Raw genomic sequence first — 121,162 nt, 5'->3', positions numbered from 1 at the left:
TACACAGTGATCATCAGGATGTGTTTAAGCAGTGTGGCTCCAGGTGATGTTTGGTTTTGTTGATTGGTACTGATAGTGCACAATTCCTCTTTGATGTCTTTTTCTTCCTGTCCATGGTCAGAGGAGGGTAAAGTTTTTGTGACATAACAGTGAGATTTTGTATTCATATGATTTTTCTTGGACTGCAGCAGAGGTCTGCATCTCTAGTGTCCACCTCTCATCCCTCCAAACTCTTGTTTGAGTACCTAGGAGGACCCTTTAGATTGTGGCGAGTGTGAAAACCCAAAATACTTTGATGACATCTTGAGTGAAAACCACAGAATTTACAGACCTTGTTTTGCACACCTGGTTAAGAATGAAATGAGGTGTTCGGTGGTTTCCATCCCTCAAAGTAATGCAGACTGGGTTGATTACAGATGCCCGATTGCTCAGTGCTACCAGCCTAGGTAGCACTTTGGTTTAAGAAGTACAGATATCTGTAACTTAGACACTTCTTGCTGATTTGATGCCAAGTGGAGAATTTCAGGAAAAAAATGAGGAAATAATCAGATCAGGCCCTGGCAACTCATGCTGGCAGAGTGCTTGAAACACATCTCCCTGTGCTTTTCCAAGGATACAAATAAGAATTAAATTTACAAGTCTGGGACCAGCCAGCCTTTAATAGGAGAAATCTAGAAATCCTGTTGCATTACTAGTGCATCAATGTCCTACTCTATTAATTTGGATCCTAGGGAATTCATGCTGAGAAACAAATGGGTCCTAGCAGAACAAATAAAGAGAAATAAGCAGTAAACCATAATACCTCCTCACTCAGCTGAATATTTCAGAGAGTCCCCAGAATTATTTTAATAATTTCTCATAGACAGCCCTTGATCTGAGCTATGTCAGCACTTCTGAGACATTCTCTAAGGACTCATAAGAGGTACCTCATCCATGAATCCATGGTTAATAAGGTCTCTATCTTCACAGCACAATGATGGGCTCTTATGAATGTTAGACACAGCATCAAACTTGATGCTTTCATTAGAGGGCAGGAGTAGGCTTGGCTTTTTTTGGGTGTATTTATGCAAGTTTAAATTAAATTCATGGGTTCAGTAAAGAGAGCAAGAAATCTCAAAAACAAGATTCAAAGTGAAAAAAATCCCACACCACCAAAACAAACAAAACAACAGGACAATCACAAAACAGAAAAGAAACCTCACTAGAAACCAGAGAGCAGCAATCATGAATCTGTAGATGCTTTCACAAACCAAACATATTTAGTTTTACTAAAAGGCACCTTCCTGAACTACTGACCAAGGGAATAGAAATCAGTGCATCTCAATGAGATGAAAATGAGATGTTTCTTCTAGCAGACCCCTAGGAGCTGCTTATCTTGCTGGATATCTGTATTCTCAGCTGCCCTAAAAAAACCTGGGACTCTGCATTTAACAATAGCAACCTCATTCCATGGCTCTTCTAGAGCAGAGATACTGTCAAAAGCATTTCTGTGCAAGTCCTGATGTATGTGATGACTGCACTGGGTACAGGGACAACAAAGCTGTTTAAAAGTATAAATTTACTGTCCATTTATTAGCACAATTCCTGCAGGTCCCATGAATTTATTTCATTTTTTTAATGGATATCAGATACAAGAACAAAGCTGTGAGATCAAACACAAATCTGCTTTGCTCAGAGCAAAATTCTGAGTTCATAGTTTATTCCTATGCCTTTTAGAACCATTCCAATTAAAAATGCATCTGATAAATGGAAAAAAAGGGCCTAAATACTCCAGTTTTGGTGGAATATATCAGTTCAGAAGGGACCATTGGATGATGCAGCCTCATTTTTGTTTGTCAGGGGGCTTTCTATTTAATCTAGCTATACTTGGATATGGCCCAGTGGTCCCTTTGGCTGCAGAACACTTGCTTTAACTTAACCATATCTTCCAGAAATATCCTCTAGCTTAATTTGAGGACATGGGTTCAGGCACTAAGCATCCTGCCTACCCACATGCAAAAACAATGTATCCCTGCCAGGTTGATAGGAAGAAAACTCTTCCATAAGTCTGACAGGGCCAGATCCTGATGCAGCCAGCAGGAGGGAAAAAATTTTCTAAACCCATTTGCAAATAATTTTCACTAAACACTTCCGTAAACCTTCTGGGCTCTGTAATTCAACACTGGCTCTGAGCTCCAGCCTTTTATTGGCAGTGTATCTTGGCTTGATCTCATGCCTCCAATGTTAAAAGCCAAGTTTTGAAAATTAAGCTGTTGGGTTGACTATGGGTTAGATACACCCTCGATCCAAGTACAGCAGTTTTTGAATCTCTTTGTACTGATTTACAATGAAATCAGTCTTTCAATCTTTTTTTTTTTTTTTCCCAGTTTTTCCTCTTTTTCTATAAGAATAAATAATAAAATCTGTTCATTTAAACTGCTTTGCTTTCTGTTGAATTCTGGAGTCCTTATGGACATATGTGGCTCTGACTGTTGCAAGACTGGTGTTTCCAGTGCCCCCAGTTCCTCTCTTGTTAAACAGGTATTTGATATGAATAGAGCAAGAGGTGATGGAAACAAATGAGAGTGTGCAATGGAGACACACCTTAGGAATCAAAGATGGAAAGAGTAAAGAGCAAAATATCATCCATATTGCTCCTGATCAGCAGTGAGGAGTCATGACAGCTTTTTACTTAGATCTTGCAGTTTACTTGTCATGGGCAAGAGAACCTGGTGAGATTAACTAATTTAACTTAGTTTTGGATTTAATATGAAGAAATCTTCACACAATTTTGTTTTATCATCTGTGGGCCTCATGTGACACCTCACTCTGGTGTTACCATGTGTTCTGCTGTTGCCATACAACAACAAAACTTTTCGTTTTGTCCTCCTCATGGACAAGAAGTGATCTCTTTGTTCCCAGCTCCCAAGGCTGCTGAGTGTACTGGCAGTATATTGGACTTCCTGTGCCTTGAAAATAAAATACAGAAAGGAGGCAAACGATGAAAGATTTGTCACCTGTGTCATGAGGTAAGGGCACTTTAAATCAAACAGAAGATATATGTATGTATGAAATATGCATATGCATGTCTGGATTTTTCTTTACTGGCTTGTGTTATTTCCTTCATTTTTGCCTGACTAATAATACAATACCGTGTTAGTTTAAAGCTAACTTAGGAAACTATGTAGCATAAGGGACTCATAACTTTGTATTCTTCTGGGAACTTGCCTAGACATTCAAAGTGTTCCCACAATAAGGTGGACTAAGTGTTTGCTGGTGAGACATCATATGGCAGCTTTGAGATGTCTATCACTCATCATACCAGTTTCCCAATTTTTTCCTTACCATTCACTATATCTCTTGGGAAAGTTTACCTTAGAAAACTGTTGTGGGAGTAGAATGAAATGTTTTGGTCTGGTAAATGGAAATGTGAAGTTTTGATCACTTTCCTCACCCTAAATACCACAGAAGCTCAGCACTGCTCTCTTGTCAACCATCCTCATCAACCAGACAGGTGCTGCTCTACTTTTGCACTCATTTAATCCAGGACACGTTTGCATTTCTCATTAATTTGTCAGCTTCCATTTGGGAAGCATTCTTTCACAAATATTTGCAGAGGTTGTGCCTAATAGGATCATTCAGGCGGCTGTTGACCATAGTGTCACAGGGATGGGAATACATCCTTGGAAAAAACCTCATGCACATTTGTGTGTGCACAAACCTTTGCACCCTTCCTCGCACACCCCTTCTTTCCTCTGCTCCTTGGAAACCCTGCACCTTCAGGGGCACACATGGACTCAGGGCATGTGCGGTGCTAGAATGTCACTGAAGCTCAAGTTTAACTTCCTCATATGAATAAAACTAATGGTGCTATTTAAATACAATAAAAACACGCAGAGCTTCACTGCCAAGTTGTGCAAGGTCACATTGCAATGTGTCGGCTGTAAAGATTTCTAAGGAGCCTGTTTTCTTGAGTAATAGCAGTTGGAGAAATGCACTTATCTGAAGAATGAGACTGTTATAGGTTTCTGTAAATCAAACCCTAGCCAAAGAGCAGTTCCTTAATATCCATTTTCCACTTCAACACTTTGACTGTGGCACACACACTGGGCTAAATCCTGCCCAGCTCACATGAGCAGCCCACTCAAATCGATGCTGGCATCACCAGCCCTGTGTAAATGTAGAAGACAGCACGAGTGACTCTGTGCAAGCAGGAATAGAAGGGGTTGCTGCTTTCTGCACATGAATATCTGAAGTGGTGCCAGTCCCAAATTTCTCTTCTAGATGGGCTCAAGCCATACAGGGTTCCAGATAAGCCAAGCTCACAGGAAGTGATGTAAATGTGATGGACTGAAGTACAAAAAAGCAGTGGATCCACAGCTGCCACCTTTTGGGGATCTATCACCCCTCCTGCACTCTCAGGCAGTGCACACCATTCGTGGGTGTCCTTGGGGTTCACAATGGGTGATCACTGAAAACTCTTCAAGGTGCTTTTGAGAGTCTCTACAAGGGAAATGAGGCTCTCATCCAACACTGCTTCTTGCCACAGGTGTGCATGAGACTGGCTCAGCTTCTTCTGCTTGGGGAATATTTGGGCAGGATAGAAAGAGCTGCTTTGGGGTATCTCCTCTTGTGCAGCACTACCACAACCAGTAGGTGCCAGCTGGGAGGAGGTGTTCCAGGGCCCAATGTGGGTCCCCACAGCCAGGGGGTGCCTGGGGAGTGGGAGCTGGCTGGTGGCATCACGCTGCTCCCCAGCTTGGCACCCAGCGCCGCGCCACAGCGTGTGGGGCTGCCTTCTGTGACAGCCCCACCAGCCAAACACACGGGCATCTGTAAAGGGCTTTTTACAGATTCTATTAAATACTATTATTCACAGGAAGCCTTAGAAAAATCTAACACTACATTCACTTCTGAGGTATAATAGATGTAAAGTCTTTTTTTTAAATCATTTTAATGTGATCATTTGTTGGGCCTTAGGGTAAAATTACATTTCACAGCTCCCTTGTTCCCATGCTATGTTAAAAAAGAGATTGATGTCTGAAATTTCAACTGTATTTGTCTTACGAATTTGTCTGACTCCCTGGAGAATAATTGTCTCATATCATTTGAAGGCTGGTAATTCCTTTGGAATGACCTCTGTGTTATAATTACAGCAAGAGTACTAGCATGTAGCTAGGCAAAGTGAAAGTTAATGTTCTTGGTTTCTAGCTTTGTTATTTTTATTAAACTGCTCTCCTTTAAAAGAAATACCTGGAGATATGGACTCTTACTCAAAGGGCTTTTTGCAGATAACACAAAATGTCGTTTTTCCTGTAAAACACTTACATGCATTAACAATTATCTGAAGGTTGCAATGTATTCTTTAAGTCATGTGCATTTCTGGAATATATTAGAGGAATTGGAGACTTCAACATGTCATTTGCCTCAGGATTATTTATTTTATCCGACTTCAAATGTTTTGAAATTTTTTGAATATATATTCAGCCATGGCTCGTCATTTTTCTATCATGATATGGGATTGAACTGAGAATAACCTAAATATACCTTCTCCTTAGGAAAGAAAATCCTGCAGAGCTGGGAAGAAATCTGGAGAAAACTGGTGAGAAGATCAAAAGGTACGGAGAATTAGAGATGCGCTTGCAGAGAAAGAGGATGCAATTCAGCATACAGTTTTGTTCTGTTTGTGTTGGTCTCTGTGGACCATCAGCCTGAGTCTGAGCCATGCCGGAGCTGCGTGAGGGGTGCAGAGGGAAAACCCTCCCTGCAGCCCTGGGGCACTCTCACTGATGTGCAGGCACTGGGACATAGAATTGCTGTTACCATTACAACAATTTACATGCTTGAATCCTGTCTGCCTCAGCAAGGTGATAAATACCTCAAAATATTATACATTTTAGGGCCTATTCTGTTCTTGATTTACAAGGTAAATTGCCTATACTAAGCTTTCTTAATGTTAGTGGGAATTTATTTTATAAGTTTTCAGCACACCCAGAAAGGACATGGGAGTTAATCTGTCGTGATTCTTCTCTCTAGGGGCAGGACCGACCAGCATCTTACTTCCCCCAACCATAGTTCTTAGGCACATTTTTGGGTGATATTTGAAGGTAAAAATGTGGTTTGGTGAGTGGGATGGGGCTGCATGCTTCATTTAAAAAGAAAACATAGACTGTGCTTAATACATTTACTGCATTACAGTTCTAAAATGGGAACATTTATCATTTGTTATACTAATAACTGAGATATTATTGGTATTTTTTTTAGCCTCTGCCCACTGTGAAACTATGATATCTTAGAGTGGATATCCATTATTTATTAGTGAATAGGTTTTCGTACAAGTTATAGCCTTACACCAGCCCAGTTACAACTCTGAAACATTAGAGCAGCCCATCTTCATTATTAAGAGATACATATCTATAACTGTTTAATAATGACTAAAAAAATTGCAACACTCCATCTTTTGTATTCTCTTGAACAATGTCCTTGAACAACATCTTCTTTTGTCCAGTGAGCACAAAACTAAAACTGAGACTTCTGAAATCAGGTGATGAATCTTTAGGGATAGTCCTTGTGATTGTAAGCAACAAGAAGGTTTTGATCCATGTTTCAGCAGCTGAATTAATCTCCATTTTTTCCTTCATATTTTCTGATAATTCTGGGCTATGCCTAGCTTCCAAGCTAGTAACGACAATATATTATTTCATATTTTTTGGCTGATTGAAAACTTACATTTTTTTTTTTTTTAAACTTAGAACAGGAGGGGCTCATGTCATATTCATGTCACAAATGGCGTAGAACACTCATAAATGTATGGGAAGAAAGTCACTAAAAATAAAGCTTCCCAAAGTTCTTTTAGTTAAATGACTGGATATATTTGTAAAGCAGTCTTGCATGGAGGCAGTATGGTGACAGAATTAAAGGCAAATGAGAAACTTTGTTGAAGCTTAATGAGAATTAATGTTTTGGCCATTGAACTTGATGGATATGTTGGAAAAATAGTTAAAGTGCTTGCTGTGTTAATGTCAGCTGACATAACAATTGTTTCCAGAGAACCAGACTTCTGAATCCTCATATAAAGCACTGGGGAACTTGAACAACACAAAAGAATGTAAGGTTTGGAGAGAATGGGGGCAGGGGAAGGAAAGAAAAACATTATATAAGTTTAGCTACTTCCAGCTCATTTTTCCCCACTGAAATAATGAACATAAGGGTGTCTCAGCGGCAGCCCAAGCCAAGTTTAGAGAGAGCTTCAAGGCTGCTATCTTAAGCCTAAGAACAATCCCGTGCACTAACCAGGTTGCACTGAAGAGTCTTTAATTGATGTTTGTAGTCCTGCATTGAAATGAAAACTGGTTTATTGGATGAAAGGTAATAATGACCTTGGGCGAAAAAACGAATCTCTTGACTAGCTGAAAACTGCTCTCCTCACTGAAGCCGGAGGAGCCAAAAGCAGTACTCAGAGCCTGGTGCTGTGTGTGCACAGCAGGGAGGCAGAAAGACAGCCCTGACCTTTTTCCACAGTACAAGCCCACCACTGATCTGCTCAGTGGAGATGGAGGAAGTAAGAATTATCCTCAGTGGCTGCAGCCTTGGACCCGAACACTCCATCGCTCTGAAGTTTTCAGTCTTGATCTGTGTCGTGCTTCAGCACCCAGGCATCAGCCGTGCCCTAGGCATCCCCAAGGACGCCCAGAAATCTCACACCCTTTATAAACTCCTTTCTGCAAAGAAATTTGCATTTTATTTTCTTTTCTTTTCCAAGTGCATCATATAATTCAAGATGCTACAGAACAACTTTATTTGGTCTGGATCAACTGGTGTTTGAGCTGGCAATTGCCCACAAAGGTCCTCTGCCATAGTTATCATGTTGCATACACTCATTAACCTCCCTGTATAAAATAACGAGTAGAATATGTACAATGTAACCAGTTTTTTGTAAGTTCAAAACCCAGAAGAACACACAAATCACCAGAGGAAAAGTTTACAGCACTGGGGTAAATTAGAGGACACATCTATTTCTGTGCCAATACCAAAAAAAATCATTTTCATTATGAAGAAGGATGTCTCCATTCTCACACCACACATGCACAAAATAATATTCTGATGGTTTCCCATGGACTAGAAACTTACCAGTGGAAAATGAGAAAAGATATACTATCTCTACCTTCTCTCTCCCTCACATTTTCTGAAGCCACGTAGAAGCCTCCATGCCATTTGTTCGGAATTGTATATGTATCAGGGCAATGAGGGAATCTAAACAACACATTCTGTGAAAATAGGAGCTTTGTAGCTCTTGCCTCAACTCCAGTGTTCAGTTCTTGTGATGCAGCACAGCTGAGAAAGGGGTTTTGATGGAATGACCCCTGCTTCTCATCCACTGCTTGGGCTGTTATAGTCAAGATTGCTCTTCCAGTGTATTTCAGTGACTGCCAGAGGCAGCTGTGAATCATTGTGAAGTGTAATGTTTTTTGAAAAGTCTGACCCAGTGAGGGCAAGTTCTTCATTACAGATTAAAAGTTCAGGTTTCAAAACTTTCTTTGTCCCCGTACAGGGCAACCCTGGAGGCTGCTACACTCCCAGTGTACATGTTGCTTGCATATAAGGTACTTCCATCAGTTTTGAAGTAGCCAGTTTCATTCTTGAAAATGCTTAAGTAGCCACAGATTGTATTTCACAAGATTACAGCTCTGTTTGTTCCCAACTGCTCATAGTTGCTTTGGTCATGGAGAGTGTTAGCTGTTTCTAGAAAAGCAAGATAACTACCTACTTCTAAAAAAGCAGGTAACTACAGGCCTGTCAGTCTCACTTAAGTTACTGGTAAAATTACAAAAATTATTCTGGTAGATAATGAAAAATACCTGAAAGAGGTGATTGTCCTGCTCTGCTGTGCACTGGTATGGCTTCATGTTCAGTACTGGGGGCAGCTTTGGGTGCCACAACACAAAAAAGACATTGAGGTGTTCGGGAGTGTCCAAAGGAGGGCTGTGAGGATGGTGAAGGGCCTTGGGGGGAAGCCGTGTGAGGAGTGGCTGAGGTCACTTGGTCTGTTCAGCCTGGAGAAGAGGAGACTGAGGGGAGACCTCAGTGCAGTGACAGCTTCCTTGGGAGGGGAGGAGGAGGGGCAGGCACTGATATCTGCTCTGTGGTGACAGTGACAGGACATGAGGGAAGGCTGAAGTTGTGTCAGGAGAGGTTTAGGTTTGATATCAGGAAAGTTCTTCACCCCAAGGGTGGTTGGGCACTGGAACAGGCTCTCCAGGGAAGTGGTCACAACATCTGGACTGACAGAGTTCAAGAAGAATTTGGACAACATTCTTCATCACATGGTGTGATTCTTGGGGTTGTCCTGTGCAGGGCCAGGAGATGAATTTTGATGATCCTTATGGGTCCCTTTCAACTCAGGATATTCTATGATTGTATGATTTTTTAATCCCCATTGCAAACCTCATTTTAGAAGGGTTCACCTGCCTTGGCTCAAATTTTTCACATAGAAAACATGAGAAAAATGGGAGTTTCTTTCCTTGCATGGGAAACAGATTGCTGGCATGCCAAATCCTACAGCAGCCTTGCAGCAATTCCACTTACCAAGAGGAACATCATTTCTGTTTGGCAAAGGACCCACTGAACATCACACTGCCCACATCCTTTCCTATGCTATGTGTTCAGTACAGGTTGAATGAGCAAGACACAGCTGTGCTCACACAACTCCTCTTTCAGAAGGGTGGTGGTAGCTGGGATGTTGTTAGCCTTGGAGGCTGAGTTTCCCAGGCTGCCATCAGAGACTCTCAGAAGGGAAAAGTTTAGGAACCATTTAGAAATTATAGACCAGATCATAGAGCTATCATAAAGCTTTCATCAGTCAATAAAACAGGCTTTCCTTTTCATAAAAAAAAGCTCTCAAACATTTTTGTCTTATAAAAAGAATATTGATGCTGGAACCCTGAAAACTTCATCTGAACTTTTATTTTCTCTGCTCTCCTTTCATTTCCTGTTTTTCTTTTCTTTCTATGTGGTGAGTGCTTTTATGAGACCTTTAATGCTTTTTGATCCACTTATGGGTGAGGTGCCTCAAATAGCACCTCCATGTTGCCTATCTCTGATTTCTACCAGCAGGTCACCAGGCAGCCATAACCTCTTAGAAGCTGTGAGAGGGATGTCATCTTTGGTCCTCTGCATCATCCAATGCTAAGGAAGAACATGAGATTAGGTGGGGAGAAATACGGGAATTCCAACTCCTCCACCACTTTTAAGGCTTCTTGAAACAGCATCATGAGAATGGCGCACGCTGAATGACCTTCTTGCTGTCTGAAAAAAAAACCCCATTCCTTCTGTGAAGTGCTTGTGCCAATACCATCACAAGATACTCCAGCCAATACACAGAGAAGGTGCCATATTTTTCCATTTTGGTTAATTTTCCCTTCACAGGTGGGAAACAGAAGCCAGCTGTCCAGGTGTCACCCCTGGCTGAGCCCCACCTTGTCTCATGCTGCAGCCTTCAGAACTGCTGGTGTTTTCACTGCTGAGGCTGAAGCCCCAGCACTGGCTACAGGGTGCATGCATTGTGACTATCTTCTTGCATGAAGACAGTATTCAGGAAGTATTTAGTTATGTTTCCCAATGTTTGTATGGGGGTTAAGCTAGTTTATTTTTTAAATTTAAATCTTTCTTGTCAGGGGGAAGGCAGTGTTTATGCCTGCTTGTGTTATACCCAGCAGCTGAGTGCCTGCTTTAATTGCTGACAATCAAATATTACTACTGGAAATGATGATAGAAAAGAATTACAGCTATTTTCCCCAAGGTGGTGCTGCATAGGTAAAGCAGAGAGCCTTTCATATGAGTTGATTACTATACTCATTTAGCATTTGTTGACACATGGGTATTTCAGCACAAATCTGACTGTGAGTTTTGACAGCATAAATATTTTGAGTCTATCTGTCATCTATCATGAAGATACCTGAAGAAATCAGAAACACAGGAAAAAAAAAAAACAGAAAAGAGAAAAAATAATCACATAATTTATTCACAGTGAATAATTTGGTTCACTCCATCTCTATCTGTGTAAAGGCAATACTGCACAGCTGTTGACAGCCCTGGGCTGGTGACAGTCAGGAAATCAGTTCTCTGCACCATTGTGCTCTTCCCATGGCTCAAACTTTTACACTTTAATAGTAAGGGATTTTGAATTATTGCTGGACAGTTGATTGAAAGTTGTTGTACCTGTTTTCAAAATGTTGTAAGTAAAAATTGATGTGATTTTGAAAATGGAAAACTATTGTATGAAAGTCTTTAGCATGAAGAGAGCTTCCTGGACTTTGGCCATAAGCTGCATTTGCTCAAGTCAATTTTGCATTAATCAGTGTGCCTTGAAGATTACGTCCTATGTTTTTTATTTAGTGGGTCATATATTTTAAAAAGTGCCTTTAAGTGTTTTGATGAAACACATTAAAAATCCACTGTAATGCCTAGGTGGCTGACAGTGTTAATATATAGCAGGTACCTCCGCCTTTGCAGTTTAAATAATCTGGAGGGGATCCTTCGTTATTTATTTTTAAATTTTATCACCAGAGATCTGTAATATCTGAAAATCAAAATTATGGTACTTGTCTCCAATATTTTCAAAAACACTAATGAATGTTTTCCAGCCACTCAACCACAAAATCAGACTTTTAAAGGAAGTTTTCCAACTAGAAATTTCATAAATGATCTGATGTTATTTTACGCCACCAAGAGAGCATGAAAATTAACCCTGGCTATCTTTGTGCTGCCTATAGAGTTCACAGAAGGAGTAGGGTAACATTTAGTAAAATATTAAAAGTCAGGCCATGGTGCATTCCGCTTTTCTGAATATTCATGGGTCTGATGTTTTTCTATAACCAGTCCAAATATTCTGGTCACAAAATGGACTTTTCCAGACAACCAGATTTCATCTGAATTTCCTAGGTTTTTTTGTCAAGAGATCTGGTTGTCTTGGAGGTCCTACCAGCAGCAGAAGGATCTCATAGTCTCACAGAGGTGAGCAGAGGCTCCTGGGTGCAAAGGAGAGTGAACATGAATAAAGGCTTTAGGGTTCAACCCTGCATTCTAAGCTAAGACAAACGTGTGCAGGCAGAGATGTCCTCTTCAATAGACAAATTACAATCATGAATGACAAAGCAGTGTGCACATGTTGCTTTAGCCAGTTAAAATCTCTTCACACCTCACATTGCACTAGTTGGTGGTGCTTCAACACAACTCTCCTGTGCCCTGGCTGTGGAGGGAAGAGCTCCCTCCCTCCGTGACCAGGAAGAGAGCAAAGGTTCTGCTTCAGACTGCAGGCTGCAGAGGCATGAAGAGACCTCCCAATTCCAGCCTTGGAATCTCTTAGGGGTGTGGCGGAGCTGTGTGAACACGGAAGAGAAGCAAGCATAGCAGCTGTGTTGAGAGAGGTGTACTTCAATCACTCTTTAATAGGAATCCAGACAGTTGTTTTTTTAGGACTTTCTAAAATGACATTTTTGCAGGGAGAAGACCAGCCCAAAACCCTGCAGTAAGAGCTGCCTTGTTCATGTCCTGGAACTGCCTGTCTACTGAGCTGAACTCCTGTGGGGAGGAAGTCATCTCCTGCAATGGGGCCTCCATGGCTGGAAGAAAGGATGGCTGTAGCAATTCACGCATTCTGGAGGCCAGGATGTAGGGACCCAAGCTGTGAATATGAATATTCACAAAAGTTATACACACAGCTAAATGCAAAGGACTGCCTTCAGCTCAGTCTAGGATTTGAGTGCATATTTTGTTTCAATGCTAGTCTATCCAAACTAATTTGTCCATCTCTAGTAATTTTGCCCAGTGGGCCCCATCTCACAGCTTTTAGTCTTTATTCAGGCTATAAGCCCATTGACCTCAGTAAAAACTGTGCCAGGATAAAGATTGAGTGAGGACCGCAGGATTCAGGCTGAATATCTTGAATAGCATTTAGATATGATTTCCTGTATAAATATCTCCAAATTTTTAAAATAAAATCATGGAGAAGTGGGAGGATGATAACTTCAGTGACGTGTTTCAGAAGAATGACTTCTCAAATGTAGACATGAGGCAAAAGATAGGAAAATAACCTTTTGAAAGAAACACAGTCTATGTAACATGCTGGGAGTGGTCAATGGGTAAACAAGTTCTGGCCGTGGTGAAGTTATGTGAATACACAGGAATTATTTAGTACTTTCTTCTGACTAGAAGCAGGACCACACAAATACAGGCCTGTCACAAATATATATGAAGGGAACGATGACTCCAATTCATTACATTTAGTGGGATTCTGTGTGTTTTGCTGGGCTGCTGACCTACTGCAACAGTATTAAAATGCACTGGGGTGCATTTTTTAAATTACAGAGGAAAAATGAGAGGATCTTTTAAAAGGCTTTGCACATACAGCCAAGTCCACATTTGGTGCAGTACTCTGAGGCTGTACTACCAATAAAGCTGAGTAAAGCCCTGGGACTGGAACAGAAGTGCTCACTGACTGCTGTCCTACAGAAGGACATTTAGCAAGTTTTACTAGCTGATCTCTAGCCATATTTGAGTTACTCTAATTTTGCATTATTGCGCAGTTTCACATCCCTTTCTTTGCCCAGCCACTGTTAGAGGATTTCCTGATCCTGGTTGCCATTTGTTAAAAGCTGAGGGAGTCTTCAGTGGTTCACTCAGGATGGGGGAGAAGAAATGATGAGAGGGCTGCAGACAGGGGCTTTGAAGAAATTTAATGTTAAAGCTGGAGATCTAGTAAGCTTGAACTCCTCTATTTTGGCTAGCTCTAAAGTTGAAATTTGTGGAGTTTTCTTGGCCTTCCATCTAGATCTGACCTATCCTCTGAGAGTATGTGGATATTTTTGGCATTTTTGAATATACTGCACAGATCACAGATCAGAAAAATTACAGCTGGCAAAAACCTTTCCTCATTTAGCTTGGCTGCCTGTCTGTGAAGGATTGTTCCCTAGAGTCTGTTTTTGTAGAATTCATAACACAATCTAGAACTAGTGAAAAGGGGAAAGTTTGTCCAGAGAAGCTGGCTATTTAAGAGAAGGGCTTGATTTGGATTTTTATTTTTGGTTGCTGCTGTTTTATTTTGTCTGGATGAAAGACACTAGAATTTACACAGTTGTCCGACAACTCTCTGTATTCCTTGGTGCAGAAGAAGATTTGCATGGTTATTTTTTTTGTGACAACCTGTGCTTCAGACAGATGAAGAATGTGTTAACCACCATCTGAGCTGATGGTGGTTAACACATTCACACCTGGGTGAGAATGAAGGACTACTGTATGACATGTGAATAACGCATCACAATAGAGGCTGTAATTTAGTATTTGCACTGCAGTAGCACTTTCCAGTCCTTCAGAATACAAAATCACACCAGAGCAGTGGCCAAACCAAGATTATAATGATAACATTTTTCACGTCCCATAAAGTGGAAAAAAAAAAAAAAAGAAACAAACAAAAACCACAAACCCACCGAAAACACCAAAAGAACAAAAACACTTTAAAGAGCCTCCAAAACGCCTGCAGATCCTTCTGTCTTGCTTGCTTCTAGGTCACATAGAAATGACTTCCACGGGAGCTCCCACAGTGCCTACCCAGAAAGGGGGGCTGTAGGTGGTTAAAATCCTGTAGGGAGCCTGGCTGCACTGCATTTTTTCTCCCTGATTTTCACACCATGCAAAGTTTGTAGGCTCTGTCTGGATCCTGCCTGGCAAATGGATGGGTCACAAAACTGCTGGTCCAGTTGGGACTGAGAAGGTGATTATCTCATATCCTGACAGAATTGTATTAAACTTCCCTTTTGCAGGGTTAAAACAGAAAAATAACCTCTACTTTTCTCTTGTTTTGAATTGCCAGTCCAAGGTTTAACATAACGTTTTACAAATTGCATGAGTCCCATATTGTAATTCCTTTTTGACAGGTCTGATTCTGCTTCATTAACGGGCTCCTTCTGGCATAACACTTTCACCCATCAAATTTACCTGCTCTTAACTATCTTGAAAGAAACTCCAAACTGTGAGTAGTAGTTAATACTTCTCTCTGTACCACATATGGTATTGCTTAAGGTTATGCATAGGCTCTTAACAGTCATTTTCCTTTCTGCAGTACAAAATGAGACATATTGATTATAATTTGGTTCTAGCCCCTTTTATCTTTTTTTTTTTTTTTCAGACCTTGGAAGAAAAATATTCAAAGAGTACTTTTCTCTATTTTTCTTTGTTTCTGCAACAAACTAATTTCTATGAAAAGTAAACTTCAATGAAAGCGAAAGGATAATTTTCATTGTGATTTTGACAAATGCATGTTTGCCCTTATGAAAATCCTCTAATAATCTCAAAATATTGGATAGAGATCTCACAGTTAGGGCACAGAATATAAATCTAAGCATCCCTCAGAGTTCTGTGACATTAGAACCAATCTAATTTTGCTGTTGAGGTAATCACAGTGACTTTGTGAGCATGTGGATGGCTTTCAATAAGGTGGACTGAAGGCCCTGAATCAGGGAATGTTATTGTCTTATAGACAAATGAGCACAGCAGCAGAACTCTGAGAACATGAAATCTCAGCAAAGTCAGTGGGATTTACCTTGTTCATGAAAGAGGAACTGCAAGGGAATTTGACAGGTGACAGAAGTTCCTTCTGTCCTATGCCCCTTGACAACTGTTTAACTCTAGACATGCTTTTCATTTTTTTCCTGTTTTTTTATTTATTTTTTTTTTACGTTTAGAATACAACAGGTTTAAGGATCTAATTAGCTTCTGTAAGAGATCTGACATCCAAATTATTAAAGAGAAAAGAGTTTATTTCTCAAAGTACTGCGCTTACATTACTTTTGATTTGGAATTTGCTTTTCTTCGTATCCTCTGCTGTTACAGGGAAAGAATCAACAAAGCTTTTCCAATGATAAGACTCAATTTTGCCTGGGAGATGTTTTAACAGTTCCTAGTTTCCATCAGAGGTGTCCCATCTGACTCTGAAATGCAATGGGGTACAGGAACTTTTGGATCCTTTTTCTCTATTTCAACTCCTCAAAACCTCAGAGGTTTTCTGCCTCTGTACACTCCAGCCACATCCTGGATCCAGATCTAAAATGGAGCTAAAACTGTGGCATGTGCATCTCTCTGTGACACAACCTGAAGGACTATTTTAAAGCTTTATTAAGTTAATTAAGCTTTCAACTGGGTTTTAGGATATTTTCTTTTATCATATTAGCTTTTAAACTATTTCCTAGTAGTACACTCTTTCCACCTATGGAAGAGCTTTCTTCCAGCCCACTGCCTACACTTTTCAAAAGTGTTCAAGCTATTTCCTTTTATATTTCTGAATCTGCTTCCCATTTATTTCTTTCTTTCTGAAACAAGCACTTCTTTTGCACCAGATTCACCATCATCCCCTAGCCCTCCTTCCTGGCATGTTTTGTTCTGTGAGGAGGTCCCCAGCTGGGCCTTGGGATTAGGAGGAGAGAGTGACTGACCAGTCTTTCATACTGTGGATAATGTTTGAATGTGCTTTGTGCAGTTCCAGCAGCAAAAGAAAGATAAAAAATCTAGAGAAATGAGAACTATATCTTCTCAATTAATTCCTTTGCTTCTGTCTTCCTCAGTAACCTTATTAGGGAGTGGGGTTATTTGAGAGCAGCTTTCCTGGCAAGGACAAATACTACTGTAGTAATGCAGCTTTATTATTCCTTGGCCTCATGGCTAGTAAATTTGCATTTCTTATACCATCTCTAAAAATTGCCTAAATTGATCACTTCTTTGCTCTAAGAGATATTTGCAAATGATTCTAATGTGATATTTATGGATAACATCTCCTTTATTCTGTTAAGTTTATCTGAAAAAGGAAGATAAGCAGTGAATAAAGTCCAAATGTCTTTTGAGAATAGCCTTATGGAAGGACAAGTAAGATTATCCAATAGAGATTGTATGTGCCTTCCTTTGTGCAGTGAAATTTTGTTTTCTGATCACACTTTCCACGAATAGAAGACATTCAAGCACCACTAGTATTACCCTGCGATTCGTTGTACCCGTGGTACCACAGGATGATGAATTCAGACATATCTGCTGGGAACCAGGCATTATCAAGAGGATTTCACAGAGGAAAACTAATTATTTAAAGGAGCAGCTGAAATGTATTTCTGTTCTGAATGTCCCCTAGAGCCTGGATAGTAGGGACATTCAGCCCATAAATATGGACTAAACTCTATTTTCATAATTGATTTGCAGTACATCTTTAAGTGCTAAGGAGGCCAGGTGGTTCAGCAGTGACTGCAGCTTGATTCCTGTACAATAAAGAATCTGTGCATGCTGCACTCAGGCAAGTTATACCATGGACAGTTGAGGCCGATAGGAATCCATGTAATAATTCTCACTCCATCATTTTCTAACATTAGTGACTTACAGGTCCTGATCTTAGTTCTGAATTTGCCTTCGTTTTCATTGATTTTGTGGTATATCTCATGCCCACTGCAGTAAATTACTGAGATCATAAATGATGACTCATGAAGCTGAGAGTGAAGTCAATGCCATTGGGGTGAACAAAATTAATGGATGCTGGTGGATGATCTTTGTGCTTCCCTGTATCTGTTGTTTGAACCTTTTCATTACACATGGGCCTTAGGAAGCATGGGGATGTGATCACAAAAAATAGCTCCATGGATCAGAGTTTCCTTGTACCTCAGTAAATGAGCAGGGGGCTGAGGAAATAGGGTGCATGAAGGATTTCAGTAATATTTTTAGAGCATCTCTATTTCTTAGGTAGCGGTCTGATCTGATCTAATAGTTCCAGGACTGTGATCTTTGCAGCAGTAGGGCAGCAGAAATTGAGGTAACATTATCTAAGGCAGTTATAAACATTCAGCAGCATAAAGTTGACCTATATTTGGAATATCTTTCCCCTTTTTCAGGGCAGGAAGGAAGAATCATTGCTGTCATATTTATTGACAGTACTGCTGAGGCAAACTTCACTTTGCCCAAAAGCTGGCATTATCTTTCCTTAGGAGGCTAAGTCACTCACAGCAAACAATAGTGGACCCTTTGAGAAATATTTTCCATATTGCTTAATACACATTTTGAGAAAATGCTTCAACAACAGAATCTTTTTTAAGGAGGAAAATATAGTCCATCTGGGGGTAAAGGAGCTTGCATGGACTTAAAATAATAAAGGGCTTTTTGATAGAATTAAACCAGTGTTAGTGGCCATCCAAAAGCTGCCTGTTACCACAGACACCACAGAACCACATCTCTGGTTGTATGATGTGCAGCAATAGAGATTGCATTGTTTGCAGTTCAGTGACTGCAAAGGAGCCATCAGTGTTTGGATGTCTGTGTGCTTCACTGACACAGATACCAGTCAGCATTTGCCACCATGAATGTGACATGAATTTTTCATAATCCTTGTCAGATTAAGAGACCCTGCCAGAAATGATGCCCAGTTGTCTCCTGTCAATGACAATGTCCCTGTTCTAGGGGATAGAACTGGGATTTTAAGCACTACAAGGCCAGTCATAAGGCTCTTACCCAACAGGAGCACCATATGAATGTAGTTCCAAGGACAAAAAAATCTGATGTTAAAGGAACTATTTCTACTAAGCATGAGCAATACCTGGAAGAAGCAGATTGGGAACTGAAATTACACCATTCCTTGTTGCTTTTGGTATTTTGATGTTGCCACCATTGCAGTGGTTAACAGTGGAACAGCACTTGAATGAGAAAGTACTTGGTCACACAGTGATCCCCCTGATCAAATATAATGCCAGTGCAAGTCTTGGGATTTCCAACATTGTAAACCATATAGAGAAGCATTGTTATAGAAAACTTGCCAAATCTAAAAGAACTTTTAAATTCTAAAAAAAAAAAGCCTAAGAAATTTATGACTGTGTTGCTAGATGTGGAGGCCAAGTAAACTCACAATGTTGATCTTAGTTGTGTTTAAATTTCTCCTGCCTTCTGGCACTTTGAGCTGTAGTGGAAAGAAATCATTTACTTCTAGCAGCTTTAAGCATTTGGAAACACAGGACTACCCTGGAAGAGCATTAAAAACATAAATTATGTCATACAAATGGTCCCAGAACTGGTGGTGGGTACCTTTCCTCTCAGACACTGCAGATCTATTGTGACATGTGTGGGCACATTCTAAAAAAGCCCCTGAAAAAAATGTGGTGCCAAGCCCTGGGTTACTGCCTTTTGACATCAGGCTGTACTCATTTAAAACTCCATTGCAAGCAAACAAATAAACACAAACTTGAGCTTCTAACCCTGAAGTTCCTTGCTGAAAATATGATTGTCTTTGTTAGACAATTGATATTTAAAGACATTCTTTGATTATCTGTATATACACATCCTTTTTGAACATGGTTAGGTTTGGGGTGGAATACAGAACGTGGTCTTCCTCTTGGGTTTTTAATTGCTCTGCAAGCTTCACATTCAGGAAAGAATTTATTCAGCTTTCCACCCTATTAAAGATCAGAGGTTACTGAGTGCTCACGGCGCCCTCAGAGTAGGGCAGCTGAGCAGTGAGTGCAATCGCCCTCTCCAAAGCAGGATACGCTGGATGAAATCTCTTGGAGCAGAATAGCAGTCATCCATCTCCTTTGGAAAGGTTTTGGTTAAAAGAAGAGTATTTTTCATTCCTTTATGGTGCATTTAATTTTTAATGCAGGGTAAAGGTTGTCAAAAAGTCCCAAGTGCTACCGTGTGTAAGAAGAGTAAGATGATCTATCATGTGGAAGATTACCTAGACTTATTGCAAGGCAAAATGCAGTTTGTTGAACCCAGGGACAAATTAAACACTAATCTCAAAAGTAAATTTAATGAAAAAATTACCTGTGACATATACATGTTCTGGTTAAAGTTAGTAAAGTTAGACAGTTAGATTGCCTGGTAGACATTTTCTTTCTTGTTTTTACCAGATCTCAACTGTACCACTTTATTCCCTTACCTTTGCATTTTCTTTTCACTTCTGAAAGGTCTGAATCTTTTGAAGAAGAAAGAATTAATAAAGATTAAGGAGAGAGGGAATGAAGGTGAATGCCTGCATGTGTACCTGTACACACACAAGGAAGAGAGTGTGCCACCCATGAGTTACACAGATCAGTAAGACTAGATATGCTACTAGAGACACTTATTAAGAAAAATACGATAGGCAAAAAGAGTATAAAACCATCATGGCTTAAATCTGGCCTAGATCTTCAGTTACTTATGATTATTTTAAGCCATCTCTTAAAATCATTGCAGACCATACTATATTTCCAAATGTGAAAACATTTATTTCCATGCAATCAGGATGTTTTCCTGTTGCTTTTCCCCTGCCCCCTCCTTTCCTTAATTTTTTTTTTATGGTTCCCCCAAAAAACACACAAGATTTTTTATCTTGAAAAGGCATGTTTCTCTTTCCTCATTGCAAATCCTTGGTTTTGTAACAAGACCTAAGCAAAAAAATCTATACAAGAAAAAATGTTCTTTACTCTCTGACCAAAAATTCATGTGATTCCCTCCAGAAAAGATTTACTGTTGAAGTTTTATTTTTTTAAGGTAATGAGATCTAGTGTTTTTCTTTGTTTTAGTACAGAATGATTGCATTCTTCAGTAGCATAGACTATTATTATTAGTTTATTCCATTTCTGATGATCAGTCTGTTAAAATACATTATTATGGTTAGGCAGAATCACAGGTTCCTTTTATTTTATATTGAAGCTGAATAATTTTTTGTGAAAGTTCACTGCATGTGTCCTCTGAACAAGAATATGTTGCCTGCAAAAATAGATCAGTGAGGAAAGAAAAGAGATTCGGCGAGGCTGTGTTTATTGTTCAATAAATCACAGTCACTATAAGTGACCTGCTGACTTCAAGTTCTTTAGGTCAAGGAACCCTTTGCTATTCTGCAACTTCACCTCTTTGCTGAGCCTCTTAATCAAAAGTGTAAAGCCAGAAAGAACATCAAACAATCAAGAGCTGGATGATTGGATTGGTTATTTTAAATGACTACAGCTATGGTTGTGACAGATTTGAGGATAGATTGCATCATCTCAGCCTCACTAAGTAGGTTGAATAGGTTGAGCATTTCGTGAAAAACAGCTCCCCTCCCTCCAAAAAAAATTTACATGAGGCCATCACTCAAGGTACTTTGACAATTAATTTACTGCACATGTAAAAACTGCAAGGATTAAAAAAAAAAATTCAGTAAAATGACACCTCAGCTTTGCTATAGTAGAAATTAAAAATAACTTTGAATGTCTTTACTGTATTAACATGTATTTGCTGTGCTGTTTTATTCAGGCTTATATCCTAATTCAGCCTGGTAATTTGTATTGTTTCCTGCAATTTTACCTGCGCTGGTTATGACACATTCAAATGTGAGAGGGCTACAAACCAAATTAAATTCTTAATTTTCTTAAGAAATTAAGATAGATGCAGATTTGCTTTCTCTTCTACAATTTCTGAAACCTGTGATTTCCATGATGGCAAACATCACAACAGAAAACAAGGTAAAATCAAAACCAACATCTGGATCATTACCATCGGATTGTATTAGATACGGAGCCAATAATATAAAGGAACTTATGCTTCCTTTTACTGGAATGGAGCCAGATCTGGGAATTTTTACATCTGAAGACAATCTAGAAGCATACTAGAAGCATGCTACTCACTGAAATATCCATGGGACAGCCATGGGATTTTGTGGGCAAAGAGCCTCTGTGCTGAGGCTGTTGGCAGAAAGGGAGCTAACCAGCAACCTTATTTAACACAGGAAAATCCTAAACTAGAAAGGTGCCAGCAAACAAAGCAGAGGGAAGAGAAAAGCCATACATGGCTTAAAATTCTTCCATAATCTACAGTATAACACCTATTATGTGTACAATGCATACACTTCATTAGGACTTGGGGTGAATTAAGGCCATATGACCATGCAAGACTGATAGAGAAAAAGTATTTTTGTAGCCGCAGTAAAAAGTAAAACAATGATTTTAAAATCAACAATGTTACTCAAATGCTTGTGTGGAAGAACCAATCATTAAACTCTATGGAGAATCATGCTCCATATGATCATGATCAGTATAAAAATAATGTATAAAATCATGATCAGTATAAAAATGTTCATCATTTTCTGCTTTTGTAATTAAATCTAGACAGGAATCATCTCTTGAAATATTTTTAGATGAAAATGAGCTCTTGAAGAGAGGAATCTTCCACAAATCAGCCCATTTTATAGATATATTTTAAATTATTTTCCTCTAAAACTTAGAGAAGATATTTCTCTCTTCTTTTTTCCTCTTTTTTTTTTCTCTTTTTTTTTCCCCACTTCAAGTAAATCTTGTACTTCTCTAGAGAGCAAATTCTTAGAGGAAATAATGAAAAATCTTTAATTGATAATTGATAATGTGTACACGAAGGAAGATCTTTCTCAAGGAGCTCTTCTATTAACACGGAGCAAAGCAAAAGAAGGAAGATGCCCCAGATCTGCTTACCACCCAAAAAATTTGAGTGCAGATGTCCTCCTATCATTACCTTTTAAATAAAAACAAGCTCAACAAACTGATGTTGATAGTCAGATACTGTGTTCAGTTGTGTCTGCCTATGGTCATGGACATGTATCTTTGTCACATAAACTATTCCAAAAACTGAGATGGGAGTAACATGGTGTTGTTATCATGGACTAATCAGACACTACTGCAGTACTATGGTGCAATTACTATTACAGCAATATCTTATCCCCATTCTTGAGGACTTTATGCATAAGTAGAAGAAATTTGTTTTATATATTTAAAAAAAAAACAAAAGAGAGAAAATTGAGAGAGAACCAAACAAACACAGATATTACAAATATGGTTCAGTGTATGCATTTATTGCACTCTTTCTTTTGCTTGATAGAAAGTATTTGTCTAATGAAATTTTTCATTTACTGCATATATAATTATTTTATGCTTTTATTACTTTTATTACTTTTATTTTATAATTACTTTTATGGGAAATACAGAAAACAATTGTCCTGTTATAAGGCTAAAAAAAAGAAAAAAAGCTAAATAGCTTCCAGAAGAATTATTTGATCTATTTAGAGTGTGCTTTAGGCTAAAATGTTCTTGGCTTCCTAAAAAAAAAAATAAATTCCAGGTTGAAAACTCTGCATGACTATTATAGTTTGAATCATTCTATTGAGGCTAAGATTATTTAAAAAATGTATTTCTGTGACTTGTTGTGCCAATATAAACAAATACAAGTTCCTTCCCTAGTCATTTGCAAACTTATTTGGAGAAACTCTAGAGATGAGAAGAATGATTGAATGCAGTAATGTCAGAGGGGAAAAGAAAAATAGAAGTATAGTAGATGAAAATTATAACAGGCAGGATGGGAAAGGGGAGAAGACTAAAGACTGGAAAAAGTTTAAATCCATGGAGAAGTACTGGTAACATTCATCTGCTGCGGTTGGTGGAGAAGACAGCACTGGGGAGAAAGGTAGTGATACAACTACAGCTATAATGGATGGCCCAGGCTTCACTAATATTCTTTTCCAAGACAGATGGTGTCTCTAAAGCTATCTGTAATAAAAATTGTTAAAAAAAAAAAAAAATTAAGGTTCATTAATGCCTTCTTCCAAGATGAGATACACTGAGTGTGAAGATTTTGATTCCTTTTGTGATAGACTGTATTTTCCCCTTCCCCTCCTATGTCCTTGGACCAGTTCCAACCATATTTGGTCATCTAGGTCTTCTATACCATTACTTTTCTGATGTCCTTAATAACACAACTAAGAAATCACCCGTGGCTACGTTCAGATATCTGTGGTCCTTATTTTACGCCTCCATAAGTGACTCAGATTTAGAGCAAAGAAGCTACCTGTTGTTGTCCTTTGACTAGCTGGTCAAGGATTGTCCTCAGGCTGATGCACTGGCTTGTAGCACGCCTAGTTTTAAGGGACCAAATTATTGTACAATAGTTGCTGTCTATTTTCACCAGACACGTGGGTGTGTTACGCATCCTGCATTATATTGCTTATTCCAGAAGGCTGTCAGATCCCCTGCAACCATGGAACATGAGGTTGGCAAAGCTTGCTCTCAAAATGTTTTGCTGACTGTCTTTTAGCAAGTATGAAAAGAAGTAAGTCTGAGGACAGGGAAATTGACACTCAGTACATGGAGGTCAGAGTGCAGCTTCAACATCTGTATACCATCAGTTCAAGAGTAGTTTGGGTTTGTGGACTTGTTGTAACTGGCAGATGCTTTTTGATGCCAAGGAGGCTACCTAAGCAGTGTGTACGGTGACTTGGATGCTGCTAATGTCCTGTCTACTTGTTTGGGAGCAAGTTTCCACTTTATTTGGAAAAAAAAACCAGCAAAAAACAAACATTAAAACTGATCCTATCTAGATTTCCTGGTCTTTTTCACTTTAATATAGGCTTGATTCTTCCCCAGACCTCAGTGAGCACATTCAGAGACAAATTAAGTAAGCAGCACACTGCTGGTCCTCAGTGCCACTAAGAAAGTTCAGTAAACGAGTTACAAGAAAAATATTAGCAGACCTGAGTCTCACCCGTTCTAAATCATGCACCCAAAGAGTTTCAAGGTGGTGGACCCCAGGACTTTTCCATATCACAGACTGGGCCATCGGCCAAAGGACTCCTCCACCCACCACCCCCTTTAGACATTTGTGTCTCATTAGCTCATGACAGATTACGCAGCTTTGGTGATATAATCTCATATAGCAAGACTCAGTACAGTTCTTGCTGGAAAGAACTTTCCAAGGATGTATAGGAACTTGCCTTGAATGATTGACTATCCCTGCTACTTGCAAATCAGCAGGCAGCCTGCTGGCCGATTTACCTGAGTATTTTCTCAAATATAGTAGTTTTGCTCAATTATTCTACCATGGTGGTTCTTGTGCTTATGTAAAAGGTCATATAACATGAAAGTGACAGAAACGGACATATTTTTTGCATACTCAAGTCATATTTTTTCAAGTGGAACAAGGGGTAGCTTAGTAAACTGATCACTGCTCTTTTTCACACACAATGGCATTGATAAAATGTTGAAAAAGGCACTGAAGGTCCTTTGCAGTGGAGCATGGTTGCTGCTTTTAACTGTGGTTTTAAAATGACTTCTGAAGAATGAGTGCAGAGTCCTTATCAGCTGGAATTTTGAAATTCTGTCTTAGTCCACTAGATGGTGATCCTTTTTATCAGGATTCAGGTAACCAAAAATTACTGGAGCCATCAACCACAAAAAAGCCTGGCACTCGAGTGGGGAGAATAGAAAACTTGGTTATAATATGTCATGATTTACATCATTATCATCATTTTGGAAAGTATTCTGAAATACATTCAAGAAATTGCTTGAACATGACTATGGCATTTCCTCTGCAATGTATCAATAGGAATTGTGAGACCCAGTGACCAAGAAACCTAAACTTGATCTCATTCTCTTCTGACCGCAAGAATTTGCAACTTCCAAGCTGCAAACACTTTTTAGAAGCTTCTAATGACAGCTACAGCAGGGCATGCAGATTATTTGAGGCTACTTTCAATGCACAATCATTCAAGCATATCTGACTTTTCTACAGAACACAGACAAAATTGCATAAGTAATATTAACATAAGACAAAGGCTTAGGGTACAGTAATAGAAATGTTTTATTAATCAAATATATTTACATTTCTTCATATTCTTTTTAAATGTGTGCCTGTTATTTTCATTTAAACACAATGTCATCTTTACATTTGATATCACAAGAATACAGCTACATGCATGACTTAATTGGTCCTTTACAGTAAAAAAGAGGCAATTTTATGAAGTTTAAAAAATGCAAGCAAACCGTTTATCATTCTAATGACAGTGTCATTATTATTTTTATTACAACACAGGACCCCTTCAGCATACTCTACATCTATAGGGTGGATTTATGGGCTTTTTCAGATTGAATTGATGATGTCAAAACTTCCAAAATCAAGGAAGAAAAAAAAAATTCATGCAGTCCCAGAATATCATATTTTCTGGAATCTTATCCACAGAAAGGACTTGCATGGAACAGAATAGCATTCTAATTGTAATTTCTAAAAAAAACAGAGCAACTTAACTACACTTAAAAGCAATGAGGAATTAATTTTGGACATTCACCTATTTATTTGTTTGAAATCACACCATTTTTTCAGCTATAAGACAGCGTCACATAACACAATGGCACCATACAAAAAATAAATATTAATTTAAAGGAGAGATGATGTTACCAAAAGTAAAAGGCATACACATAATTCCTTGTAAGTCTCTATTTTGTGATGTTTTGTAATTATAATATTATTCCAAATTTGGGGTTCTTTCATGGGAAGAAAATCAAATTGTATTTTAAACTATCATCTTTAGGGGCTATATGTAGGTTTATAAAGGACCTAAAAGTCTTTCTGAAAGGTGTAATTCTATGAACATATAAAATTTAATTCCACACTGAAAAAGAATCAGAACTAGGCACAATTTTTAAATATGATTTCCAACATGTTCAGGGTTTGACAAAAGAAAATCCAAAACCAAAAGCTTGTGTTTTTTACCAGACTACAAAACAGAGATGCCAAGTGCTTCAGAAATTCTGAAATGGCAGGCACATAATCACTACATTTAAAGATAATTGTATTACACTTACTGCTTCAGATTACTGTGTGCAAACACATATTGTATGCATAATAGACCTAAATGTACAGTTGTTCTGCTGATACATGTATTAAAACTCACTCAGCCTTTGGGAAGTCCAGACAGGACTTCAATTCTGTTTAGTCCAAACCTAGAATGTATTTTAGTTTGTTCGTGTTGGCTTTACATTTGCCATACAGTAACAAAATGCCAAATGTGGTACTTGAGAAAACACCACTATGAAATCATGGGTTTTCACTGTATTGCTTTTGTGTGCTGCCAAATCTGTTGTGAAAATGCAATGTATAAAATAGCACAATAATTGAAATTGTGTTTAGGCATATGGAACAGCATAGTGATTTACACTAGAGAGAATTATTTGGAAGTAAATAAAATGAGTTCTGCAGACATACTACTCTAGTGCATTTTTAAAAAAAATCCAGTACAGTCTTGAAACAATTGACCTTCACACCCATTCAGCAGAATATTTAGACATGTTAAAATGAAAACATACAAGTAAGCCTACCTGTAGTCAGCAGGGAACTTGCAATATCTGTAAGCACATACTTAGGCGCTATTTGCACTACAGGATTCGAATACAGTGGAGTGCTCTTCACTGCCACGAACCTCATTCCTGACCATGAGAGCACGGTTAGATAATGCAACAGCACAATTTACTGATCTAACATAGCTCACATTTGCTTTTCAGAGCATGACATTTTCCCACTTACTCAATTTATAAATTTTCTGACCTCTTGCTCTTTTTTTTAACTGTTTGCTTGCAGAAATGATCAAAGGATACTGTTCAAAAATGTAACTAAAAGTAGGTGCCCACCAGAATGTTACTTTACATTTAGTCACTTAAACAAGGGAAAATGTGAACTACCAGGCATGAGTGTCTGAAAGATTTAGGATTTTATTTTGGTTTCTTCTGTTTCATTAACCTTGTTAGGAACAAGACAATGTTCAAATAGTCACCTTTAAGTTACAAGTCTTCCTACCCAGCTTCCCATGCTTCTTTGAACCTAAAAACAAACGAACAAACAAACACATTTATATAGTAGCTAAGAGTTTCTCATAGTTTTGAGGATAGAATCAGGCAGGCGACAGAATCGCTCACTCCCCATACCTCTGCACTCAGAAATAGAGCTGAAAACTCATAGGGATGAAGCTTCTTTATGAGATAATCTGGTATTTTCTTGAAGAACGATACAAAAAATCTTTTTTTTCCCCACAATGATTTTTACATTTCTAATGGCCAAACACAAGTACTCCTGAAGTAATTCCCTGCAAAGCTTTGGAAACTCCAGATTCTGTAGTGTAGTTTTTACAATATAATAAATTAACATCATGCAGTATGGATGTCTTTGTTTTTAAACTTCTTTTAAATGCATTTGAATTTTACTGTAAGCTCTTTTTCTGCTTGAGCTCTTTGAAGAATTCATAAATGGTCTGAACCTGGTGTTAAATTTGTAGCTGATTCTGTCTAGCCCTTTACAGAACTGGATACTTTATTCTCTACATATTTAAAATCATCCCCATAAATGTGTTTAAAATATTTAATATAATCAACTGAGCCCTTATGAGCCACTCAGCACTTCAGTTTTGGTGCAAAACTGAATTATTCTGTTTTAATCCCCATATTCTCCACAATTTTATTTTGCAGTTTTACCTTATGATAAAGCATGACCTCAGACTGTTTAAGTTTTGCTTCTTGGTGGTTGTGATCTTGTTTCTTTTGTTTCAATTTATTATCTTTTTTTATTTTTCTAAGTTTTTTTCTGTTTTTTTTCTGTTTTTTTTTTCTTTTTTTAAACATTTTTATCAATCTACAGCTCTAGCATTGAGATAATCAATATTTAAACAAATGTCACTGTTCTCTAAATGTGAAAACATAATTTAATTAGACAAAATTGTGAAATCTGAAATAAATCATGGATAAAAACATGGAAAAAAGCCAATACAGAAATTGTTAAATCAAACCAAGGTAATGACATCTGAGCTTTTTACATTTATGTTGGGAATATTTTGGCTTTCCCTCATTCACTGTACCAGGCAAATTTCCATCAAGTGGATGCTATGAAACCTCCAAGAAATTTACAGAGTATCTGTATTCAGATTTGTCTTTTGTTTTGAAGCTCAGCCCAACTGTATTGTAAGCTTCATCTAACACAGGAGCATTTCTAACTTTATCCAGATAACAGACTAAAAATATCAATGGACTATAGTTTGGATTTCTGATTGATTTTTCTAGAAATCTACATGACATTAAATCAGTTACCCAAACCAAATGTATCTTTTCGGTTTTCTGCTCCTTGTAATATGATTTACACATGGACTGGAATATTTAGTGTTTAAAATACTTTCTACCACCTCTGTCTTTCATAGCTATTAGACTTAATTTGAAAGCTCTATTAGCTTTAATACACTTTTCCTACTCGTTTCTTCATATAATGTATATTTGCAGATATACAACATCCTTTTTTTTTAATTTTATTTTATTTTTTTGGTTTTGTTTTTTTTTTTTTTTTCCCCAGAATATCTATGCCAATGCCAATGCAAACTACTTGCATGAAAAAGTGCACACAGTGTGAGGCATGAGACTATGGAAATGGAATGCCCTTTGGTCTGAGGTGGCAGACACTGACCCAGGTATAGCTCGCCACCACTTTCCATCCCACACAGCAATTTCTATTACAGCCATTTCAAGAGCAGCTTAGCCCAGCCCAGCCAAATGTGCAGACTACATCTGGGTCCTTTGAGTCATGCTACAAAGAAAGGTGCAACAATAAACAAGTCCATGTGCATTCTCAGTCATAACTATGAGCAGAAGAACCCTTGAGATCCCTCACTTTGGCATTAAATAACAATTATAAAGGCTTTTAGAATTAAAGCAATACATGAAGGAACTCGAAATGTTAACAGTCCCAAGTAACTTGTCAATTGAAATAAGACTCATCCCTAGTCATAAATAAATAATCTCTTTCCTGGTCTCACTTCCATGCCAGGATCAATATCTCTTAACATCTTACTTATTTTATTACTGCTTTTGGTTTTCTGGGACTGATTGAAAGTTGCTCAGAGGAAATCTTTGGTTTTGCTTAAGTGTCCGTGACATTTAATCATGACTTTCCTTGCAGTTTAATTCCAACCAGTCAATCAGTTAATCCACTTCAATTGATTCTGTGCTCTCTGTTATTGGCTTGCACTCATTGGGCATCCTCTGGTGTCGACTCAGCTGGGTGGCTTGTGTGAAGCTCCTCTCACACCTCTCGCACCTGGTGAAGGCAAGAGAGAAAATTGAGACCAGGGGGCTGCTCTGGGGGGGGTGATGGGCTTTGTCTCATCCTGCCTAATCAGAACAGACACTCAAAAGTGGCTTCAGATTTTACTGGCTCAAGAGGTTTAATTGGTGGCTACTTCCAAGGCCTTGATGCCTATGATGGGACAAGTCCTGTCTGATTCAGAACAGAGGAATCTGTCAATAGACAGGGGGAAGGTGATTTCTCCAGAGAGGCCTGTCCTGCTGTAGCTCTGATCACTGTCAGTTCGAATAGATAAAGAACAAAAAGAGATTTTTAGGAGTGAGCCATCAAAGAGGCAGCTTGTCTGCAGTTTTCTGCTCTGTATCCCCTAAGAGAAATTGATGACAAATAGAATTTCACCTTCTGCTTTTTTAAAATCCACTATTGCCTATTGGAGGATGAGAAATCACAAAGCAGTAATTGTTCAATCCTAGAACAAAATAAAACTCTTTGTTTATCTGATCTGACCATATAGTGGGATTCATTTTAAAAAGGTGCATAGAGATGGTGGTTATTTCATTATCTGTGATCATCCACACTATTTAAGAAATCTATGAGCAGGAACTCATAACAGCCATCAGTGTTGCTTCACTTTTATATTGTCTCTTTCTACTCTGTCCTCTCTTAGAGAGCCATAATCTGCAAGAAAAATACTATGTGAATGAATGAACAAGCCACTGAATTTTGGAGAGGATAGAATAGGGGCTCATGTTGCCTTGGAATTAATCCCTTATCCCTGCTCTTAAAGGCAAACTAGTGTATTTAATCTCCCAAATCCTGCCTTCTTGATTTGCATCCTGAACACTAGAGAGGGGTGTTGGATGAAACATGGATGGAGCAGATCCTTCTTGTATGGTGCTTCTTCCAAAAGCCATTTTTGCTTTAATGGTACTGTGTGATGTTTTATCTCTAAATAATTTCATGAAAATATCACAGCAAAGAATTCTCCACCTTCAAAGGAGAAGTGAGGAAAACAATGGGATCAGCTAATTAATTTTAATCTTTCACTCTTCACTGATGTGAATGATAGAAAGTGAAATGTGATCTGCTCATAAAAAAAAAAAAAGATATTTACACATATGTATAATTGTGGGTATTCTTCACATTAATGATTTTTAGTGATAAAGTTCTGCTTCAGGACAATTTAACACAGACATTATGGAGTAATTCATCCCGTTACTGTACCAATCTAATATGTCAACACTTTTTAAGTTGTATTTCCTTGATTGTCTTTCATGGAATATTTTTAGCATCCTATGCCACTGTTAAAAACTGCACTGTGATCTTGACAAATGTAAAATGTCAGCTTTAATGTATCAGACCTATCAGCTCAATGAAAATAACTCAGAAGTATTGATTACTTAATGATTTTTGGGGTATTCATTAATGTCTATGTGCAGATCATCCACTCTCCAGAGCTCCTGAAGTGCTGATGACACATTAGTGCACTGCTGATTGTTTATTAGAAAACTGATTACTTACTGGATTAGTGTGTCAAAATATACTACCTTTCATTGCCTGACAAACTTGCAAATTATTGTATTATTTTTATATACATACATATATATCTATCACAGAGGCATTACAATCAATTTTATGGTGAGGGGGTTAACTTAGTCTGTATGAGATATTACTGGCTACTTGAACTTGATAGTTTTGTTATTTTGATGTCTACAAAGACAAGTACTTTGCTTGATGAGTAATAGGAGGCTTGGATCCCTGCCTAACTAAGCTGTAAGTGATACTGTTGCAAGATTACCTATAAAATCAGGTGTGGCAACCCCTGATTTTAAGAGCCTGGCCATGTAAATGAAATTCAGGGTGTCAGAATGCCTAGACACCATTAGTGACTTAGATAAAGGCTACAGAATGACCAAAAGACAGTGTTACCCATTAAAATAATTTGCTGTGGCAGGCCTCCTTACCCTTTCTGGAGCTTGTCTGGGAGGCTAGGATAGGACAGGCAGTCACTCAGCACCTTGCATTGCCAGTGAAAGTGCAGAGCAAGGTTTATCATATTTCTTTAAAATACAACTTCCCATCCTTTATCCACAAGACCCTTCTGTTGTGGAAGTGCTCTACCTTCCCAGCTACAGGCTGATACACTAACATAAAGGCACAGGAAAGAAGGGTGCTAAAGAGAGAAGAGAAAAAGGACAAATCTCTCTATACAAGCATATACCCTTTATGAATAGGAGGGCTGCAGGTGCCAAGCATGGCTGCAGGTCAAACTGCGATGTCTACACTTTCATAGCCTTTGGGCAAAAGTCAGAATAAACCTCTGGCAAGGCACTTGGTTCCTCTGTCTTTCTCTTGTACCTGGATAACCTTCAGATAGTATCCAAGGTGCCTAGGATTTTCTAGGCACCTCCAAATGATGTGGGTGGTGCTTTCAGGACCATAGTTTTGGATATATAAGTACCTGGCTTATGGGCAGAGATCTGTATTAGGCTCCTGATTCCTCTTTTCAATGTGGTCCAGAGAAGTTGTTGCTGGATACAAACTGATAGAAAAGGTGAAGATAATAGTGTCACAGCAGTCAGCATTACTGTCTCACAGTAGGTAGGAATGGGAGGAAGGGCAGGAATATTTTTCTTCTGGATTGTGATGTACTTTTATGCAGCCTGTCCCTCTACTAACCATTCTTTCCCAGCCCATCATAGCAGAAAAACTGCTCCCATAAGTTCTCCATGAGATTGTCCATAAGACTGATGAGCATGTGTGTGTTTTTGTGTGCTTATTCCTGTACCATGACCCATACATGTTTAATGTTGTATTGGAAAGTTGAACACTAGTCAAAATCATCAGAAAGGAAAAAGAGCTCCTATCTTATGTGACCACACACTGAGCAACCATAGTTCTGAGCCCAAGCCTGAATGTTAGACATACCAAATTTTGGCTAAGCCTGCACTGTAGATACTGGAAATAATGACACTTATTAATTTCCACTTAGGGCCGTCTGATGGCATTTGAATGGAATTTAAACAGCCCCAGATGCATATAGGTCCAAAGCAATACCAAAATCCTCAAACAATTAGATACCATCAGTGAAAACTGGGTCCATGTTACCTTCTTTCACAATGTGTACACAGTATACAACCTACACAATGTGTACACTGTAATAGTAAGGAGCAATATACTATAGCATTCAATCTCCAGTTTCCTGGAATGATCTGCTTGGGTGGAGGAGGCAAGCAGAATTGTTCTTAAGTTCAATTGTGGTGCACCAATATTGTTGGGATATGTCTACAGTACTGGGGTTTCTGATTCTGTTTAGATAGCCCTCATTTCTACTGGTCTGTTTGTTTGCCTCACAACGCTTTCAAAACATCAAGAGTGAGGATTATAGAGAGGATTGGTTTAATTTGCACACTTATGTCAACCTCTGTGAAAGGCTTCTGATGGAGAAAATGCTGAGGGTCTACTTTAGAGAAAAAGTATTTTCTCTAAAATCTCTTTCATTTCAAAGTATTAATCTGATATTAGATTAATACTCTCAAACATTTTAAGATTTCATTCAACAAGTACATTTAACACTACATTTTAAACCCCTTTGGAAGGGTATCAAAAATCCAAGAAAAATTATCAACCAAAAATGATCCCTCTTAACTACACTGAGATGTCAGTGCAGGTACAACATACATATTCAGCCTGAAATTAATGCTACCCAGCTTTGCATTTCAGTAGGAAATAATGTAAAAAATGTGAGCTATTGCAGGCTGAAAGAATCTTTGACTCCTAAATATTAGATCTTTGCTTAACCCTGATTCTGCAGGCAACTCCCTGCACAATTTTTTAATTCTGCTGAAATGGAAACAGGGAGGGGGTGAGAAAAAATTAAGAGAATGGAGGTGACAAATAATTTTTCTTTTTCTCCTGCATTTTAATTTACTTAAGAGCTTTGTTCCCAGACTAGCAGCCATAGTGGAGACTTCAGTAAGATAAGAATACACAAAAACTTTACAGTGGTGAGGCTGCCTTGATAGCTTGTGATGACATGAAAAGTCAAATTCAGCTAAAGCTTTGCCTACAGATAACCTCACTTAGCATTGTTATCTTAATGAAAAGCAAATAGAAAAGTCTTCCACCATGCATCCAAAGCTACCTAGGACCTACAAAGAAAATGCCCTCTCACAGAAAAGCTTTCTAACCAATCCCAAACGCCCTCTTACAAAACAATTCATCTGAAATATTTTTTAACATACTGTCACCATATGCTCACCATTTTTAAAACCAACTTCTAGAAATAATATGCATATAAACATACTTAGTGTTTGACATTGCTTATAACATAGCTGCCTCACTGAATTAGAAAACATGAGATTGCATTCACAGCAGAAGCACATTTAAAATTTAACTTAGTATCACCTTCAAAATTATACCTATTATTTTTAAAATAACTTAGGCAGAATTTAAATAAGTTATCTCTATCCATGCATGGCAATTCTTTCTGAATAAAATAAAATACTAGTAAAAATGCTAGTTAAAAGAAATGTGTACTTCACCACAAATACAAACTTCTCTGAGGTACAGAAACACTGTCTCAGTGGGCTCTTCCATCTTGTATTTTTTTCCTTTGTAACTATATACTCAAAATTCCTTATAAAAAAAACATTTTAAACCCAAATTGCATGACCAAGAGATATAAATTTTTTTTTGTTCTATTTATGGTTCTTGCTTAATAGAATTTGTTGAGGGTTTTTTTACAAAATTTCTTAATACCAGATCTTGTGCACCCCTTTTCCAAAGGAGGAACTAAACAGTGATGAGACATCAAGATGAGCTGCAGCTCTCTCTTTTTCCTCCAGCAGAGATAATAGATTGATTTCTGGATAGGTTTTCTGCCCCTCCTCTCTCAAATGCAAGCAGTCCTGCATGAGAGACAAATCTGCCCTTTTGAACAGCTTGCAGGATCAAGGCTTGTGTGCCCTCTTATCTGACTAGCAGGGAATGGAAGATCTGCAGCTCCAGTTTTAGCGCCACGTGAAGTTACTAGTCAGCTTACTGCAAATTCTTCAACAAGCTATCCAGAGAGAAATGGTGGTACTGTTTTTTGTGCTTAAGGAAGACACTAAAGAAATGTCTTGCACAACTGAAATTATGCCATACATCATAAAGAACCAGTACAAAACATAGACTTTTTTTTGTTGTTGTTGCTCTGTCCTGCAACTTACGGAATAGTCAGATATGTCCTGGAATAATACTTAAACACTTCCACATGAGTAGGGCAAAACAAACAAAAAAAACCCCAAACAAACAAATCACAGACCTCTGGTTAATTGTATTAAGCTCTTTCACAAATGAAATTGTGGTTTAATCAAGCCCATTTTGGGAAAGGGTAAAAAAATTAGTAAACCAAAAGGGAAAAATAATGACTCTAAATGGGGCAAAATAGCAGACCTATTGGAAACATGACAAAAACAGGATGTTAAGAAAAAAAATTAAGTGGAGTCAACAAGGTTACACATAAGTAACACCTTAACATTAAACAAAATCTATTTTCCATTTTGACCTGTAAGCCTCTTCCATTAATTACTAAAATCTATTTACACAGCAACTAGATAAAATCAATCTGATTGCTCACACCATTTTTGGCTCACTTTCTGTAGGCTCTGAGCATTCAACAGACTGGCTCAAGAGAAGTCCGTATTCAGATGTTCTGAGTTTCCACGTTTTGCCTCCTACAACACTATCCTAGCCATGATTTCTGATATGCAAGTTCTTCTGTACTGGATATGCAGCATTTTGTTCCTAGCTCTGTCCCCTTGCCCCTGGCAAAAACATGCATGGAGGCCATGCTTCCTTCCAACCTTATATGGAGGCAAAGCATGCTCACCAGTATCTCTGTCGGGCTTGTTATGAGGGGCTCTGACAGGACCCATGGCTGAGCTCTCTAACAATAACCAGATCAAAAGCACAGTTTGGCAAAAGTAGAAAAAAAAAGACAAACAGAGAAAAGTGGACAGAGAACAGACAGTACTCAGAGAACTGGGAGAGACACAAACCTGCTTCTACACTTACTCTCCTTCCTCCCAGGAACATGCAGGAGGCTTCCAAAAGAAGTAGTATCAATACATAAGGTGGAATTGCTCCAGTGACCACACCTCTGAGCCTCTGTCAGTTCAGCCAAGACAAAGACACAAGTATGGGATATATTTCCTCTGCTTTGGAGAACACTTCCTGTTATGTAGGCAGAGTCTTACATGACAGAAGGTAAAATATACCTCGATCAGTGGTACTATGACTGGAAATGAGCACTGCTGGAAGATTTCTGAGGCAGGTATGTGCTTAGATTTAATAACAGTAATTAAAAATTTCAGAAATTAACAAAGTCTGTTTAATATAAAATCATTTTTATTAGGTGACTTTTTTTTTTCTTGTATCTTGGCCAGCTGAACACTATCAATTTATTACTACGATCTTTCAAAACTTATGCCACAAATCAGAGTTACATTTTCTATCCAGTGATTCTGAGACTAAAAGAAGGTGCTTATTTTTCCCCCATACATAACTAGAGCCAAATTAGCTTTTAAGTGAAGCTCCATCTACCTCAGCATATAGATATCAAAGAATCATATTCGTGTTCTTTCAGCACTGCCTGTCTCAGTCTTGATCACATTTTCAGCTGTGGTTCTCCGGCAGCAGCTTGCCACTTAATTAAACAATTAAGGTATCATTAGAGAACAGAAAATTATGCAAGGCTTTCAAGAAACCCCAAATCAAATCTGTATAAATTTTGATTTTAACAGCACCACTATCTATTTTACCTCGTGGTCTGACCTTGGCTTCCAAGGGAACCTCTGCCGAGTGCTGGTGATGCTGGTGAGCAGCAGCAATGCATTTCCCTCTCTAATCTCAGCTGGCAAAAGCTGCTAGCTTCAAGTACTTACTTGAAGGGCTTTTCCCCAGTGTGTGTCCGGATGTGATTGTTGAGTGTGGTGGCCCCCGCAAAGGCGCGCCCGCAGTAGCCACACTTGAAAGGCCTGTCGCTGGAGTGTGTGACGACGTGGTTCCTCAGCTCCGAGGGCTGGGAGAAAGACTGGGAGCAGTGACCGCACTGGTAGGGCCTGCAGTGGGAAGGAGAAACAGCACTCCATCAGCGCTTTCTGCAGGCACGAGCAGCAAACCACACGGAAGGGAGCTCCTCATCTTGCCAGTAATTTTCAAAGAGAACTGTGGGTGAACTTCTCTGGGTCTTTCTGGGGAAACACATACCCAAAACTTCACAGCCTCTCCAACAAACGTGGAATTCTTGGGCAGAAATTAACTGAGAGTCTACAGGGCCCACAAACCATCATTCAGAAAACTAGTGAGCCTGCTCTGCTCATCATATGCCTGCCTTAATTCTCTCGAACTCAACACAGTACTCCTTAGTCAAAAAACCAAAAAATAAAAATACACACACATTGGGGCTGAGGGACTCATAAAATCCTCTGTCTGTTGGTGCCAGCTTCAGTCTTATTTACAAATGTATGTCTGATGGTTGTGTGTATATCCTAGTTGTATTCTGTAGCTATTCACAATTAAACTCCTCATATTGTTTTGGAGGGTTTAGAGATCACCTATTTCAATAAGAGACTTTGAAAAAGTGATTGCAGTATTACAATTATCTTTCCATTTTCTGCTTTCAGTTGAAAATCTTTGCATTTTATTAACATTTTTCTCTCATCTAGATTGAAAATGCCTTTTTGGGGGATCTTGAAAGGAAACCTAGAACTAAGGTTTTCAAAAACACATCTTACTAAAAGGAAACACAACAAGCAAACACACAAAACTGATTGATATGTTACAAATTCAGAATCACAAAAAGCAGACTGCAAACACAGAAAAAAAATAAAAGGATACAAGACAGCAATGTGAGGCTGATATGTCTGCTGAAATTCTAACTAAAATAAAATGCCAAGAAACCATGTCTATATATTTCTCTTTGGAAAAAGTGGTTTAATATCAACATCCTACAGGGGTTTGTTTTCCATTTCATATTTGTTTTAATTTAGCAGCAGAGTCCTAAATGTTTATCAGACTTCTTGCTAAGAAAATTAAGATTTTTTTTTTTTCTGGAGGGATAATAATGATTTTTACCCTACACAACATTTTAACTCTTGGTGTCTGTGTTTCCAGAGCCAATGGCCAACACAACTTAATTGCTCTCTCTTTAATAAATGTATGTGTTTAAATGGCTAGAAACCAAAACTAAAGGGAAAGAGACAATGGTGACCAGGCATGTACAATTCAATTAAGTGCAAAATAAAGTGAACTCTCTCATTTGTCAAGTGAACTGTTTAATTGTGGCTACTTGCATCACTGAACACAAATACTATTATTTTACAGTGCTTCAGAGCACTGAACCCTGATTGTAGAATTTTTTAGCTTGATTAATAGCTCAGTATTCATCAATAACTCAATAGCTTACAATTTTAATTACTTGCATTTGAAAATCTAACTACTCTCCAACAAGTTTGAAAGTAATATATAAAAGCTGTGGAAAGGTAATTTAGATGATGTGGCCCATAAAGATACACATATATACATAAAATAATATTTTAAAAAAACCCCAAAAACCAAACCAACAAACAAACAAACAAAAGAAGAAACAAAATATGCCAGCAAATCGAAGATAGTTTTTATCTGTTTCTCTTACAAGTAGTAACATCCAGTTTTCACCTTTCTTGGAGTCCAAAGTTAATTTGCACAGAAAATATTTATCAAATTTGGTATGAAATTTCAAGAAAGATTTCAAGATTTCAAGAAATCTCAAAACAGAGAGAACTGATGAATGCAGTAAACACTTTTAAGCAAAATAATGCAATAATATATTCCATATCCATGAAACATTGATTTTTTTTTTTAGTAATGAAGGAGACCATTAACGTCTATTAGCCTCTGGTTATCTACTTTTAACAGCAATGACAAAAAATGATACAATGGTACATAAAACCAATTAATCTTTTGTTTTTTGTTAAAGTGATAAATAAATCAATGTAGTTAATTTAATGCATTGAAAATTCAGACTGTATCTTCTCTGTAAACAGTCAAAATTTCAAACCAGATATAAGTGAACATTGTGATGCCAAACAACACAGGTTCTTTGGCTCAAAATAAATGTATTCTTTACAAAATACTCAGAATATATTGCACTGGCTTATGGTCAAGAAAATAAGCCCTGTAAAAGATCACCTATTGTTAGATCACTTTAACTATATTTTTCAGATTCATCCATATATTGGGAGAAAAACTATTAAAGAAGTTACCCTTCTCTTTGTAGAGGATGCATTCACCCAGTTTATAGTCAGTTAATTCTAATTAATACAAAAACATGTAATTTTTTTAAAGTTTAGATAAATTACATATATTAGGCAAAATTAATTTTTAAAGGAGAGCCTAAAAATTCATTCAAATACTGTAACATCTTAAAAATGCTCTAATATGCACAATTGTGAATTTAAGTATGCCAACTTCTGATTACTACTATTTTTTAAAGAGCAAAAAAAATTTTTATATTCAATAAGTAGAAATGTTATCATTCTGTTCTCTGGTAACCACGCTCAGAATTTTTTTTTTTTTTTCTTGGAAGAAAATAAAATCAATATGTTATTTTTCAATAAAAATGAAAGCGGTGCTGAAGGAGCGAGCACGAGCAATGCTCGGTTCAGTGAGTACATTGACATGGGCAGAGCACGCCTGCCTTTGATGTAGCAGTTATGTCTTCTGCCATCACTTTTGTCTGCACTGGGACAAGGAATTAAGGTGGTGACTTCGCTATAACAGAGTTTTGCAGGCAAGTAGGAGCAGCAGCAAAGTGACAGAAATGTTGGTCTTCATAGGTTGTACTTTCAAAAATCCACTGCTGGGCTCCCAGCTCAGAAAAACTAATTTCCTTGGAATAACCAGTACATGTATTGTGCTCTCTTGAGCTTCACAGTATCCATGTGAATCAAAATCTTACCAGACAGTAACTCTGAGTTACAGTTAAGAACAGCCAAGCTGACTACAGCAATGTGCAGATGAGAATGATGTTCCGACAACCATCAAAGGTAGTTCTAATGTTTTTTTATTAAGAATCTAGTTACATGGGACCTTTTAGCTCCACATCCCTCTTTTTGAGCTTAAAAAAGGAAATCTACTCCCTCAGAAAAAAATTTTCCTGTTGGAAAAATCACACTGTTGTTATTAATCCCATGCATCACTGATAAGCTGTCTAGGTTTACTGACATTTAGAATCCATCAGCTTTTTCTAGAGACCTTAAACCTACAGTCTCTGACTATATGATGGCCCACATAGGAACACGGGACATCTAAACTGAAATTCTGAGAGCAGTTCTAATGAAATAGCTTTCAGGTTTTGTGGCAATTTATACTTTGAGCTTTTCCAAATTGTGCAAGACACATTTTTCAAAATGAAAACACTAAGGAATAAATTTTAGTCTCTAAGCTAGACAAGTGTTTTTCTGTCTTAAAATTTTCTTATTTTTGCAGCTGATATTTTTCTGGGTGAAACTTCATCATGTATGGGACCAGTACAAAACTCATGCTTTCCTAAAAGCTCATGCCTTGGGCAGGGCATGTAGAACCCCTAGCATGCACAAAGCATGGTAAGAGAATAGAAAAATCCATATGCTTTCGTCTGAAAGCTACTGAGAGACAGCTGTATAATTAGGTTAATTCTTTCTAGATTTTCATTTAGCAAAACTGACATAGCTTTTATTTGTCTTTTACTATTCCTCTGCTAAAAGAATATATTTTCCAGATTCTGACTCCTAAGTATAAGTATTATAAACTTATTTTCTACATCATAAATTATTAACTTTTTGAATTATTAGAACTTGAAAAATTCAATCATTATTTTCCACTGCATTTTCAATTTATTTCCTTTAGGATGAATAAAGTGTGAATAAAGTGTGGCCTCTTCAGAAGTGAATTTGCTCTTTCCAAGGGGCATATGGAATTGTGCAATCCTTAGAAGAGTGAGTTCTTGAAAACTTGTAACTTTGTCACTGAAACTCTCTCAGTTCAGTGGGACAAAACAGCACAACGCTGTAATTATTTTCTTTCAAAAAGAGCTAGAAAAGCATCAGCTGAAAAGAGAGACTGGCATGTGACTGAAAGTGCTTTTCTTCCTGTTGGCTACTAAAAAGTAAAAAACCAACACGACCATAGTATTATAGAACGGTCTGTTATGAAAGGGGTGTTAAAGACCATCCTGTGTCCTTGCTATGGCTAGGGACACCTTCCACTCAAGGCCCCAGCCTATTTGGCCTTGACCATTCCCAGGACAGGGCATGACAGCAGGCAGCTTCTCTGGGAATATTTAAAGTCTGTCTCATTACCCTTACACTAAAGAATTTCTTTCTTACATCCAATCTAAATTTAGCATCCTTCAATTTAAAGCCATTATCCCTGGTCCTATCACTAAATGTTTTCACAGAAAGCCTCTCCAGCTTTTTTTGCAGGCCTTTATGGGTACTGGGTAGCTCACATAAGGTGTCCCTGAGCCCTTCTCTTCTCTACACTGAACAGCCCAAACTCTCTCAACCTGTCTTCATCCCTCTGATCATCTTTTGGGATTGTTCTCTGGACTCTCTCTAGCAGATCAACATTCTTCTTATGCTGGAATCCTCAGAACTTGATCTAGTGCTCCAGGTGAAGAGTTGAGTAGAGGGGGAGAATCACCTCCTGCCCACCCTTCTGCTTTTGGCATGGCTCAGGACAGGTTTGGCTTTCTGGATTGAGAGTGCACATCTGGCTCATTTCAAAACTCCTCATCCACTAGCATCTCCAAGTCCTTCTCCTCAGAGATGTTATTCATACAGACTGTATTTGTGCTTGGGATTGCCCTGACCCACATTTAAGACCTTTCATTTGCTCTTGTTGGACTTCATAATGTTCACACAGTCCCACCTCTCCAACCTGCCAAGGTCACTCTGGATGGTATCCCTTCCTTCCAGCATGTCACCTGCTGCACACAGCCTGGTGTCATCAGGGAACTTGCTGACGGTGTGCTTGATCCCACTGTCCCTGTCACCAACAAACACTGTTGTGCTAAATAGCATCAGTCCACATAGCAGCCCCTGAGTCTCCACTTGGAGCCTTTTGAGAGCAACTTTCCAGTCAATTCCTTATCCATTGAGAGATCTGACCATCAAATACATCCATGTCTCTTCAATTCAGAGACAAGGCTGTTATATGCAAACACTGCACAGGTCCAGGCAGATGACCTCAGTCTGTATTCACCAACTCTATAAACATTCTTGTAGAAGGCTACCAGATTTGTTAGGCATGATTCACCCTCAGTGAAATCGCGTTCGCTGTCGTCAGTCACCACGTCATTTTCCATGTGCCTTAACCTAGTCACCAGGAGAATCTGCTCCATTGGCTCTTGCCAAGTACCAGAGTGAGACCGACTGCCCTGTAGTTCTCCAGCTCTTCCTTTTTAACAGTGGAGGTATTTTTCCATCAGCAGGAACTTCACCGGACTGCCACAACCTCTCAAATATTACAGATAGTTGCTTAGCCACTTCATCCATTTCTTTCAGGACATGTTTCTCACCAGACCCCATGGGCTTGGGCATCTTCAAGTTCTTTAAATGGTCTTCAATCTGATTTTCTACAGCTGGCAGTTCTTCATTCTCACAGTCCCTTTGCCTTCTGTGACATGGGTGGTGTGACTGGAACATTTGCCAGTGAAGTTATTGACTAGTTCAGCCTTTTCCATGTCCCAGGTCACCAGGCCTCCTGCTTCCTTCTAGAGAGGGCCCACTTTTTCCCTGGTCTTCCTTTTATTACCAGTATAACAACAGAAGCTTTTGTTGTCCTAGATGTCCCTGCCCACATTTAATCCTATCAGGGCTTTAGCTTTGCCAAAGGGATTCCTGACTGCTTAGACAATCTGTCTGTATATTTCCCAGGTTACCTGTATGTTTGAGGTTTGCAACCTCTGGAGGCTTCCTTTTTGTCTTTGAATTCATCCAGGAGTTCCCCATTCATCCATGCATCCTGGTAGTTTTGCCTGACTTCCTCTTTGCTCATGGGGCTTGAAGTGGTGATTATCTCACGGTCTCAAAGAGTGGGACACAGAAACAGGACAGTGTTTCTCATTGTTATAGAGCAGAGGCTGCCATGCCACAGCCTCTGCTAGAAGCCCCTCAAGCAGGGCAGGCTGAAGTGGGACCAGCATCAGCTTTCAGGACCAGGCCTTCATACAATGCACGGCTTTCTTAGCACAGCTGCAGTCAGGAGAGTCAGGAGTTAGGTCACAGTTGTTCCCATAGGAAGATTTTTTCAGGAATGCCTTCCTCTAGCAAGTTGAATTAAGTTGAACAAAGTGACACCTCAGGATACTGCTAACTTGCACAGAGAAACATCAGCAGACCCATGGTGGCTCTGGACTCCACATTCCCTGCTGCCTTGGTGTTCCCCTTAGGCAGCACAACTGCTGTCCTCAGCACCTCAGGCACCATGCAGCAGCAAGGATGGCAGAGCTGGACCTGCTGGGAGTTCTGCCATCATCTGTCACAAATGCTTGTGAAGAAGCTAGCAAAAGCAGAAAGCCAGCACACCTGGAGCATCTGCAAGCTTCTGAAGCCATCAGGGAGAGTCTCTGCTCTGTGCACCTGCTGTTGTTATTAGCTCTGAGTACTGGGCACTTACAAACCTTTATGAAAAGATGATGCAAGAACCAGCATTAAATTCACCATGAAGCTTGTTTTGACTGAGCAATACTCAACAAACAGAAACAGACGACTCTTGCTCAAAACTCTTATTTTGTCTAAGTCTGCTTTGGAGAGGTTTAAGTCAAGGTAAAAGATCAAGAACCTGTAAAGAAAATATAAATGCAAAATGGACTAAGCCATGATCTTAGAGAAAAACATCTATTAAATTGCTAACTTCAATTTCCTGTTAAAAAAAAAAAAACAACAAAATTAAACAAAACAAGCTTACTATTTAATATTGAAGTGATATTGCAAAACATGAGCATAATAATAATTTTGAGTGAGTGCCAGATCACACCCATAATCTATCACCCATGAACGCATTTATGAAGTGTGCTCTCTCTCAGATTCTCAGCATGAATACCTGGCAATCATCAATATAAATCACAGAGATGTACAGGCTGTACGTAAAATTATGCCACAAAAAACTCTTGAGAACTGAAGACTTCTGCCTTTCCTCAACACCAAAGTGTGTTGAAACTGGTGATCATAGTGATAAGGAAGAGTGATGTCACTAAAAAGGTTTGTCATAATCAGAAAAATGGTTACTGTTAAAAAAATCCAAAATCACCTTCTCTAAAAATTGTTCACTGTAATAAAGAGTTTTGGTTACCCCCTTTTTGAGCCTTGGGAATTTCTGCAGCAAAAAGAAATGAAATAATAATTTAAAAATTAAAAAAAAAACCACAACAAGAAAAACAAAACAAAAACCACCCCCCCACCCCAACAAGATAAACAAAAAAAACCCCTACGAAAATAGATTTTCAACTCCTGCTTCCAGATATATCTTCTCAAACTGCTTCTGTCTGGTTAAGGCTTAAAAAAGTCTTGAAGGCTCAGAAGGTCCCTGAGTTCAAGATTTTGCAGATTTTTGCACACTCACTTCAACCCCAGTTACTACTAACTTCAAAGAGAAGCCATACAAAATGTAACAAACTAAAAAAAAAAATTAGTGGAAAGGAAGAAGTATATAAGCAAAGCAGTAAATAATTAAAAGCTATTTTAAATTAAGATCTTAATCTTGAAATAAAATAAAAAGGACAGCAGATGATTTTAATAATTTATTCTATTTGGAATTAATAATATTTTTAATTTTTTTTATTTATTAAGTGATCTGTCTGTTAAATAGGATCATTTATTTCTTACTACTTCATTGAATTATGTGTATTATGACCTGTTGTGTGTCTGATCTCATTTAGATGTTTTCTTAACATCTAAGAAAAGTTGGTGTATTATCTTTATTTGGATTTCTCAAGCTTCAAGTAATCTGTTTTTCTCAAATTTCAGACCATGAATTGGACTCCTGTATAGATTTAAAGGTGTTTTCCCTGCGCAATATTGCTGCAAAACAAATACTCAGCCAGAACAGATAGACTAAAGTCTATATCCTAGAGAGGACAGGCTCTGCTGCTTCAGTCACATCAAAGATGCAGTGACTGGTGTGCTCACAAATTGCTGACAATAAACGAGGAGTTGTTTTTCAGCTGGAGCGGTGCTGCAGATGTCACTGAGAAAATAAAAACCAGAGAGTTTCATCCAATTGTTTGGGCTGGAAAGAATACCTTTTTTTTCACAAATCACACCTTACTTTCACGTCTCCTGGTAATTTTGCACAACACTGTAAAAATTTTTCACCTAGTAAAGTGCAATATGTTTAAGAAACCAATGGCTGCTTTTTCTAGACACTGTATCTCTAAATAACTGGTACCTGCTAAAAGACAGAAAGTTTCCTGTGATGTAAGCTCAAACTGTAATGGTTTCTACACAGCGATATGAGAAGCCATATCCAAGGCCAGTACCTGTTATTTATGGTAATTTCAATCATGGAATGGATTGCAATGACCTTAATCATAGCAAGAGTATTTCCTACTATGCCCTAGGGTATTCTGAGCTGACAATGCTCCAGACTTTCCTGAGGAATCTGCTGGCTGGGTAGGCACAGGAGGTAAGATATCATGAATCAGCACCCTACTAATGAGAATGTTCACTCTTAAGAGTGAAGACCAAAAATCCACTTCGTGTTTCAGATTATATTTGGCACAAGCTTCTTAGGAGGAAATAAATGAAAAAAATATATAATTAATTTTTAAAAATTCATCTGTCATCACCAAGACGAAATATTTAATGGTAAGGCAGACTTATCCTCATTTTCTTTCTCTGGCAAAGTGAATATTTAACTGTCACTTAGAGTGGAGGATACTGCCATTAAGAGATGCTTAATGCTCTAACTATATAACTGCAACTTGCTTCTTCATAAAGATAGACACAGGTTCAAGTAAAAGATGAAATCTAGATGTCACAGATGATTGGATGAATCAGTATGGATGTATAATTGGATGAAAAAGTATGTGGAGGGCCTCACAACATGCCTTTTCTCTAGACTCTTCCAGATGGATGCACTGTTTTACCTTTTACAATTTGTTTAGGACGCTTTAATACTGAAGACACAAAAGTTCATTATATATAGGAGAGGAAACACAGAAGTTCATTATATGTAGGAGAGCAGACCTTTCAGGACCAATATTCTGCATTGTGACACATGAAATTACCAGTTTTGTCCTACAGCTTCCTTAGCAAGGCATTTGCTTCTGCTGAGGCAAGCATAAAATCCAGAAAAGTGTTGAAAGGGCTTGTTTGCATTCACAATGTTATCAATTTTTAAATTATTATGAATATTAGCTTGGAATCTGAGTAGTCCCTAACATGCTTGACATTCCATTTGGAAAATGGACTTTCTCCATACCCACAGAATCACACAAGCATATGTGTACACATAGATAGTACACACAGTACACAAGGAGACATAGACATGCACACAAACACATACACAGACTCACTCTTTGCTATTTTTTGGTAGTGTTTTGTTAACTTTAATTCACAATTAAATTTGCTTTTAGAACAACCTTCCAGGGATTCAGCTGTTCTGCTCAAATCTTCACAGCCCAAGAAGGGACAAAACATGCGCAGCCTTTTTTATTGAATTAATTTGATTTTTGTCTTTTGTCCTGCCAGCTATCAGAATTGTCAAATAAACCAGCTTTGATTCATAAATAATGGTTCCATTATATTTACTGTGCCACCGGTCAGAGTACCTGAAATTTTAATTCACTTGTTCAGCTAAATTTCATCCTCAGTTCACAGCCATAAAATTCTGTATTGACAAACTTTCAAACCAACTTTGACTCTGAGGTATCTAGTCAACATTTTTCTTCTGTGTGGATATTAGTTTATTGAATAAGTGGCATCTGTTTTCCTCCACATCACTGGTGGAGTAGGTATTTCCTTTTGACAGCTTTGTACGATTTATGGGTTTGCATGCTATGAAGAAAAATAGTACTAAGCAAAAAATTCCAATTCATTACCTCTTAGTACTTAATTAAGTTCATACGCATTGCACACTATAGGTGAACCCTGAAATGACTGTGACAGTCACTGAGCTGCAAGTTAGATTATCTTTGGAAGACAGAGAGACTTTTAATTATCTTGACCTCATTTTTTCCATCTATGATATTCATAAATTTTCATTCTATTTTGTTGCCTTCATCAGATGTACCAAACCATTCTAAAAACAAGATTATATCCTTAGCTATTTCCTTTTATCTGCACATTTAGGCACTGAATGTTTTTACAAATAGTGAAGGCAAGCAATAGTTTTTATCAGCTTACTTCACACAGCTGCAGATGAATTATGTCATCCAGGGTCCTCATAATAATGGTTTGGTTTTGAAAATGATAACAGCTTGATAAAAGAAGAAAGCAGTGGATCTGGCTATCAGTAGATACAGAAATAAAGAGAGCCTGGGCTTTACCTGTCGGGGTTCTGTGTACACACATGCATCTGTAAGAGAATCCGCTGGGTGAAAGTCTTAAAGCATTGCCCACATTTCCAAAGATGCCAGTCACTGAACTCAGAATTTAGTTGGCTTGTTGAAGTTGGGCTTGCAAGAACTCGTTGGTTTTTGACAGTGATCTGGTTAAATCCTGACTCGATGGACCCAGACTTATCCAGGAGAGAAAAATTTCTGCTACACGGAGTCTGTGGAAATACTACGGATCGCTGTGGTGTGGCAGGGGAGAGTTTGCTACTTTTATTAAATGGCTGTAGGGTGTCTTGTCTGGACATGGCCTCCATTACAGTCGAAGGGACATTCACTGGGAGAAAACAAGAAAAGTAAATAAGATCCTTTTTATGACTTTTTAAAACTAATACAATTTTGGGAGACACCAAAAAAAAAATCAACATCCATTTTCTTGACACTACAATGAAACAGTTTTATTTTAATAATGTACAAAAAAGAAAAAAAAAAACCAGGAAAAGAGAAAAAAAGAAAAGGGGAAAGAGAAGAAAAGAAGGACATGAATGAGTGATCTGAATGGATGGTGCTGATTCTGTGACACTGAAATGAAAATTCATGCAAGGGAGTGTCTGAGACTGAAAGGGCCCAGAGAAGCCTGACTGTGATATACATTTATTACACTATGGGATTGTCATAGGAAAGGAAAAGCTGCACCACTTGTGATTCCCTGACTCCTCATATTGCAGTCATCATGTCTGACTTCTATATCAGAGACAAGCAAGAATTTTGAGAGCATGGAGAAAAAATATCTCTGTTGGGACATTCCTTGAGATACAACAGGGCTTAAATATCTACTGCAGCAGCAGCTGTCCTACGAAAGGGTGGCCTCTAAGGCTATTATACTATTACATCTCACAAATAGTCACACTGCCAATGCAGTAAGAAACCAGGGACTTCATCATGTATCTTATGCCTGAGGTTAATAGCAGGTAGGTCACCACAAAACACTGCAAAGTACAGGCAGAAAGATCTTCGTGCATCTAGTTTCCCAGCTAAAGAACAGGCATAAAAATGTTTTCTCAGTCCCATGAAAATTGCTTCTAGTCATGTGATCATCAATTAACTATGGCTTTTGAGGCACTCAGATATTTCAGCAACAAATGCAATATGCTTTTCACAAATAAGTGACTTAGTGCTGAATTTGAATGTTTTGTGGTAAGAAAGGCAGGAGATAAAGCAAGTAGAAGTTGAACAGCTGCCTCACACTTTGAAAACCATGTAGATCATGCAGAGAATGAGGCAAGGGTCCTGTGGAAAAATAGAGTCAGCTGACAAAAGCTTGCACCACAATGCAAAAATAAACATAATTTAGGTTGCCTGGACCAAGTAACTTCTAATGCTTTCTAATTTTGGCACACTCGGGCTCATGAGCTGATTTTTCAATGGACATTTTTAAATTAAATACATTATATACATTAAGTCTATGTACACAAATTTAGTTACTCTCACAAGCTGTTTGTATCTACAAATAAGTACATAGCATATATTAAACTGATAATTAGAAACTACAGTTGTGTTTTGGTAAGCCATGATGATAGATTTCTAAGAGAAAACATAAGAATTAAATTTTAGTTGTAAGCAGGAATCGGCCAACATTATTTCATATTAAAAAAACCAAAAACAAACAGAAACAAAAAAACATCAAAAATACCCCCACAAATTAATATTGGGTAGTATTTTAAATCATGCCAGTTGCTTTAGAATTATATTCTAATATCTGTGATCATTCATAATGATTCCCATATTGTATTATTACAAGATATTTAATTTATGGCAGTTGAAGTCCTTCCGAATCTATTCTTTTTTGTGGTATCTGAGAACCAAATTTCTAAATACAGTTACATCCATGAAGCTGTCTCTCAAAAGTTTCCAGACACAGAATATATCTTCTATATCTCTTCAGTACCAGGAGCAATTTGTATACTATCATTTTGCCTCTTCAGAAGAAGCAGATCACTTTTTTCTTTTATTTTCTTTAAATTGTATTCATAAAAGTCTACAGAAGCAATGAGATCAGGGTACTAAGGTCCTAAGGAATACAGGCAGAACTTGTGCTGCTGACAATACCCCTGTGCAGAAGATAAGCAAAAGGTACATTCTGGGAGTTTAAGTAGAACTTTAGTCCTATACCAGTCTGCAGCTGGCTCCATGGTCAGATTAATTTAATCTACTCATGTCAGTGTCTCTGTGGATGAAAGTCGGGTTTGTCTCGCAGAAAAATATCAAGAGATAATATTTACAGATTTTAGCCATAATGTTTTTCTTTTCAAATAAAAGTTTTGTAGTCTTTGGTTCCTGAAAGAAAAAATAATATTTCTGTATTGTGTACTGCAGAGCATGACTTTCATCAGCAAATAGTTCTGTCAGTAACTAAATTTCTTTTAAACTTTTCTCAAGCCCAACAGACTTGAAAACTCAAGATGGGAAAGGATGTTTACTTTTGACAGTTTAATCCTTGCTATCTTGCTGTTTAATTGCTGCATGATTCAGTATTTAAGTTGCTACAAGACACTAGCTCCTCCTAGCAGTCCATCCTGTTTAAATATCCAAGTACAGGACCAAAAACATACATTTTATTCGTAATTTATCAAGTGTGGGCAGTCACTGGGTTACTTTAGACCAAAGTCAATGAGTCCATTATGGTTTTCTTCCACTACATAGATGCATATAGTTGCAAAAATGGGTGCAAGTTCTAAACAAATCTCACACACAAGCAGTAAAACTGAAGGATGTGCCTGGATCACCCATTTCTATTATAGACAAAGGTATCCAGCACTAGGTTGTGCCTCTGTAATCAGTAACTATGCATGCTTAGTTTTGTGAGGATCCCTAGAAAACTAGAAATAAAAGGTTGAGAAGAGGTAAAAGAATGGATGGAAATGGGGACGGTCAGGATGGGATAGAGATCTATTTTCATTTCAGGGTGCTTACACTCAGTTGGTATTTTTAAAAGTAGGTTTTTATGTCTAACCACAAGGCTCTAACCTCTTAAATCAGCCAGCCAAACCTTTTCTCAACATTCTCAGATGTAATAAAGAAAAAGAATCACCAACAGAGGCCCTGTGGGCTTGCAATGCGTTACATTTTGCCAAGACAGTGTTTTGTGATAGGTCTGGTAACAATGCAGAGAACCAAATAAACTTGTTTATAGTAGCTTAATTAATCACTAATACAGAACAGTGATTCTAACCATACCATAATTTTGCACAGTTTAAGTGTATCACCTTACCTTAAAGACACTACCATTTTCATTAAATGACATAGAATCAGAGAATCATAGAGTGGTTTTAGTTAGAAGGGGCCTTGAAGATCACCTAATTCCAACTCCCCTGCCATGGGTAGGGACACCACCAGAACAGGTTGCTTAAAGCTCCATCCAGACTGGTGTTGAAGTTCCAGGGACAGAGCCCCCTCTAAAATACTCTATGATACATCTTATTAGGATGAAAGAGGAATTATGGCTTACATAGGTAGAAATGCAAGGAAGAACTTACAATTTTCATCTTGTGCAATGCACTGCAGAGGGATTCCAAAGAAAGATGTGTAGCTGTCATTGTACCACACTAACAGCTCAGTGCCCCTGGGGATATCTATACAAGCCCGGTAGAATATATTTGACCTAATCAAGAAAAAAGAAAACATTGCAAAATGCATGAATAGAGCATTCTCATCTTATACACAATTTTACAGTAGAAAATCATTGTTTTGGAAGCATTCCTGCAGATAACTAATGAATAATCTACTGATTGTTTCAAAACCAAATCTCCCATTAGAGAAGGACTTTGTTCCTGTAACACAGGCTAACAACTTTACAGAAAAGTTGTATCTAGCATATATTAAATACTAAGATTTTAGAAGAACTAATATATTATAAAAGTACAGGTATTTTCCTGCAATGTCTTTTTCAGGGAGATTTGAGAATTGCACATTTTGCTTACACAGTATACCTAACCATCTGAGTGGTGTACACAGCTCAGCAAGTACAGCCACTTAAACAGCTTTGTATTTGTCATCTAAGCTAAAGTTAACACATTTTAGGGTAAATAGACAACAACTCTTTTATGTGAATAAATTAATCTAGCAAGACTTTTAAAGTAGTGTCAAGTGACCTTTCATGGTAGTAATATACCATCAAATGAGAGATCTTGGGCTGTTGAGAAAAACAGACTTTGACAGTGGAAATAAAAAAATTGGGGTTAATTGAGTCATGCATTGCTTAAATCTTCTCCTACATGGAACCTGAGGGCAGTGCCAATGATTTAGTATGTATAAATTACCATTACCATAAGTGAGATATCTCATTGTTCCTGTGAGAGAAGACTGGGTATTTCTAGACCACTGAAGTGGGAATTGAGGGGGGGAAAAGGGAAAAATCCTAATGTCTTTAGCATAAAAACAAGAGCTTTATCCTGATCTTGCACTGATGTAAATAGCTTCAGAGTGATACTTCAGCAGTTAAGACATTTACAAGGCAGCAAAAACTGTGTAAGATTAGAATCAGGCACAAGATAAAAGACAAATGTTATCAGTTTGCAGTGGCTTTTCCCTTACGCTTCACATGGAACAGTAAAACACACTCCTGTGAGATGGATAGAAATTCAATATATACAAGAGAACAGTCGACTCTTGCTGAAGGATTACATACCAAAGTGATACAGTCAAAGTACCAAGAAATGACCATTTTTTATAACAGCTTATGTAAGGCAGAAAAACACGTATAGACCAAAAAAAATATAAGAAAATAAAAGAAGTTAGGCCTCAACCAGTTTTCTCAGTGAAGAATTGCTACAGACATTATTCTGAAGTTCAAGATAAAAGTGTTTAGGGTTGGTAGGCCTTAAATTTAGACTTTCTATAAAGAATTGGCTGTAGCAATGCAATTTGTTCCTTGTATAACACTGCAGACATAAGGAGAATCTTCTACCACATTTTTCATGGCAGTGAGATATGCACTTGTCAACATATTTTGTCACCGCAAAGTGGCTCTTGGCAACAGGATCATAAAGATCAATAAAAAAGTGCAGATTCTCAATATTTTACTAGCAGCTGCAAAAATTTCATTTATCTTGTTATTTTCCTCGCTTACTGCCACCCTGTCTCAGGAGGGCACTGCTAGCTAAGCAGAATGGTTTTCTTAGCCTTCTATGAATATCTGACAAAAACTCTCCCCTTTGTGTCTCCTCTTCATCTTCCGTCCTCCTCCTTCTCCTCCTCTTCTTCTCTCTCTCTTTCTTCCCAGGGCTTTGCATTTAGTTAATTCTTTCCACTGTTACATAAAAATGAAAATCGGAGCCATGCTATAAATTACCGGCATCTCTTAACTTGAGAAAAATTGAGTCTACTTTGTACTTCACCCTTGTAACATTTCATCTCTCAGTTTGGCTTCCCTTAACATAAACACAGCAGCCCGGCAAATGAATGTGCTAAAACCAAATGACACACTTTGCCGCTGAAAGAGCAGAACTGTTTTTGAGCAATGGGTGGTCTGTGGGGCTTGGAGTAGGCAGGGAAAAAAAAGTGTAAGTGTACACCGTCCCTTACAAGTGTGCAGAGCTTCCAAAACTCGCAGAAATCTCTGCATGCTGAAGTACATCAAAGGGATTTTTCCCTTTTCGGATAATATTTCCTTTGCTGACATGTATTTAGTATTGTGGTTGGATGACTCATAAAGATAGCTTCATGGCGTCCCAACGCAGTTGAAGCAGAACACATGCCAACAAACATTATTGTCAGCCTCAAAATAAAAACAAAACGTTCAGCTAAGGGTCAATCAATCAAGAGCACTTTGAAGAAAATTCCATTTAGATATTACAAATCATAACAGAATGAATTTAAACCAGCTGACTTTCTGTGAGGAGGACGTCCATGTACAATAAAAATTAGGCTGGTTTTTCAGTGTCCAACTTTTCTATTTTCTTACACTTGGATGCAGTCACTGGTGATGGATGCCAGTTTTTTAAATTGTGTTTTCGTAGTTCATTTTATAAAGATCTGAAGTAATCGAAAACAGATCAACAGAGGGAACTCTAAGTAAAAACTCCATCATGAAAGGAGAGTTGTAAAATCCACTTAATATTGACAGATGTGTAATGACTTTCTCATGCTAACTTTTCATTTAGTTTTGTCATATATATATATATATATGTATGCATATATTTTTTTATTTTTATATATATTTATGTGCACGCACACATCACCACATAGAGCAATAGTCCACAAGATACCTACAAAAACAGTCTTTCATCACAACAATCTTTATTCGTTATCCAGCGTGTTTATTTAAAATCCTATGGTATTTTAGCTATAGATAGCAGATACTTAAGCATATAATAAAAGATTTGTAATGTATAAATAGGATTGTTATTTTTTTAACTGCAGCATTGTTTAGTCAACTGGCCAGAGAATAAAAAAAGTTGAAAATGCAACTGAACAATTTTACCATTGTTAAATTGGATCCCTATGGGATAATCAAACTTTATATATTTCATTTTAGCTTGCTTTTGTATGTTTTATTTTTAATTTTAAAGGTAGTTTAAATAAGTTTAAGATTTTTCCTAAATAAAAGAAACTGCTCTCTAAAGCAACCAGAAAAAAATCATTGCTCACTGCAACTGGCAAGCCTGGGGCATTCTTTGATGTGCTTCCTACCACATTTAATAAGGCCAAGCAGTCGCTTCTGATTCTAAGGCAAAAGGTTTGTTTATAGCTGAGATCATGTATTTATGTAATGTGTTGTCTGGGTTTTCTGGATCTATTTGCCAGTACAAAGTAAAATGCACCATAATTTCTTTACATTTTTCTTCACATTTTGTTTTTCTCTAGCCATCAACATAAGAGGTACAAGTTCTAGTAATCTTGGCTGGCAGGTGCACTCAACAAAAAAGCTCGAGATGTATACACACCTCGTGACTGACCTTCAGGAAGCCTCTGGGTGCCACTTGCCCCCCTGCCCTATCACTTGCATCTCTGTTAAGGGTGGAGAACTGCTTGTGTTGGCTTGCCTCTGATGAGACTGTTTGAAAAAGTGCAGAGAGCGCTGTGTGGTGCAGTGTGGTGTGGTGCAGTGTGGTGCGGTGTGGTGCGGTGTGGTGCGGTGTGGTGTGGTGTGGTGTGGTGTGTGGTGTGGTGTGGTGTGGTGTGGTGTGGTGTGGTGTGGTGTGGTGTGGTGTGGTGTGGTGTGGTGTGGTGTGGTGTGGTGTGGTGTGGTGTGGTGTGGTGTGGTGTGGTGTGGTGTGGTGTGGTGTGGTGTGGTGATCACACAAGTGACACAGGTCTGTGGTCACTCCCTGGAGCTTCACCCCGCCCGTGCTGCCCCACGTGAGCACATCCTCCAAAGCTCTGGTGCTGTCTTTGCAATCAAAGGCAGCAGTACTCCTAATGGTTACAGTCTGATAAAACATTCTCATTTTGTGTCATTGGGTGAATCAAAAGTCACTTTACCTGTACTGAACCACCGTTAAGTTCTGCTCCCCACAGTGCCTCGCACATCGTATGTACCTCATCCAGCTTGACTTGCTGGGTTCTCCACCATCGATAAAGTGCTGCAGCGTCCCATCTTGGTCATATATCTGGGGGAGATGTCACAAGGTCAAGCAGTTAGAACAAATAATCAGCAATCATTTTCACTGCTGGTGTGTCTCTGTGGCTTTTCCAGGACTTTATTGCCATGAAGTTTGTCGTGTGTGTACTGATACTCTTAGAAATAAACATGAAAAAAGCAGAGAAGTATTTTAGGAGATGCAAGTTTATCATGTTTCTCTTATCAAGCCAATCTTTTAATATTTAAAGTATTTGTGGTGTCTCAAAGATGTGACCATGTTTCCCAAAGAATATTTAACCTATTTTGACAAGCTGGCCTTAAATAATGAACTGCCAGATAAACAAGAAAATCTGGATGTTAAGTGTGCAATAAAATGGCTGGGACATCTGAGCAAGGGGCAGTAGTAATTCCTAAACAAGGATCCCTCTTTCACATCTCAGCTGCAGCAAAAGCATATACTTCAGCAACCTCACGATATGTTAGGGAGTTGTAGGATTCATAACATCAAAACAAATGAGACTAGAAGGAAAAACGGAGTTGATGATGTCTTTAGGAACTCCCTTGAGACATGCAACTTTTTTTAAGTACTAAATGAGAAACCAGTCCTGAGGGAATCATTGTTTTCCTAAACATTACATCCCTGTTAAGGACATGAGAGCCAGTTGTGATGATTTTAAAAAACACAGTATTATGTTTCTATTCAAAAGTGGATGCTCTGTCTGATCAAGAGTTGCTCTGGAGGCTCTGACATGAAAAGATAAATGCATCATGCATATCTGCACTCCTGTCTGCTTAGAAAATCTAACCTACCTATCGAGGTAGATCCAATCTGAGTAAAAACGTGATCTCACAGGATTTTTACTAATTACACAATTACTCTGACAAACTTCACAAACGCATCTGAACAATTAGGTGCCTATCTGAAGTAAACCTCATTTTTATGCCTTTTGCCCCTCTATGAACTTTATATTTGCTTTAATATCCATATCCCAAAAATGTTATCCCTTTGGAAATTGTATGAGCCTTAATTGATGTCTTCTTGAAAACATGAATTCTGCTAACTAAAGTGGAAGCACATTCATTACATTGAATTGAACACTTCTAGTATATTAACAATCAGTATATTAACAGATTAACGATCTTGAATGTCTATTTCAATATCAAGAGAATAATCTCAGATATTATATGAATATATTCAATACTTATGTTTTTTTTTAAATAGACTTTCTTACAGTTCACACAAAAATATACACAGGAATCAAAATCTAGTTTTTCCTTCTACCAAAAGACAGTCTCAAATTCAGGAACCAGCTTTGCTTTTGTTTTTGGCCAAGAGGGACTGTGAGTAATCAGGAGGAATATGTCCATTGCAAGAGCATGAGACACACAGAAATCCAGAGTCTATGGCGATCCTTATCCTTTGTTCCCAAGTGTCTGTGACAAGAACCAAATACTCCTGTGCTGGATAAGAAAGATGCTACCCCAACATGCACTGAAGTGAATGAAGTCAGAGAAATCAGGAGTCCTAGGAAGCAAACAAATACTCCAATCCCAGGGATTAAGTTTATTTTTTATATATGGTAACATGCTGATTATCAGCAAGGACCTATTCTTATGCAAATATCTTAATGTATGTTGAATACGGGAGTAGAATAAGCTGAACTATAAAAATCTGAAGAAATCAGAAAACTTCTACAGGACATCAGCCTATAAAAAGGAAGAGAAGGAAAAATTAATGACTAACAGTACTTGGCTGAAACCATTTGGGCAATATCCATTCAAACATTCTCAGCAGTGTTTATTATCTATCCATTTGCATGCTGCTTATTCACATAACAATATATGACTTAACATGAGGCAAAAACAATTCCCATAAATAAAGAGCTGATAACTTCCTAATCCCCAGATGACATGAAACAAGAAAGACACAGAGGACTGCCATAATCAGTAGTGACACTCATATCTTGGCAGACAGGGTCCTACCCAGAGCTTTGTGTAAATAGACAGTCATTAACTGATATGAAAAATGAAAATCTGTCATGAAAATGTAGGACTGGATCTTTCCCGGGCCTTGGTCTGGAATTGGAAGGGCTGTGCTGTAAGACTAAGTATTTTCAAATACTTTATTCTCACAAATACTGATTCTTCAAGTGACATTATGGCCTGCTTTCCTAGGAGGATATTACTGCATACTCATAATCTATCCAACAGCATTCTTATCCCTATTCTTACAGGACTGTAAACCCATCTGTAAGGAAGCAGAAGCCCTAGGCTTAGAAGTTAAAATACAATATTGTGTCAAATCTATTTGTCGAATTGCATAATATGGGTTAAAATCTGGAAAAAAACCCCAAAACTCAGGTATGGTTACTATTTTCCATGTCCCCAACATGCAGGAGTTCTTATTCATTTTACAGTTATATAAATCAGGAGAGCATTGAAGACATAACTGCCTGAAGAAACCGTCATGAGGGAGCAAACCATAATCTGCCATGGTGAAAAACCAAACCTGTGGAACAAGCTGTGAACACAGGAACTACAGTGAACCATTGATACACATATTTACCCACATCTCTGTTACACCTGCATACATCCTTAAACAGTCATAGTAACTATTACATAAAATACTGCAGAAACCTGTGGTAAACTGATGTTACTGGAAGTCGTTGGCTACCTCACTTGATCATTACATCCATCTACACTGGCATAATTTTTAACACATTGCAATAGCCTCATGGCAAAATAGAATTCCATTTCTTCAAGTCCCTTCAGACTCTGCATTTATTTTTTCTGTATCTCACATCAGTAATTTATCTGTGTGGAAACACAATTAGTTATTTCCTCTTTCTACTTTGACTGCACTTGGAAGTGTTACCTAAGCTTCTTACTGGACCTTGATAACTGTTGGTTTTGCTGACTTTAAAGGGTTAAAGGTTTTTGATGTGTTTTTTGTTTATAATGGAATGGAATGGAATGGAATGGAATGGAATGGAATGGAATGGAATGGAATGGAATGGAATGGAATGGACCAGATTTGTGGAAGAGACTGGAATCTGATAAAAGAGATCTGAGCTCACCTCATTTGACATGCATTATGGTCCCACTTAGCAGTTGCCTAATAGTTAATTAACTTCTTATAGTTAATCAACTTCTTAATAGGTTCTTGACTGATTACAGACATTTTACTGATATGTAGCAGAACAAAAAACTCAGAATATGATACATACTTCTATGAAGTTCATCCTTTGACTTCAGAATACAAAAAAACTCTTCATTGTCCAAGAAAGTCCAAAGCACATCATCAAAATACAGTCTTCTCTTTTCAGTGTTTTCTATTCCCTTCCCTGCAAGCATTGTTTTATTAAATAATCAAGACATAAATAGAGGCTCTTCTTCTAATGGCATGTAAATATAAATTAAATATGAAGGATTAGATGTATTACCTGCTGGATTGGGTGAGGATAATTATTTGGAGGACAAAGATACTGCTACTTTAAAGGCAATGATAAGAGCAATGCACAATGGCAGTAATAACATAATTTCTAAAGCACATTGCACCCATAAAAGTGTTGTTTTAAAATCTCTGAACAGCCATAGCTAACATAAATAACAAAGGTAACATAAACACGGACCATCTAAGGTTTAAGCAGTATTAAAAGACAAGAGGGAATGCTAAAGAGACTTTTGAGAACTTCAGTTATTTCAGTACTGATATAATCAGCATTGCTCACTTGGATCAATGGGGCATATCTAACTCCAATGCTAAAAACTGTTGCTCCAGTTTCTGGTACAGATACCACAAAATTGTAGGCTAAACAAGTTCATATATAACAACACAGCTGCAGAGAAAGCCAAATTATGAAGCAATTATAAATGATTTCACAGAAGCAGCAGCAAGAGCAAAAATAGTTTGTTGAAGTTTTTTCCTCCCTATCAATTGCCTTCCTTTTTTCTCTATCCATGGTCTGTTAAAGGATTATGTCTTTAGAAATACTTCCTGCATTTTTATTTTTCCATTTAGTCAGATAGAAATGTATTAACAGATAATTATTTGGCTGCTTGTTTTCATTTCAGGCAGTCAGGGAATAGAGTGATCCTGAAAATAGAATTTTTCTTTGCAAATACATTTATATTGTAAAAGTAGCTATTAGAATATTTGTTTTATGTTGCAAGACATCAAAAAAGATGTGAAGAAAACCACAAAATATTCAAGAATTAATTCTTACCATTATAGAGACTCTTGCATTTTGCTGTTCACTGTTACTCTCCTTGATAACATATACATAAAATCATAGAATTTTCACATCACTTACTATAAGTCTTCACCTCTCTGAAGTCGTTTTGTCTTGGCTTCAATGGGTAGTCAAGATAGCAGAGATGTACCCAAAACTACCGTTAATATGATGAAAAAGTTGTAACCAGACCTGTTAGCTATGGTAGCACCCATGCAAGTTATATTCTTTCTGTAACAGTGTGTGACCCTACAAGCCAGTTACACTGCAAGTTTCTTCTTTCTAACTCGGACATCAGAACTCAATAAGCTCTACACTAGGCAAATCTCACTATTGTGGGACCCTGCTTTTGATGGAAAAACAATACAACATCTTCAAAGCTGTCTATCCTAAATGGAAGTTGAAAAATATGCAAAAAAGGGTAATCGTTATAAGCCTGGCTATTAAGATGACAGTCTGTAAAAGGTGTGCAATTATAGAATCATAGAATTGTTTAGGTTGCAAAACACTTAAAATCATTGAATCTAATCCTTAAGCCAACACTGCCAAGCCAAGCATTAAATGTAGTCCCCAAGTGCCACAGCTACTTCTTTTAAATACCTCCAGAGATGGTGACTCTATCACTTCCCTGAACAGCTTGTTCCAGTGCTTGACAGCCCTCTTGGTGAAGAACTTTTCCCTAATATCCAAGCTAAACCTTCCCTGGCAGTTTGTGGCTGTTTACTCTTTTCCTGGCATTGGAGAACACACCAGCAGTTGTACAGAGCAATAAAGTCCCCCCAATCCCCTTTTTCTTCAGACTAAACATCCCAAGCTCTCTCAGCTGTTCCTCACAGGACTTGTGCTCCAGACCGTTCCTCAGCTCCACTGCCATTCTCTGGACATGCTGCAGCACCACAACGTCCTTTTTGTAGTGAGGAGCTCTGAACTGAACACAGGACTTGTGTGGCCTCACCAGTGCCCAGTACAGGGGGATGGTCACTGTCCTGGTCCTGCTGGCCACACTATTGCTGATAGAGGCCAGGATGCCACTGGCTTCCTTGGCCACCTGGGCACAGCTGGCTCATGTTCAGCTTATGCTGACCAGTGCTTCCAGGTCCTTTTCCACTGAGACATCTTTCCAGCCCCTCTGCCCCCAGCTTGTATCATCATTCAGGGCTGTTGTGACCAAAGGACCTGGTACTTGCCTTTGTTTGACCTCATAGGCTTGGCCTCAGCCTGTCAATCCACCCTGTCCAGATCCCTCTGCAGAGCTATCCACACTCCAGCAGATCAACACTTCTTTGTAAATTAGTGTAGTCTGCAGACTGACGGAGGATGATCCCCACATCCATACCTTGGATAAAGATTTTGAGCAGGGCTGTTCCCCACTGCTGAGCCCAGGGGAACAGCACTTGTGACTGGCCACCAGCTGTATTTAGCACCACTCACTTCTACTCTCTGGACAAGGCCAGTTTCAGTTTACTTGAAGAGTACAAGCCAACATCATCAGTTTTTCCAGCAGAATTTGGTGGGAAATGGCATCAAAGGCTTCACTGAAGACCAGGTAGAGAATATTCATAGCCTTTTCCTCATTCATGAATTATGTCAGACTTTCACAGAAAAAGACCAGGTCAGTCAAGCAGGACCTGACTTTCTTAAACCTATGTTGGCTGTGCCCAGTCCTGGTTGTCTGCATGATGGCACTCGGGGTGATTTGCTCCGTGACCTCCCCTGGCACCAAGCTTACAACTCTGTTGTTCCCTGTGTCCTTCTTTCTGCCCCTCTTGTAGCTGGGCTTTACATCTGCTGACTTCTGGTCAATCAGGACCTCCCTGATGAGCCTGACCACTTACAAATGATTGAAAATAGCTTAGTGAGCTCTTCCTCCAGCTCCTCAAGACTTCTGTCAATTCCATCTGACCCCTTAGACTTGTGGATGTTCAAATGGAGTAGCAGGTCTCTTACCATTTTTCTCTTGATTACAGGGGCTTCATTCTGCTTCCCACACCTGTCTTACAGTTCAGAGGAGTGGTTGTTCAGAGAATTGGTCTTACTGTTAAAGACTGGGGTAAAGAAGGCATTAAGTTCCTTAGCCTTTTTCACATCTTTTGTCACTGTTTCCTTACATATCCACCAAAGAGATTCTATTCGGCCCTCAAGTTGTGACACAACTTATAGAAACCATTTTATTTTCTTTTACAGCAATTGGGCTTTGGCCCTCTAATTTTCTCTCTGCATAAACTCATGATATCCTTGTAGTCCTCTGGAGTTGCCTGCCCCTTTTTTCTTCTCATTTTTCCTCTAACTTCCAGCCAAAGTTCTCTGTTTGACCAGGCTAATCTACTTCCCCACCAATTCATCTTTTGGCGTATGTGGACAGCCCGCTCCTGTTCCTTTAAGATTTTGTTCTTAAGGAACATCAATCTTCCTGGACTCCTTGCCATTCAAGACTGCCTCCCAAGGGACTTTGTCAGCCAAAACAGGCCAAAGTCTGCTCTCTGGAAGTCCAAGATGGTTCTGCTGATCTTCCTCCTTACACCTCTGAGATCTGAAAACTCGATCATTTTGTGATCATTGTGCTCATGACAGCCTCTGACCACCACATAACCCGCAAGTTCTTCTCTGTCCACAAGCAGCTCCAGCATGGCACATTCCATAGCTGACTCCCTCACCATCTATGTCCAGAAGATATCTTCCGCACACTCCACAGTCATCCTGGACTTTTCCCCCTCTGCAGTGTTCCATTTACAGCAAACTTTGGCTAAATTGAAGTCTCCCTCTAGAACAAGAGATGACAATCTTGAGACTTCTCCCAGCTGTTTATAGAATATTTCACCTGCCTCTTGATCTCGGCTAGATGAATGGTCTAAAACAGACTTCCACCAGAATATCTGCTATATTGGCTTTCCTCTTTGTTCTCACCCAAAAACATCCAATCCTGTCATCAACATCATCTTCTTTTGAAGGAAACTGCTATACTTCATTTATTTATTCTTTTTAAATTCACTTTGCAGCATTTTACTCATCATCTACAATAGACTAGTACTGTAAGTAAAGTTGAATATACATATCCTTTCATAGATGGGGAAGATTGTTAAGTGGCATTACTGGTAGAAGACAGCTCTATAGCCAACAGAACAAATTACCTCTCCCATAAAGCAGAAGAAATAGATGTTCCTTTCCTGAAAAACCCTGAGATTCAGAAAACTGAATTTGACTTGCCTAAGGCAGTGGTTGTTAAGCAAAATGCTGATGAACTCTAGAGTTTATCATAATACATATACATTATTTATTTGTTAGAGCTTCTAATCACGTCAAACTGAAAGCAAACTGGATTGTATGCATGACTTGATAACTTACTCATTTAGGTTGGATTTTGTGTCGTGTACTGGTGCCTAGCTGGCTTTGAAACCAGCACACTGCGAAAGGACCTCATTATCTAGAAAGCTGAAAACATTCAGAAGATGCTGCATGAACTGAAATAGAGAAGACTTCTAACAGAATTCATTGAAAACACTACATTTAAGGAGCATAGTTAAGGCTGAAAATCAAAAGACATCTGGGTTCATACTGATAGCAAGAAGTGTTCAAAGAATGAATGCTTTTAGACTTTAAATGCCTTATTATTAAAAGCTGGGCATCTGCTTTAGGACAGGAGGGCTCTTCTAAGTATGTGTCTTCTCCTTGTTACGCACTGAATGAAAAGGGTGAGTAGAAACAATCATGCATGTAACCACCACTTCTTTCTCATTTCTTTCACTTACTTGATGGCCAAGTAAGAGTATTCAGCAAACTTTCTAAGAACTCTTAATCTCACTGTATAAAAGAAAGATGAAATATAATGGAGCTCAGAAACAAACTAAAATGCATGGAAAACTCTCCAAATACAATGTAACTAAAAAGAAAAACCGATGTTGATTTATGACAATAGTGATATGATATAATAACATCCTTGGCGAAGACCACATCTCAAACATTGAAATATTTTCTAAATTACATGCCATCTTTTAGATTACCTATATAGCAAACAGGCTGAACATCCAGAATAAAGAAAAGAGTATTCATCACATTCTGATAAATCCAAATTTGATGCCTAATAAATATTATTGTATTTGTAATAATCAACTATACATGTAAAATTGGTATGCAACAATAGTAGTATACATGTCATCAACCTCATTCTGCTACAAGTGGAAATGTTTTGACAGGTTCCCTGTTCAATTACATGGCCATTATTTCAGAAAGACATTAGTTATAAATACTTCTCATACGTTCCTTTGTTTCTTGATAAGACTAATTGATTTGTTTTACCAGTTAAAGTATGCCTTCAGATTATTTATGGACAGATAGCAAAATCAAAAATATAAATATGTTTCAGATAACATTCAAGCTTGTTGTCTTAGGAGGAGATAAGAATGCTTTGGCTTATTTATTAGGTAGAAAATGAAAGCCAGTTACTATGGTCTTTATAGCTATATGAAGTAAATCCATGCCAATAACTAGTTACTTGCTTTGAAGTGCTTCTCTTTTTATAACAATAATTGATATCAGCTCCTTACCATGTAGAAAATGCAACAGTCCATTCAAAGAATGATTTTTCATCGCTGCAATATTTGTATTACATGCAGTTTTTTCATACTCAGAATTATCAACAAGTTTCCCAAAGCAATTTACAGAATAGAAATCTGAAATAAATGAGCAAGGAGGAGATATCAGGAGGCCTCACTGGTTAAAGTCAAAGCAAAATTTTTGGCCAACTGGATCCAACCCCTATGAAAATGTACAGAAATATATGCTGACAGCCACTGGTCTCCTTTGACCATTCACACAAATCAAAGAAATTTTCTAAAATTAACCATATCTGATGTGGAGCGTACTTTTTAAAATATCTACTTAATGTTTTTCTCTTTAATCTAGCAGGCATCATCTAGCAATTTTTATAAAAGAGAATACTTGCCAAATAATATTAAAAGCTATTTAGTTTTAATGTTTCTCAAAGGATTATGGCATATGAAACTATAAACATTGGTTTGAACTGTCTGTGCTAGGTGAAAGGCTTCATCTCTCACTTAGACCTCAGTCCAGCAAACACTTCTGCACATGTTGTAGTCCCATTGATCTCAATGGGACTACTCGTGTGTGAAATCAAGCATCTGTGTAAGCAGTTGGAGGACTGGGGCCTTATTCCAGAAAGTGTCATGAAAGCAATGCCCTGCTGATTATGTGGACTTCATAAAATTACTTTTTTTAAAGTCAAGTCTCAGTGGTTTGTTTTGACATTAGCCCATGGAGGTCCTGGATTAGGAAAGAATTTCATGTAACACAACAGTGTTACTCAACACCAGGGCAATGAGAGGAAGACACAGAGCAGAAAAAAATCCCCACTCATGAGGCTGGAAACTTATACACACGTAAACAGATCTGTAAAGGACCAGTGCTCCTGCAGTATCCACTGACATCACAGGGCCCTCCCTGTGTGTGGTTTTGCACTCTCCTGACAGGTACATTGGTAGAACAAAGAAAGCTGTGGTTCTCCAGCCATGAGTCATTCTGCAAGGGAGACATTTTTGTTCAACATTGCTATTTCCACCCTGCTCATTATACTGCATTCTTGTGTAGCCTGCTAGCCTTACCTCCATGTGGAGGCAACAGACTGAAGTGGTTTCCTCCAGTCTTTTCTGTGTGGGACATGGAGCGTGAAGAGAAAAATGTTATCAATCTAAGCTCACTATTCAGAGAGACCATTAAAGAAACCAGACTAAAAGTGGTTTTAAAACAGAGAGGCAAATTATCATAGCTGAAACAACCCAAAAAGAAGACTCTCACACCCCTTGACTGGTAAATGCATATCCTAGTAAATACAACAGGGAAGAAATTACAAGTAAGGGCCCTATACTGAAAACCCTCATTCAACTGGAAAGAATCAATGAACTTAGTAATAAAGCTCCTAAAATTATATTTGGAGCCAGAGAATCAAGACAGTTACAGGGATTCTTTCTTGCTCCCAGTGCCTCTGAAAACAGAACACTGTTTCCTTTGCAAGGTAATAACAGAGCTTTGGCCATTTTCTTCGGGGTTCTCAAAACCATTAGACATTGGAAAGTGAAACTAAAAAGTGTTTGTTTCATATTTTTTCATTCCTTTACAGAACAAAATATTCCAGAAGGATTTTGGCAGATTTAATCTCTCAGTATCAAGCTAGACAACTAAGCCAAAACAAGTGAGTAGGAACACACTCCTGGGGTGACTTACTGATGACTCTGTGACCCCAGAGAAATCACTCAGGATGAAAAGAAACTCATAAATGGAAATTATTTTTATTTGCCCTGAGTCTTAAACATAAAAACGAACAAAAGTATGGATGGTCTGTTTTTCAAACTCAAGGCTTACCTTGCTTGAAAGAGGAAGCTGATGGCCCAAGAACAGCACAGCTTTTCATCCCTCACTCCTATAATTTCTCTTAAGTACTTCAAAACACTGTTCCAAACTGTGTTTTCACAGTTTTGTGCATAATCAGTACCTCTAGAGAGATAGTAAATCTCAGACATACAAATCCCAGACTAAGTGCTTAGGGACATACTAATATTAATATTAATTTAGTAAATAATAATATTCATTTAGGGACATACTAGTATTTCAGACATACTGAAATACAGTGCATAGGACATATGGCACAATTATCATTCTGTAATTGATTTTAGTGAGGTTTCAATCTACAGCACTTGGGGCTTCTCATCATTTTCTTTGCCTTTAAGATTTTTAAAAGCTCTAATGTCATGTTCCTTTAAGCATTTTAAGAACTAGATTATAAAGGTACTTCTCAAACACAGAGCTGCAAGAGCTTCTAAGGGATCTGCAGGGAGAGTATCAGGAGGATGGAGTCACTCTTCTTGGTGGTGCCAAGAAAAAAGACAAGAGGCAGTGGTCAGAAACTGATGCTCAGGAAGTTCTACACATATATAAAGAAAAATTGCGAGGGTGACAGACCAATAGAGCAGGCTGCCCTGAGAGGTTGCCTTCTCCTTCTGTGGAGATATTCAAAAGCTGTCTGCACACAATCCTGGGTAGCATGGTTATGAAAGCCTCCTTGAGCAGGGAGCTTGGACTATGTGACTCAAGTGGTCCCATCCAACCTTATATAAAAAAATCCCAACCCCAATGCAAACATGCACTACATGTGAAAATCCTCTCTAAAAAGAAAGCTTGTTCAAATGCCTAGTGTAATGGTTGTGACCCATTGATAAGGGTTTGTCCTTGGACTAAGGCAATAATACCTGTATTCAGGTGTGTAAACTTAAGTTCCCACTAGTGTTTCTGGTGTGTTCAAGTATTCCACTAAAACTTCAGTGACTGCTCCAGAAGACAAGCAGTTATCCTTAAGTTCTGAGCATTACTTGTCAGCCCTGTCTGTAAGTCTTAGATACTTTCCAGGATTTAAAAATCCACTAAACACCTCTATTCAGACACTTGAATTGCTCTGCAGATGCCTGGGTTTAGCTCCTGCCCTGAAAATGGATTGTCACATGGCTTACAGCAAGTACTTAAAGTCTTGATCCTGTGGCTGTAGAAAACAGTGATTTTGATAACATTTTTTGTGCACCATTTGCTTATCTTCACTCTGAGTTTGTAAGTAAATATGGATAGGGGCTGTGTTTACAGTCTATGTGTAGAACATCTATCACAGCAGAGCACCAATTTACTACTACAATACAGGCTCCACAGATAATAATTTCAATCCTTTTCTAAACTTCTCATTAAGACTTACCATAAATGAGGAATTTCAGTAAAAATTACATACCTTAGAAAATATACTTAATTCCTTTGTGAGTTTTAAATAATGAGGCAGTGTGATATTTTTAGTTTGGAATATTTTGGAATGTCTGGAATGTCAAGTTCCCCAGATGATGATTAAAAGGTCAAGTAATAAAGTATATGATAAACTGTGCCTGAGATTCCTCATAAAACAAATGAGTAATGGCTGAACAAACTGTGTTGCCATGTTTTCATATCAAAAAATTCCTAGAGTCGATTATTCCTTCAAATTTCTTAAATTATAGGATTGTCAGAAAAACAGCACAGAAAATGGCTAGTTTGCAGCTTCTTTGGGGCTGAAGTCAGAATCAAGAAACAAATGAAAGAAGTGCAGTAAAGGAGCAGTGCTGATGTTGATAGTGGACATCATAATGGAGAATGTGAAAAAGGTTTTTTTCTTTCCTGAGTGCAGGTCTGGTGTTGGTAAGTATCATGCTAAGTTTCTTTAGAAGTGTGTTTGTTTCTGTGGGGATTATAACATTAGATTAGAACATTGCTTGAGACACAATCACAGGAGCCCTCCAGAGCTGTCAAGCATTTGGCATATCTCACTTATCTCTAAGGGTGGCAGAGGCCATCAATACAAAGTGGACCATCAATCAATATGGGGTCTTCTTCAGACATTGTCTGTCAGCTGATCAGAGGAGGACTTTAGGGAATCAGCTTTCCATTATCAGGATTTGGTCTGTGATCAGAACAAGCCACTAAACCTTTTACTTTTCACTTGGCAAAAACATACACACTGGAAAAAAGTCCTGACAGTTCATTCATTTTGCTCCATCACTGGAGCCAGATGATGTTTGACTGGGGAGACCCACCCTCTTTGATGTTGTACTCTTTTGAGAGTGCCCTGCTGTGAAGAAAATTTTCTCCTTCCAAATTAAAGAGAAATATTTCTGTGTCCAGCTGTTAAATGTGACGTTTGCCATTTTTCAGTGCACTGGCTTTGTGCCATCTTGCAGGCTGTGTTTCAAGCCTATCTTTTTCCTTTCCCCTTCTCAGCAGCAATAGCCACAATGTGCTAGTGTCTCCAACTTCTACATACATCAATACCAAAAGGGAAAATACAAGTAATACTGCATTTCTCTGAACTACAGCAACAACATTTACATGTCTCTCCTGATTTTTTTTAATTAAAACCAGCAATCCTTCATGCAATGAAGGATAAAACCCTTAAATATGATCTATGAAAAGCTGACTTCAGTTTCATTTTGACTGTAGTAGGCAAACGATGCCGAAGCAAAGCCTTAGTAGAAAACATTTACCGGTTAAATGGGTGTGGATATTACTAAAACTTGTTTCGTGTCCACATCAAATAAATGGCACCCATTCAGAAGCCCTAGCTCTGTTTAAATTAAGACAAACTTCTCATGAAATCTTGAATAAATATTTAGGTTTATGTAATCAAGAAAATCTGTATCCTCTCTTATTTATTAGGTGTAATTTTTAGAGTTATAAAAACCACTGTCACAAACTGTGTATACAGTAAATAAAGGGTGAACTCATCATTACAACATTTTGTCTACCCATTGAGGTGGATGAAATGCAACAGGTTCCAAGTATTCTTCAAGCTCTCCATAATCGTTTTCATTTCCATATTTGCTGATACAGTAAAGGATCAATGTTTGATGGATTTTGGCAAAGTCATTATTACAAACCTGTGTTCTGTAATTAATCTCAGACTATGACCAGCAAATCTGAATAACTGCTTATGTACTCATCACATCTTCATGCTGTGAAAATTAAAACCTGATTGAGAGCCTCAAAGGATGAGTATGGAAACACTTAATTTGGAAAATTAAATGAATGGTAACAAAAACAAAGCACTTCCCCTTTAGGTATTCACTTTGTAGATCCATGCCAAGAAAGAGTATATTCAGATAGATTTGATCTAGAAATAAGCAGTAAAGATGCTCTTAATCTGGACTACAAGTAACTCTTGGACACAGCTTTTTAAACTTAAAAAATTTAGAATTATATGAGTTTACGAATAAATATAAATTAGCCTCTCTCCAAAAGGCTAGCAGAGAACCAAGCTACATTCTGTGGGGCTTCAGGCAGTTCTCAAAAGCTATCTGGTATCTAACAAGGGTGGTGCTGGCACTGGCGATGTCCAGGCAACACGGAGACACTGTCTGTACCGGTGTTGGCAATTCAGCAGCAGGCATGCTTACTTGCTCCTGGAATGAATCAATCACTGCCACTCCTAAAAACTGCAAGAAGCACATTAAACTCTACAAATGGTACATTTGGATCTCTACTTTATGCTGGTTCCATGACTCTGGTTCCAAAGAGGTGACCTCGTTATACAAATGTAATTTATGCTGCTATGGTCCCTATCGTTATTTCTAAATTGATTAAGAAATAATTTTCTTAGTGATAACTCTAACTTTCTCTTATTTAGCTAACCTATGTTATCCAAAATTTTCTTGACTTGCCTCTAGTCTTCCATCAGCAGCTGTTTCATCATGTTTCTTTTCTCTGTCCCTCAATCTATCAGGTTTCAGAAAAACACCCAAGAATATCTCATTAGAGTGAAAATGAAGGACTGATTCCAAAGATTTGTGTTGGTCTCTTTCATTATTACTTTCTGCATTATTCTCTTTCACCTTCAAAAGTATATACCTTATCCTTCCAGCTTTTTCTCAACTCTCCTCTCTGTGCTAAAATAATTTTCTATAAAAGTGAAATTTATATCCCAAACAGGTATAATAAAGTGAAAATGCAGAGGTGGCTTATATAGGCCAACACAGATGAAGCAGGACTTTTTCAGAAATAGTCAAGTACTTTGAGTAGCAAATCTGCTGGCTTTAAATGACCACTTTTTACAAATAAACTCAAAGCAGACAATATAACTTGAAACCAATAGAACCAGTGATTATAATCCATCTTGAATATTTTAACAGTAAAATGATTTGTGCAAAGCAAGTTCTATTTTTCCTCAAGACTAAATTTAAAAAAAAAAAATAAACCAATTATTTTGATGATTTTCCCACAAGCTCAAAATTTAGTATGAAGGGGATATTAATAATTTTCTAGAAAGACTGCCTGGAAAACTCTTCTGCTGGGTCTGTTCAAAATCTCACAATGGTTGTAAAGCAATAGAAATAACAAAATATTTTGGACAAAGGTTTTTTGTTTTTTAATTTGGATTATTTCAAGTTTTTATAAACCAAAATGTACTTTCATTGTAACCTTACTGTGCTTTAAAAATTAAAGGAATTTTGAACTGAGAAATACATTTTCTGTTTAGAAAATGTAAGAACTTCAATTTTATATCAATTTAGACAATTTTGAACTATTTTTCCTTTTATTTGTGAGAAATCTCCATGAAACAGACACTTTTTTACAAAAAGTTTTATTTTCTGAGTATTAGCTTCAAAACAAAAAATTGCTTCCTTGGGAAACTCCAACAATTTATAACGAGTTATCTGTTGTACCCCAGTTAAAGACACACATAAAAACAGTCATGGCACCTAAGAGCTTGCAATCTAAAAGACACAGATAAGGCTAAATGAATTGAGAGACCCAGAAAATGTGATGAAAGCATAACCTTTCTCCACTCCTTTCCTGTATCTTTCTCCCTCATGGACAATCACAAAAATTTTCTGCTTAAATATAAAAAGAATAATCAGGAGTACAACTCCACAGTTTTCCTAAGTTAATCAGGAGTCACCATGCTTCCACTCTGCCAGATAGAAAAGCTTTGGTTTCCCAGTGGGGTGCAGATCTCTACCAGCTCCCTCCTATTTCTGGGGAAGATAAACCCTGGCTGTATCTGCAGGCAGGTTAAAATCTGAGCCCTTTCTTGGCCAGCTGGTATTCCCTGTCTGCTGGTACATGGGAAGGCTGGCAGCATAAGTCAGATATATATTTCTCCAGGCATTTGAGAGCAAAAAGAAGACATCCTAAAGAAAGGGCAGAGAACCTAAACAATGTAGAAAACAGATATTTTTGCAAGGGGTTCCTCAAGAACCCCTTGCTGATAGTAAGCAAATGAGTCCTTGTTCAGCTTCTTTTTAATGCCTCACAGACTGTATACTTACTGTATGTGGTTGACTTTCCTAACTGGTTTGACTGCTGTATTTGTAAGATGAGAGAATATTAAAAATAACTGTGAGCCAATTCTTAGCAGTACCCTCAGACTGTTTTCAAAGAATTTGATGAAGCTGTAATAAAAATCAATTTGTCCACAGAAAGAAGCACTTCTTGTTCTCAAATGACAGATTTACTATTTCATGCAAGCATGAATATCCTAGAGCTCACCCTTTTTAATAAGGAGTCTTTTAAAAGACATAAAATATTTGTCCTAATGAAGTAATGGTTTCCTAAGGTTTTGCTTCTTTTCTGTACTGCCTACAGTTTTATGTCTTTGTTGAAATGTGTCACTTCTTAAATTATGATGTTTTCCTAAGTCTACTATATTCTTTTTCTAACCCACACTAAGAAAGCACAATTGTCAGACATTATGTTTTGAGGGCAAACTGACCTCCAACATATTGTGGATAACGTAAATTTAATATTTTATAGTTATTCTGAAACCATTCCTAAACTCAAAATCCTTGGTTGCTTAGCATCTTTAACCCACTCCACCTAACAACAATAAAATAAAGAGGTTGATGTTTTCTGCAGAAAATCAAAGTAAAAGGTGAGAGGCAAAAAAGTACCTTAACTTTTAGGGAGTCACTGCTATTACAGAGTCACTGCCAACTTTAGATAAGACACTGTACTGAGACAGCCCAAAGAGCTGCTGAAATCCCAGGACTGTCATCTTAGCCAGTTCAAATTTGTCTAAAAATTCTCCAAGAAACTGGGAGTATAGGATGAATGAGACAGGAGAAGTTAATGCACTGTGATTCTAGCCTCTGCTGACTCATCCTGTCAAGAAATACTGAGGTTCCTCCACAGAATATGATAGTATGTCACTGTGGAAGATTTTGCTTCTTTTTCTCAAACACTTTTCACTCTCCAGTAGAGAGCAGGGAAGGATCTGAGTTACTCCAGGCTTCAAAGGGAAGACATTTATTCTGTCCAGATAAGTAAATTGTCTAGTAATCCCATGTGGCATCTGGATAGGAAATATATTATACTTACTAGAAAATTGAGAAAATCCTTGGAATCAAGAATGAATAAACAAACTGACTGAGAGGAAAAGACACTTACCAGAGTCTTAATAATGAGGTACATGCAGGAGCATTCCATACTTTAAAGGGTAGTCTTGCAGTGAGCGTGACTAATGAAGCCTGGCTTTTGTATGGATGTGTGTCTTTTGTCCCCAAAACATCCACTGCTGTAATAATCTCCTTTTTGACACTGATTCCAGTGTATGACACTGATATGTAAGTACTTTTCAGTTACCAGGCACTTAGTATTGCTGCTATCACTGCAAGCTCAGCACACAGAGGATCAAAATGTACAGTGCAGTCTGTCACAGTGAGTGCAGGAGGAAAGGGGTCCTGGGGCACTGGGCCTTGCAATGTGAAAGCTATAGTGGTGACTAAAATTTCTCACAAAAGCACCCAGTAGCTTTTGCTCAACAGTGAGGTATAGATTAGATCACTGAGTTTTACTGAGCCCCAAAGGGTTTTCTTTTTCTTGAATGCTTCCCAAAAGCATGTAACTTCTTCTATATGTCATTTTGTGAAACGTGAAGTAGCAAGAAGGCAAAATCTGGAACCATGCAGGACAGAAAAATCTTGGTGCACCTTTTGTATGTGCTCAACAAAACTCATGTGTTTTACCAATTGTGCAGGCAATAGGTCCAGATTACAGCTATTGTTTTCCTAAATCTCTGGAAATTTAAGTTGTTGCATATTCAGAAGAGTACTCTTGCCATGACAATACCAAAAAGAGTGTGCCCTGTGTGCTTTTCATATTTTACTTCACTATGTATACAGGATATCCTATATTATACACACTGTCTGCCAGTTCGAAAAGATGAAAACTGCATTTCCTGCTTTCTTCTCTTTTTTTTTTTTTTTTTCCTGCTTTTTCCACATTTCAGGAGATTTACCTTCTTACCCATGACATCAAAATCAGTGAAAATGCAGGAGTAATTTCTGTATTCCTACAAATAAAGTTCTGACTGTTAATGAAATCCATTTTAATCTCTACAGACGAATCATTAGCAATAACACAGTTCAGTTGTAGCAACTTTCCATAACCATTAAATTTAAAAGTCATGTTTTGTGACATTTTCTCAATCTAAAAAGTGTTTTATCTAAAAATGTTCAAAACCAACAGTGACCAAAACAATCCCTCAGATTCTAATAGAGTTTTTAACACTGTAAATACAGGCTGAATCAGACCCAAAGTTGTACTGCTAAGAGCAACTGTTAACACAAAATTGCATGGAAGTTCTACAAACAGGGTCAAAAGGCATCACACTGCACAATGCAGAGAGTCTGTATTTCAGTCTTTCCGTTACAGTGCAAATTCTCTAAAAGTCAATGCAAGAGTACCCAGCAGAAGCAGATAGCTAGCAGATTTTTAAATTATAGTGGTGATGGGAGAAAAAGAGCAAGAAGACCTTACCACATTTATAACAAATGATTGCAGCACGTTTCACCTGTAATATTACAAAGGTATGTATTGCAATTCCCATTTTACACCTGATGTAAACTACCATTAACTTTGCAACTCCGCTTAAAGTCTGTCAGCTTTAATGTCACATCTACATATACTGTTCACATAAATGAGAAAAAAATCCAAAACTCGTCATATATGTCATTCACATACTGAATACAGTCAGTTCTGAGATTTGTATTGATTTAATATCCTTGAGAGTAAAAATAAACATGACTCAAAATATCCATCATGATGTAATTATCCAAAGTTTTCCTTTTAAAATGTAACTCTGTTTGGTTCCTGACAAAACAATTTTAACTGTAAATTTGCAAATGTCTTAGTCATAAAACCGCACAGATCTGAACTATAATAGTCAGAACTCAAATGTTTCATAAATACATTTTAAATATGGCATTAATATAAAAATCACATCTCATACAACCAAAACAATTTAATATGACTTGCAATGGCAATAACCAGGTCATTTAAAAAAAAAAAATAGATAAACTCCATCATGTAATTTTGAACTTCTTCTGACCTTTTGATGGTTACAATTGGGAACAAATGTTACCCAATAAATACATTGGCAGCCTTTTATTTGCAAAAAAAAGAGGACAATTAATTTAAGCAGCCTTTGTTTTAGATACATTGGACGCATTGCATAAGAAAAGATACCAGTCTTTCTTATATATCAGTTTTAATCACAGATTAAAAATGTCACTGATTTAGAGCATATCTACACTGCAATCAAAGTGACTGGGACTGGTGCAGGCGAATCTGTTCTCTGGGTGTCAATTAGTTATCTAGGTCATGACAGCAGGGGATGTACTTACAGCTATTTATTGTGTCTTACTGGGAGTTTGCTATCCTGTGGTAATCTAATTTTTGCTGGAATTGCATCACTTATAAGACTAAATTATTACCGTGATCAAAATTATTTGGCTTGTGTCTGCCCAGAGGTGCAGGAACATCTTTGGATGTAATGCAATGTGTTCTGAGTGAATTTGCAATAGGGGAACCTGATAGTAAAGACTGGGGCACTGTTGGTGATTTGCAACACACAGTAATCAGGGTTATCTCTCTTAGATCAGGTGCTTACTGACATCAAATGTTGTTGTCTGGTGCTGCAAGCACAACTGGCTGTAAATTGCCACACCCTAGAGTGGACTACTGCAACTAGTACTCAAAGAACTCAGCCATTTATTGTGTTGTCTTCTCATGTTCTTGAAGAAAAGTGTATGAAGGATTTTTATCATCTCAACATTGAAGTGTGACTATTATTGTATACTTTTTACTAGAAAAACAAAAATAGCTTCTCTACACAAATACATTTATAAGTAAATGTATAGAATCATATCAGTCTTAGAAGAGCCACCATTATGACTATGAAAGCATGCTGTCAACCAATCAGGAGTTTGGGGTTTTAAATTTTTTTTTAGCATTCTTTCCAAAATATACTCCTCCCTTTTTAAATTTATTTTTCCTTTTTTTTATTAAGTACACAGAAGTAACAGCAGTTTTTAAGACAGCTGTGGCTTCTAAGACTGCTGAAAGCCTCTTCCCAAAAATGACCTTTCCTACCCAGTAAATGATTACAGCAGGACAAAAGGGAAAAAAAGCCAAAAAAGCAAAGGGAAAAAAAACCCACTTTTTTTTTGTCATATTGCTCTCAAAATTACTGTGCTGGTGAAGCTTTTCAGACAAATGCTCAAAACATAACATAAACAAATAAATAAATAAAAAGAGTTCCCCTTCCACTCAATTTTTATTTCAAGACTTGACAAGCTGGCACGTCTCGAGTCATTTTATGGAAGCCCTGAGATAATATGTGGTGGCAAGAATATGAGAATATCTGGAGCATGACAAGAATGGGATACCACTGCTCGAACTGCAGCAAAATCTTCCCATTACAAATGGCAGCAGAAGTAGTAAAGCCCGGTGTGTCTAACTACTTCAGACTTATCAAATGGAGGAGCAAAAACCCTTTACTTAAGACCAGAGGCTCTAATTCCTCCACTGGGAGAAGGGCCAAGGGAAGACACAGTTTCCACATGGAAAATGCAGTGGCTCCAAACAGTCCATCACTCCATGTCAGAACAGGGTTGGTCTGGGGGGCAGGTGGGATTTTAGCAAAGCAGCTGTGGCTCCCCTTGCTGACCTTTCCTCTCCAACAACACCACACCAGAACAGCCAGCAGGCTCTGTGTGAACACGGGCATGCCTGTGGTGCACGCCACTATCTTCTGAGCTCTCCAAAGGCAGAGGTCTTCGCACATCCTTTCCTTAACAGTGGAGGAATCATTGCTGCTGTCTTTGGGATGCAAACCATACTCAACTTTGTACAAAATGAAGTGCCAACTCTGCCTTCCAGTGAAGTCTAATTAGAAAGACTGAATCAGAGAGAAAATCATCATGACGCTTGCGCTAGTGCAAACTAACAGGAGCTGGAACACCGGAGAGAGCTCAGCGTGTCTACACAGGCACTGAGAAATCCGATTGTGTGAAACTATGTAACAGTGTCATCTAGTGACTCTTGCCACAACCTTATTATCCAGACAGCACAACCAGCTACAAGGAAGGCTGGTTTTTACCCTGCTGAGGCAACCTGTGCCCACACACACTACATTGACCGTGGCATTCAGCTGTGGCAAGACTTCACAAGCAAACTGAGAGCATGCACACACAAATCAGACATTTGCAAACAATTGTCTGGTGAGTGCACAGATATTCTTAACTCTGTGTGTGGAAATCCTAGTGGCATGCCAATGTTAGGCAGGGTGTAGATCCTGTCTTGTGTCATGGAAAGCATGTCATGACAATGCTAAAATGATTATACCACCTGGTGGGGCTCCTTTGAACTCAGTCCTTCATGTAATCTGCAGGACACTTCACAAGGTCCTGCAGACCACCAGTGAGCTGTGGACAGCAGTTTACTAGCTTGTGGAGAAAGTAGCCACAGCTATCAGCAAGCAGCTTAGTTGACTTCTTTTTCTTCTCTAACATCTGACCCTAACATCAAGGATTATCCTGGGAGGGTTCAAGGCCAGGTTTGGATGGGGATTTTGAGGAACTGGGTCTAGTGGAGGTGTCCATGGCAGGAGCCCATGGCAGAGGGGCTGGAACCAGAGGGTCTTTAAGGTCCCTCCAAACCCAAACTATCTTATAATTATGTATCAGCGACCAGTGACTAAATCCCATCTCATACTTCCTTATTTCTAAGCACGTTCACTGAAAGCAAACTAATCTGCCCATAAGGCCCATGAGAGCCCTTTAGCATGACACTAGTGAGTTGTTTCTTTGGTTTTTCAATTTTTTTCATTCTTCTTGCCTGAAAGTCTGCTTCCCACACAAGTAACCCATATAACAAAGACCATTAATAAAAATGAAAAAGCTTAACTAATATATTGGATTCCTTCCTTTTTAGAGTTATGAAGTTCTTCATGAAGTGCAATACTTGCCAAAGAATACAGTTAAAGGCATGAGCATTTTGTTATATTTCCATTATAATTAATTAAACTGTCAGAAACATTGTCCAAAGAGCATTCACTCTGACAAACTTGGAAAATCTGGAAAATGTAATGCAAGTGTGATGCTTGTCTATAATTCATGCTCCAGTTTACAGCAGTATTTAAACTGAAACCTTTATCACCTATTTGTACATAAATATAAAATTAAAAATAAAAAAAAAAAAGCAGTTTAAGTGCATTGGGGTTTTTTTTTTTGAGAGACTTTAACTTTTGAATCATATTCACCTCCTTCCTTTGCTTTAAACTGTACTGCTTAGTGTTTTAAATTATATAAGTCAAAACTCAATGTTACATTCCAGAAAATCAGGAAAAATTTTTGTTGCTAGTTTGATAATTAATTTTTCTGATTCTGCTGTAAGCTCTATAGTTGAAATTGAGTTTAACACACACAAAAAAAATAAATTTAAAAAGTGTTTTCATCCATGTTCAGATTTTCTTACCTGAGCTTTGTTCCTACCATGCAGCTGAAACATCTTCAGCATCTAATTAGGTGCCATCATAATAATATCTCAGAACAAGCTGGGACACATTTTTTCTTCCTGGGGCACTTAAATCTTGTTTTCAGTTTAATCTCCAAGCTCTGCTCAGAGCCCTGATCACTAATTTGGGTGCTTTCAGAGTCTCAAGCCTTGCTAACTTGTGAATGCAGCTTAGTGCATCGCACCCAGGCACCCTGAAAGGATGCATCCAGGCTAGCAGCATGGAAAACTCACCTATATTGTGCCATGCAGGTTCAATAGCTCATTCAGAAATAAATCAATTCAACACCTCACTGTAGAGGGTAGCTATAGCCCTGGTGACCAAGGAGCACTAACATCTGATGAGCATGCCTCTGGGTTTTGTGGCATCACCTCAGGTCTCTCTGGGCAAGTGTCCGTACACAGCAATCTCACAACTAGTTCTAAATGGTTCATTGTTGGCAATCCAACAGAAAATAAATTTAAAAAACAAAACCTGGGAGGGGGAAAGAGAGAGAAAAATGTTTACAGTAATGCTTTTAGAGCAAGGTTAAGACAAGAATAAAGAATCAAGAGGAAGAAGGTTCCAGATATGTGAAGGAGTCCCTTGGCTTTCATTTTGAAACAAAGTTATAAGCACTTTGCTTTGCCAGAACAAAATAAATCTGTAACAAAAAAAAAAAAAAAAAAAAAAAAAAAAGGAAGGAAAAAAACTTAGCAGTATTTCAGCTCAAAAAAATCCTGAACCTCCTTTCTGTACCATGAATAAAAGAACAGGCTGCTCTGCATCCTTTCCCTGACCCGATCCAAAGAGCAGCTTACTGAGGGACCCCAGGGCCCAGGAATAAACTGCAACCAAAGCTGAAGCAGCCCAGCCTGTTGCCTTTGGGAAGAGGAAATCTCAAGATATCATGAGCTGTTCTCAGGTCCTTCTTCCCAAGGGGAACAGGCGGGCCAACAGTACCACCTCTTCAGCACAACATCTTGGGACAGCTCATGTCCAGCTGTCACCTCATGTTTCTCATGCGCAGCACTGCTGATCCCTCCTTTCTCACACTGCCTAGATCCATTTCCTCATTCCTTCCCTGACCCCTCCCTTTATCCACTTACTCTTTCTTTTTCACCTTCACACTGTCTTCGTTCTCAGGCTTTTCACCCCAACTCCACTTCGCATTCACTATATAGACAGATACCGATATATAGATTTCAATATTTCTTTCTAAAACAGTGAAGCGTATGGATACCTCAAAAGTCTGTCAACTTGCATGTAAAAACCCAAGAAAATAGGGTATTTTTGTTGCCTTGAAACTCACCCTCTCTTCTGCCCTCTTTCCTGATTTCCTTTATGTCACCAAAATGATCATAGGCTAGATTTTATTTGGGACATGATTTATATATTTATAAATATATAAATTATATTTATACATAATATAAATAGGTGACTCCAAGGTGCTGAAAAAAGCAAGTGTTAAAAGTTCAAGATGGAAAGAGTCTTCTACAGTAAGTTGCCTTAGTCCTTAGCCTTTTTTATGAGAATAAAATCTAATAACAATGCAGTGAATGCAAAGCAGAGAGAATGCTCAGAAATCCTTCAGCATATGAGTTTGGGGTCTAATTTCACACAAGTAACACCCTCAATACAGCCACATTTGGAGTTGCAAGGCATATCAGTGAGAACTACTAGACTGAAATGATTTTATTTCAGACAATACTTTTTCTTTGTAACTGCAAGGAAAAATTCAAACATGAATGATGTTCAAAGAAATAAAGCTTAATTTATAAAGCTAATTCTGAATTAAAATATTTATAGAAAAATAGTGCAAGACTTTGTATGTGCTGCGTAGACTTATTAGTTAAAAAAATACATTTAATAAGTGACAAGCCCAAATGAAAAATTTTATGTAGTACTGGATACCCACCCAAGTAGTTAAATCAATTTCTTTCTGTTTAATTTTGCTATTTGTTTTTCTATCTGAGCTGCCAATTTTCTAACATATTAGGGAAGAAGTAGGAAAGTCTTTTTGATTGATAACAAGTTCAGATTTTTGTGTCAGATCAGTAGAGATTTTTTTTTTTAAAGTAAGAATTTCATATGTTGCTTTTACATTCTTAGACAATTATTCTACAAAAATTATTTAAATACTCTTTCTTTAGCTGCTTTGACAAGAACACCAAAACAGTTCACATCACCCTTGACCTGCAGGGTGTACATCATCTTGTCAACATATAAACAAACACATGATGGGCTGTATTTTAATAGATTCTGTAAATATCAAGATCCAATTCATCAAAGGGTTTTCCAAAGTGACAGCTGTGGGGGTTGCAGTATGTGGTCGCATGTCCATTCAGTGTTCTTGCAATAGGATAATAGTAAGAAAACTCAGAGCTACTGTTTTTATTTCGTCCACATTATTATTTCTCTGGAAATCTGGGTTAAGCTGCTGTCTGTATATGCCACTTCATGTATAAGAGAAATATGCAGACTTCTGGGCAGAGCCACAGGGACAGCTTTTATAATAATCCCTCTCCTCTCTCCCCATCTTTATCAGACAGTTCCTCTGATGTGCTGCACTCTGTCATAAAAAGAGGCTGAGAGGAATTTATAAGCACAGAAACTTACTTTGGAGAATGAACAGAACTCAGTTTTGATAAGGTTTACACAGACACAGTAACTTTTCTTGGTTGGGTTCGTAGCTTTATGAATTTCAGAGCTAGAAGGGACTGTTAGATCATCTGCTCCAGACTATACTTCATGGGCCATTAACTTCTATACAGGAAAAGACAGAAAAAAGGGAGAGGAGTAGTACATGCTTGAGGACTGAGTGACATGAGTGCCTGCTGCCCCTGTAACTCCAGGGAAATGTTAAGGGAGTTAATGCCCTGAGGCCTGGAGAAAGCCAGGACAGCCGTACCTGAAGCTGTACAGGTGATGACATGCTCACAAGGACAGTGGCAGTCAGCCTAGGGCACCACAGTGCTGGCTGTGAAATTAAAGACTAATACCTCACACCACTGCCCCTCACCCAAGGCCCTGCAGCAATTCTCTGGCTCCCAAAAAAAAACCCACTGAGAAAGCAGAATCTGCCTGGGCAGCTGAGGGAAGAAATTCTCAGAAAACACCCCAGTGAAGGTGAGATTCTTGTGCAAAGTACTACAAGGAAGATGCAGACAGCCTTGCTCTCCTCATGTACAGCCTGGGAGTTTTGGAGTTTCACAGGCCATGAAGGCAAAGGCTGAGATCATTGAATCCAAAGATGCACGACTTGGCACATCTAATGACCTTTTAAAAGTCAAAGGTGCCAGAATCTTTTAGCAAGATATTCTTATGTTTTACTGCTAAACATAGTTACCTTCCTCTTTTGGGATGCATTTTGTCTAGCTTCAGTTTCTAGCCATGGCATTTTATTTATCATGTCTCATCCATTAAATACAAAATCCCTTCTGCCAGGCTGGATTTTCTTTTACATATGTCAGTGTCTAAACCAAGAAGTCAAATCAGCTCTAACCTCTTCCATAATGAAGGCAATACATCACGCTCCATTAAGAATTATATTCAAAGGTGTTTTTTCCAGAAGCTGATCACCTCCACAGCCACCTTGTAGTCTTTTACCACAGTACTCTAGTTGTGGTCTCTAGACACATGGTAACTTTTCAAAGACATTTCAGTCATATGATACTAATCATATTATGCAATTTATAGCTACCATGACCCTTTGCTGGAGAGTTAAATGCTGTAATGCTCATGGGCAACTCAAATTCCTATGCTCATGCACAAAGCCAACTTCTCTCTCCTTGGCCTTTGGTGCCTTTCCAACAGACTCCTCCAGAACTAAAAATTTAAGAGGCTGATGTATGAGTTGTAAATATTTGTCTCTCTCTGAAACTCCGAACATTTTTGGTTTTGCTTGAATGGAAAGTAACATTGAAGTCTTTTTAGTAACTACAAAGTACAAGCAACCATAAAACAGAATGAAAATGCCTAAAAGCTCCTGCAGTCTGACAGCAGGGCAAAGCTCAGAAGTTCTGATTCTGGAAGCCACTTCATACTTTCTGTGAGCTCCTCAACAGCTCCAACAAAGTTGAAAGGAGTAAATGAAAACTCAGAATTGTGCACAGATGTTGTGATATGAGCTTAAACACCCAGGCCTCCATTCATAGTATTTATAGTTGTCATGCACTCAAGAGAAGAGTCTTCTAATCCAATTGGTTGTAGCTAGGCACAGCAACTGATGTTTGTTTTGGTTTGGTTTAAATCTTGAAGTTTACTTGGAGTTCTCAAGACTTAATATGAAACCATTCCACTTTCACTGATAAGATTTGTGAGCAATTCGAGCAAATGTTAGAACTGATTCAACCTGTGTGTATGTGCAAAACTACCCTAATGTAAAGCATGCAATATAAGAACTCTTCTGGCATTTACAGTTACATCATTTGCTCTCGATTAACTTAATCCCACTGAGTAGCCCAGTCAGTGCTGCAGGTAGGGTAAATGACCTGCAGCTAAAAGTGGAAGATTGAAATTATCTTACAGATTTCAGAAAGTAACGTGTTGGTCAAATAATCACTATTTTTTTTCCCAAGAGGCACTGAGCAGAGTCATGTCAGAAGGCATGGAGATCCATCTCCCTCTACTCCTAACACTGTCTGGGCACAGCAGGGTTTCAGTCCACAAGACAATTACACTTGTAAGGATTTTTACCCTTGGGCACGGTACTGTGCTAGCAGACACATGCCCACATTGCTTACAGCTCACAGAAAGCTTCTGTCTGGACAGCTTAGACCAGAGACACAAAAAGCTGGTGCCCAGATGTTCCTGCCCTGGTCCACCCTTGGTCATATCATGTCTCCTAGTACAGTGTTGAGGACACGAAAAGGTCTTTAAGAAAGCTTTGCATGCTCAAGAATATTCATGAAGCTATGTTTTAAGTGACTTGCAAGTTTTGAAGCCTTGACCTAGATAAAATATTTAAATTCATCAGCAAGAGAATGGGAAAAATCTAGAGCAGAACATATGCATGAAAATTACTAATTCTGAATGCTATTATTTTTTAATGTTTTGCCCATGACTTTCTGTGGGATATGATCAGACAGAACCAGTAAAAAACTGAGTAACAGACCAGTAGTACAATGCTCCTGAGACAAGTTGAGCCTGGTTTGTGAGAGTGCTAAAATCTCCTGTAATTTTTGAGAACAAAGAGAAAGAATAGCAGTAATCTTCTACAGCACTCAGAGTCTCAAAAAGCTCTGGCTCTTTCTCCAAACTCATTGGTATTACCATTGCTGTCCTATTCTTCATCTTCTTCAAACACATTGTTTTAGCGTCCTGCATCTCTCCCTTGTCCCAATTTTTCCTGTGATCTCAAGGTATGCTTTTTCAGCCTATATAGACACTGAATTTTCTGAGAAAAAGATATCTAGCTCTCTGATTTTTACATTGAGACTTTGAAAGGTTGTGAAGGGAGAAATTCAGCCAGCCTTTCAGTCTGTGCCAGTCTGATCCTTGGATGCTGAAACATGAAGTCTTTCTTCTACAAAAATTTCTCAACATTAATCCTGTTACATATTTACTAAATAAGTTAATATCAAGTTGCAATGAATAACTGTAGCATTATTTTAATAAAGCAATGGAATTACTGTAGAAATATTAATGTACATCCAGACCACCTTTGCATTTCAAAGAGAAAACATTTTTCCACATTTAATGTCAGATGACAGCTAGAATGGATGCTCTCAACAGGAAGTTTATGGTTAGTTCTTCAAATAAATCAAATCACCATCAATACAGAAGAAAAATGCCAAAATGTTTGCTCCCTTTGTAGGAAGACCTAATATAAAAGCATATCCTTCTGCACAAAAATCACAAGTATAATTTTTATGACAGATTTTTACAGTAACAAATAACAAAATAAATAAGAATTTTAATTTTAAAAAAATTAAATAAAAATTAGAATATAATAAAACAGAAGTAAGAAAAGTTAAAAATTAGTAAAACACACAATGATGGACCATATAGACACTAAGTTTTCTATAATCATAAATTATTGCCAAGACAATGAATTGCCTTGTCTTAACTATCACCGTAGCCAGCTATTTTCTCTGCAGATGTTGCAGCAATGTTAAATTCTTGGTGTCTTTTTAAAACAGATGAATGAAAGCCAAATGTGGCAGAGAGAGGAGCATTTCTCCTAACCTGCCTGCCAACCAGTGGCTGGGCACACAACAGGAGCAGTGCTCTGCTCAGCTTCAGAGAGGACAGGAGGCACTGCACAAACTTCTCCAAAGTGGCTGTCTTTGTTATTTCTAATTTCTAAGTGATTGATAGTATCCTGAGTGGCATTGCTAACTATTTCTGATCATAAATACAGCCACTGCAACATTCAGGCCACAGGGTGTAAATGACTGGCGTAAAGTATAATATGTGGACCTGTGAGATTTCAGAGGAGATAAGTAACAACGTGGAAGAAATATAAATTAAGAATGAAGGGTTAAAGAGAGTAAGACTCTACCGAAGTCTTTAAAGTGATCCAAAATGGCAGTTACTTTATCTTTGAATGAGAGACCGTCTGATTTGGCTTGGCAGCAAACTAGGAAATTGCACACAAATTATCCTTTTAAAAGTAAAAGAAAAATCAGTTTTAGACAATGAGGTAAAACTTCTGCAGTGTTACTACCACTGGGTCACGTCACTTTTGTGTTGTTTGGGCATGAAAATTAACATCATATTGAATAAACAAAAACTCACAAAGGTTAAGAAAAGAGACAGACAAATATGGTCTTTGGAGGAAAGGGAGGCTACAGACCTCAGCCTGACCTTCGGCCATCTTTTGTTGGGAATGACAGACCCCAAGGTCAAACAGCTACTCAGCCAGAGTTAGTCTGAGCCCACCCAGGCTCAGATACATAGCCTACTCTAATGAATGTGGTGGGCTAGAGACACCCCTGAGCCCAGGCCCTCTGCTCAAAATTCACCAAACCCCTAGACTGGGAGAGAATTAGCAACATCCAGGAGAAATAAGCAGAAAGGTTAATACTCCTAATATGCAACCTTTCATTCCAAGTAACTTGAATGTGATCCTGGTTTGATCAGAGAAGAGAATGGAATTCAGATGAGGTAACACTGATGCAAAGATTTGATCATCTACTTGGTACCCATTCTTTTCCTATACATTTTCATTATTAACGTGCGGTGTAAGGAAATGCCAATATTCATCTTCATTTTGCTTATCTTTTTGATAAAATTTTATCAGAAACTGAGCTTTCTAAACCCTGACTTTTAAACATGCTGAAAGATATGCAGCAAATTGAACTCTATAGTGTTGGTCCATGAACAACAGAAGAGATTCAGCTAGGTGAAAAGCTTTGGTCCCCACACAGAAAGACCTCACATTTATCAGGAAGAAAAATGCCAGAATCAGGGCATGGTATCTAACAAAACACAGGCTTGGATCCATGGAAAAAAAACACTGCTGAAAACACAGCTGAGGTCCCAGCTTGGTACACTTCAATAACTGCCTCAAAGGGTTACAACAGCTTCAAGTGGAACTTCCAAATTTGTGTAACTTTTTGTTCATTTCTGTTAGAACTGGTCAAAACCAATCTGCAATTTACACTTTTGGATGAAAACCACACCCTTTTAAAAATCAACCTTTTTTTTTCAAAAACCTATTAATTTTGTGTAAGCATTGTGATAATATTTTTGCATCAGTAAAAATGAGATATATTTATGTTCATTAAATGTTAGTGTTTCTTCCTGAACTTTCTGAATGCATGCCATCTAAGAATCCAACCAGTCTTCCTGTTCTGAGATGGCCAATGGCCGTCCCTAGGTCATGGATGAGAATATTTTTTTCCTTCTTTTTTTTGTAACAGTTGGGGTTTTTTCATCAAATGTCAAATTTCATAACGTCTTCTCTGAAAGACAAATAATTTTTTTTTTGTGACAGAAAAATGTCACTTTGTTACTGCAGCTGTCACTGAAATATTGCTGGTCATGATAAAGTGAATTAACACAAACCCAGGCTAAAATCTACAACTCTTTCATCACCTCTCCAATTGGAAATTAAGATGCACTTTATCAAAAACTGATTATACAAAAAAAATCAAAAAACAAGAAAACAAACCGATTCTGAGTTCTCCTCATTTTTATCAAAGTGATTGAGTGTGTCTTTCATCTCCTTTTACTGGAGCAGTGGAAACGAGGAGAGCATTCAAGACAGTTTAAAATAGGACTAGGACTAGGACTAGAACTAGGACTAAGAATAGGAATAGGAATAGGAATAGGAATAGGAATAGGAATAGGAATAGGAATAGGAATAGGAATAGGAATAGGAATAGGAATAGGAATAGGAGCAGGAATAGGAATAGGAGCAGGAATAGGAATAGATACAGTAAGATATAATAAAAATATTATCTAGAAAAGAGAATGTTTTTTTAAAAAATTTTTTTACTTAAATGGCTAGCTCTTTTTACAGAATTATGATCTAAAAATGGTGCCAGTCACCAATCCATACAAAATTCCTTTCACAGATTGATAAAACCTAATATCCTGTTTTCCACAGTGAATGCTGATGTGGCAACAGGCAAAATAATACATATGAAATATTTTAAAAGACCAAAAAGTGACCAGTACAGAACTAGAAGATTAGTCTAGGTAAAAACAGTCAACCTTAGATTTGCTTATGCCATAAGTGTTTTAGATGACACATCACCTAATGTAGGATTACTAGTTTAGGACTGTAATACTGACCGCTACTCTATTTGCAAATCCAGGGCTCTGTTACAGGTGAATTTCCTATGCCCTCAATTTCATAGGGCATGGTAGTCATGCTAAAACCACTTTTCTCCACTTTGTAGTTCCACAGATGAAACCAAAACATCTTTAGAAATACCCTCAGCTCAATAAATTTGCTTTCTCACATGCCAGTATGTCTCCACACAGAAAGTATCAGATTGAATTACTGACAAAATACAGAACTGTTTATGTACACCTTGCTCAATCCAGGCAACTAATATGCAATGTACTACAAACAACAAATTTTTGAGCCACATATTTTTTACAAGATACAGAAGAAAAAAATGTTTTTCTTTGTGTCTAATATTCATCTAACTAAACACAATGCACTACTACACATCCACTGGCAGTGCAAACATCCCTTTTGTCACAGCAAAAGTGAAGTGCTGTCTTTTGGTCTAATGAATGCATTAATACAAAGATCCCTTAACATTTACTGCAATATTGTTTCTGTATAGACAGCAGCAGACAATATGCAGATGGTTCTGCCAAAGAGCTACTCACCTATCTTTGAAAAAAAGATTTAAGAACTGTGATTACACCAGTACTGTGTTATTCAGTCATGCGTGAAGACCTCCTTAAATCAAAGCTCCTAGTGACATCAGTGGCTATCAGTGCCTAGGCAAGGACTGCAGGACATCAGTCTTGGAAACTCCTGATATGCATATGATACAAAATAGCTTTTTGCCAGCTATGACTGGACCTCGTGTACAGTTTGGAAAAAGAATCTCCTGGAATCACCTGCATTTTAAGAATTTTACCTTGCACTTTGATAATTTCCATGCAAGCAGAAAGCACTGTGGTTTTGTGGTTGGTGGCTAGCATTTTGTGGCTTTATTATATTTGTTTTAATATAGGAAAACTTCTAGAGCATATTTGCTTTATGACATAGTTTCTTGATTGTGTCTTCCAGAAATAATTGACCCAAATCTAGTTACTGTACTCTATCTATTGGTTAATTAGAACTTTAAGATGCAACAAATAAAACATGTTATTGATTTTTAAATCCTCAATCAAATAAATATTTACAGCTGCAATTTACCAAAATTATTTACCTTTCAATAACAGATCACAAAAAGTATATGTGCTACAGGTTCAAGTGAATGCCTTGGATGTCAACAAATTACAAACAGAAGGAAAAATAAGTGTTCCGGCTATCATTACAGGCTATAAAGAGCTAATGTGGTTCTACTTTAAAGATGTGTGATCTTCTACATTAGTAGACTTTTTCAATGCATAATTGACCTTGAGATGGAGAATAACCTAGCAGTAGAGTGGCTTTTCTTTTAAAGAACAATGAGTATAGGTATTAGAGGATGTGCCTCTTGTCAATGATCATTGCTGAAATCTGCCTATACCACACTAGGACAATCAATTTTGTAAATGATTGCAATAATCAAGGAAATTGCCTAATTTATAAATCCTGGCATACAGCATTTTAATGGATTTCTACATTTTAATGCTGATGCTTTCAAAGCCAAATGAATTGTTGTCCAAGCTGTCACTACACAAAATGATAAAAACATTCAGTCTTGCGGGTAACTACATCTCATGGATATTCAGACCATCAGGTACATAATCACTCTTTAGTGAAACCTGTGATAGCTTCCAGTTACAAGCCAATTGCAAAAAAAGCCACAGTTTCCTTATGAAAAAAACCTTCTGTGAATTGAGGACTAAAAATAGTTAAGAATTACTGAAATAAGACACTGAAAATTTTCTTAGCATCCTTTGGCCAGGTAAAACAGCCCACTGTTTTACCCCCTACTGGTTGTTTTTTTTTTCTATAGGGGAAAAACCACAATAATCTTATTTCTCTAACTAAAAGGCTGGTCTAGCAACTTTTTGACCATGGATTCTGTCAGAGCAGACATTGTTCAAGCGGAAGGATAACAGATGCAGGACATGATGCCATGGCTGTGGCTGGTGGGTAATTCTACCTAAACCACCCTCCAACTCACTCTCCACCCTCAAGCTGGTTCTGCAGACGTAGTCGTACAGGCATTGCTATTCTCAGTTAAACCTTAAGCAATTGATTTCAGCCAATAGTGGGCTGGCAGTGCTTTACTTACTGCTCAATCTCACTAACCTGACATTTATGGTGTACTGATTGGCCTATGTCAGTGGTGGTGGTTGTAAATTCACTTTGAAAAGCTTTGTGTTAACAGCCTTCAACCAGGCTCCGAGACGAGTATGAGCAGGCAAGCTGACAATTGCTCGACCTCCTGCCCTTATTACAGTGAGTAAATCAGGCTTTGAGCCATTAGGCTGGAGCCCGAGGCCTACGCAAAAAGGATTGACATGACTAAAGGTCAACCTCTGTCACACATGTGTAACAATTTGGATAATGGAATTCTGTAACTTATCTGGAAAAAGTGCCAAGTGCGTGGAGGGAAGGTATAGCCTGGGCTGAATTTTCCAGCTTTTATGTTAAGGGCTTATTTAAAAGTCTGCACTTTAAACTCCATGTGCATTTGATGCCACAGAAGCTGAGAGACCAAAATGCACATAGAGCATGGTTGAGGCAATTCTGCAGAATACTGAGCATCACTACCACCTGAAAAAGCACATAGCACTGTTTCACTTAGTCAAATCTATAATAAATACATTATAATAAATACATAAAGACATCAGGCCTGCAACACATTTTGGACACTTGTATAGGTCATTTAAGTATTGCCTTTATTTACACAGTTTTGAATCAAAAGTCAGCAGAACAATGGTATCATAAATTAATTGCAATTTCAGGCCTTACAAACTAGTCTCATCCAATAGTGGAAATTGCTTTTGTAATTAAGTAAATTAAAAGGTCAGATATTGCCATAACATTGGTGCCTAGTCAGCAACACAGAAAGGTAGTGGTCAAACAAGGACAGAACTGAGCTTTTATATTTATTTGTGTTTCACGTCAGTACTTTTGCATATTACATAATGAAATCTCCAAGGTGAGATTATGTGCCATGGAAAAACAGATAGTCCCTGCGTGATCTAGATATTTAGAAAATATTTTTTTTTTCTGGGAATAGTGTGTGTCCAGACCCGTGCATGTTCCATGCAGTCCTCAAAATTCCTGTTTCAGTAACACTGTTAAAATTCTGGGGCTGTGTCCAATTCCAAACACCAAAGTTTATTCCAAACTTCACTTTGTTCAATAGGAGGAGAATCTGTCCCCACACCAAATTAGATTTATTTTGTAGCACATGTGCTTAGGCATGCAATACATATGTTGTGTAGACAGAGAGAACATACCAAAAATATGGAGATACATGAAGATAACGCATGGTAAAGTCTTGTGAAGGTCACAGGTCTTTCAAAAGAAACATCAGGGTTTTGTTTGGCTTTTCGAAGAGCAAAAATTATTAAATATAAAGCAGCTTCTACACTTGGGATCACACTAACTTTTTATGGACCATAAGAAAGGAGTTTGTAACTGATAGAAGTTATCCAGGAAAATGTGCTAGCAAGTGATCCAGAAATACCATTGACAGAGGGCTGCTTTGTAGATGCTTAGCACAATTTTCTTACCGAGCTTACAGCTTAGCATGCTGCTGACCACAACATTAGTGATATGTTCTCACAGCACAGGAACTTAAAATTCATGTAAAAATAAAGATTATTGGGCTTTTTCAGTGGAAAATAAATGCAAGGGTCATGCATCACACAAAACCCTCAGAAATGGCAAAACAAGAAAATAACAGAATGGCTTCAGCTGTTACTCTTAATAACTTAAGATACAATAGTAAAGTAGCTAAGGAGGCTTTTCAAGACAAAATTACTTGAATTTTATGAACATGACAAATTTGAAACAGAGCTGACAAGCAGTCTGGAATACTAGATGACAGATTGCTGAGAAACATAATTTTCACTTTAATAGAGCGGCAGCATGCGCATAATTCTATCCCCCAGTGCTTTTCTGTAACAGCAAATTTAGTCCAAAACTGCAGCCTTGAGAATCTAAATATGAATCTATCACCATAACTGGAATGAGTGCTTCATTTGACGGGTAAGGATTCTCTGTGCATATTAATTTGTTCAAAACCATCCAGTATTGCTGCACGGGCCCTGGCCAGCGTGCATCCCAGCAAAATGCCTTCTCTTGCTCCAGCAGAGGGCAAAGGCAATGTTTTCTTTTGGTTCAGTTGAGACACAAGAAGGACAAAGAGTACCCATATGGTACTTTATTAAGGTTACATGTACACTTTCTTGTGCCAGTTAATTCAGGGAGGGGGGAGGGGGTGGGGGGGTAAAGGAAGCAAGGGGAAAGAGGGAATTTTTTCAGGGCAAAATCAGTTGTACAGGTTTAGCATTTTATATTTACTAATGAACACTCTGATAAACACATACATATACATATTTTATATATAAAATTTAGCTCATCTCTGTGAAAAAAAAGTTGCATATGATAAAGCATTACTTCCAAAAATGCTGAGCTTCAATTAAGTAAAGTTGAAATGAAGTGAAATATTATATTTGACCTTCTTAGGCTGTTGCAAGGAAAAAAACCAACTATTTGACCACTTATGAAATAAAAAAAAAAAAAAGAGATAACAAACTCTTTATCAGGCACATGAAGAAGAGGAAACTAATAAGACTATATCCTTTGATATGTCTGTCAATAAAAGTTTTTTCATCTAAGCTGCATTTGCAGGGGAAGAAGACAATTTACAAATTAGCTGTTTCCAGAATTCACAGTTTAAACTTGGGAGCCTGAAAAATTTTGACTACTAAAATGTATGCATATTTAAACTTCAGTGTTCTATCCTAATAGAATTTAAGTGTATATCGTATACATTCCTTAAGTCTACTCTTATTAAATTTTGATGTTAAACAGAAAGGGAAAACCATGTGCAACTAGATTAATTTATCTCCAGGGAGTAAGGACACATTAATAATTGAGATAATGTTTTCATATATGTTGGAATTGAGTGCCTTTCCACTTCTGTATTAGAAAACACATTAGCAGCAAATTATCTCATTCTCATCAGTAAGACCTAATTGCTAAAAAAGTCTCTGTTTCTTTGCAATAACAAAAGGATAATTCTCACTACTTAAAAAAAAAAAAAAAAGGGATCAGAAACATTATCAAGCGCTGCTGGAATAAATGCCTGTATTACCAAAGGGAGTGTTTACTTAATACACCCAGTCCTGTTTTTGTTTTAAACAAATCAAAGTTTATTGTATTTTTATAAAATACAAGCAAACTCTGGTTACAGAAGTGGGCCAAAGGGTAAAAATTTAAAGGACTACAACTGAAATGACTAATATTTTTGGCTTTCTGAAAGACTGATCTTTCTGTAAGTTATAAAAAATTATCTTGGCTGATTGTGGGAGAACTCTGTAATTTCCCATGAACACCCATAGGTGTCAAGGCCTGTTGTGAGGTATTGGAATGGTATGTAATTTACTCTGAGTCGTTGTACATTATGCTGTGTGGATCACATACAAAGCAAACATCGAGTCCATAGTGGGAACACTTGTGCAGACAGGCTGAAGCATATTTCCATAACATTGAACTATACATCAAATGCAATGCTTCTAATGTTTCCCACAACAAAGAGTATAAAAAAAAAGCAACCAAAACAGCAACTACGTTTAAAAGTGTTTGCAATAGCCCGTTTGCCTGGTGTACACAAAGAATTGCAAACTAAAACAAATATCTATCAACTTTACAGTGTTGAGAGTAAAATATTAAAATGCAATTTTTGATAGTAAAAACGTGAAATTCTCTCCATAAGGTCCATCAAGACCTAATACTGAATAGCTGATCTGTAGACAGACTTGCATTTGCAGCTGTCTGGGAAATATTGGTGGTAGAGAATTGACTAAAGTCACAACTTTATAAAGGGACTATGATGAGACATTCCTTCATCATTTTTCCATGTAGACTAAATGCATACAGACAATGGAGATATATACTGTCATTTGCTTTTATGTATTTGCACAGATCAGGTTTTGTACACACACTTTCTAATTACTTTCTTTCAATATAGTTTTCTTTATTAAACATTGGTTTTCTGATATATAAAGTATGTCAAATTGAAAGACAAAACTAATGAGAAACAGCAAAATTTTAGCTAGAGCTTAGAGTATGTGTTTCTTTGATAACAGTTTTTGTCATTAACAGAAATAATTCAAGACAAGAGCTGCCTAGCAATACATTATTAATAAATCAAACTGAATTCTTATTTTTAAGATCGTTCAATTAAAATACATGCATTCATTTTGCTAGTCAACAGGAAGTCTGTGTCGTGTGTTAAGAGCACAAGAGTAATCCCACACAAAAAAACTCAGCTGATAACAACTTACGGCCTGAATCTTGTATATACAATACTGCTGTTCTTTATTTCTTCCTTGGTATCTTTTTGGGTTTTGCTTTTAATTTTTTTAAAAAACCCGAGCTTCTTTCATTGCCTCAGAACAGTTTTTAAGTTAACCTGAAATATGATTAAAAGTTCTTGCTTTTTTAAAAAGATATTGTCAAGTTTTGCAACTTTACTTGCATAAAACTGATTCATTTAAAAAATAAATTGATAATGTAAATATTTATGGAAAAATTATCTGACTCCATTTATTTTATCAAAATTTCAGTTTTTTATGTAGTACATGGATCTGGCAATCTCATTTTACTATTATGCATTCTGTTAATTAGAATAGTCTAAACCACAATGCCCTTCTTAATAATTAGAGCCCCCAACATCATGATAAAGTGTTCCATAAAAATATTTGTTTGATAATATACCCCAAAGTACTGTAATTATAATCACTGGACTTTGGTGGGAGCAGATTTAAATCCAAAATGTCAATATCTCCTGTACAAGAGAAATTCCAACTCCTCTGGAGGCAGCAGCAAAATTCCCAATGATTGCAATTCATCCAGTTCTACTGATCACATTCAGGTGTGATGTGAGATTGATCATTTTAATGTGAAAATCTGCTTATTGCCACAATGATGTTTTTGAATAAGTACCTTGAGAGAAAGACCCTGATGTGTAGTTTATTATTTGTTTACAGCTAGGAAAGCATAGGAGCTCCTACTCTTCCGCACCCAGAAATATCTTTCAAAGATCTATTCACTTTCACTCTACACACACTGAAGACAGCAAAACCACTCTGCATCTTCACAGATTCCTCATATTCTGAAGATTTGGATTTGGTCTAGATAAGCAAATACCACGGATCTATGGGCGTGTTTCTACTTACTGTTGCATCAATTTTGAGGCAAGCAGAGATTGAAGCTAGAGAGGACTAAGAAGAACTAAAAAATTACACCTTCCAGTACAAATTAAAGAAGAAATGAATGGCAAAAGGCTAGAAAGAGAGTAGGCTCTTTCTGACACACAAGGATTATAGGTTTTCCCTAACAGTTATAACTGTTACCCTCTCTAAGACAGTGACAAATATTTTTTAAAAAAATCAAAACAAAACTACAACCCTGAGATATCTGAAAGTGGCTTTTACACAAAAGTACTGGAAACCTCATTAAGGGAATGCACGGTAGGTGCAGGACCAGAGCTGAACTAAACTGAACAAGCACTATGTCCTTCACTCTGCAAAGGGTCAGGCTGTAGAATAGGGTCCTGGGCTTGTTTCAGCAGCTTTCTTGGATTGTCTGGGGCAGCAACGATGCAGCACTCCATCTCAACCCACATGTGCTGCTCTAACATGATGCAGCTAGTGCTGTGACCTGAGACCTCCACCAGCTCTTGTAACTCAGGTCAAAATATAGAAAGCACTGGGTGTTGTAAAAGCTTCAGACTTCTCTGATCAAGTCTCTCTACTACACATTACAGCACCTGCAACAGTCAGCTCTTCTTTTGCTCACCAACTGGGGTTCTGTGCTGTCCACTGTTTTTCTGGCTACCTTTATCATAGCAAGGCTTTTGCTTGCACTGGCTACATTTTCAAACCTGCTTACTCGGTTTATTTGAATTCTCGGTTTGTTAGCTTATTTTCATGGCTAATTCTGGTGCTAGTACTGCATACAATCACTCCATGTTTGCTTCAAAAAGATCAAATTTGACAAGGAAGGAAAGATTATAACTTACTTCCCAGAGATGTTGAGTGTTCCTGATGCCACCTGCTTGAACCTTCTCTGGCAAGAGCAAGATTCCCTGGAAGGGCCCAATCCAGGTGCCCTGCTGGATCCGTTGTGCCGCACAAATGCCATAGGCCAGGCCAGGCACTGTGCTGGTGCACAGACACACTTCCCGGGGCAGGTCCCGGAGCCACTCCGGGATCTCAGGCGGAGGAGCTGCCGCGGCCGCACTGCTGGTACCCACCAGCCGGCGCAGGGAGTGCAGGGGCCCATGCATAGGGCACTCTCCGTTGCGGTTATCAGCACACATGTCACATCCTGAGGGACAAAGAGGGAAAAACACCATCAGTGCAGTGCTGCTGGCCTCCACCATCACCACTGCCACTGGCCATATCACGCAGATCCCTGCGCTTGCGCTGCCATTCCATGGCAGTACTCATACACACCGTGCCCTCTTGTGTCTTGCTTAGGCTGGTTTCCCAGATCTCACCAAAGCCCTAAATAAGAAATTCCAAAGGCCGAGCAGAAATCCTGCAGACAATTTGCAAGCCTGGTGTGTTCACAAACCTGCCAAGATTCATTTACTTTAACAATGTTTTTAAAGATGAATTTTTTGACTAATATAAATAGCCCAGTTAAACCGTCCCAGTGTGTTTAAGTGAGACATTTTAAAACACAGTCATAGTGCCTTACAAGTCCCTCTCAACTGCCTTACCACAACTCAGCCCAAGGGCTTAATTGGAACAAGATTTAATTTAATCCTTATTTTAAATGAATGTTCACTCTGCTTTTTACATTAACATGTGTGTGTGCATGCCTGTCTGTTCGGAAAATAAAATAAATAAACCAGAACCTCATGAGTGACAAACTGGAGCCTGCATGCACATTTACTTTCCTAAAGACAAATCTAAGCTTAAAATTGAAATTATGCAGCAAATATTACTGGTTCCTAGCACACATCTGAGGTTTTATTTATTGAATTAGAATGCATGTTCTTTGGCTATGACATGTAACTGAAGCTAGGCAAAAAACCCAAAACAGCCTATCTGAGTTTGTGAGCAATTCCTGTGAAAAAGATCAGTTGTAAAACTGTTAATTTCCCTAACTGTTGTTAATAATGAATGATGTGTCTCTATTTTGGGAAGATCCTACCATGACTTTTCTGAGCAAAGAAAATTTTGGTTAAATATTTCCACTGCACACTATTCCACACACCACAAATGTACATCTTCCAGGAAAATGTTTCACGTTCAAAAAATTAATTTCTCTGGTGATATGCTGAGTTAACATAACAATGAATCTCTTGAAATAAGTTGCCATCTTCTTTACATTTCATTTTTGTAGCACAATAAAGGTTTCCATATAAACTTATTCCAGAAATACAAAGAAAAAAACAATAATTATGGAGTAGTATTCTTGTAGCAAGTCCTGCATCTTTCCCCTAATAATTTTATATACCACTCCTTATGAAAACAGAACACAGCATTCACTACAGAAGCAGGAGTTTCTTGGTCTTTGCCACAGACTTAGACTAGACTGCCTGCAACCACAGTTTCAATCCTCAGGGGCCCTGACTCAGATGTTCTTCTTTCCAAAGTGGATGTACAATATATTAAGTAGGCCTCTGTCCTACAGATCCTTCAAGGGAAAACCCTGCCCTTATTTCAGCAAAAGCTGCTGAAGGACTATAAAGGATGTATCTTCAAATTATGGCTTCTATGTGTATTCTCCAGTTTCAGGCACGCTACATAAACACTATTTTGTGTCATCCTCCTCTAAATTTAAGCATAAAAAAGTGGCGCATTCAGCAACAGGAAATTTTTACAAAGTTACACGTGGAATCTAATTTTGCTCAAGATCATTAAACCTTTGGGTCTTGCAGAAAATTCGTGTCTCCAGCCGGTGCTCGTCAGTTCAAGTCCCCTACCCGCAGCATCGGTAGCAGATCTCAGCAGAGAGCGAGGAGACAAGCCCCGAGCTGTGCATTACTCTGGCCCTACAGAAGGGCTGCATGTGAAACTGGCCCCAAGGCATCCATCCCTAGCAGCTCCGGGCAGGAGGCAGAAGGCAGAGGAGAGCCGGCCAGCGCGGCAGGACAAAGCCACCTAGTGGGGACCGCGCCTACGCCGCCAAAAGCCTGACTTGGGCTGGGGGGTGCAACCCCGCCTTGTCTTAACTACATCATCCCTGCCGCAAAACGACTTCTATTGGGCTAAGCCGCAGCTGCAGAGGAGTTTTGCTCTCTCAGCCACGTCAATTAGAGGTGGATGGAGGATGGGATTTGCAGGACCCCAAGGAAGGTATTTCTGGCGAGTCCTAAAAGAAAATTATTACTCAGCAGATATTCCTACAACCATTGAGACATGATGAATAAAAGGCATCAACTATATGCTGGGGGTTGGGGAGGGCTGTTGGGGATTTTTTTATTATTATTATTTCCACAGCTAGTTTGGAAAGCGAGGTGTCACCACAGCATCTTCTCTTCCCTTTCCTCTTCAAAACCAGCCATCAAGAAACCCTGCGGTTTTGGCATATTCAAAGGTGTTAGGGGCAGCACTGCGATTTGGCACTGGAGATTAGATAGGAAAGGATCCCAAATAAGAAAAGGGAAGAAAAAACCCAAACAACAAAAAAACAAACCCACAATCCGAAACAGTTTGGCATGTGATACACTCCAAACAGATTATGGCTGAACTCTATGATCTACAGTTGGACTTGATGACTTCACAGATCTTTTCCAACACAAATTGTCCTATGATTCAATGAAATCTGGCATCAACCCATGCAAGTTAGAAAGAAAACATCTTACAGGAAAACTGAGAGCTTAGAGGAATTATGTCTAACCATTATGTCAGTTAGCACCCAGGGCAGGCCCTTGAATTCTAATTGTTTGAACAGCTTTAATATTTTCTAGATGAATTTCTTAGAGAAACTGTATCTCTGGAGAAATTTACATTAAACATGCTAAAGTACCTTCTTGACTCCTGTCAGACAATTTCAGCATCAAGTTCCTGCATCATACCACCAGATATACATAACTTTACATGCACAAAAATTTCAGTACCTGACTAGAACAATAATTTTCTTACTTCATTCTGACAAAATGTGTGCATGAATGTGGGTTGAACATTTTATTTCTACATTTCCAAGACAAAGAAACTAAGAAATTGTCAAGGAGTATAAACAAACCCTGTGTCACTGTCATTTATTCTTACAGAAAGTCACACATGGTGATATTTATTTTCCACTGTCCAAAAACAGTGGTAATGTCTTAATGCTTGGCAGTCACAGTATCTGATCCCCTGCTGTGTTCCTTTCCCTTTGTCCTGCCAAAGCTGAAAATTTGGAAAATGGAACATCTTTTGAAACTGTTTTGGCTAATGGCTTGTTGATGAGGAGGAAGGAATCTGTCTTTAATACTAAGCAGTACTGAAATTCTCCTCAGTTTCATGCTTTATACATTTAGCTTTAGTTGTTACGTAATTGTACAAATAAAACCTTAAAAATTTCTCATAAATGCTATAAGGAATGGAAGCCACCCTGGATATATTTTACCATGCTGGAGTAAAAAGGCTACTGTGCATCTTTTCTTCTTCTGTGACTAACTTTTGTGTAATTCCATTTAAGGACCATCACTGTAGGCAGTGTATTCCTTTGCCTCAGAAGACAAGGGAAGGATTTCCTTCATATCAGATTGGGGAAAAAAAATCTAGAATTCCAAGACTTGCACACTACCCTGACTCACAGCAGGATCAACAGCATCATCTTGGCTGAATCCTGAATACTGAAAATAGTGCAGAGCACAATGTGTCACACTGCACCAATCTGCTTAATAAGACATGGAAAAGAAATGGGGGGCTGAGAGGGAGAGTGTTGTGGTGCACTGACATCACCCAGGTCTCCAAACTGGGTGGTTCCCATTATGACCCACACTGGTGTGGGGAGTTCACATGAAAGGGATGCTATACAAGTGTGAACCTCCCAGAAGATGGCCACACAGGGTGACAAGGAGAGGTGTACTGTGCCAGTTTTGGCCTCAGAAAGCAGTTGAGTGTTAGTACAGTGCTTCACTGAGAACAGCTAAAATGGACAATTCCACTGTCTGTAATAGCATCAGTCAAGCCCCAAATCAAGTCAAGAAGAAGCAAGAAATGTGAGAAAATTGGAGGACTTGCTGAAAATGGGAAAATGAAGGACTGCAGCCAGAGCAGACTGTGTCTTGATAAAGTCTAGAGATGTAGAAGGTAAAATCGGTGGGAATACTCCACAGTATTGCAGGCCCAGATACAGCCAAACACTTTGGAAGGAGATCAGTTTCTTACTTTATACCTTCAGATTCTATAGATAAGAAGGATTAAGGAAAGGAAGATGCAAGAAAAAGAAAATTAAAGGATTTCCTAGTGGAGCTGTTTGGCATGGTTCTTATGGAAGGACTGCAATATGTTACTGTTTATGTGCCTCCAGAAAAATGAACACAATGTAATGCCAATACTATAACTCTGTGTGAGTACAGTTAAAAGTACTAAACCTAAAAGGACATACCAGTGCCCCCAAAATGTAATTTTAAACACGCACCAACATAAATACTGCACTACTACTGCACACTTTAAAGCAAATCTGAAAGGAAAAGCCTTTTGTCAGTGAAAACTAGGGTTTAACACAGTGTTTTTAACAGCAAACCAGCTGTAACAATAAATGAAAGAAGTACATTTTTTCCTCAGCAATAATATGCTTCAAAGGTGCAGTTAGACTGGATACCTGCAGTTTTCTGGTATTAAAGAAGGGTGGCCTCTGACCCTCTGCTTCATAATTCACCACAAGCATGCAGGTATCCAGTGTAAGTGGCCATCATTTCACATGGTATTACTCACTTGCAAGTATAAATCACTACGGCTGGCCCTGTATCCCAGTCTGGGCCCGGGTACCCAGCTAGGCAGGAGGGAGGGTGGGAAGAGACAGTACCCTTTCATTTCCTGAGGGCTGGAGCTTTCCAGGGAAGCACTGCCTCCCTCCAGTTTCCTCATAGATGAGCTGGTATCTACCTCCGTTCACCAAATTATTGGCAGTCTGTTTCAGACTGCCTCACTGGAGGCAGACTTTCCGAGGGACGAAACACAGATGCACTTTCCTGTCGGGTGCCCTCTTTTTATTTACTTTCTTATTCTAAATACTCTTTGCAGAGAGCGGGACCAAGCTCAGCCCGCTGACCCAAGGCTGTCACCGGGTCCCGGACGCTCGAGCCCCTCTCTCGCAGGGCTTAAAGCCGCTCGCAGTCCCTCGCCATTCCACCCCGGCGCAGGGGAGGCGAGCGGAGCCCGGCCGGCGGCACGGGCGCTGCTCCCGCACCAGCGCAGGAGCTGCCCCGCGGTCCGTGACTCCCGGCCGGGGCTCAGGCACACCCCGCCACAGCTCCTCTGCCGAACGTGCTGTTCGAGAGCACGCCTGGGAGCCCCGAAGTGGGTCAGGGGGCCCGCCCAACCTGCAGAGAAGCTTTCGGGTTATTTTTAAGAGGCGAGTGGGGGGCAAGTTGAGGGAGGTGGGTTTGATTTTCCCTGTCTTCTACTGTAGGTATGAATGAATTAAATTTCCGTGTCAGGTATGAGAAGGGTAGGAGAATATTGTGTGTAGATAAACCTTGCCACCCTCTGCCCCTGAGAGACCCCCATATACAATGTAGAGATGATGAATAGGCGCTAGGAGAGGAGATCGAAGTTCAGTCCGCACCGGCTCCACTCTCTCCTACAAAACTATAGGGCAATTAATTGTGGCTTGTCCCCTCATCCTTCATCTCCTGGTGGCACATATCGATGGAGATTACTGCTGATGGACCATTTTATCACCCTAAATAAACAGTCACCACCTCCCTAACCTCAATCTAATGTATGGCTATCTGCTATGTTTAAGGGTGCCGGGTAACTAATGATGTAAAATAGCTAAATCATACAGGTTACCAGCAGTCCAGAGGAAAAAAAAAAAAAAAAAAAAGTCCGAATATTTTCCACACCGATCCACTTCACAGCATGTTATATATACACTGTCTCCCCATAAATTGAATGGGAAAAGGCGTGCAAAGTACTTGGTCGCGTGACACTTCAGTTTTACACAGCGTATTTATTACAGTGGCAGGTCGGTGCTTTCTGTTGGAGGTGGAGGAGTCTCAGAGTTCTCAGTGCGGAAGCGTCTCCCAAGAAGCAAGGGGCAAGCCTCCAAGAGAACAAGCCGGTCCCGCAGCCCCCGGACGCACCCTAGATCTCCTCCTGGTCGCCCGAGCGCCCCTCCCCCAGAGCCCAGAAATACCCTTGTCCTTCCAGATTCAAGGCTGGGAAGCAAACGGTCCCCAGCCGCCTGACACATTATCAGGGCTTTAACATAATCCCCTTTACTTCCCTGGGAGTTAAGACTGCTGGGCTTTAATTAGGGTTTTGTCTCTTGATTGGTTTTTATTTATTATTATTTTTGCCTAGCTAACCCCCTTTCAATTTAAAACAATTACATACAGACGCTTAACCCACAGCTCCTAGGCGGCCCTCGCCCCCCTCCCTCGCCCAGGACCGTGTCATATTCATTGATATTTGACGATCAAGGCGTGTGTCTACTGGGAAACCGCCGCCCATCCATCTTCCCGCGGCGGCCGCCCGGCGCCGGGCCGGGCCGGGTGCTGGGGAGCGGGGCCGGGCCGGGACAGCCTCGGCAGCCGATCGGGCTCCCCCAGCGGGCCCGGCCACCGCCCCGGCCCCGCAGAGAGGCCGGGGAATACGCGAAGTCCGCCGGCGCCTCTCCAGAGCGGATGGGACCTGCCGGGGAACGGGGACACGCGGGGTGCCCCGGAGAATAAGGGGATGCTCGGAATGGAGAGAGGGGTGATGTCTGGGAAAGTAGGTGAGACGGGACACTCGCTCGGTTGGTGGAGGAGGTACAGCAAAGATTAGAGCCCGAGAAGCAGACGGAGGCCTGCTGGGCCGGGCAGAAGAAGAGATAGACGCCCCCGCTCCGGGGAGGGGATTAGTCCCTGCGGGCCGGTGTCTGTGCCGGGCTGGGGAGAGCCCTCCGGTCTCGGAGTCTCGGTGAAGCTGTTCGGAGATGGAAATGCAGCAAGCAAGTACAATTCAAACTAAAGCAGACGGCTCCTCATCTTACCCACAGCCCCCACCTCTTTCCCCTCAAACGGGCAGTGAGGGTGGGAGTGATGCGAAACGGGGGGTGAAGGTGGGAGTCAAGGCGGCTGGAAATCCCGCCTGCCCACGGACCGCCAGCGGGACCCCGGCGGCGCTCGGGGAGCCGCGGAGGGGCAGCCAGGCCCGTGTCCTGCAGCTCGTTCCCGTGATCGTGCGAGCGCTTGGAGTGCGTGGCACGGCACAGTTGCGGCACTCCTTCAATGACAGTTTGCTTTTTTCTTTATTTTTTTTCAAGCACGAGTTGCCCAAAGCAACTGCGCTTGGTCCCAGAAGACTGAAACACTCCCCGTTGAAATTTTCGCTCAGAGGCAACTAATAACCGCTGGAGCGAAAGCCGCCCAGTAAACAAGTAAATTATAAGAATGTTTAGATCTAACTGAAGAAAAACAAACAAACAAACAAAAGAAAAGGCGAGATGGCGCTGGCTGCCCCCTGACCGTACTTCCGACGGCGACGGCTGCCCCGTCAGAGCCGGACGCGATCAACAAGCGTCCCTTCCGCAATCGACCCGTTTGCTTTCCCGAATCCACCTTTAATATCGCGCTCGGGAAGAAATTATTCCGTCTTCGCCTCCGACTCTGCGGGGTGCTGTTATTCCACTCACTCCTTAAAAATGTTCCCCCCCTAAACCGCTTTTTAATATTCCATTCTCCTTTTAAAACCTTTGCTCTTTAGATTTACAGAGCGGCTCCGAGAAGCAAAACATGTATTTGAGCAAGCAAATCATGTCTGAACGGTTCGGTTGTCCATTAGACGTGCATTTCGGATTCCATTTTCTGCATGTAATTTATAAGATCGCGTTTTCTTCACCCGAGAACACAAAATACACGAACAGGTTTCACTACAGGGTAAAACTAAGCATGAGGAAGACGCTCAAAATAAAGTCGACATCCAATACAGAAAGCTCAGCAATGGTAAGAAGGCGGGAAAAATCTCCACCAAACTCCTACTCAACTTTTCTCCCGCACATATGCACAGCGCTGAAGACTGTGCTAGCATCCACGCAGTTTAATTAATACACTACAGGGTGTCATGGAAACTTTCAAAACAAGCTCCTCGTCTGAAATTTAATTAAACGAATGTGCGTTTTGCCTAGGCATGTGTTTCAGGATTGCTGATTTGAGGTATCGTTTGTCTGTTCAACAGCCTTCCTTAAACAGACATTTGGGGAGTGGTGGTTGAGAAGGACAACAAAAATAAAGAGACTTAAGCAACCTTAGTATATAAGGGAGTATTTGGGGGGGGGGGGGGGGGGGGAAGTCCATGGGCCAGAGCCATGTATTTTAAGAGGGACAGATCCGTGTGCTCTGAATGTTAGTTATAAAACTGATGAACTAATGGGAGTTCATATAGTTCTTTTCATCCCGTCAATGTCCTCGGGTGCATCATATTGATAGATACAGGGGGGGAAACGGCAGAACCAGTTTCTAAAACTACAAACCTCTCATCCATACAGATGTTTAATAATAGCGGTGCCCCCTCTCACCCCAAAAAAACCCGCCCTAGCTGTATAATTTGCAACAGGTATAAACTCGTTATAATCACCAAGTCCTAAATTAATTCTGACACTCAAGCAGACATTTCCTCCAGAAAATCGCCTTTTCGCTTTCAACGACCATGTAATGCTTTTCCGTAGGGGCGAAAACTAAAACCAGCGAACTGTTAACGAGGTCTGAAAGGAAACGATGCTCCGAGATAAGAAAGAGGAAAACTTTGCTCTAGACCATCTGATGAAAACTGCAACTTTTTTCCTGCTCGGAGGAGTACTTGATTTCTGGGTATTCAGCGAAGCCTGAGCTTTCCAGGCAGGAAAGGAATGGGACATACAAGGCGAAAAAGGACCAATTTTGTAGCTAGTTGCCCTGAACCTTTGCTGAATCCATTTTCCTAAGCAGCCTTCTGAAAGAAATCTACCCCCATCACAGCCTTTCCGGTGAAGCGTGCCTGGGTTTCAGACAAGGAGAACTGCTATAGAAGATTTGCAGCCCGTCTCCTGAAACAACTGGTAACAACGCAAAAACTAAAGGGAGGAAAGGGAGAGACGGAGGATGCTCCTCGTGGAGTGAGAGCGGTGCAGGCACCAACTGCGGTCCCCCAGCCTGGAGCGTTCGCGGGCTGGCCCCGTGCGCGGAGAAGCGGAGGGTAAAGGGTGGAGGAGTGCGAGAAGGGGCACGATACGTACGGTTGTTGGGGTCACTGGTGTGCTGGTTCAGGGGGATGATCTCCATGCGCTGCTGCCCGTACAGGTAGTAGTCCAGCTCCTCGGCCGTGCAGCGATAGCGGGCGGCACCACGGTCGCCGCATTTGCCGCTGCCGGCTCCGCACAAATCCTTGCCCTGCAGGGAAGCGGGCGCTCCCCCGGCCGGGAGCTCCGAGCTCTGCAGCGGGCCGAAGACCGGGAGCTGGGTCACAGGCAGGGAGGTCAGACCAGCCAGAGAAGCGGCCGCGGCAGCGACGCAGGACGAGGTGGAGGAGGAAGACGGAGTGGACGAGGAAGAGGAGGAGGAGGCGGAGGAGAGGGAGGTCGGGCGCTGGCGGAGGCTATCAGCCGGGGGCTCGGCTCTCTCGGGTGGCTGGAGCTGGGCGAGGGGCCCGCTGCTTTTGAGCTGGCTGCTCTGCGGGAAAAGCTGCTGCCAGTGCTGCAGATAGGCGGGATCCACCTTCAGGAACGCGGATCCGCCGGGGTCTCCGGGCTTCAGCATCTCTCTGCCTGTGGAGCGGGGAGGAAGGGGACAGAAGACGTGAGACCCCCGCCCCGCCCCGGCAGGGCCGCCCCGACCCCGCGGTCGGACACACGCTCGGACACACTGGGCCACGCGTGGGCTCTGAGCCCTCGGCTGTGCGGGATCGGCGGCGGGACCGTGCACCCGTCGCTTCCTCTGCCCGTGGCCAGGCTCGTCAGGAGAAAACCTCGTCCCGAAAAGCCCAAGACCGAGAAACGTGGTGGTCGTGGCGACAAGGCTGTCCCCCGGTGCCGGCCCCAGAGCACGGGCAGGACGCGGGCGATGGCGAACAGCCCCTCACGCCGGCCCGCGGCCGGAGAGCCCCCACCGCCTCCCCGCAGGACGCACAGCTCACCACGTCCCCGGTGCACGCACTGTCTTCCCTTTTCACTCCTTTCCCTCTCTCCGCGGAAGCAAACGACTCTCCGCTGACAACAGGGAGGAGGAGGAGGAGGCGGAGGAAAGTTCAGTCACACGCACACGCGCGCGGTCTCTCCTCTCTTCTCCTCTCTTCTCCTCTCCGGCCGCTGCTGTTTTCCACTCGGGCGTTCACAGGCGGAGGGCGCGGGCCGGCAGTGCCCTGCCCCCCGGTGAAGGTGCCCCGCCGTGCCGGACAAGTCGGAGAGGCCCCGGCCCGGGTCTGCCTTACCTGAGCGGGGTGAGCGCTGCTGCGCGGGCGGCGTGCAGAGGTGACGGCTGCCCCAGGAGCCTTCGAGCCGGGCAACGGCCAGGAGCAAAGACTTCTCTGGTCTTTGTCCACGCGGGAGAGGGGTGATCCTCCTCTAGTTGCCGGGGACCGGCGGGCCGGCTAGCTACGAGCCGCCGGGCTCCCTCTGCTGTGGCTGCGCATCGCAGTCGCGGCCGGGCGCTCGGCTCGGCTCTGGCAGGCTCTGGGCGAGACACGTGGGTTTTACGACAGCGCAAAATACAAGTGTGTGTGGTGTGTACGAGAAGGAGGGGAGGGATCGGGAAGTTACCAGCAAGTCTGGATGCAGAGCTCTTTTTTTGGCAACTTCCCCCACTTTGTTCCTTGCTCAACTTTTAAAGGTGCCCCTTTCTACCCTTCCCTCCTCCTTCCCTCCCTCCCACCTCCCAGCTTTCTACCTCTCTCTCTCTCTCTCTCTCTCTCTCTCTCTCTCTCTCTCTCTCTCTCTCTCCAGTTTCCCTCCCTCTCTTTCTCTCTCCCTCCCTTCTCCCCCAGCTCCTAAGCGCAATCGTCCCGAAAAGAGCTGGGCTTTTGGCTTTTCCCTTGACGGAGGTGAGTGGTGGTCCGGCGCTCTCCCGAGCGGGATCCGCGCAGCTGCGCCGACCCCAGAGCCGAGCTGCTGGAGCTCCGGACCCCGCCTCGCACACAGCCAGCCTCCCGTTATCCGTGCTCTTGCCTCACTTACTTTTTGCCTCTCGGGGGTTAGGGTGGTTTTAGACACTTACCCGACCTGTCCTGATACTGCCTCAGGTAGTTCACTTAAGATGTATCCTGAATGATATGCCTTCCTTTCCCCTCGGCTACCTGAGACCAGTCCCAGCACAGATGAGGGAACCCACCGCCCCAGAGTTTCTCCTTCCTCAGAGCTCGCATCCTCGAGCACTAGCACGCCTCACTTCTGCTCTTTGTACTCGGTTACAGCGTACTGCAAGAAGTATGCCAGAGGGAGATGCAACCTGTGGCGAGAAACTTCTCATCTCTAGTGACTTTTCGTCCCCACTCTGCTTAGAAATTGGCGTTTCCCGCCCCGCTGCTCAGTTGTTGAGCTCACGTATCAGTGAGTATTTAACGGGTTTGGGGCTTTTTTTTCAGTTTCTTTCCTACACCGTGTGAAAAAACAGACGAGAACTATAATCTCTTAGGAATATCGCACGTACATAGTACGCCTTGCATTTAGGACAAAATGCACTAACTTTACCAAACCAAAACATCTCTCTAGTGTCAGAAGAGCCCTCGTAGACAGGTGTTATGCTGACACCGAATGCACAATTGCCTACAAACATAACGCGTGACCGTGTAAAATGTTTTTACCATTCTCCCCACACTGTTTCTAGTTTGTTTCTTTCCCACCCTTCATTCTCTCAGAGCCTGGGAAAGCTGCTGCTGTTTAGACTTTGTCTGTGTCTAAGGCAGGACATTTTAACACAAATTTGAACAGGGCTGGGGCAAAAATTGTTTTGACTGGAGTCATTTTGACAAGGTCATCCGTCATCTGCTGTATAGATTGATAACACCTAAATTAAATGCAAACAGGAGTAGGAACACCCCCAGTACCCATTTTTAGGGATTATAAAGTTGGACATAAAAACCTTATTTAAGTCTTTGATCAATTCCATTATGGAATATGTAATAATTTTCATCCCTCTCGCTCTATTAATCCTCTTTCTGAAGTTCTGCAGCGCTACCGCTCAGCTGGGGGACAGAGGTGCAGGCTGGGAGTCTGTTCGCACCGTCGCTGGCGCTCGGTGTTGGGTGCACTGACAGTGGGCGCGCTTGGTTTTCTCCGTTTTCACTGCATTAATACAATGTCTCGTCCCTATTCAGCTCCCTCCTGGTCACAGTTTTATCAGTTTTATTCCGCCCCATCCGACTATTGATATATATATATATATATATATATATATATATATATATATATTTTTTTTTTTAACGTGCACATCTGTGCTATGGTTGTTTTCCTTACTGGATTTCTTTCTAAAACACTGAATTGCTTTTAGTGGTAGCAATCTCAAAAATTCGTTTTGCCTTAGAAAAATGTGATGAAGCAGAGGAAAGATCCTAACTAATGGACTTAAGTACATTCTCAATACCTGCATTTGCTTCGAGTTGTTAACAGAAGTATTCCATGAAGGTTCATATTCAGGAGTACTTCAATCTGTTGCTTTTGGAATTTTTTAAACAGACAGAAAAGTAGCGCTTTGAGCGACCAAGGTGGCAGAATAAAATTTATGGACTCCCTTGACACTCCGGGACACTGAGGAAGCAGAGGAGAGGAAGAAGGCTCGCCGTGTTTGCCGGTCCTGGGGCCGTGCGGACGGCAAGGAGGGAGCGGGTCCCCTCAGCAGCCCGGGCCCGCGCCCCCGGCTCTGCCCGCTGGTTCGGTCGGTCACTCACTCGGCCGGGGGCGGCGGGGGCCGGCGGGCTCACTGCGCCTTGTCATTTGGCTTTTGTCCTTAGCGACAAGAAGCGCCGCTGCGCCGGGTCCACTCGACCGAGGGTGGGAATGGAGGAGAGCACCCGGGGAAGGTCGGTGAGCCGCGGGTCAGCGCCGGTGCCGAGCGGCGGGCGGGGAGAGCGGGGCTCCCTGCGCCGGGCCGGGGGAAAGGCAGCGGAGTGTCTCGCCAGGGCAGAGGACGGCTTCTCTCCCAGCCATCGCCGCTCCTTTGCTCCCTCGGGAAGAGCCGAGCAGGCAGATTCGTCAGCAGGGCTCCCAGCCCTGAACCTGCACCTCCCCGGGGTGGCTTTAGCCAACCCTGACCTCTGGTCTCGCTTCCCCAGGCAGAGCGGTTTGTGCGCGTCCCTCCTGCCTCTCCCGAGTTGGTCTATTTGCTAGTGTTTCTTGGGTTCGCTTTTGTTGTGAGGTTTGGGGTTTCTTAAAAATAATTTTTAAAATTATTTTATTTCTTTGCTTCTGGACGTAAAGATGAGAGGGAAAAAAGAAAAAAAAGGCTTTAACTACTGCCATCTCCTTCCTCTTCTCTCAGGCTTTTTCATTATTTAGAGGACGAGTGCTGAAACAAATCACATTGACTGTTTAGAAGGCGATCAAACCTTTATAAAAATCCATCGTCTACAAATCGATTGGTGAATATTTGCTAGGAATTTGTTCAAAAGAAATAAATAAGGAGGGTAAGTGTATTAAATGCAAAGGGGGAACACGGTGGTGTTTTTCTTCATTGATTAATGACCTCTAAAATAAAACAAGTGGGAAGAGGAGCCAAGATCGATAAATTAACTACCCAAATTCATCATTTTCCCTGCGATTTTTTTTTTCCCCTTTTAGGGTGTTTGATTGGGTTTTGTGGGGTTTTCTGGTTTGTGTTGGGGTTTTTTTACTATTATTATTCTTTTTTTGGTTTGGTTAGTTGGGTTTTGTTTTGTAAACAACACTTAGGAAGGATGCCCTTCTCTCTGGAAACTCGAAGGCTTTATTTTAGGCTTGGGTTAGAAAAGGGAGCTAAACCCCTTTTAGCAAGGGATTGAATCGGGGACACCCTATCTGATTTCGTTTGACACACAATTAAAAAGTTTGCCTTTCATATTAATTAATTCTCCTGATCTAGGGAAGACAAAAAGACAAATGGTCGGTTACCTCTGACAGGAGTCCGATAAAGGATTCAGCAGCTTTCCTTCTTGCCCTAGGCATCTCCTCATTCCAGTTTTAAGGTCACGAGCGGCCGAGTTAATAATTCATTAATATAGACATTTATTCAGATGGGATTCACGGGGATTCGCGCTCTCCTACATCTCACCGTTCGGATTCCAGTTCTCCTCGAAGAGGAGGGGGAGGAGAAGGGATAGAGGACGGCTCTACACAATGGCTCTACACGGACCTGTCTCTACACACGTGTTTAAAACGTGGTGCTTGCTCCCAACGCGAGCTGCGCCGGGGCAGACGAGCCCCGCTCAGGAGGGCGCCGCTCCCCAGGCCCAAGCAGCGGCCGAGGGCAGGTCGGCCTGGAGGCACCCGCCGCCTCCCGAGCCCTTCCCGAGCTGAAGCTACGCACTGCCCTCCCCCTTCTGCTTCCCCGGAATCAGCAAGCGGCCGAAGCGCGGCAAGAGTCCATGAAATTGCCCGAAAAAGCCGCTGGCAACGCGTCCCAGGGCCGGGCACGGGGTGCAGCGCAGAGAGAGAGGGGCTGTGCGGGAGCGGCCGCGACCGCGGAGCTGGGGGTGGCTGCGGGGGTGTCACTGGGGGTGTCATCGGGGGTATCAAGGGTGGTGCCAGCGGGGGTGTCATCGGAGGTGTCTGTCAGCGGGGGTGTCATCGGAGGTCGCTGCCGGGGGTCGCTGCCGAGGGTGGCTCCCAGCGGGCGGTGCAGGGGCCGGGAGGAGCCCCCGGGGGGCGCCACTGGGGAATTGCTGCCGCCACTGTCAGAGCCCCCGGACCCCGGGGTGTCCCTCCGAGCGGGTCGGGAGGGGCGCCCGGCCCCGCCGTGTGACACGGGCGACACCGCCCTGCTGCCCTCCCCACGGAGGGAGCAGGAGCCGCCGGTCCCCGGGGCGCCCGCGGGCTGAAGGGACTGCTCCAGGAAAGGGAACTGTGTCCCTTCCTTGGAAGCAGGTGGTAAGAGGCTGTCCGAGGAGGTCTGCTGCGGGGAAGAAAGGAAAACACCTGGCCACGTGGAACCGGACAGCGACTGTTAAATGATTTGGCAATGGCCACGAGGCAGATGCCAGCCAGATCCATAATGACTTTCTGCCACTATTGACCTGATACGGATGTGAATCAGTGACCCATGGGGCGAAATGAGCTATAGTCTATTACCAATTCCCCCAGCTACCAAATCCTCCTCACAGACAGATTCAAATATTTATGCCCATCAACAAAACAAACCCTGCTCCTTAAGCAAGGCACACTGCATATGGGATAAGAAAATGAATTCTCAGTCCTAAAGACCAGCTGAAAATAAATCAAGTCATGGCATGAAGAAAGTTGCCACGACAAATTTGGCTTAATTTCATTCCTACTTTCACAAGGAACCCATCTGAAAACCCTCTCAATTTTTTGAGGTTTTAGGAGTTGTTGGGTTTTTTTAATTTTTTTTGGTTGGTTTTGTTGTTTGCTTGGTTGGTTTTGTGGTTTTTTTGTGGGTTTTTTATGGGGGTTTTTTGGTTTTTTTTTTTTTTGTTGTTTGGTTTGGTTGTTTTGGTTTTTTTGGTTTGGTTTGGTTTGGTTTGGTTTGTTTGCTTGGGCTTTGTTTTTTTGTTATTGATGATGTTTTTTTCATTTTTAAACCCAAAGATAGTGTTTGATCTATAATGCAACACTTCTAGATTCTTTCCAGATAGGATTCTAGAACTTAAAATCTATCCTCTGGGTATACAGGATGAATTGGCAGAATATGTTAATCACCTCTGACATCTTTAAGCCCAGCTTTCATGGTTTTTTGATGTTTGCAGTCTGAGAGTACACTCTTACTGAATGTACTTCATTCAGCAATTTTAAAAAAAAGTGTAAGGCAGCAGTCTGAAAGGCAGATCTCCTTTAAAATCCCTGATGTCAAGCCTTCCAAAGCCAAGTGACTCAACATTTTGAATGCAACTTTGGGCGGCTACCTCAAGCAGCAAAACAGTCTAGAGAGTTTACTTTATCTAAAAACATCTCTCAGAAATACAGAATCTATTAAATATGATTGTTAGCCTGTGACATAGGAACGATAAGGTCTGGACAAAACCGCCATGATATTTGCATAAATAAATTGAGATTTTGGGATTTCTTTCCAATTTTGGTGCAGGATTATAATTGTGACTCAATGCTCTGAACAGAAAAAACTCACATTCTCTGTTTTCCATTTAAGTACTTTTCCAAAACTTTTACTTTTGTAACAGATTTCCCCAGGCCTGAACTCAAGTAGTTTGTTTTGTTGGGGTGCTTTTTAGGAGGGAGAGGGGATGGGTTTTTGGTTTGGTTTGGTTTTTCTTGTTTTCTTCTGTTGAGATTTTTGCCTTTATAGATCACCACTGAAGCTATTGATGGGAAAAGTAAAAGACTGACAGTCCCAGGGAACAAGAGGTCAAAGCAGGGGTTGTATCTTCCTTTGCTTACCATGTGTACCATGTGGTAAAAGGCTGCAGGTACAATTCTGAAATGTCTACCCTGTCAAAGTTCACTTCCGGTCTATGTCTGGAAGATGATCTTTTCCGTAAAAGACCTCATGTGAAACAAGCTTCAGCAACTCAGATTTTTGAATACCTTGTTCATTCTGACACCATTACTCAGGAATAGCCATCATATGGTAAACCATATTTTATAGTTTAATCCTAACCAGCAGCCACTTGCTCCTCCCCCACCAGTGGGATCAAGGAGAGAATGGGAACGGTAAAAGACAGAAAATTCATATTTTGAGATAAAGACAGGTTAACAGGAAAAGCGAAAGCCATGCACACAAGCAAAGCAAAATAAGGAATTAATTCACTGATTCCCATGAGCAGTCATCTCCAGGAGAGCAGGACACATAAAGGTGACTTGGGAAGACAAACACCATCACTGCAAGAATGCATCCTTTCTGCCTTCTTCCCCTCCCACTTTGGAGGGGACAGAGCATGATGTCACATGGTCTGGAATATCCCTTTGGTCCCTTGGGGTCACCTGTCCCAGCTGTGTCTCCTCCCAGCCTCTCAGGCACCCCCAACTTCCTCTCCAGCATGGAAGTACAACGAGCAGAGAAGGCCTTGGCTCTGTTTGCCCTGCTCAGCAATAACAAAAACATCTGTGTTATCAACCCTGTGTCCAGCACAAAAACACAGCCCCATACCAGCCACTGTAGAAAATATTACCCCAACCAAACCCAGAACACTGGTAAAGTTTTGTGTGTAGAGAAGGAACTGGGGTAAGGAGAGGGTAATAGTCCTGGAAGAGCTGCTAATGAGTACCACGGTATGTACCACGCATCCTATGAAAAATATCTGGCCACAGCTTTAGCACCAAGTAGAAAATTTTAGCTGCTACAACATAATTGCTAAATAGCACATCACGAGTAATGGAGTTTTCTAGGTAAATGAATAAAACTGAACATTATATGAAAACAAATTCTCAAGGAATATCTAAATCAAGAACTGAAATACCTAAGTAACTACAGTGGAGTACTTGCCATTTCACCACAGTTGTTCTAGATCACTTTCCAATGCTTTACCAGACATATGTTTGTTTCAGTTCTTCATGTGGTCAAATATTTCCCATAAAGTTATCTAGAACTATATAAGGCCAAAACTGAATCCAGAGATATAGATATTAAAAAATAAATTACACAGATAAAACATCTGGCTTTTCAATAAGGAGCAAGCATACTGAAGCTGGCCATTTTCTGCAGCAAGGTTTATATTCTGGCATTCTCTAGTGTGAATTATTAAAAGCAGGGAGCCAAAAGTAAAACAGCTGATGTAGGAAATAAAGAGAATCACTACACACTTAAGGTGCTGCTTAAGTACCTCATCTTCCCTTATGACTAACAAGAATCAGTTTTTCTAGATTCCTGTTTGGCTTCTGACAACTTCTGGCCTTGTTATTTCACCTTGTGCACCTGAACTAAATCTATACTGGGAGCTAAGCTCTTGATCATAAAAAACAAGTAGGCTTTCTATAGCCTGTCACAGGTACCTAGGCTCCATCCAGCTGAACCGATATTATAAAAATAGATAACCCTCAAAGCCAAAGCTCTAGAGACACATGATTTTGTGAGCTATTCCACATTTTGGCTGGAAAAGTTTAGGTATTCTGCTACACTGGCAGTGCAAGTACAGATTTGGGGTTTATAAAGTAGAGAAAGAATAGACTGAGAAGAAATACTTTGGTTGCTGAGTTCAGTACACTGACATTGTCCTCAACTGTGGAATAGCTGTTAAATCAAAAAAGTTTAAAAAGAAATAATTTCTTTCTATTGTATACTGTAAGAGCTCTACCCTCTTCTTCTTCCCCTGAAAATACCCAATAACAATCTCAGGGCTTTCAGTAGAAAAGACAGTAAGAAAAAACCATAAAACTTCAGAATGCAATGCACCATAGGTAAAGAAATGGAAAGACAAGTGATGCTATGGACCTCTGCACTGAGATAAGAGGTGGTCAAGTGGAAATGCCCAAAGGATCTTAGGAAGTGAATATCCCACAGACAACAGAGGAAATAAAAATAACAAAGTGTAATGGTCAGGCTATATATACATAAAAAACCCTGACCAGTTAAAGCCATAAACCCTCTAAGACATTAACCACATCAATGCACTTTTATCAATTCCTGATATTTGAAAGAAAGACAAACACAAGTAATTTATCAGAACATGATTTTGTATCAAGAAAAAAAATAGAAAAAGCCCTGATGCAAAGCACTCCATGGTGGAATATAGAGATCCAACGAAAAAAGATAAAGAAGGTGAGAGTCGGCCTATAGCAGCTCACCTTGGGATCAGGCAATGCCTGTCCTGGAATTTTGGGGTAACCACTGATGGAAATGAAGGGCTAAGAATCAAACAACGAGCAATAAAATTCCATCTAACTTCTTGACAGCAAATGATGCAGGAAAGCATCAGAGACTCTGGTAGCAGTTATCTGCACCCCTGCTGGGCACACTATCAACAGAACAGCTAGAGGCCAGGAGGGCAGGAGGAACTTGACCAGAATTGAGGACTTAGGTAGCATGCTGCTCTGTGTGGAACTTGGGTGAATGTCCTGGTTTAGGGCTAATTTGAGAGGGAATGAGGTCCCTCCAGAAAGCAAATTCAAATGGCCCCTCCCCCAACAGGTTCAGGAATAGATTTCCTTGGAGAAAAGTGGAAACAACTGTTTATTTAAGAGAAATTGAATAATATTAAACAATAAAACCCCTTGCTGTTCTGAAGAGATGGCAAATTCAGAAAGTCATTTTCATGTGGTGTAGCTCAGCTTGCTCAGTTTCTCATCAGTCCCTCTGGCATTCCCCGGCGGGCCACAGGTGTGAGCTCCCGTTGGTGTGTCTGGGTTTTCAGCCCAGAGCAGGTTTGAACAGATCCAAGAAAAAGGAAAAAAAACATTTCAGGGAATTTCTCTGCCTCAGCTGGCAGAGAAAAAACTAACTAAAAACAGAGGAGAGCTCTGTCCCGCTGTCTGTCTGTGCTGCAGACAACACAGTCCAGGAGCAGCGTGTGGGGGAGTGAGTGCAGTTTCTGCAGCAAACTCTGCGCTTTTTCTTTCCCCCCCTTCCCTCTCAGAACCAGTCTGAAAGGTGCAGAACTCAATATCCAGCATAAACAAAACAGACAACTGGGGATACAAGCATCATAAAGTCACTCCAGGACAGTAAAGCAGCATGGACAAAAGCTTCAGTTTTGCCTGACAACGACTGTAGAAAAATCTCAGTTATCGGAGCCACTGGCTAAATCACGTCCTTTTGCAAGAACATGACACATCCCTTACAACCTCTGCTGTAGTCACAAGATCTCAGTTCCACTCTAAAGCCAATAGCTAATCTTGGAATGCTGTTCCTCCCACCCTCCATTTCTGGCATGCAAACAGTTCCTTTAGGAACATGTATGGGATATTTCCTATCACTTAATCCCAAAAGAAGCACCACTGCTTCTTTTGTTCCAGTGAAAGAAACTCATTGCAGATACATTGTCCTGATCTTCCTGACAGCAGAGCCTGGAGGTTTTTTGAGTTTGCAAACTACGAAATTGGTTTTCCTGACACTCCTTTATGTTGGTTATTTAATTTAAAATATGAAAAATTGCACTTTAAGACAGGTTCAACAGTTATTACAGGAAACTTACAGGACAACACATGAGTAGTAAGATACAGGTGTTTTATATGTTGGTAATTTAACCAAAGTATTATACTTTCCCCGTGAAATTTATTCTTAGAGCATAAGAGGCTCTTGTCCTGAAATAACTTTATCACATTTATTCTGGATCTTACAATCTGCAGACAGCATTATGAAGAGGAATCACATCCTTACTCAGTCCATGCCAGCCAGACTAATGCAAAATACCCTAAGAGGCAGGTTAATGCAAGTCTTGTGATGAAAGAAAGGGACCTCTCACATTGATTGTTCTGCTGGTTGAACATGTAATTTTTAGCTGTCAGGTGAAAAAAATAAACTATAAAAAGTTGGTAAATTCTTCTCAGCTGTGTGGAAAAGAAAATCTCAGTGTATGGTCTTTGTATGACACTGAACGCCATGAGAATTTGCAAAATTATCTCTACTGCTATACAGAAAAGGATTTGGGATCCATTTAAGATTTTCTTGTCTACCAAATGCTCTACTAAAGAGAATGTGCTTAGTGCTAAATTTGAAAATTTGTTTCTTGTTACCATATTTTAAGCTAATTAGTCATATAAATGCATTTATTTTTTATTGTAAAGTTCCTAGTAGGAACTCTATTATTTCCACTAGAACCATTATAAATTTCAGATTTCCCTAAAGTTAATAATTTCAACCAGTTACATTTGTATTTCCAGAGAATGTAAAACAACCTAAGTCACGCTGTCAATATCATGTATGATAAGGAACTTAAGGGACAAGCAGTATATGCAGCTCAGTGGAGTTCTTGCACAAGTCATTGCTTGTGTTTCCTCTTTTCAGAGATACAAACCCAAATCACGCTTCTTAAATATTAATGGATTATGGGACTATTTATCTGAAATAGACTTATAAAATTCTGGAATGTTATCACTACTTTTCAAATGAAACAACCCATTTCTCTGGTGGAACAGACGTAAAATGCATGCACCTGCATGTATTATTAAAACATGCCATGCAATTCAATACAATGGCACTACTTAAGATATAATGCCCTAAAACCCACTGAAAACATAAAAATATTACACTTTAGCTAATAGCATTTATACTATACTATATTTACACTAATACTACATGACTTAGCATGCAAGTGATCTTCATTACAGAGAGGAAACAAATGCAGTCATCACACAAATGCAATGTAATCTAAACCACGACAAGTCCTAGACAGCTAAAATAAACCTGCAGTATTTTAAAAGCTCAAACAGATTCTAGCAAGAAATTAATTCTATGTTCTCTGTTGACAGATTGCTGTCCTTCCTGTTCCTGAACAGCAGATTGTAGTTACATCTCCAGGAGATGTGAGGTGAGTACACTCCTCATCTTACTCTTCTGCTCTGTTTAACTTCACATTCCTTGAGCAACCTTGGCATGTACCTTTTCAAACATATTCTTCCTCCCATTTTCACTGTTAATGTGCTTGTCCAACATGTAATCTTGCTCTCTGTGGAACTTCCAGAGATTTCTTCAGATTTGCAAAACCATTAGAGAAGAGCAGAGGCAGAAAAGGTGAGCAGTTAGCCAGAGACACTACTTTCAGAAATCAGCATCAGGAAATGTAAAGATACAGAAGTAGCACCTATGAAAAAAACTAGAAAAAATGATGCAGATGATGTTCTTCGTGAGTACCTCCAAGTTCTTTCAGGCTGTAATGCCACAAAATAAAGGCTTGACACATTTTACGTAGGACTGCAATACTGGACTCCATTCAGTGAAAGCAGACCAATATAAGTAGGACAGACCATAACAAAATGTTATATTAAAAAACATTCCTTTTATGATTATATTTATAATTCCAAAGCAGAAGATAATAGGGCTGGGAGGAAGTACCTCAAACAAAGACAAAGCATACATTTTGAGAAGCTCCCTTATATACACTATATATGATTTCCTCTTTTCTATTTCTATTATTCTTTATTTCTATATAAGTTTTTGGTAATCAAGAGTAAAGGGTAATGAGAGTGGGAAAATTTTGATGACAGCCATGTATCCCAAGTCTCACTGATTTCAGCAGAAGAAGCACTATAATAAACACTATCAGGCACTCAGCATACAAAGCTTGCATTTTTAAATCAAACAGTCATTGTCCATCTTACTCCTAGAAAAGACTGAAGATTTGAAAGATGTGGCTTTGATTCCATGCTTTAGACAAAAGAAGTAAGAACCATTTTTATATAGATTTATGCCATAACTAAAACCTGCAGTAATTCTCAAATCATTTGGAGGGAAAATGGTTCCTCAGGTAAAATCACATGACCTGAAGAAACAGAGAATCATTATTACTTCTTTTGAAATTTGTCTAATCATGTACAAAGGGAGACAACATTCACATATTATGACTAATTCATAATAACCTAAGAACCCCTTTCAGATTCAGCATGAGAACTGGGCCTTTCAACAAAGTCTGTTTAGTCTCTAAACAAGAAAACTTTCAAAGACGGATTTTTCAGAGTGTATCTTCCATGGAGGACACCCAAGGAGTATTTTCTGCGATAAGTTTTATAAAAGAGAGTTTTCTATAATGGTGAATGGTATGCTGATGTGTGCATAGGCAATATAGTGTGCCCAGAGTACAATTTGAACTTGAGTCCCAGAACATTTATCTCCATTCATTTCTGTTACAATCTGCACATACAGACAGATATAGAATTCTGGAAATTAATCTGAGAGCTATGCATTATGTTATCTTTGTATCTTAAGAAGCAGATTGCAAATCAATAGGGGTTCAGTCAGAAGGAACAGACTCTGAATAAAACAGAGTATGATACTGGGTTTGTTAGATCTGGTTTAGTATCCAGTAGAATCTTGGAACCTATTTGCACTTGCCAAATGACCAAAGCATACACTTACACCAAGATCGATCGATCGATCGATCGATCGATCTATCTATCTATCTATCTATCTATCTATCTATCTATCTATCTATCTATCTATCTATCTATCTACCTATCTCTATCTATTTATATCTATACACACACACACACACACACACGGAATATAGAAGTATATAAAGTATATATGGATGACTACTTTGTTATACGTAGTCATCCCCTAGCTTGAATAGACATGTGGAAGTTGCCATTTCAAAGAAAATTATTACTGTTAAGTGTACTTAATTTCAGCTTATTTAATGGGAACTTGACACTCTGCTGAAAGCTGTCCCTAAGCCTTTTACAGTAATATTGGTTCAATTGTATTTATTTAAAACCAAAATGTGACTGTGGTCAGGAAAGTGACTATATAAAAATGAGATTTTCCAACAGCCTTACTCCTGGTTTCACTGAGTCATAGCTGCTTTGCCTTCTTCTGTTATTCTGTGATTAAAATATATTTCCCCACCACTTTTAATTTCTGGTAAATGTGTAGAATCAACACTGTGGTAGGAGAATTAGGTAGTTCCATTTATGTAAGATAAGCAGATTTATTAGTTAAGCTCTGATTCCTTTATTAACTGTGATATAGTGTGATCAGGAAAAAAAAGACCTTTGATTTTTGAACCCAGGTTGTATTTTCAGGAGTAGCCACATTAAAAGAATTTTGAGTTTCTCAAAATAATAAATGCAGTGTAGAAAATCTAATAGACTATGTAAAACACAACCTTCAGTACTGTACAGTTACAGTCACTTTAAATCCATATTTTAAGTACTTACCGACAAAATGTCTGTTATAAAAAATCACCAGTATTGGATACCTGGGGTGTTCTATTACTGGACCCACCTAAAATATATTTTCTATTAAATACATCCATAATATTTCATACAGTCTTTCAAATCATGGAAAAAATGGTCCAAGAAGAATGGAATTAAGTTTTCTTTTTCCTAGCCTTTTAAGGCTTCTTTTTCAACTTGAAGAAAGTCAGATCACTTACTAAATATCCCAGATACTTTCATAACAATCTGGAGAATAGATGCTGACACTAGGAGGACTTGGTTATATAAAACATTTAAAATAATACAATCTATAAAGAGAAATCTATAAAGAGAAATTTTGGTAGACTCTTTGAGAAACAGATGTGTTGGGTCTGTTGCTCACAAGAAATACCAAGTGCAACTTAAATAAAAAGGGCTGAGAATAATACTTATTAGTTGTCTATATGATAAGAGATAAGGTAAAACAGGGCATTTGATTTATAAGGCAGGAATACCTGGAGTATCAATAGAAAATGCAATAAAGGCAACTATGTGCAAGTATTTTCTGGAACCAATGACTGGTGATTTTACCTTTTGTTTTACACCTCCAGAAAAGCTGGGAAAAAGACAAGTGCTAATAGACACTGTGTTGCAGAAAGAAGGGATCTAACACTGGAAGACTTAAGCAGACCTGCCAGACTGTATAGAATTAAATTATATTAAATTATATTAAATTATATCGGGGCACGTGTCAACCCAGTTGACAGTGGCGTCCACATAAAATGGCATGGAAACTAACAAAATGACACACAAGATTTGCACTGACACATAAAGAATGAAAAAAACACCATGACCTAAACCTGTTTATATCCTGAATAGTGTGCACAAAACTGTATCAAATTAATGAGTTGAGACAGGATGGCTGAAAAACCATGGGAGTTCTGTAATGATCCTCCTTACTTCATGATCCTGTATCCCTGGTTTCTGTACCCAGGCTAACTACTTCCCCCAGTAATGTAATAGGCAAACCTCCCTGTCTTAAACAATGTCTCTACAGAGGTACTAGTTATTACTGACTTGTAAAAAGCTCTGATATCTTCTGCTGGAAAATGGTGTACCTGCTAGGCATATAGTCTTTTATCAGAATGGCAGTGAATGAACCCACACATTGGCCAGGAGAGCTGGTTATTAAGCATCAGACCACCTTTTCTTGCCTGTATTGTGCTATGATATGTGTAAAATACTCCAGAGAGTGTGTGCCTGTGAACACATGCATGAGGGACAGAAAGGCGGAATGACTTTGTGCATAAGAGATCTCAATGAAAACTAGAACAAAACCAATGTGAGTTGCCAAGGGACTTAATGTTCTATTATGATCAAAATAATGTCTAAGTGAATTGAGAGGTCAAGCAGCAGCAGCAAAGATTCATCACCATTCAGAGTACAAAGACCTAAAATTAACTCTTCAGAATACTGTTTCCCAGTGCAGAGGACAGGGTCCAGCTTGAGCTGTAACCAAAAAATGTTCTTTGAAAGATTCTGCCACATGTACAGTGTGCTACAATCACAAGGAAAAGAAAAAAAAAAAAAGAAAAATAATATTAAATAGCAAATGCAAGATCTTCTATTGGTAGCAGATTTTTTTTCTTAAAACTGGACTGATAATTGTTTTACTTTGTGTCATTATAAAGACATTCCCCATCATCAAAGAAATATTAACAATGTGAGCACCCAGTGGGACTACAGAATGAAGAAAAACTGTAACTGTTTAGACCAAAGATTTGGCAAAACATAATAGTGCCCTGAGGTGTTGGAACATAAAATGCCAAAAGTATTTGTACTTGAAAATTTTGACAGGCTCAAGATCTGGAATTAGAGAATTGTTAGTGTTGGCAGCTTTGTTAGCGGGAAAGTAACTCACAATGATCTTAATTTTGTTCTTAAAGTGGGATGTGAACAGTTCATAAAGTTCTGTTGATGGAGGAAGAGCCAGATTAGTCAGCTTCCCTGCAATAAAAAGTTACAAGAAAGTAGGGCAGTCTGCCCATTCAGCAATTAAGTTGAAATAATAAGCAGATCTGGCTTGTTTCAAAACATCTCTGTACACATTTATATAGCACAAACTTGTAAGTGTACATACAGACAAGAAGCCCTCAAACAGAATTTAACTCACAGCCCAGAACATTCACTTTTGAGTATATCTTCCAAGAAGAAGTGTACAGAATCGGTATGCCCATTAGGACATTATGAGGATGGTTAAGCTATTATATATTTAAGAGAAAGTCTGAAACCTCCTGAAGCAATCAGTAGTATAAAAGGAAGCTGCTTTGGTCTGGCAGACCAAACCAATTCAGTTAAAAATTAGTGGAAAGCTAAGATGTCACAAACCTTATTTAGGTTTCACTCAGGTTTTATTTCATTAAGGGGTTGAGAGGTGGGGTGTTGCTGGTTTTGGTGCTGTTTTTCTTGCGTCAGTGTGCATGGGTTTTGGGTTTTTTGTTTGTGTGTGGGGGGGCTTTTTATTTGGCTAAGAATAGATGGTAGTAATAAGTAAAAAAGAAATAGTGGCAATTAGAACCTCCGTCAGAATTTTTATCTACGAAACTTCTTATCAATATCACTACCTGCAGATGGCTATCCTCCAGATTAAGACACTAAGTCAGTGAAAATAATGGGCTGTGATCCTACATGGATTAAGTATGGCTTTAGACTTCACACATAAAAATATATTCTTTGAAGTCAATGGAATAAG

The 121,162-nt window shown here is 39.4% G+C and overlaps 1 protein-coding gene across 3 annotated transcripts; it reads right to left on the bottom strand.

Moving 5' to 3' along the window:
• Positions 1-28,439: 28,439 nt before the first annotated feature.
• PRDM6 (PR/SET domain 6) lies at positions 28,440-105,124 on the bottom strand. 3 transcript variants are annotated; one of them, XM_058826148.1, is made up of 8 exons: positions 104,958-105,124; positions 103,768-104,295; positions 94,421-94,728; positions 54,908-55,035; positions 50,962-51,086; positions 47,420-47,762; positions 36,792-36,968; positions 28,440-29,874 (listed from the first exon to the last, which is right to left on the bottom strand). In XM_058826148.1, the coding sequence occupies exons 2-8, from the start codon at positions 104,285-104,287 to the stop codon at positions 29,760-29,762; spliced, it is 1,716 nt and encodes a 571-aa protein (XP_058682131.1). In that variant the 5' UTR covers positions 104,288-104,295; positions 104,958-105,124; the 3' UTR covers positions 28,440-29,759. The 3 variants fall into 3 exon arrangements, with proteins under 3 accessions (XP_058682131.1, XP_058682130.1, XP_058682132.1); XM_058826147.1 differs by lacking the exon at positions 104,958-105,124 and adding an exon at positions 104,664-104,700; XM_058826149.1 differs by lacking the exon at positions 104,958-105,124 and adding an exon at positions 104,667-104,693.
• Positions 105,125-121,162: the final 16,038 nt, after the last annotated feature.

Source organism: Poecile atricapillus, chromosome Z, assembly GCF_030490865.1.
Source record: "Poecile atricapillus isolate bPoeAtr1 chromosome Z, bPoeAtr1.hap1, whole genome shotgun sequence".
In the NCBI taxonomy this organism is placed as follows: domain Eukaryota; kingdom Metazoa; phylum Chordata; class Aves; order Passeriformes; family Paridae; genus Poecile; species Poecile atricapillus.
The sequence above is the reverse complement of the archived record's forward strand: the minus strand, read 5'-3'. Positions and strand labels throughout refer to the sequence as shown.

Excerpts from the sequence above, each read along its gene's own strand:
- PRDM6 (XM_058826148.1), bottom strand. The coding sequence starts at position 104,287 with ATGCTGAAGCCCGGAGACCCCGGCGGATCCGCGTTCCTGAAGGTGGAT. Across the intron at positions 47,763-50,961 it reads CATTGCACAAGATGAAAATT|TGAATGTCCCTTCGACTGTA; the intron begins GTAAGTTCTTCC and ends GTTTTCTCCCAG. Across the intron at positions 36,969-47,419 it reads TGTACACAGAACCCCGACAG|GCCCTACCAGTGCGGTCACT; the intron begins GTAAAGCCCAGG and ends TTCCCACTGCAG.